This window comes from Tursiops truncatus, chromosome 14 (assembly GCF_011762595.2).
Source record: "Tursiops truncatus isolate mTurTru1 chromosome 14, mTurTru1.mat.Y, whole genome shotgun sequence".
NCBI classification, from domain to species: Eukaryota; Metazoa; Chordata; class Mammalia; order Artiodactyla; family Delphinidae; genus Tursiops; species Tursiops truncatus.
This window is the reverse complement of record NC_047047.1, coordinates 24,142,645-24,286,823: the sequence shown is the minus strand read 5'-3', so window position 1 is coordinate 24,286,823 and position 144,179 is coordinate 24,142,645. Positions and strand designations below refer to the sequence as shown.

Sequence of the window (144,179 nt, the reverse complement as noted above, 5' to 3'; positions counted from 1 at the left end):
TTAAATTCAGTGTAATGGGTTGAATTGAGTCTCCCAAAAATATGTTTTGCAGTCCTAATGCCCAGTACCTGTGTATGTGACCTTATTTGGAAATAGGGTCTTTGCACATATAATCAGGTTAAGATGAGGTTGGTAGGGGGGGTCCTAATCAAATATGACTAGTCCTTATAAGAAGAGGAAAATTCCATATGAAGATAGAGACACACAGGGAGAAGTTCATTTGATGGCAGAGGCAGAGATTAGAGCTGCAAGCCCAGGAACACTGAAGATTGAGAGCAACCACCCGGAAACTAAGAAGAGGCAAGAAAAGAAGGATCCTCCTCTACAGCCTTTGGAGGGAGCATGGCCCTGCTGACCATCTTGATTTTGGTCTTCCAGCCTCCAGAACTGTGAGAGAGTAAATTTCTGTTGATTTGAGCCATGCAGTTTTTGAACTTAAGCCCTAGGAGATGAATACTCTCAGCATGATCCAAACTGAGCTTGTTTTCTACCTTTCTCAGACTTGCTTCTCCTCTGATATTTCTTGTGATATTTCTGAAGTTGCCAAATCAGAAATTTGAGGGGTCACTTTGACTTTTGACCACTCCAGCCCATCAAACACTGAGTCATGTCAACTTGACCTCCTTAGTACTTCACCAATCCGTCCCCTTTGAAGGCTAGTCTCTGTTGTGGTTCAGCCCAGATTACTTCTCCAATAGAAGGTTGTAGTAACCTCCTTTCTGTTGCACTCCTGGCCAATCTCCCCTTATCTGATGATTATCTCCTGCCCCAAACTTCGTATCTGTCAGTATGATCTAAAACCTCTCATATCACACTCCTGCTTAAAATCTTCCTCAGTAGTTTCCCATGTAAACTTTAAACTCATGTGCATGGCCAAGCAGAGACCTTCATCAATATAGCTGCTTCCATTTATGATATTTCTTATACTCCTTTTCCCAACCTGAACTTTAAACTCAAGCAGCACCAAATCTACTGAAGTATTTCAGAATATGTTTTGCTCTTTCATGCCTCTGTGCTCTTGAAGGGGCTGGTTCTTGGGCCAGAAACATCACTCCATCCTCTTATTTTCCTGGTAAATGTCTATTTATCCTTCAAATCTCTGGTTAAATGTTTCCTCACTTATGAAATCTTCCAGACTTTCTCCAGGTAACTTTAGGTAGCTTATGTTCCCTCTGTCCTATAACAATAATCATCTCTTTCTTTTATAAATGGGCTGTTTACATGCCTGTCTCTCCATCATGCAATTTTGAGAGCACAGACTATGTTTTCTCCTTTGTATCTCTAGTGCCTGACATTCATTCATTTTGTTCTTCTTTCCTTTATTTATTCAACAAATATTTATTGTGTTTAGTACCTACAATGAGCTAGACAAGGCACTGGGGACACCATGACAAAAGCTATTCCTCCATTCTTGGTACTTACCATCTAGTGGGGATAAAACTAAGTAAACAGGCAATACAGCAATACCATCAGGGACATAGGTGCAAGGAGCTATAGGACCTGTAAGGTGGGTACTTTGCCCAGTCTCAGGGATTCCCATGGGAAGTGAGATCCAGGTATGTAGGAGGGAATAATGCTGCCAAGAATGCTCCTGGTCCTGCACAGCTGGAGAACAGAGGAGAAAGAGCAGAATAAAGGGGAAAAAGGCTGGTGCTGTAGGCAGACATCAGATTCCAGGGTCCTTGTGAGTCCATTAAAGAGAGTGGACTTTAACCTGAGGGCCCAGTGAGTCATAGAAATATTTTAAGCACTTTGTCCTTTTTTTCACTTTAAAAGTGCCTTTAGGGCTTTCCTGGTGGCACAGTGGTTGAGAGTCCGCCTGCCGATGCAGGGGACACGGGTTCGTGCCCCGGTCTGGGAAGATCCCACATGCTGTGGAGCATCTGGGCCTGTGAGCCATGGCCTCTGAGTCTGCGCATCTGGAGCCTGTGCTCCACAACGGGAGAGGCCACAACAGTGAGAGGCCCACATACCGCAAAAAATAAATAAATAAAAAAATTGCCTTTAACCAATTCCTTTTAATTAAAAAAGCAAAAACATGATTCTTGTAAAAAGCAGACCAACCAAAAGTATAGAAACAATAAGATAAAAATCACTCCCTCTCATTCATATTACCTGAGGGAATTTATGCTGTTAAGCCATACTTGTCCAAGCTGTTATAAATACATGCAAACCCAGAACAGGCATGAGTCTTGAACTTTATTTGCTTATTCAACTTTTTTACAAAAATGCAATTATGGTATACACATTTGGAAAAAACTTGATTTTGCACTTAATATATTAACATTTCTCCATGTGAATATGTTGATAGATCTAACTTATTTATTCTTTGTGATAGTTACATAATATCCCACAGCGTGGAGGCACCAAGTTTATTTGGCCATTTTATCATTAACGGATATTTTGCCACAGCAAACAGTACTTCCATAAACACCCCTGTCATATATTCTTAGGTACTGGTACTTTTATATCTACTGAAATGACAGCTTAAAATGGGGCTGCTGAAACGATGCAACCAACAAGAGATTAATCTCCAAAATATGGAAACAGCTCATACAGCTCAATATAAAAAACAAACAAACAACCTAATCAAAAAATGCTCATATCTAAATAGACTTTCTTCAAACAAGACATACAGGTGGCCAACACACACATGAAAAGATGCTCAATATCACTAATTATTAGAGAAATGCAAATCAAACTACAATAAGGTATCACCACACATAGGTCAGAATGGCTATCATCAAAAAGTCTACAAATAATAAATACTGGAGAGGGTGTGGAGAAAAAGGAACCCTCCTACACTGTTGATGGGAATGTAAGTTGGTTCAGTCACTATAGAGGTTCCTTAAAAAACTAAAAATAAACTACTATATGATCCTGCAAACCCACCCCTGGGCATATAACCACAGAAAACCATAATTTGAAAAGATACTTGCACACCAATGTTCATTTATAATAGTCAAGATATGGAAGCAATCTAAATGTCCATCAACAGATGAAAGGGTAAAGAAGATGTGGTATATATATGTACAACGAAATATTACTCAGCCATAAAAAAGCACAAAATAATGCCATTTGCAGCAACATGGATGGACCTAGAGATTATCATACTAAGTGAAGTAAGCCAGACAGAGAAAGACAAATATCATATGATGTTGCTTGTATGAGCAATCTAAAAGAAAAATGATACAAATTAACTTATATACAAAACATAAATAGACCCACAGACTTAGAAAACAAACTTATAGTTATCAAAGGGGAAGGGAGGGAGGGATAAATTAGGAGTTTGGGATTAACATATACACACTACTATACATAAAATAAATAACCAACAAAGACCTACTGTATAGCACAGAGAACTATGCTCAATATTTTGTAATAAACTATAAGGGAAAAGAATCTGAAAAAGAGAGCAGAAGCAAGAAACATTACAATCTTGCAGCCTGGGGAACAATAACCACATTCACAGAAAGATAGACAAGATGAAAAGGCAGAGGGCTATGTACCAGATGAAGGAACAAGATGAAACCCCAGAAAAACAACTAAAAGAATTGGAGATAGGCAAACTTCCAGAAAAAGAATTCAAAATAATGATCGTGAAGATGATCCATGTCCTCAGAAAAAGAATGGAGGCAAAGATCCAAAAGATGCAAGAAATGTTTAACAAAGACCTAGAAGAATTAAAGAACAAACAAAAAGAGATGAACAATACAATAACTGAAATGAAAACTACACTAGAAGGAATCAATAGCAGAATAACTGAGGCAGAAGAATGGATAAGTGACCTGGAAGACAGAATGGTAGAATTCACTGCTGCAGAACAGAATAAAGAAAAAAGAATGAAAAGAAATGAAGGCAGCCTAAGAGACCTCTGGGACACCATTAAACGCAACGACATTTGCATTATACGGGTCCCAGTAGGAGAAGAGAGAGAGAAAGGACCCGAGAAAATATTTGAAGAGATTATAGTCAAAAACTTCCCTAACATGGGAAAGGAAATAGCCACCCAAGTCCAGGAAGTGCAGAGAGTCCAATACAGGATAAACCCAAGGAGAAACACGCTGAGACACATACTAATCAAATTGGCAAAAAATAAGACAAAGAAAAATTATTAAAAGCAGCAAGGGAAAAATGACAAATAACATACAAGGGAACTCCCATAAGGTTAACAGCTGATTTCTCAGCAGAAACTCTACAAGACAGAAGGGAGTAGCATGATATACTTAAAGTGATGAAAGGGAAAAACGTACAACCAAGATTACTCTACCCGGCAAGGATCTCACTCAGATTCAATGCAGAAATCAAAAGCTTTACAGACAAGCAAAAGCTGAGAGAATTCAGCACCACCAAACCAGCTCTACAACAAATGCTAAAGGAACTTCTCTAACTGAGAAATATAAGAGAAGAAAAGGACCTACAAAAACAAACCCAAAACAATTAAGAAAATGGTCATAGGAACATACATGTAGATATTTACCCTAAATGTGAATGGATTAAATGCTCCAACCAAAAGACACAGGCTTGTTGAATGGATACAAAAACAAGGCCCACATATATGTTGGCTACAAGAGACCCACTTCAGACCTAGGGACACATTCATACTGAAAGTGAGGGGATGGAAAAAGATATTCCATGCAAATGGAAATCAAAAGAAAGCTGGAGTAGCAATACTCATATCAGATAAAATAGACTTTCAAATAAAGAATGTTACAAGAGACAAGGAAGGACACTACATAATGAACAGGGGATCAATCCAAGAAGAAGATATAACAATTATAAATATATATGCACCCAACATAGGAGCACTTCGATACATAAGGCAACTGCTAAGAGCTATAAAAGAGGAAATTGACAGTAACACAATAATAGTGGGGAACTTTAACACCTCACTTACACCAATGGACAGATCATCCAAAATGAAAATAAATAAGGAAACAGAAGCTTTAAATGACACAATAGACCAGATAGAATTAAATGATATTTATAGGACATTCCATCCAAAAACAGCAGATTACACTTTCTTCTCAAGTGTGCATGGAACATTCTCCAGGATAGATCACGTCTTGGGTCACAAATCAAGCCTCAGTAAATTTAGCAAAACTGAAATCATATCAAGCATCTTTTCTGACCACTACACTAGGAGATTAGAAATGAATTACAGGGAAAAAACCGTAAAAAACACAAACACATGTAGGCTAAACAATATGGTACTAAATAACCAAGAGATCACTGAAGGAATCAAAGAGGAAATAAAAAAATACCTAGAGACAAATGACAATGAAAACACGACCATCCAAAACCTATGGGATGCAGCAAAAGCAGTTCTAAGGGGGAAGTTTATAGCTATACAAGCCTACCTTAAGAAACAAGAAAAATCTCAAATAAACAATCTAACCTTACACCTAAAGGAACTAGAGAAAGAAGAACAAACAAAACCCAAAGTTAGTGGAAGGAAAGAAATCATTAAGATCAGAGCAGAAATAAATGAAATAGAAACAAAGAAAACAATAGCAAAGATCAATAAAACTAAAAGCTGCTTCTTTGAGAAGATAGACAAAATTGATAAACCATTAGCCAGACTCATCAAGAAAAAGAGGGAGAGGACTCAAATCAATAAAATGAGAAATGAAAAAGGAGAAGTTACAACAGACACTGCCGGAATACAAAGCATCTTAAGAGACTACTACAAGCAACTCTATGCCAATGAAATGGACAACCTAGAAGAAATGGACAAATTCTTAGAAAGGTATAACCTTCCAAGACTGAACCAGGAAGAAACAGAAAATATCAACAGACCAATCACAAGTAATGAAATTGAAACTGTGATTTAAAATCTTCCAACAAACAAAAGTCCAGGACCAGATGGCTTCACAGGTGAATTCTATCAAACATTTAGAGAAGCGCTAACACCCATCCTGCTCAAACTCTTCCAAAAAAATTGCAGGGGAAGGAATACTCCCAAACTCATTCTATGAGGCCACCATCACCTGATACCAAAACCAGACAATGATACTACAAAAAAAGAAAATTACAGACCAACATCACTGATGAATATGGATGCAAAAGTCCTCAACAAAATACTAGCAAACAGAATCCAACAACAGATTAAAAGGATCATACACCATGACCAAGTGGGAGTTATCTCAGGGATGCAAGCATTCTTCAATATAAGCAAATCAATCAATGTGATACACCATATTAACAAATTGAAGAATAAAACCATATGATCCTTTCAATAGATGCAGAAAATGCTTTTGACAAAATTCAACACCCATTTATGATAAAAACTCTCCAGAAAGTGGGCATAAAGGGAACCTACCTCAACAAAATAAAGGCCATATATGACAAGCCTACAGCAAACATCATTCTCAATGGTGAAAACCTGAAAGCATTTCCTTTAAGATCAGGAACAAGACAAGGATGTGCACTCTCACCACTGTTATTCAACATACTTTTGGAAGTCCTAGCCATGGCAATCAGAGAAGAAAAAGAAATAAAAGGAATACAAACTGGAAAAGAAGTAAAACTGTCACTGTTTGCAGATGACATGATACTATACATAGAGAATCCTAAAGATGCCATCAGAAAATTACTAGAGCTAATCAATCAATTTGGTAAAGTTGCAGGATACAAAATTAATGCACAGAAATCTCTTGCATTCCTATACACTAATGATGAAAAATCTGAAAGAGAAATTAAGGAAACACTCCCATTTACCACTGCAACAAAAATAATAAAATACCTAGGAATGAACCTACCTAGGGAGACAAAAGACCTGTATGCAGAAAAGTATAAGACACTGATGAAAGAAATTAAAGATGATACCAACAGATGGAGAGATATACCATGTTCTTGGATTGGAAGAATCACTACTGTGAATATCACTATACTACCCAAAGCAATCTACAGATTCAGTGCAATCCCTATCAAATTACCAATGGCATTTTTTACAGAACTAGGACAAAAAAATCTTAAAATTTGTATGGAGACAAAAAAGACGCCAAATAGCCAAAGCAGTCCTGAGGGGAACAAACGGAGCTGGAGGCATCAGACTCCCTGACGTCAGACTATACCATAAAGCTACAGTAATCAAGACAATACGGTACTGGCACAAAAACAGAAACATAGATAAATGGAACAAGATAGAAAGCCCACAGATAAACCCACGCACCTATGGTCAACTAATCTATGACAAAGAAGGCAAGGATATACAATGGAGAAACGACAGTCTCTTCAATAAGCTACGAAATAAGCTACGAAAACTGGACAGCTACATGTAAAAGAATAAAATTAGAACACTCCCTGACAGCATACACAAAACTAAATTCAAAATGGATTAGAGACCTAAATGTAAGACCGAACACAGTAAAACTCTAAGAGGAAAACATAGGAAGAACACTCTTTGACACAAATCACAGCAAGATCTTTTTTGATCCACCCCTAGAGTACTGGAAATAAAACCAAAAATAAACAACTGGGACTTAATGAAACTTCAAAGCTTTTGCACAGCAATGGAAACCATAAACAAGACAAAAAGACAACACTCAGAATGGGAGAAAATATTTGCAAACAAATCAATGGACAAAGGATTAATCTCCAAAATATATAAACAGCTCATGCAGATCAATACTAAAATAAAAACAACCCAATTCAAAAATGGGCAAAAGACCTAAATAGACATTTCTCCAAAGAAGACATACAGATGGCCAAGAAGCACATGAAAAGCTGCTCAACATCACTAATTATTAGAGAAATGCAAATACAATGAGGTATCACCTCAAACCAGTTAGAATGGGCATCATCGGAAAGTCTACAGACAGCAAATGCTGTTGTTGAGAGGGTCTGGTGAAAAGGGAACCCTCTTGCACTGTTGGTGGGAATGTAAATTGATACAGTCATATGGAAAACAGTGTGGAGGTTCCTTAAAAAATTAAAAGTAGAATTACCTTATGATCTAGCAATCCCAATACCAGGCATATACCCAGAGAAAACCATAATTCAAAAAGACACATGCACCCCAATGTTCATTGCCGCACTATTTACAATAGCCAGGTTATGGAAGCAACCTAAATACCCATTGACAGATGTATAGATAAAGAAGATGTGGTACGTCAAAGCTACAGTAATCAAGACAGTATGGTACTGGCACAAAAACAGAAAGATGGATCAATAGAACAGGATAGAAAGCCCAGAGATAAACCCATGCACATATGGTCACCTTATCTTTGATAAAGGAGGCAGGAATGTACAGCAGAGAAAGGACAGCCTCTTCAATAAGTGGTGCTGGGAAAACTGGATAGGTACATGTAAAAGTATGAGATTAGATCATTCCCTAACACCGAACACAAAAATAAGCTCAAAATGGATTAAAGACCTAAATGTAAGGCCAGACACTATCAAACTCTTAGAGGAAAACAGAGGCAGGACACTCTATGACATAAATCACAGCAAGATCCTTTTTGACCCACCTCCTAGAGAAATGGAAATAAAAACAAAAATAAACAAATGGGACCTAATGAAACTTCAAAGCTTTTGAACAGCAAAGGAAACCATAAACAAGACCAAAAGACAACCCTCAGAATGGGAGAAAATATTTGCAAATGAAGCAACTGACAAAGGATTAATCTCCAAAAGTTATAAGCAGCTCATGCAGCTCAATAACAAAAAAACAAACAACCCAATCCAAAAATGCGCAGAAGACCTAAATAGACATTTCTCCAAAGAAGATATACAGATTGCCAACAAACACATGAAAGAATGCTCAACATCACTAATCATTAGAGAAATGCAAATCAAAACTACAGTGAGATATCATCTCACACCAGTCAGAATGGCCATCAGCAAAAAATCTAGAAACAATAAATGCTGGAGAGGGTGTGGAGAAAAGGGAACCCTCTTGCACTGTTGGTGGGAATGTAAACTGATACAGCCACTGGGGAGAACAGTATGGAGTTTCCTTAAAAAACTACAAATAGAACTACCATATGACCCAGCAATCCCACTACTGGGCATATACCCTGAGAAAACCATAATTCAAAAAGAGTCATGTACCAAAATGTTCATTGCAGCTCTATTTACAATAGCCCAGAGATGGAAACAACCTAAGTGTCCATCATCGGATGAATGGATAAAGAAGATGTGGCACATATATACAATGGAATATTACTCAGCCATAAAAAGAAACGAAATTGAGCTATTTGTAATGAGGTGGATAGACCTAGAGTCTGTCATACAGAGTGAAGTAAGTCAGAAAGAGAGAGACAAATACCGTATGCTAACACATATATATGGAATTTAAGAAAAAAAAACATCATGAAGAACCTAGGGGTAAGACGGGAATAAAGACACAGACCTACTAGAGAATGGACTTGAGGATATGGAGAGGGGGAAGGGTAAGCTGTGACAAAATGAGAGAGAGGCATGGACATATATACACTACTAAACGTAAGGTAGATAGCTAGTGGGAAGCAGCCGCATAGCCCAGGGAGATCAGCTCTGTGCTTTTTGACCGCTGGAGGGGTGGGATAGGGAGGGTGGGAGGGAGGGAGACGCAAGAGAGAAGAGATATGGGAACATATGTATATACATATAACTGATTCATTTTGTTGTAAAGCAGAAACTAACACACCATTGTAAAGCAATTATACTCCAATAAAGATGTTTAAAAAAAAGATGTGTTACGTATATACAATGGAATATTACTCAGCCATAAAACGGAAAGAAATTGTTCATTTGTTGAGATCTGGATGGATCTAGAGACTGTCATGCAGAGTGAAGTAAGTCAGAAAGAGGAAACAAATATCGTATATTAATGCATATATGTGGAACCTAGAAAAATGGTACAGATGAACTGGTTTGCAGGGCAGAAATTAAGACACAGATGTAGAGAACAAATGTATGGACACCAAGGGGGGAAAGTGGTGTGGGGGTGGGGCGGGTGGTGTGATGAATTGGGTGATTGGGATTGACATGTATACACTGATGTGTATAAAATTGATGACTAATGAAAACCTATTGTATAAAAAATATAAAATTCAAAAAAAAAGATAGTGCTTACAAAAATAAAATTTAAAAAAATTTTTTTAAGTATGTAAACATACTGTGTCCATTCCTGACATCTAGCCTATTCCTTTGAGAAATTCAATCATGTACCAAAACATATTTTTTGATGACAATAATTTATCTTAAATTTTAATATTTGGTAAGGTAAATATCCCTTATTTTCTTTTTTAAAATTATCTGTCAGACTCTACAAGTACTCTATTACAATGTCCCACTTTAATTATGCTTTTTAATTAAATGCATCTATGTTTCAAAGAGGATGTGATTAAGAGAATCTCAGCGAATCTCGGATGGCTGCACACATGAACACCAGGTCATTCACACAGCCTCAGTCACCCCAGGTGCCCTCGTGAGCACTTTCATACTCCAATTCCTGCCCATAATACTACCCAAAAGTCTCAGAACTCTGGGCTCTGATCCCTATTCTCGCCTTTCCCTCATACCCAAGGGATTGCCTCACCCATATCCTAGGGGCAATCTGCCCCCGGCTCTCCTCTGGTAACTGTATCCCAGGCTAAAGGGCTGCATGCTTGGGGTTTTCTTCCCCTTCAGGTTCCTGCTATCTCTGAGCACAAAAGCATAGAAGACAAAAATCCCTGGCACCCGCTACCTGCTGCTCCTCATTTCTGCAGCTGTCCCTGAGACTTCCACGGGCCATGCTGCTCTCCAGCACAAATCACTCTGACCTCTTTTTCTTAGACACTGCTGATGGCAGGAAGAAGAGGATAAAGTCAGAAGCATGATGTTATGGGTAGAACTTTGTCCCCCTAATATTCATACACTAAATTCTAACTCCCAGTACCTTAGAATGTGACCTTATTTGGAAATAGGGTCATTGTAGATATAATTAGTTAAGTCATTAGAGTGGGCCTTTATCCCATATGACTGATATCCTTATTAAAAAGAAAAATTTAGACCCAGAGACACACACATAAGAATGCCATGTGAAAATGAAGGCAGAGATTGGGGCGGTGACTCTAAAAGCCAAGGACAGCCAAAGATTGTTAGCAAACCACAAGAAGCCTGATGAAAAGCCTGAAACAGATTCTCCCTCACAGCTCTCAGAAGGAACCAACACAGCTCTCAGAAGGAAGTAGTGTGGCTTCCAAGTTCCCTGTCACTTTGACCTTGGACTTCTAGCCTCCAGAACTGTGAGAGAATAAATTTCTGTTGTTTAATACACCCAGATTGTAGTGTTTTGTTACAGCAGCCTTAGCGAACAAAAATACATATGCAGCCCAACAGAGATGAAGGCAGACTGCCTTCCACCTGAGCTCCTCTCTCTGCTCTCACCTGGGATGGAAACACCTCAAACTCCCTAATGCCCGCCACCCACAGCCTAGACCCCATGCAGAAGCAGGCTGAAAACCAAGACTTCACAGGGAGAGCAAGCAGAGCTCAGGGGGAGGAGTGTTGTGCCCCAACTTCAGAGGTTTAGAAGGAGACAAGTAGTTAAAAATCATTCTGTGAACTACCCAAGCATGGCATGCTGAGGTTTCTGTGAATTATTCTCTAGTCCCTCCCCACTGTATTTTGGCCTCCACCACACAAGAGTCCTCACTCTGAAATGTGTGGAGATGACCTGTGGTTATTCATTATGGTTGTGTGCAATCATTCCTCCTGCTGTCCCAGTACCTAGCCCAGTGCCTACCTCACAGTAAGTGCTCAATCTTCAATTATTGCATGGATAAATGGATAGACAGGTAGAAGATCGATGGATGGAAGATTGATGGATGGAGGGGCAAAGGTATAAGGAGATTCTTTGGGCTAAACTTCCTGTGGTACATGATTCAACAAAGCAGCTGCGATGTCATTACCATGAGGAGCTACTAGGAACTGAGTCAGCTGTTGAGTCACTGTAGATTCCTGTTCTTGCCACACAGATCCTACACTCATTGTCTCTGGGCTGAAAATTTCCCAGGTGCCAATCACCACAGTAAGGCTTCCAAGTTCCCTTTCATTAGTGCTCTTTTCTGGCAGCTCTTTACAATAGCTTCACACAAAGGAAGTGGAAACAGCCTCTGGCAAGTCTCACTGGAATTCACAAGCAGCCCCCACCCCAAAATCTACCAAAAGCTTCAGAAAAAACCCAGAGAAGAAACTCTGTATTTAAAAACAAATCTCAAAGAAGTTTAGTTAATTTTTGATATTTGGGAAGTTTGTTAAAAATATCAAAAAGGTTTTAAAACACAACAGGATCATATGTCTCTATGAAACAATACTTATTCATTTAACCAAAGTCACAAAAATATTTTAAAAATTAAATACAGATTGCTTAAGGCACAGAAACTCACATAATCGATTATCAAAAAGGAGCACACTAACAGAGAGAAGTCAAATTCCAGTCTTGTATTAGCTTACTAAATGACAAAATCCATTTACTTAATTAACTTCAATCTAAAATTAGTTAATCCTGAAAATGCATAAATTTGTTTTTCCTCAATAAAACGTAATTACATTCCGTATACCTTCTTTACTAAAAACACACATTCTTTCCTTAACTTGGGATATCTGGTTTTCTTTAATTAACAGTAATCTTTTGATGTTCTGAATATCTGCCTTTGGTGCAAAACTTCTATATAACCTGGCTCCCCACCTCCCCTCCTCAGAGAAATTCTCTCTGGGTTACTTGAGATGCCGCCTCCCGGGCTTGAAGTCCTAAAAATTCCCACCGAATAAAACATAACTCTCAAAAAATTAATTAATTACTTTTTAAAAAAATCTCTTTCCCTGATGCTTCAACAGCTTCTTCTTTGGGAGGGAGGGAGACGCAAGAGGGAAGAGATATGGGAACATATGTATATGTATAACTGATTCACTTTGTTATAAAGCAGAAACTAACACACCATTGTAAAGCAATTATACTCCAATAAAGATGTAAAAAAAAAAAAAAAAGTAAAAGCTCATCTTGAAACAACTGTTCCAGGGAAGATATGTGAATAAAGAAAACAAAACAAAACCCCAAGGCCTATAAGTCATTGTACTCCAGAAACTTCCACAGATTGGATCTGTACTGAGGAGGGTGATTGCCCGAGGTGGGGAGAGACTGCAAGAGACGCTGGGGACTTAAGAGCTGGAAATAGCAAGAAAAGTGCCCTGAGCTTGGCCCAACTTGGCTGTTAAAGAGAACTCCACCACTCATTAACCAGCCCTAAAACCTGCTAAGTGAAAAAGAAATGAGCTCATTAAATGCAGAAATAGGGAAGACCTGGAGGTTTAATCAAGGATAGTCCCAACTCCCAGGAAAACAAAGAGGTGTTGGGCACAAGTAGATTCATGGCCAGGAGTAAGGGCTGGCTCCCAAATGAAGGGGTTGAGTTATCCTGAACTGTCATGTGGGGCTCAGGTATTTACAGTTCTGCAAACAGACACCTAGAGAGGGAAGTGCTGCTCAGAGTGTGGCTGGCCAGGATGGGTGGTGTGGTTTACCAATTCAAGTGGTCCAGGTCTTTGGTCAAACCTGTGGGGAAGTCAACCGGGAAACACAGAGGGAAGTTCCAGGAGCATGATGAGTTCTTGGGAGAATTATGATTTCATTCCTGATTGCAGCAACTGCCTGTGACAAATACAGCCTCAGATTTGGCTTAAGAAAGGCTGTTCATCGTTACTGGTTCCTCTGATTCATCACCTGCTCACTGAGGACAAACCATCTACATGCAGGCCCGTCACTAGATACTGCACCTTCCGGCTTGACTTGCTAGCACTTGTATCTGTCACCCTCTCCAGGTTCCTGGTTCCTGGTTCCAGCTTCAGCCCCTAACCATGTCTGCCTTTGGGCTATGCAGCCTCCCTTCATATCTCCCTGTTCTTGAATGGTTGGGGCTCTGAGCATTCCTGGCATCTGTTTTTGTCTTGTGTAAAAAATAACTCCCCTGCCATCATGTTTAGCCCTAGGCCTAAACAATGACTGTGCTTTGAATAATGCATGCTGTACTAGTGCCTGCACAAGAACAATGGGGACACAGATGAGAGAGTGCCTAATTCTACCTGTGTATTGGGGGATGCATCAGGAAAAGAAAACCTTCTTCTGCAGAGGAGATTGTCAGACTTTCCCCAAGCTGAGCAAGGCAGGGGTTGAAGGTGACTCCAGGCAGAGGAGCAGTGAGGGCAAAGGCACAGAGACATTAAAGAGGATGCCAGATTAATAAGAAGCCCACCCACTACCAAGGAAAAGAAGTGGTCACATTTGTTCTGTGCCCTTGGCTTCCACCACTCTTTCTGCCAGGGACTGTGGGTCAGAATAATTTTCATCGTTGACTCACAGGCAAAACTATCATTTTTCTAAACTTTAAATCTCACAAGGAACCCTTCAATATGGCAAGATCCATTCCCAGCCACCTTCTCCTTGCCATCCATCTTCCAAGTTGGACACTATTCTTGAGAGCCAACATAGGATAATGGGAAGAGAATGAGTGGTAGAGTCCTAAGAATTGGGTTTGAATCCCAACTCCACAACTAGCTGTGTGACACTGGACTGGTTATTTCTCTGAGTCACACTTTCCTCATCTGTAAAATGGGGGTAATAAATATCTACCAAATAGAGTGATCATGAAGATTATAATTAATATATGCAAAGTAACCCCCAAAATGCTTTGCATATAGCCCATGTTCAAAGATGTTAACTGTTGTTATCCCAGATTGTGGGATGTACTGCCTCACCCTCTCACATCTGCTCCCTTCAGTGCCTGACTCCTACTCACTAAAGGTGAGATGTGGCTTAGTCACTAGTGTGACATCCAGCACTCCATGACCTCCATCCCTGCAACAGAAACACTGGGTTCCCCACTCTGCATCTCCATGGAGACTAACCTTTGTTCTTAGAAACTTTAAAAGTTTCTAAACTTGCATGAACAAGCCCTTGGAATCTAAAATCACTTCCTTAAGTCAGAGGGGTCAGACTGTGGCACTAATTTCAAATGCACTCCCAGAGGTCTGCTCTGAAGGTGAGGGCCATGGACAGTTCCAAATCTTAAAACATGTGAGACATGCTTTTACTTTGAGGCAGAGTGACTTTGAGGCACCCCTTAGTTTGAGGGATGCCTAAGGAAGATTAAAAGATTATATTTGTAGCCCCTTTATTAAGTGAGAATAGTGCCAACTTCTTCTTGGCCTGTAGATTCTGACAGAAAACCAATTTGGCCTCCATGGGCTGCTAACATGAGGTGGAGGGAAGGGGAAGGGAAGACATAGGGTGTTACCAAGTCCAAGTTCGCTCTGCTTTCTGCACAACAAGCCAATAAATCAGGAGACGAGGTGTTGAGGCAAGGAATATGACTTTATTTGGAAAGTTGGCAGACCCAAAAGATGGCAGACTAATGTCTGCAAAAAACCATTTATTGAGTTCGGATGCCAGTTTCTTTTATAGAACAGAGACGGGGAGGAGATGAGGAAGTAAAGTAAAAAGGCCATAAGATTTGCAAATGTCCCCTGGAATGGCCAGCCTTGGGGAGGGGATGTGTTAATTTCTTCTTCCTTGCATCCATCCACAGGTGGACAGGGTCAGGATGTTTCCCTGAACAAAGGCACTTTGGTTTAACATTCAGGCAGAGGGGCAGTGTTCCCTGAGGCAGGCCATTTTGTATAGACAATATCCTTTTAGTGAACAAAAGCAACAGGAAGCAAAGGTTAAAATAAAAGAAACAGATCCAACATGAAGTCAGATTTGCCTCTTCCCTGTTACAAGGGCATCCTGGAATTCCCTAGCAATTTATTGAGAGTACTTTTTTTCAGAACTCTAGATGACTGGCAATTAGCCCAGTTGTTCAGGAAGAGGAGGTGATAACAGGACACTTTGTGTTTTGAGTTGAAAACAAAGGCTCACAGAGATTCCTGGGAGCCTGTGCTGCCCTGGGGATCCATGAACCAGTTGGCACCTTGAGGGGGGCTATGAAAAAAAACTGGCAGTAGATCTCAACTAAGCTGCAACCTCGTGAGCTCTAGTTGGTGTGTGGGGGCCACCCCTGGCTGAAGTTACCGCTTGAGGGAATGGGGTCATTCTCCTTCAGAGAACCTGAGCCGCTGTGCGGGGACAAGGACAAAAGCCCCTTTGTGGAAGGCTGAAGGACTTTCAATGGCGCCACCGTGTGGCAGCATTGAGCAGCGGCAGCAGAGGACACAGCAGATCCCAGTGCTCTCTCCATCATACATCCTGGACCTTCTTAGATCATCTCGGACAGGTGAGAGGGGCGACCTCAAGGAAAGGCGGATTTTCGGCTGTGTAGATGGAGCTTACTTGCTATGCAACTGGAAAAATGAGAGAGATATGCCCACATTTTCACCCCAAGTTTGTGGATCAGTTTTGACCACTTCCATATGCTGCTGAATTTAGTCCCAGTCATTAGCCTCACTAAAAACTGTTGACTTAGAGACAATCCAAATTGAATGCAATAAGGGCTGCTTGACTGTCCAGTTAAGGTTGACAGTCCCTGGACTGTTTCCAGCTTCCTGACTCAAAGAACAGGTGCTGTGTGAGTGATGAGGGAGTGAGTGAATGAGTGAGTGAATTGAGAATCTCTGAATTGACACCTCATCCTACTAGAGCTTTATGTCACAGACTTGTTAGATGGGACTTTTCCTGCCTCAGTCTCAACTGAAGCCTGAGCAAGGTTGAGGGTGGGCCAGCTCACAATGTGCAGAATTCACAAAGGAAATTTCCAAGATCTGATTCTATGATTCTCCAGCACTGTCCCCTACTTGAGAATATAGAAGAGTCTGTATCTAGAGAGGAGGGGAGCGGGGAGTTTCACAAAAATTTATTTGTAGGGTGCTGTTGCCAAGTCCCTACTCCCTTTTGAGGAGTGTCCAGAGGCAGCCTTTTCCCCTCAAACTTATTGAAGGGGGCTTCTGTGGTTGCAATAGAAGATCTTGCACTGTGTTCCCAAAGGCAGGGAGGGGAAGGTACAGGAAATGTTGATATAGCTAAGGCAGCCTGGGCAGCAGGATAAAAGATGCTGCCTCAGAACTGGAATGTTCTCCCAGAATTTGTCAGAGTAAGGATGTGTGAGTGTTTCACAGACTGTGAAAAGGCAGAAGAACCTGACTGAAGATGTTTTAAGCCCTGCCTGAGAGCAGAGTCTTGGAGGTTGAGTCTTGGAGGTTGAGTCTCTCTTCAGTGAGATTCAATGAAGAATGGGCCATGAGCAAACCAGGGACTCGGGGGAATGATACCCAAAGGGACAGAAGGCACTGCCCACGTCACAAGGCCTATGGTCAGAGGGACTGGCAGGGGGTGTCTGAAGAGACCATAATTGTACCACAAGGGAAAGACTCAGCTTCAGATATCTGCTTCTCGCGGATGCTATGTTAGGCACAGGTCCCATGGCAGGAGACCCTGTCCTTGTCTCCTTATTACTGGTGTCCAGTCCACTTGCTAACCTTCTATAGGGGGTTGGGGGAACATGAGCTGAGAGCACAAGAAGCTGACAATCTGGGGCTATAAGACAGCAGGTTTTTTTCACCTACCTTCTGCTGCAGGTAGGAAGATGGGACAAGATTGAATGCTAATTTCATTTCTGAATTTTTTAATTAATTTTTTTATTGGAGTATAGTTGATTTACAATGTTATGTTGGTTTCTGCTGTACAGCAAAGTGAATTAGTTTTATATATATATATATCTATCTATCTATCTATCTATCTATCTCCACTCTCTTCTAGACTCCATCTCCATTTCCATATAGGTCATTACAGAACACCAAATAGAATTCTCTGTGCTATACAGTAGGTTCTTATAATATCTTTTATATATAGTAGTGTGTATATGTCAATCCCAATCTCCCAATTTATCCCTCCACCTCCTTGCCTCCTTGGTAAGCATAAGTTTGTTTTCTACATCTGTGACTCAAATTTCTGTTTTGTAAATAAGCTCACTTGTATGATTTTTTTAGATTTCACATATAAGCGATATCATAAGATATTTGTCTTTCTCTGTCTGACTTACTTCACCCAGTATGACATTCTCTATGTCAATCCATGTTGCTGCAAATGACATTATTTTGTTGTTTTTTTATTGCTAAGTAATATTCCATGGTATATATGTACCACATCTTCTTTATCCATTCCTCTGTTGATGAACATTTAAGTTGCTTCCATGTCCTGGCTATTGTAACGAGTGCTGCAATGAACATTGGGAGGCAAGTATCCTTTAGAATTATGGTTTCCTTCAGATATATGCCCAGGAGGGGGATTGCTGGATCATATAGTAGCTCTATTTTTAGTTTTATAAGGAATCTCCATACTGTTCTCCATAGTGGCTGTACCAGTTTACATTCTCACCAACAGTGTAGGAAGGTTCCCTTTTCTCCACACCCTCTCCAGCGTTTATTGTTTGTAGATTTTGATGATGGCCATTCTAACTGGTGTGAGGTGATACATTACTGTAGTCTTGATTTGCATTTCTAGAATAATGAGTGATGTTGAACATCTTTTCATGTGCCTCTTGGCCAGCTGTATGTCTTTTTTGGAGAAATGTCTATTTAGATCTTCCACTCATTTTTTAATTGAGTTGTTTGTTTTTTGATATTGAGCTGCATGAGCTGTTTGTATATTTTGGAGATTAATTCCTTATCAGTTGATTCATTTGCAAATATTTTCTCCCATTCTGTGGGTTTTATTTTCATTAAGTTTATTCTTTCCTTTGCTGTGCAAAAGCTTTTAAGTTTAATTAGGTTCCATTTGTTTATTTTTGTTTTTATTTTCATTACCTAGGAGGTGAATCAAAAAAGATCTTTCTGCAATTTATGTCAGAGAGTGTTCTGCCTATGTTTTCCTCTAAGAATTTTATAGTATCTGATCTTACATTTAGGTCTTTAATCCATTTTGAGTTGATTTTTGTGTATGGGGTTAGAGAATGTTTTAATTTCATTCTTTTCCATGTAGCTGCCCAGTTTTCCCAGCATCACTTATTGAAGAGACTGTCTTTTCTCCATCATGTACGCTTGCCTCTTTTGTCATAGATCAGGTGACCATAGATGCGTGGGTCTCTCTCTGGATTTTCTAACCTGTTCCATTGATCTATATTTCTGTTTTTGTGCCAATACCATACTGTTTTGATGACTGTAGCTTTGTAGTATAGTCTGAAGTCACAGAGCCTGATTCCTCCAGCTCTGTTTTTCTTTCTCAAGATTACTTTGGTTCTTTGGGGTCTTTTGTCCATACAAATTGTGAAATTTTTTGTTCTAGTTCTGTGAAAAATGCTATTGGTAGTTTGATAGGGATTGCATTGAATCTGTAGATTGCTTTGGGTAGTATAGTCATTTTTGCAATATTGATTCTTCCAGTCCAAGAACATGGCATATCTCTCCATCTGTTTGCATCATCTTTGATTTCTTTCATCAGTATCTTATAGTTTTTTGAGTACCGGTCTTTTGCCTCCTTAGGTAGGTTTACTCCTAGGTATTTTATTATTTTGATGCAATGATAAATGGGATTATTTCCTTAATTTCTCTTTTTGATCTTTTGTTGTTAGTGTATAGGAATGCAAGAGATTTCTGTGTATTAATTTTGTATCCTGTGACTTTACTGAATTTACTGATGAGCTCTAGTAGTTTTCTGGTAGCATTATTAGGATTTTCTATGTATAGCATTGGGTTAGCCAAAAAGTTCATTTGGGTTTCTCTATAACATCTTATGGACGAACTTTTTGGTCAACCCAATATCATATCATCTGCAAACAGTGACAGTTTTATTTCTTCTTTTCCAATATGGGTTCATTTTATTTATTTTCTGATTGCTCTGGATAGGACTTCGAAAATGATGTTGAATAAAAGTGTCAAGTGTGGACATCCTTGTTTTGTTCCTGATCTTAGAGGACTAAGATCCCCGTTGTTCTTCACTGTTAAGAATGATGTTTGCTGTGGGTTTGTCATATATGGCCTTTATTATGGTGAGGTAGGTTTCCTCTATGCCCACTTCCTGGATAGTTTTTATCATAAATGGGTGTGGAAATTTGTCAAAAGCTTTTTTGTACCTGTTGAAATGATCGTATGGTATTTATTCTTCAGTTTGTTAATGTGGTGTATCACATTGATTTACAAATGTTGAAGAATCCTTGCATCCCTGGGATAAATCCCACTTGATCATGGTGTATGATCCTTTTAATGTGTTGTTGGATTCAGTTTGCTAATGTTTTGTTGAGGATTTTTGCATCTATATTCATCAGTGATGTTGGCATGTAATTTTCTTTTTTGTGTGATATCTTCGTCTGGTTTTGGTATCAGGGCGATGGTGACCTCATCGAATGAGCTTGGGTGTGTTCCTTCGTCTGCAATTTTTTGGAATAGTTTCAGAAGGATAGTTGTTACCTCTTCTCTAAATGTTTGATAGAATTTGCATGTGAAGCCATCCAGTGCTGGACTTTTGTTTGTTGGAAGTTTTTTGATAACAGCTTCAATTTCAATACTTGTGATTAGTCTGTTCTTGTTTTCTATTTTCTACTGGTTCAGTCTTGGAAGGTTGTACTTTTCTAAGAATTTGTCCATTTCTTCTAGGTTGCTCATTTTATTGGCATATAGTTGCTTGTAGTAGTCTCTTATGATCCTTCATATTTTTGTGGTGTCAGTCGAAACTTCTCCTTTTTCATTTCGAATTTTATTGATTTGAGTCCCCTCTTCTTTTCATGTTGAATCTGGATAAAGGTTTATCAATTTTGTTTATCTTCTCAAAGAACCAGCTTTTAGTTTTATTGATCTTTGCTTTTTTTTTTCGTTTCTGTTTCATTTATTTCTGCTCTGATATTTATGATTTCTTTCCTTCTACCAACTTTGGGTTTTGTTTGTTCTTCTTTCTCTAGTTCCTTTAGGTGTAAGGTTAGATTGCTTATTTGAGACTTTTCTTGTTTCCTGAGGGAGGCTTGTATTGCTATAAACGTCCCTCCTAGAACTGCTTTTGCTGCATCCCATAGGTTTTGGATGGTCGTGTTTTCATTGTCACTTGTCTCTAGGTTTTTTGTTTGTTTGTTTGTTTTTTGCAGTACGCGGGCCTCTCACTGTTGTGGCTGCTCCCGTTGTGGAGCACAGGCTCCAGATGCGCAGGCTCAGTGGCCGTGGCTCACGGGCCAAGCTGCTCTGTGGCATGTGGGATCCTCCCGGACCGGGGCACAAACCCATGTCCCCTGCATCAGCAGGCAGACTCTCAACCACTGCGCCACCAGGGAAGCCCGTCTCTAGGTATTTTTTGATTTCCTCTTTGATTTCTTCAGTGATCCAGTGGTTATTTAGTAACATATTGTTTAGCTTCTGTGTGTTTCTGTTTTTTACAGGGTTTTTTTTTTTTTTTGCCTGTAATTGATTTCTAATCTCATAGCATTGTGGTCAGAAAAGATGCTTGATATGATTTCAATTTTCTTAAATTTACCAAGGCTTGATTTTTGACCCAACATGTGATCTATCCTGGAGAATATTTCATGTGCACTTGAGAAGAAAGTGTATTCTGTTGTTTTTGGATGGAACGTCCTATAAATATCAATTAGGTCCATCTGGTCTAATGTGTCATTTAGAAATTATGTTTCCTTATTTATTCTCATTTTGGATGATCTGTCCATTGGTGAAAGTGGGGTGTTAAAGTCTCTTATTATTATTGTGTTACTCTCAATTTCCCCTTTTATGGCTGTTAGCATTTGCCTTATGTATTGAGGTGCTCCTATATTGGGTGCATAAATATTTACAATTGTTATATCTTCTTCTTGGATTGATTACTTGATCATTATGTAGTGTCCTGCTTTGTCTCTTGTAATAGTCTTTATTTTAAAGTCTATTTTATCTGATATGAGTATTGCTACTCCAGCTTTCTTTTGATTTCCATTTGTGTGGAATATATTTTTCCATACCCTCACTTTCAGTCTGTATGTGTCCCTAGGTCTGAAGTGGGTCTCTTGTAGACAGCATGTATATGGGTCTTGTTTTTGTATCCATTCAGCCAGTCTATGTCTTTTGGTTGGAGCATTTAATCAATTTACATTTAAGGTAATTATCAATATGTATGTTCCTATTGCCATATTCTTAGTTGTTTGGGGTTTGTTTTTGTAGGTTTTTTTTCTTCCCTTCTTTTGTTCTTTGTTCTCTTCTCTTTTGGTTTGATGACCGTCTTTAGTGTTGTGTTTGGGTTGCTTTTTCTTGTGTGTATCTATTGTAGTTTTTTGGTTTGCATTTCCCATGAGGTTTTGATATAGCAGTCTATATGTATACAAGGTTGATTTAAGTTGCTGGCCTCTTAATTTCAAATGCAGTTCCCATTTCCTGCATTTGTACTCTTGTCTTCTTACTTTTGCTGGTTTTCATATCATATTTGTGTATGGATGATTTCCTGCTGTTACTGTATGTTTGCTTTTACCAGTGAGCTTTCCCATTTGTGATTTTATTGTTTCTAGTTGTGGCCTCTTTTTGTTTCTCTGCCTAGAGAAGTTACTGTTTCATTCGTAGTAAAGCTGGTTTGGTGGTCCTGAAGTCTCTTAGCTTTTGCTTGTCTGTAAAACTTTTGATTTCTCTGTTGAATCTGAATGAGAGGCTTTCTGGGTAGACTATTCTTGGTTGTATTTTTTTCCCTTTCATCACTTTAAATATACCATGCCACTCCCTTCTGGTCTGTAGAGTTTCTGCTGAAAAATCAGCTGATAACCTTATGGGGATTCTCTTATATGTTATTTGTTGCTTTTGCCTTGTTGCTTTTACTGTTTTGTCTTTGTACTTAATTTTTGTTAGTTTGATTACTATGTGTCTCAGCATGTTTATCCTTGGGTTTATCCTGTATGGGACTCTCTGTGCTTCCTGGACTTGGGTGGATATTTCCTTTCCCATGTTAGGGAAGTTTTCAACTATAATCTCTTCAAACATTTTCTCAGGCCTTTCTTTTTCTCTTCTTCTTCTGGGACCCCTATAATTGGAATGTTGGTGTGTTTAATGTTGCCCCCGAGGTCTCTGAGACAGTCCTCATTTCTTTTCATTCTTTTTTCTTTATTCTGTTCCACGGCAGTGATTTCCACCATTCTGTCTTCCAGCTCACTTATCCTTTCTTCTGCCTCAGTCATTCTGCTATTGATTTCTTCCAGTATATTTTTCATTTTAGTTATTGTATTGTTCCTCTCTCTTTGTTCCTTAGTTCTTCTAGGTCTTTGTTAAACATTGCTTGTATCTTCTTGATCCATACCTTCATTATTTTTCTGAGATCTTGGATCACCTTTACTCTCATTACTCTGAATTCTTTTTCAGGTAGATTGCCTATCTTCTCTTCATTTAGTTGCTCTTGTAGGTTTTTATCTTGTTCCTTCATCTGCAACATACTTCTCTGTCATCTCATTTTGTCTAACTTATGGTGTTTGTGGTCTCCTTTGCACAGGTGGCAGGATCATAGTTACTCTTGCTTCTGGTGTCTTCCCCTTGGTGGGTGAGGTTAGTTCAGAGGCTTGTGCCATTATCCCCTTGGTAGGGGGTTTGACTTGTGTGGTGACCAGAGCCTGCCCTGGATATTGAGCAGGGCCTCCCGTTTGTTGTATGGTTCTCATTGCCCTTCAGGGGTATGTTCTGCCCCCTAGTTGTTGGAGTAGAGGCCCCCCAATCTGTTTCTTCACTGTGTTTCTGATCTGTGATGCAAGCTAGGCAGGATTAATCACTCACACTAGGAGGGAAGTGACTGAGTATTCCTCTTCTGGAGCTGTTCATCTGTAGGTATTCTCTGTTTTGTCACCTTTCACCCTTTGTGTGAGCTCTCAGATTACACTGTTGTTGACACTGATCTCGGCTATACCTTAACTCTGAGTATGTTAGCAGTTGGCCCTGGTGTCTCTCAGGTGTTTTCACCAGTCCACCAGCACAGATTCACTGAAGTTCATCCCAGGATTGCAGTAATCATGGATCTGGACCCACTGTGGGTGCTATTGGGGCAGCTCAGACTCTAGCCTGGCCCAACCCCCATGTGTATATGCCCACAAAGTCTACAGCTGCTAAAGCCAGAACCGTCTTGGCTTCAGGAGCACTTTTTATTCATTCAGATGTCTGTAGGCACTGAGTTTACAAAGCCAGTTGCAGGGGTGTCAATTCCTGGTTTGCACAGCTGCAAGGAGATATTTGAGCTTTTTTTCCTTAGTTGTATGGCCCCCTGTGGCTCAGCTGTTGTTTCAGCTCCATCTTTACATGTGGGCCACCGACAGAGTCTGCTCCCAAGCTGCTCTGGAACACACAAGAGTGCCCTGGTGAAGAGGGTGTGTGGAGGTGGCATAGTGGACAGGGTCATGGGATCCCAGGCAGCAATGGGTGCACATGAGAGCTGGGAGCCCCAGGTAAAAGAGAGTCGGCCCCAGCAGCGGCCCTTCCTTGTTCCTGGCCACAGGCATGAGAGAGGCATGTCGCCCTGGTGGCGACAAGTTGTGTAAGGGAGCCAGAGGTTGCAGGCGCACGAGAGCCAGCCCCAGTGGGGGTCCCTCCCAGTGCCCAGGGAGACAGGGCCAGTATAGGGAGAGAGGCTGCAATGGCAGCCTCTCCCCTTGTGTGTCACTTAACAATGGTGCTTTGTTTCTATGGCAGTCCAGGTTTCCTCCACAAGCATTCCCGGTTGCAGACTTCCTCACTCCCATCCCCTCAGGCCTTTTCCTTGCATCCAATAACAGCCCTCTTCCCGGGTTTGCTCTCCAAACCCCAGGTTCCAGCACCCAGCCCCCATCTTCACTGACAGACACACGTTTCAGGCTGGGAGGTGCAGGGCTGTGGCACGGACTGTCTGTGTAAGTCTCAGTCTGTCCTGCCTGCACCCACAGCCCAGTTGCTTCACTCTCCTCTGATAGCCCCCAAACCTCCCCTTCTGTCGCAATTGATTTCGCCACCAGTGAGGGGACTTCCACGGTTGGAGGGACCTCTCCTCTCCTTCAGCTACCCCCACCCCTGGGAACAGGTCCTGTCCTGCTTCCTCTTCTCTTCTTTTTCCCTTCTTCTTTCTTTCATCCCACCCAGTTATACAGGGATCTTTCATGTCATTTTAGGTGTTCGAGGTCCCCTGCTAGTGTTCAGCTGGTGCTCTGTGAGAATCATTCACTTCGTAGATGTATTCTTGATGCATTTGTGGGGAGAGATAAACTCCACCTCTTCCTACTCCTCCGCAATCTTGACCTCCTTCTATACAGCATTTTTGATAGCTGTTTTCCTTCTATGAATCATTACGAAGGTGCAGCAGTGTCTCAGGATTGAGGTCAGCCCTTTTCCTCAAGGACGCGCATTATATGAGAAAACCACTACTTTTTTTTCCACTTTCTGTGACTGCCCCTCCCTCCTGAATTTTTATTATTACACAAACTAGCCTTTCTAACTATTTGAGTGAGACTTGAATCTTTACATGGTACTCTCTCTTTGCCATGCTTTGCTGGGGCTTTGGAAGCCAGAGGAGGAGGAGAAACTAGAGTCCCTACCCTCAAGGGCCTGCCAGTTGTTTGGGAGAAAAGTCTAGTGCCTCCACTGTGACATTTAGCCAGAAGAGGAAGTAGTTCAGGACGAGAATGGGTGTTGTTGAGTTCAGAGATCGTTGAAGCCAATGATCTTCTCTCTTTCTCTTTTCCTCTCTACACTGAGGACCCTGTGGTGAGGACCTGCCTTATGAGTCCTCTGCCCAGCTCTCAAAGGATACTGCCATCCTGGGGCTACCTTAAGCCTGGTAATGCTCTCCAGGGCCCAGGTAGCGGGCTGATGTGGCAGTCCCAGGCCTGAACCACCCTGATTCTCCTAGGTCACAGATGTTCTCTGCTCTCCTTCCCCCACAACAATTCCCCAGCCATCTACAAGGCACCAACTCCTCCCCCACATCTCATGTCCCTCCTGCTTCTGTCCTTCTTCAGCATCCAGTCTTCTCTGGGCACTGACCTAGCTCCATACTCATCCTGCATGCTGCTGCGATGCTTCTGAAGACAGATCAATCAGTAGTAACCATCATCTGAAGTCCCTCTTCCTTTCCTCCTCACGTCCTGCCCCTGCTTAAGTTAGAGGTGGGACCACATGTGGTCCTCATTTTACAGGGGACAGAGGCCCAGTAAAGGTGGGCCATGATGTGGATACTAAGTAGCAGTGTCAAACTAGAAGGGATGTCTCTGGCTCTGATCTATTCACTTAGAGAGATGGGGAACATTTCGTTCTTTAAGTTTCCTTCCAGTCTAATGTTCCCCATCAACTGTTGTATTTTTCAACTGTTAGCATCTCAGTTATCAACTCTAGCCCACAGCACTCTAACAGGTCTTTGTGAAATGAGTGGGGCCCTATGGTATGCAGCACTGCCCCCATTTTAGAGATGAGGCCACAGAGTAGGAGAGAGAATTACGTGACTTCCCCAAGTCTCCCAGGCTCACAACGACTCCCTTGCTCATGTCTTCCATGTCCTAGTAAATGGCCTCAACTTCTAACCCCAAGGCCTCAAGCAAGAAACCTGGGGCTCATTGCAGATGCTGCCTCCTTCTCCTTTAGCCCCCACATCAAACTGGTCATTACGGCTATCTGTTCTCTCTCATCACTGTCTCAAGATTCTTTCTCCTACTCTTCATTTCTGCTGTATTACTGTCTAGTATTAATTTCTGCATTACTGCGTAGTATTGATAAGAAAACAAGATGAATCTGTGTTTCAGGGAGGAATCTCTGTCCTCAGACTCATATAAATGAAATATAACTTCATCTAGATTTACTTCAGTTTCTATTTGGAGCCTCACGACCACCAGGAATGCCACTTTCCATAGGAAGAGTAGAAATTTAATTCCAATATATTTTGGTTCATCCCTCCACACCCCACAGCTCTGTTCCATCTCTCTGATATCACTGCTTGTTCACTGGCCTTGGGTCCTCTAAGATCTCTCTGGAGTCTGAATGCCCTTTGCTCTCCCCACTTACCCAAGAACTCTGCCCAGTTAGCATCATGCATAGACCCTCTCTTCAGGACCCATCCAATGCTCTGGGCTTCAGAATTGGGAACCACCACTGGGAGGCTATAACCATTCCTTTCTGGAATCTTCCTACTCCCAACTTCCTCCCAGCCCCACCCCACCCAAAGGAAGTCTTAATTATGGTTTTAGGTTTAAAGGCACTCCCTCTATTGTGGTGTTTACATCTCACTTAATCTCCTTAGTGAATATGAGCTTTAGCCAGAGACTAGCAGGGTGTTTTCTGCTATTGCTCTTCTTCCCTGAGACAATTAAACTGGACCAACTTCTGGGATGGAGATGGTTGAGGGAAAGTTCAGAAAAAAAAATAAAGGACAATACACAGAGGAGAAAAGCATCAATTAATATCTCAATTAATATTACTCTAATGCTTGTATTTATTTGTACTTCCTCAGAAGAGGGCTGGTGGAGGGAGGGAACAAAAAGTGCCCACAAAACTGAGAAGGCATCTCGAGATTGAAAAACGAGGCAGGCAGCTCCATATAATCAATGGATCAGTTTACTATAGGGTAACGTACTCACCGGGTGGGATCAGGCAGATGACGATCTGAAAGCCTTAACAAATGCACTCTGCACCACCAAAGGGCCATTGGGACAATTTTATAGTTAACCTAGTGTATGGGGGTACATGCTTGGAAACAGGATATGAATTCCTAAGTCAACGTTTATGAATGGGTAACTAGTCTCATGGGTGCCAGGATTACATCAGCAAAGGTCTTCATCATTGTTTGGGGACTAACAGAGCATAGAGGCAACCTAGTCCTAATGATTATTAAATAATATGTATTAACTACAAAGCCCTTAATAACAGAGAAGTGATTTGCCACATAGTACAGTCCTGGGTAGGGTCAGTGGAAGGACAGGAGGAACTCTATGGCCCAAGATGGCATCATTTATGCTAATAGCCATACAAGGACCCTACCTCTAGCTCAGATGATTTTATTGTACCTGGGACTTATATAAACTGCCAACTCACCACTTCCACTTAGATATCTAAGAAGCACAATGATACAACATAATTATTGCTGTTTTGAGCATTAAAAATCTCCATTGACACTGAACCCCTGACACAAAGCAGGATTAAAAATAACCTCAAATCTACACTTAAGCCATATCTGGTTTATTCCAGTATAGGTAGCATCAACTTTCTAGTATCCTCATCACAGAGAGGAGCCCCGCACCAACTGGGAAGCTGGTTCTTGTGTGTTGAATAGTTACAGGGTTAGAGGCCATTATCCGTTGGATGATAATCACTTCTTATTGGGTAGTTGTATGGTACTAGCTAATTAAGAACTTTGTGAATTATGCTTTCTTTGAGAAATATTACTTAATGGATTTCAAAGTGCTTTGTTAAATTTGCGGAATGTAATTATTATAAGAAATATATTCTTCTGAACGACTGTTGGGTGGGGAGTGGGAGAAATCTGTCCATCAACAAAATAGGAATAAACTTCCTAATCTCAACAAAGGCAAATGGCAGAATCTTAAGACTACACTTTCAGGGACCATTTCTATTGTATGTTACCAGAGAAGTGTTTCTAAATAGCGTCAGGCTTCAAAAATCCTAATGAGCTGTAGTGCTTTTTTCTGAGTGTGAAGCTGGCCAGTAGTGCCACCTGGTGGGCCTACTGCTTGCTCTTGATTGTTCTTTTTTTCCTTTGGGAAGGATAAAAGGGAGAAAACTCAAGCTGAAGGATTCATTTCTGATGTAATTGCTTATGTTTTGTTCTTCATCCTCACGGTTTGTTTCCTTTACTGAAGAGGAAAGGGGAGGGGTGACATCGGGTATATTCTTTTAATTTTCTTATGGTAATATTATGGGTGTGTATTGTAAGAAAACTCTCAGAACGTTAAAGGTGGGAATTCCCTGGCAGTTCAGTGGTTAGGACTCCTTGCTTTCAAAAAAAAAAAAAGGTTAACAGTTTAACTCCTTCATGGCTACTCACCCTTTACTAAATGTTACCAAATATTTCCTTTCCGTTATAAGGCAAGCAGTTCTTTTCACTCTGCTTATTTTTTATATAACTGCATGACACTGCTTTGCTTTTTTTTCTTTTTTGGGGGAGATCTTAGTTCCCTGACCAGGGATTGAACCCCAGCGCTCAGCAGTGAAAGGGCAGAGTCCTAACCACTGGACCACCAGGGAGTTCTCAATATTGCTTTACTTTTTTTTTTTTTTACATCTTTATTGGAGTATAATTGCTTTACAATGGTGTGTTAGTTTCTGCTTTATAACAAAGGGAATCAGTTATATATATACATATGTTCCCATATCTCTTCCCTCTTGCATCTCCCTCCCTCCCATCCTTCCAGGTGGTCACAAAGCACCAAGCTGATTTCCCTGTGCTATGCGGCTGCTTCCCACTAGCTATCTACCTTATGTTTGGTAGTGTATATATGTCCATGCATCTCTCTCGCTTTGTCACAGCTTACCCTTCCCCCTCCCCATATCCTCAAGTCCATTCTCTAGTAGGTCTGTGTCTTTATTCCTGTCTTACCCCTAGGTTCTTCATGACTATTTTTTTCTTAAATTCCATATATATGTGTTAACATACAGTATTTGTCTTTCTCTTTCTAACTTACTTCACTCTGTATGACAGACTCTAGGTCTATCCACCTCATTACAAATAGCTCAATTTCGTTTCTTTTTATGGCTGAGTAATATTCCATTGTATATATGTGCCACATCTTCTTTATCCATTCATCCGATGATGGACACTTAGGTTGTTTCCATCTCCGGGCTATTGTAAATTGAGCTGCAATGAACATTTTGGTACATGACTCTTTTTGAATTATGGTTTTCTCAGGATATATGCCCAGTAGTGTAAGTGATTTTTAAATCTGTTGTGTAATGTCTTAGGATAGAACAAACCACAGTATATTTAGCTGTTGATTTGTCACACTATACTTAACCATCAGGTTTCTTTCCATTCTTTGTTATAACAAGCATTTCTGCAATGAACATTCTTGTGTGTGTTGTGCATATGTGTGAGTTTTCCTTAGGAGTAGATAAGATGTGGAATTATTGAGTCAAAGAGTATGTATACTTTAAGTTCCAAGATACTGCCAAATTTCCTGTTACCTCAGTACTGAAATCTTAAACCCTGTTAACAATGTGTGTAGGGCTTCCCTGGTGGCGCAGTGGTTGAGAGTCCACCTGCCGATGCAGGGGATGGGGGTTCGTGCCCCCGTCCGGGAGAATCCCACATGCCGCGGAGCGGCTGGGCCCGTGAGCCATGGCCGCTGAGCGTGCGCATCCGGAGCCTGTGCTCCGCAAAGGGAGAGGCCACAGCAGTGAGAGGCCCGCGTACCGCAAAACAAAAACAAAAACAATGTGTGGAGTAATACCTGTCTCCATTTATATTCTCTCTCTGAAGAAATAATCTTAACTGTTGCTCTAATTTTAATTCCCCTGATTACAAACTAGATGGAAATTGTTTTCATATTTCATGGTCATTTATATTATTTTCTTCTGTGAATGCTTATTAATATATTCTCTACAGTTCAATAATGAAGTATGTGTGTTATTTTATATGTATGATTTCTTTGTATATTCTGGATATTAGTCCTTGGTTATAACTACTAATTCTTTACTTTTGTTTATGATTACTTCTGTTATTCGTATCAGTATTGATATAAAGGCGTACCTCATAGATACTACAAATTTGGCTCCAGACCATCACAGAATAGTGAATATTGCAATAAAGTGAGTCACACGAATATTTTGGTTTCCCAGTGCATATAAAAGTTATGTTTACAGTATACTGTAGTCTACTAAGTGTGCAATAGCATTATGTCTAAGAAAACAATGTACATGCCTTAATTAAGAAATACTTTGTAGACAAAAAATGCTAACCATCATCTGATCCTTCAGCAAGTCATAATTCTTTTGCTGGTGGAAGGTTTGAAATATTGCGAGAATTACCAAAATGTGACACGGAGACACAAAGTGCGCAAATGATGTTAGAAAAATGGCATTGATAGACTTGCTCAGTGCAGGGTTGCTACAACCCTTCAATCTGTAAAAACTGCAGTATCTGTGAAGCACAGTGAAGCAAAGCACAGTAAAATGAGGTACACCTGTGATTGGGTTTATCGATCTCTCTCATAGTTTTTCATTTTTCTTTTATGTGAATTTTACATGCCTGTTTTTCTTTTCTTTTAATTTTGTGACTGAAAGTTTGTGATCTTTGACCAACGTCACCCCTTTCTCCCAACCACCCACCCAGCTATAGCAAGATAGAGGGAGACAGCGAAGATAGTGCCCACCAGTCTCCAACCCAGCATCCTGGTAGAATGTTCTAGTAGACTCTTAGTTTGGGTGGGATAGGCTGCTTCTGCCCTGGGCCCTTGGTGCAGGTGAGTTCTTGAAGACCCGTTTCTCAGATCACTACAGTCTTGTGGAAGCGAGTCCTACTGTTTTTCAAAGCTAGATGTTTTGGGGGCTCATCTCTCTGGTGCAGGTCTTAAAATTTGGGGCGCCCAATATAGGGTTCAAATCCTTCCCTCTTCAGAGAGAAGCTCCAGGTTTTGAATTCCCTCTTGATTGTGAGTTATAAACTGGGGATGAAGTTTATAATGAGATTGTATCCCAGCCTCTCCTACCCACTTCAATGTGGTTTTCTTCTGATTTACCAGTGTGTAGTTGTTGCTTAACCAGCCTTTATGTTTTTTCCAGAGGAAATTGTTCCATATGTAGCTATAGCCTCAGTGCGTATGTGGGAAGAGGTGAATTCAGGATCTTCCTATGTCACCATCAAACTGGAATCTTCAAACATACATTCCTTTAATATTTCTTCTATGACTTTATAATTTTTCTATCAATTTCTTTAACCATCAGGAACATACTTCTATAATTGGTTAAGGATCTAAACTTTTCTCTGTATGTATGGAGACAATTTTTTGAATAATTTACTTTTCTGAACTGATTTGAATAGCCACCCTTTTTATATACTAAATTTTAATATATACAAAATTTCAAGGTCAAAAGAGATACCTTGGCTAGAGATTCAAGTTTGGTAGAAATTGGCATTTACATGACATTTGGATCTTGCAAGTGAAAACAATCCTGAGGTTAATGTGTAGAGTAAGAAGAGGAAAATTTGAAAGAGAAGACAATTAAAGAAGGACGAGGTATGGAGTAGAGATTCAGTGCCTGCTGGATCTACACCCCACGGGGAACCACATTTCTACCCTAGGAGCCCCATCAGGGACACAGGTTCCTGCCTTCAGATTAGGCTCAGGTCAGCCCTGATGGTTCCTGTGACTCTACTTTGCCCCTTGATATCCCTGGGTCTCTGATCAGCATTAACTCCTTTCTAGCACCACTTGTGGGAGGAGAGGTTGGTTCTTACAACTAGGGGGCACTACTGACATTTCATGCATGCAATCATTGGATGCTGGAAACATCTTGCACAAATGCACAACTGTCTTTCTCAAAATGCCAATAGCATCTCCTTTGAGAATCCCTGGAAGAGAGATTAGTAAGGAAGATATTGCAAATCTACTGGAGAAATGATGGAGAGCTGAGCCAGAGAAGTGGCAAATAATTCAGGGGAAAGAATAGGTATAAGGAATATTTATGTAGTAAAATCAACAAGAGTTGGTCTTAGATGGATGATCCAGGATAAGCAAGATGGAGGAGTCAATCAAGATTCCCAAGGTTGTACCTTGGGCAGTGGGGTGGCTTAGTATTTCATCCATCAAGATAGAAATGCAGGAGCAGGAGCAGATCTGGATAGGTAGGAAATGATTAAGTCAATTAGGAACACATTGAATTTGAGATCCCTGTGGGAGATTGTATGGGAATACCCAGCAAGCCAGGAAACAGGTACAGATAAAAATCCAATACAAGAGACTGGGAGGGAACAGCCAGGTTTGGAAACCACTCCTGGCGTATATCCATATGGATTAGTAGCCTCTGTGGGAAACATCCCACTAATCCATACAGACCGCTGTGTTACATGCTTCTCCAGCCAAGGCTGCCTGTGGCCTTGAGGATCCAGCACACTGATAGTCTACATGCTCTGCATTCCAAGCCTCTTCTGTGACTTGCTCAGGTTTTACAGCATACCGGGGAAGAGGCTAGGGCTTAGAAGTGGACAGGCTCTGTGAGGAAACTCTCACCATGTTCAAAGATGGAGGACATTAGCACCATCTCTGGGACACCTGAAGGATTGTCTTTGAGAATTTGGGAAATGGGGGCCCCTCAGTGACCCCCCTGAGAGAGTAATCCCAATCCCAAACCGTGAGGTCGAGAATGTGTGAGAGGTTTTAGGTGTACCTAACAGGAGTATTTGTGTCCCAGTTTCAAAACTTTTATCACCTGAACTTTAAGTGTGATTCCCGTGGCCGTCCATAAACACTTCTCAAAGTTTAGGAGGTAGATTTTCCTTGTTATTTTTTTTTCACATTTCCTAGATGAAGTATTATTGGGAGAGAGTTTTCCATGGGTCTCTTGAGCTCCTACGTGTCTTAGTGGGTATGCTATCCAGACCATTTCTCAAGATTGAGTTTACAATGAGCAACCTTGAGGGGTTAATGTCCATGTCTCATCAGGACAAAGCACAGGCTTGTTTACTGCTTGCTATAAAAGCAAAGGATTTACTAAGTTCAGTGTTCCTCAGCTGTGAAGGAAACCCACTGCATCTGTGCCCATGGTGTCAACATGTGGGGTTTGAGGGCAAAGGAGATGTTTGCAAACATGCTGATGCTCATGCTGCTTACTTTTTGTGCCATCAGTAATAAAGTCCTTTGTCTCAGGAGTCTCATGTCTTCTACCAATGTTTATGAGACAAAAACAACTTATTCACTTGTAGGCAGGGGGAAATCAAATCCCAGTTCCTTCAAGTATGTGTTACTTCTGTGATAACAAACCAATCAACATTATTATACAGTTAGAAATAATTCGTCTCTAGCAAATTGTTATTTTCCTTCCATGATTCTCTAGGTAACGTTGATTAAAATGCATTGATATGTGTCTATAAACAAATACCTAAAAAGAAAGTAGAAGTCTAAGTCATTACATTTTATGAATATTTTCTTTCAGATAAAACATACTTCTCAAGCTAGTATTCCTCAAATCTTAGTGAAATTCAGTTTTCTAGTAAAAAATAATACTGGGTAGTCTAGGACTGATCCCTGCAGCCATCTCTTTCCATAGTTGGTATGCTACAGTGATTTCCCTATTTATCTTCTCATATACCTAACAGTAGGCATGGGATTCTGCTCACACATCATGTATTCCTCCAACTCCCACCCTCCCGTTCTTCTGTAGCGGCTCAATCTGCTAATCTCTCTAGGACCAGTGGCCCTAGCCCATCTCTCCATCTTTATCTTCTGAGGTAAAATGCAAGTGAATAAGACAAGCCTGATCTCTGAACATGGCTACCAGTCACAATTATCTTTGTCTCTCCTCCCTTTTTACTTCTCTTAAAAGTTTGAAGTATCCTTTTTGGGTGGGCAGAGAGAGACTAAAATTAGCTAATCTGAAACTTTGATTGTGTAATTCCTTGCTATTATAAGTTAAATTCTGTTCTAATCAAGGAAGCTGGAGTTAAAAGAAGACTTTGTCCCTCCTCGCAGTACTTTGAATTCTGTCCTCAGAACATGGCTCACTTTTTTTGAGAATTTGACTTTTTATCTGTCAACTGAAAACTGTGGATGGCTTTAAACTGGGAAAAAACAAGGACTAGGTATGCATTTCTGAGCCATCTTTTTGGTTTTTATGTGGAGAACGACTGAAGGGAACTGGAGGCAGGAAGACCAATGAGAAGACAGTTGCAGTGGTTTGCAGTGATCCTGAGGAGAAAGGATGGTAACCTGGATTAGCAATATGGATGGGAGGATGAGAAAGTTTAAGATATTTGAGATAGTTGATGGTGCCAGGTGTAGTTTTAGGAACTTTTCCTAGGGAGAGACATAAAGGAATCAGAAATGACAATGAGATTTTTGGCTTTAAGCAACAGATTGGATTTTGAAGCCATTCCTTGAGATAGCTAACACTGGGGAGGAAGTTTGGAGGTGAACATAGTGTATTCAATATGGACACATTGAGTTTGAGGTACTTTGGGACATTAATTCAACTGGAATGACCAATAAGTAACTAAGTAATCATCTCACTCTTGTGATGCTCCAAGGACAAAGAACAAGATAAAGTCAAAGGGCCAATATTGCTGGAACAAAGAGTTACAGGACTCTTATCACTATGTCACATTGCGACCATTACAATGTCCCAAAGCCCTCCCAAGCAGCATGCCCTGTCCCTTTCCCATCCCAAATAAGGAAAGGTATTTGTCCCATTCTTCTCACGCTCTGCACATTGTAAGTATACATACCTGCCCAATCAGCAGATGATTCCCAGGTTCTCTTTTTCCCTGGCTATAAAAACAGACCAGAAACCCTTGCTCAGGGTCAACTCCCCCTGGCTATCAGGAAGTTGGCCTGCTGTTCTGGCAGTGACCCTTCCCTCTAATAAATTCTATCTTCTTTCCATTCTTCCTTGTGTCTAGAAATTCTTTTCCAACCTGCATTTGGACCATGACAACTCTGAGTGTGAAATCCTTCCAGTGGCACACCATTGCTGAGAGTACAAATTTCAAATTTCTTAACAAGACTTACAATTTACCTTTTTAGTTTTGCCACCTATTGGAAGCAGATAGGGTAGGGGGTCCCCAGAGAAAAAGAACCAGTTACAGCTTTTTGACATAAGAGAAGACATTTTGGGCTTAAGCCATTTTGTGATCTTGAAACTGAGCAGGACCCTGTGGGTCCCCCTTGGATACAAAAACCTTTCTGTGTCCCTTGTTTCTTGTTTTTAGGAAATAGGCTTCATTCAGCTTCCTTGACCTTCCGTGCGTTCCAAAGGGCAGATTCAAACCATTACTACAGGGAAGGGAGGGAATGCAGAAAGGAGGAGCAGTCAAGAAACAAAAATGCAGCCTTGGGGCAGGGTCCTGGTTCCTCCTCAAGTAGTATACATAACAATATCTTTGAGTTCTTCTGCAGAACTGGGGCCCCCAACCGAGTGGAGGATGGTAACTTCAGGCTGAGTGCAAGATTCCTGGAGCATCACCCTGTTACCTCACCACCAACCAATCAGAAGAAAGTCACACACCCTGCAGCCCTCACCCCAAATTTTGCCTTCCTTTTCTGGGCCCAGTGATGACAATCCTGTTTGGCCCCTGTGTGTTTCAACTGCTTACAAGGTTTATCTCCTACAGGGTCCAACAGTTTCAGGATAAATTGTTGTTACTACAAGGGTGGAAGCTGGTTTCAGACATGGGATAACTTGATTTAGATCAGATAGAGAGAGACTTCTACTCTACTAGGCAGGACTACGCCCACTCTCAGCAGGAAGTAGTTACAGAAGAAAGAAACCACTGCCCCAATTCCCAAGAAGTATCTTGAGTATGAAGTCTCTCAGTGGGGAGTTGTTAGGGGAACCACTGACCAAAACTACCCACCCTGGCCAGGCACAATAGTAACCACTTGCATACGTTATCTTACAACAGGAGGTCCTGGTAAGGAATGCGGAACTAACAAGCTACCACCAACTGAAAGGATTTGGGAAAGGTCAAAAGGAGAGAGGAGACGCCAGTCCATATGTCCTGCCAACCTCCCAGAATCCTCACTGAATCCATCTTGGCTGAATGATGCATGTGCCACCAAGAAGGACCCTGAGTTACACTGATTGGCCAGAGACAACCCAGAAATTAACCCCATTACCACAAAACCTGAGACTGCAAGACGTGGCAAAGCACTCTCCTGGGTTCCCTTACTCTGCTGCTCTCTGCCCAGGTGCCCCTTCTCAATAAAGTTTCTTGCTTTGTCAGCACCTGTCTCCTCCACAATTCATTTCTGAGTGTTAGACAAGAGCCCTGGAAGGGGTCCCCCTTCCACAACACAAGAATGCTCACAATGGAAGGGAGTGTTCGGGAGTGTTTCAAAGGAGGAAAAATACCAGGTGCACAATATAACACTAACTAATAAGTAATCATTTGTAAAAGCAATTAACTAGGAAAAGAAATCACTTGTGGGAGGCAAGTGAAAGAAAGTGAGTAGAACATAAAATAATGGAGACTAAAACTGCTTTAGCTAGCTTTCAGCTGCAACATTCTATGCTGGATTCTCCTTTTCAAGCCCCTTCATGAATATGCATATATGGCCCAACCCCTTCATGAATATGCATGTTCCCTTAGCTTAAGATTTCTTCAAATTTGCTGTGCAGGGAGACACTGCTTTGGGAAAGATCCCAGGTGTTCCCCTTACTTGCTGTAAGTAATACATCCTTCCTTCTGATATTGGCTTGGTTGTGTCTCGTCTCAACACCGAACAAAAGGTGAACCCAGTTTTCAGGGTAATATAATCCCTACCTACAGTTGCTCAGCCCAAACTCAAGTTTAGCTCCTCAAGGGAGTAATGCTCTCTGTAGTCTCAGGGACTTTGCCACCCCTTCTGTCAGGAACCATTTTCTTTTCCTTTTTTTGCATTCAACAAAGAGTGAGGACCAGCTAGATGCTGAGAGAAAATGGTGAGCAAAAGACAAACTCCATGCCCTCAGGAGCTTACAGTATAATGGCGGAGTTAGACGCTAATCCAATAATTACACAAGTAATTAAAAATTAAGTTAAACTAAAAATTAAAATTGCAAATGACATCAGAGCTGCTAATGGCAGAATGAGAGCCTATAATGAGAATTTTGACATACTGAAGTCTTGCCTGAGAAATTGAAGGTAGAGTTGACTCAAAGAGGGAGGAAATCTTTCTAGGCTGAGAGAACACTCCCGTAGAGTGATATAACTTGGCACATGAAGAGAACTAGAGAAATACAGTGCACTTTCCCTAAGACATCCGGGCCCTTGTGGGGAGTGGGGGTGGGGTGGGTGGAGAAAGACTTGGCTATTTTGTCCCTTAGCAGGCGCCATCTGGCTCAGGTGACCGCGACCTTGTCGCACTGATTACTGGGAGTTGTAGTCTCGACTGAGGGAGCAAGCATGGCGGCCTCCATTGCCAGGGGCTGCCGGGCTGCAATGGCCCTGGGCTGGACCTTTCGATGCGCCTGGGCTCTGCGCCCTGCGCCAGTCTCTGTCGCCTGCCGTAAGTGCAGCGGGGCTTGCTAGCCGGCGACAGAAGGAGCTTAGGGTCAGGCTAGGGGGAGGCGATTCTGGAAGTCAGGGGCGACATGGGAGGAGGCCTTTCGTGGGACCGCGCATTGGGGGCGATTTAAAGGTTTCGCGGGAGCTCTGGGCTGGCGCGAGCAGTCTTGACCTCTGTGGTGCGCTTCCGCAGAGGCCCTCGTGGGGCCGAGCCGGCGGCAGATCACTGGACCTTCTGAGCCCGGCGCGTTCCAGCCACCGCCGAAACCGATTATCGTGGACAAGCGCCGTCCCCAGCGCCGGGAAAGCAGGTGAGAGCCCCGACCTGGACGCGATTCCTGCCTTTTGGGTCTGTGCGCTCTAGAACCTGTAGTTGCTTCCGAGGTCTGAAACGGGTCTTATTCTGGGGTCTCCCAGATAAGAACTTGTGTGCAGGATTCATGTATGCGTGAAGCGCACCCAACTCAGGTTTGACTTCCTCGCTTCTCCCAAGTCGGCATTGAACTTTCTCTGCAGTCATATTAGAATTTCAAGTAGAGATTCCCCAGATTTGAGGCTCTTTGGCCCGTATCGAGAATTTTTCTGTGAAATACATTGTATTTTACCTGTTGACGTTAAGGAACGGATCTTTTCTCCCTAGGTGAAATGGATTGGCCAGAACTCACCCTGTTTTAGTTTCCTAACTAACTGTGTTTTAGTGTCCCTGTAAAAGCGATACGGTGGTAAAAATTTCTACCAATTTGTTTCTGAAATTTGCTCTTCAAAACAGTGTGCTTAAAAGCCTGGTTCACTTAAGCAGGCAGTGGTAACTTCGTAGGTATGTGTAAATTTAGATGATCTAGAATTTGCAGAAACTGTTTCTGTAGAATTGTATAACCTTATTAAAAAGCGAATTTTAGGGGGGAAAATTGGTGTGACTTAGGCTTTATGAAAGGGCTCTATATTGTCGATTCGATTTTCTCTGCATATGTATTTGTGTTTAATGTTTAAAATATCCTGTGGTTCTAAGTTGAAATAAACTTGAATTTATGGAACCTAGAGATTCAGAAAAGATTTCTCAGTACAACTTTTTTTTTTAAGGTGGAAAAGGAATATTTCTCTTAAATGGCAACACAATATAATTCAGTTAAATGGGAGTAACTACTTTGGGAAACAATTTGACAAAATTTTGTAAGTTTGAGGTTGTCTGTACCTTCCCACCCAGACAGTATACAACTTAAGGAAAGTAATATGTACAAGGAGAGATGTACAAAAATGAACACAAAAGTAATGTTTGTAATAAAAGTTTAGAAGCAGCCTAGATATCCTTCAGTAGGTGAATGAGCAAATACATTCTCATAATGGACTATTATACAGCAGTGAAACATGAATGAACTAGAGTTAACATGGATGAACTTCAACTATGATGTGTGAAAAAAGCAACCTGCAGAAGAATTGACAAGTATGGTAGCATTTTTGTATTGCCCAGACATACATACATATGTAAAGTATAAAAAAATATACAGGGGAAATTCTCTACTTTCACGAGCAGTCAAACCTAGTTTTCCCAGTAGCCATTCAAGCTGACATTATGTGTCTCCTGATGTGTTGGAATAAGAAGATCACATCATCACCTCTGTAATATTTTTACCAAAAATGTATATCCTTGGTCTAGGTATGTGGAAACAGTAAACAAATTCAGATCCAGGGATGGTTTATAAGATGATCAGCTTTGACTCTTCAAAAAAGTCAATGTTACAAAAATGCAAATATGGGGAAGAGTACTAGTTTAAGAGACTAACAACCAGACATAATATGTGAAGCTTGATTGTAGCTTGGATTGAACAACAAACAGCTATAAAAGACCTTTTCCAGGACGAATTAGGTACATTTAAATATGAACTGTATTAGATTATACTACTGAATTAATGCTGAAGTTCTTAGGTATCATAAAAGTATTGTGATAAATGTAAGAGAAAGTCCTTATTCTTAGCAGAAGCCTTCTAAAGTTTGAGGGATGAAATGGCTTGCTGTTTGACATTTTCAAATGGTTCTGGAAAAAAATTATATGTACATGTAAAGCAAATACGGCAAAATGTTGGCAGTAGGTGAAATTAGGTGAAGTATATATGGGTGTTCATTGTATTACTATTTCATCTTTTTGGTAGGTTTGAAACGTTTTAAAGTAGGAAATTGAGGAAAAGGAAGAAATTCATAGGAATAATCATCACACAAAATTTAGTTAATTACCCCACAGTAATTAACTATGGGGGTAGGGAGGGGTGCACAGGGGCTTCAACTGCATTGTTAATTTATTCCTTGAGGTGGGTGACAGGGACATATATTTTCATTGTAATATCATTTATACTTTTCTACAGATTAGATATTTCATAATGACTTTAAAATCAGTTGGCTAATAGGGAGATTATTTTTAAAGCTAGTTTACAATTGATGATTTATATGTTTATATCTTTTCCAACATAATTTACTATAACATGTACAACTCAGCGTGAGGCCTGTGGGTCACAGGCTTTGGAATCTGACAGACATGATAAGTTTATAGCTAATGTAGTAATAAGTCTGTTAATCTTGGCTTGATAAGTTTATAGCTAATGTAGTAGTAGGTCCGTTGTTTACTGTCTCCAAGCTTCATTTTCTTCATCTGTAATAAGGAGATGATGACACCAAACTCACCTTGTTGTTGTAGGGATTAAGTTATGCTATAGATGTTTAATAAAGCTTTTAACACAATGCCGGGTGAGTACTCAGAAATTGTTAGCTATTTTCATGAGAATTGACAACAGTTTTAGAAATAAGATGGTCTTTTCTTATTTAGAGAAGGAAGAATAAAACATGTCAGCATCCTAATCTTTCACTTTTTTTGGTAAAGCAATGGTTTCTTTTTTAGTGGTCTTTTAAGTTTGCTTTTAATTTATTTTACTCTATATTTTTCACAGGTTCTTGAGTCCTGAATTCATTCCTCCAAGGGGAAGAACAAATCCTCTGAAATTTCAAATAGAAAGAAAAGATATGTTAGAAAGGAGAAAAATACTCCACATTCCAGAGTTCTATGTTGGTCAGTAAGAGCTGGATGCTTTTATTATTAGTGGTTGGAGGGTTAGTTTTCTCGATAAAGAGAAAATTGTTTTTCACCTATCTGTGTTTTGCCCATATGAGGTACTTATTCCTAATATTATATTAAAATATTTAGGAACTTTGAAGTTATCTGGAAATGCTGTTGTTTGATTCTGCGTCTCATGTAAAAGTTCACTTTTCTTTTGAATTTGGAGGAAGCATTCTTCGTGTTACTACTGCTGACCCATATGCCAATGGAAAAACCAGCCAGTTTCTGGGAATTTGCATCCAGAGATCAGGAACAGGACTTGGAGCTACTTTTATCCTTAGGAATACTATTGAAGGACAAGGTAGGCTTCATTTCATTATTTTGATTTTCTGGAAAATGTTATCTCAGGAGTCTTTTTTATTTTCTGCATCCTGGGTGAAGACATCTGGAACTTGAAAGTGAAAGGGAGCCTGGAGGGATGACAGGGAGCCTGTGGCCTAAGAATGGTATGAGAATTGAGGTTGCTGAGTACATACAGTTGGTGCTTTGCTTTCTCCTGAAGGCTTCTTTTGTTACAGGGACAACAACCATTAGAAGTAGACTTTCCAAATCATGGCAACATCAAAGGAGGAGACAAGTGACTATAAAGCAGTATGGGGGCATTCATTTTAGGAGCAAATAACCCTTGAAAACATTAAGATAAGCATAATGATGTCCTTGCAAGTTAACTTTCTCCTAAAATGAATGGCCCCCATTTTGCTTTATATTACAACAGTCACCACAATTGTTAGTTTTATAAGAATTGGAGGAATTTTTTAAAATGCAAAATTACATTTGCTATGTCAATAAGATAGGGGTGGTAAAAGTCTAGAAAAATTATGAATCAAAATGGCAGGAACATGGATGGACTTGGAGGGTATTATGCTAAGTGAAATAAGTCAGATGGAGAAAGACCAGTACTGTATGTTATCACTTCTATGTGGAACCTAAGAATACAACAAACTAGTGAATATAACAAAAAAGAAGCAGACTCACAGGTATAGAGAACAAACCAGTGGTTGCCAGTGGGGAGTGGGAAGAGGAGAGTGATGATATAGGGATAGGGGATTAAGAGGTACAAACTGTTATGTATAAAATAAGCTACAAGGATATATTATACAGCATGGGGAATATAGCCAATATTTTATAGTAACTATAAATGGAGTATAACTTTTAAAAATTGTGAATCACTATATTATATACTTGTAACATATAATATTGTATAGCAACTATACTTCAATAAAATAAACATGAATAAAACTAAAAAAAACTTTTTTTAAGAAATAAAGACAAAAAAATTGGCAGGAACAGTACATTTTTCATACTTAAAGTTGTGTGCTTCATGGTCCCCAACAGTGAAGTAGTATATTGAAAGAAATTGAACATGTGAGAATCGTTGCTGTCTTCCTTATCCTATAATGACCTGTGGTGCTGTGCATGTAGGAACTCAGCAGAACTTGATTACAGAAACTTGGGCCAACAATCAGGTTGTGTACTTGGAGAAATCTTGTAATAGAAAGGCAGGAGCAAAGGTGTGGTAGACCTGAGATGATTTTTTTTCTTTAAAATTGAGATAATAGTTTCTACCTCCCAGGGTTGTGGTCAGTTTATTGTGATGTTCTATATGAAGTACTGGACACAGAATACTCAAAAGTATTAGTTCTCTCTTGCTATTTTCTACCATTAACATTTTGACTGTTTGTGGCCTGCCTGTACCTTCCCCATTGATACTTCCTACTTTGATGATTCTTTCTAGTCCATTGGCTTTAAATACCATCCATGTGGTATTAACTTCCCAGATTTATGTGTCAGGGACTGACCCTTTCCTTGTTCCAAATTTGCACATACAACTACCTATTTGACATCTGCATTTGGGCACCTTATAAGCATAAAACAAGTTCAAAACAGAACTCTTTATTTCCTTCACAATGTGTTCTTTTAACAGTTTTTTCTATTTCCATAAGTTGTACCACTCCACACCCATTTATTTAAACCCAAAACTTAGGAGCTATTTTTAGTTATTCTCTTTCACACATCCAGTCAATCAGCAAGTTTTCATGGCTTAATTTCCAAAACTTTTATCCCAATTTTGCCCGTTTCTCCATCTCCATTGCTACCACTCTTGTCCATGCCACCATCATCTCCTGCCTGCAGCTGTGCAGTATCTCTGGCTTACTTTCCTGGCCCACCAAGTTACTTTGCTCCAGCCAAATGGACCTTTTTCTAGTTTTTCCAACATGGCAGGTTTGTTAAGACCCCAGAGCCTCTGCATTTGCTGTTCTTTCTGACTGGAGCATTCTTGGCTCTTTACAGTATCAACTTAAATGTTATCTTTTCTGAGAGGCTTTCCCTGACTATACTATTTAAAGTTGCCCCTGGGAATTCCCTGGTGGTCCACTGGTTAGGACCCAGTGCTCTCACTGCCAGGGGCCCAAGTTCGATTCCTAGTCAAGGAACTAAGATCCCTCAAGCCATGCGGTGTGGCATGCATGCATACATACATACATACATAAATTTGCCCCCTCCCCAGTCACAGTGTCATCACCCTGTATTGTCTTCACTATATGAAAGTACCTTGTTGGTTTATTTATCATTTGTCATCCACTAGAATGTAGGCTTTATGAGAAGAGAAGGATTTTACCTATTTTGATTTTGCTATAGGCACAGCTCCTAAATCAGTGCCTATAACAGAATAGATGTACAGTGGATACTGGATTAAATCCTGATATTAAACACTTGATGTTAACGTTGATCATATGTTTTACTATTTCTATTTCTCTTGGGATTATTCCAGGAAACCTCAGAATACACTCTTCCTTTTAAATGTTTGATGATACAGATGATATATATTAACCTTTTATGTCAGCATCTTGGAAACACTCAAAGCTGTTTCTCCTGTGGAGGGCTCCAGAGTGTTAACAAACCTAGGCCATCTTAAGAGGACTTCTAAATCAAAGTTAGAATTTAAAAATGTACTTAGTCTTTTTGCATCATTAATTCTGTTGCTCAAAATGTAGAAGATAAGAGTCAAAATGTCGAAGATAGAGTTTTATTTAAGTAATTGGGAAATAAACAAGAACATAGCAAAGTGAAGAATTGTTCAAACTTCCAACTAATTTAATACTATCAAAATCGAGGAGATAAATGGCTCAATATATTTATAGAAGACAGTTTTCTTTAGACTTTATCATTCTAATTCAGGTTTTCTCATTTTTTAATCTACATGGATTTGTTCATTTCTATTTCTTTCAATAATCTTCATTTAAAAGATTACAAATTTATGTCACATTTCCTACATGCAAAACCCTGAGCTAATTCCTTCATGAAATAGCTTTTTTATAGTATGAGGTGTATGCAGGAATCTGAATTTAGATTATAAGAATATGTTTTCTTCTCTTTTAGGTGTTGAGATTTGCTTTGAACTTTATAATCCTCGAATCCAGGAGATCCAAGTAGTCAAATTACAGAAACGTCTGGATGATAGCTTGCTATACTTGCGAGACGCCCTTCCTGAATACAGCACTTTTGATATGAATATGCAGCCAATAGCACAAGAACCTAGCCAAGAAGTTCCTGTTAATCAGGTATAAGTTGTACATTTGGAACTGGAAGTTCAAGTATAAACTAAGAATCATCTTAAAGAAAACTTTTAGAAGAATTTTTGCTTGCAACTGTCAGCCTAATTTGTTCCTTTCCTTATATCTTCCTTAGCTGAAAGTAAAAATGAAGCCCAAGCCGTGGTCCAAACGCTGGGAACGTCCAAAATTTAATATTAAGGGGATCAGATTTGACCTTTGTTTAACTGAAGAGCAAATGAAGGAAGCCCAGAAGTGGAGTCAGCCATGGCTTGAGTTTGATATGATGAGGGAATATGACACTTCAAAAATTGAAGCTGCAATATGGGATGAAATTGAAGCATCGAAAAATTCCTGATCTGAGAATGAGTTTGGTTACTTGCAGAGGATATACTGACTCTCAGAGGATTTATTTAGAAACGAATTTAATCTCATATATAAGGACATAGTCATTAAATCAACCAAACATTCATTATTTTATGAATATTATTTTAAAAATTAGCACACCAGTTTATTACTTTAAAAAGAAAAATGTACATGCCAGGTGGTCTGATGTCCATTCTCTTAATGGAGGCAAAGCTACAATAGAGTCAAACTGTTACCAGAATGGTCTTCATTGAGCTTGGAATCTGAGCAAGGAAGTGGATAGGATGATTTTTTAAATTTGTGAAGTAAATTATAAATTCAAAAAGCATATGATTTAAAGAGTAATAATAAAATGAGCATTCATATACCCACCATCAGGTTAAGAAGTGAAACATTTGTAATATCTAAGAAGGTCAAGAAATAGAGCATTTACTAGAATCTAAGAAGACTCGTGTGTTGTAATTGCATCCCTCCCCTCTTACAGATGTAGGCACTATCCTGACTTTGTGTTAATCATTCCTTTGCATTTCTTTTATTTTATTACATATACATACACTCTTAAACAATATATTTACTTCTGAAAAATCTGTTGGCAGGTATTAAAGGGCAACATTGTCATTATTACATGAAAGCTTCAGGGAGAGCATAATGAAGTCTTGGGGTCATAGTCTGGCTTCAGCTTCCATGAGAGTTTACAAAAGTCACTTTTGAGGAAGTTCGTGGCTAAGGTCATGAGTGAGTCCTGCTAAATAGAAGGCTCACCAGAGGGTATCTGGAAGGGCCTATAGTGTGCACTGCCTAATTGATGGTCTGACAAAAATGTGGTCAGAGGGAGTAGACTTCTTTGTATTTACTGGTTCTCAGTCCATGAGGAATTAAATTCTAGCTCAAAGGAGTAGGTCAAGACAGTACTTCCGTAGGGTGATGTGAGTGTCTTTGCTGATCCTTGTAGCTGAGATGGAATGGAAAGCTGGCATGTAATCATACATGGTAAAGACCAACCTACAGATAATTAGGACCAGTTTCACCTGGGCATGCTGTTCCTCAAGTTTAAGAGTACAGTACTAGCACTGATCTTGATGAGTGTAACCATTAACCTGTCTCTTGAATCATTCTGCTTAAATCTATGTTCTTGTGCCTAAGCTTTTGGGATTTGCATTTACTCTTCTCCTGTGCTGATCTGTTTTCTGGATTTTTTTGTTTTCCATTTTATTGGCTTTATTGTTTTCCATTTTGGTGAAGCACACCCTTTGTTAGCTTCTAGAGAAAGTATCAATATATAGGTAAATTTTTTGACCTTGCATATCTATCATATTTGATTAATATTTTATAAAATTCTGGGTGGGAGATAATTTTCCTTCAGAATTTTGAAGGTATTGCTTCATTGTCTTATTTCCAGTTGTGTTGAGAAATCCAAAACCATTTTGATTTCTGCTCTTTGAATATGACTTGAAAGCTTTGTAGAATACCTTGGTTCTCAGGGTAGTGCAATTTCGCAGCGATGTGCCTTGGTGTGGGCCTATTTTTATTCATTATCTTAGGTGTTTGATGAACTCTTTCCATGCGATAGCTCATATCTTTCAGTTCTGGGAAACTTTCAGTGTTCATTGATTTCCTCTCCTCTGCTTCTCTCTTTCTGGAACTGATATTTTGATGTTGGATTGGATCTCTGTTTTCCTACCCTCTCTCCATCTCTTCTTTAGCTCTTTGATTCAGTCTTCCAACTCTTTGCTATATTTTTAGATCTCAAGATCCCTTTATGATTTCTGAAAGTTCCTTTTCTTATATAGTACTCAGTTCTTATTTTATATTCTTGTCTATGGATTTGTTCTGTTACCATTGAGGATGTTCGTGATAGTGTTTGTGTTTGTTTTTAGTATTTATTTATCTTTATTTTTTTTGGCTGTGTTGGGTCTTAGTTGTAGCACACAGGATCTTCATTGAGACATGCGGATCTTTCGTTGGCAGTGTGCGGGCTTCTCTCTAGTTGTGGCACAGGGTCCAGGGCCTGTGGACTCCGTAGTTGTGGTGCATGGGCTCTGTAGTTTGTGGCACGTGGACTCTCTCATTAAGGCACACGAGCTCAGTAGTTGTGGAGCACGGGCTTAGTTGCCCCATGGCATTTGGGATCTTAGTTCCCTGAGCAGGGATTGAACCCACGTCCCCTGCATTGGAAGGTGGATTCTTTACCACTGGACCACCAGGGAAGTCCCTATGTTCTTTCTTTTGAAATTGTTTTTCTGTAGAATCTGTTAACTCCAAATTTCTTCTCATGTATTTATTTCTTTTTCTATGTTTTAGGCTTTTCTAGGATATCTGGCAATCCTTGGCTGTCTACTTATGGTAGACATACAGTGGACTATAAAGCTGATTAGAAGCCTTGGACTTGTGGAAGGGGTTTGCTTTAGGGTTATCTGGGTGGGCTTTTTTTGGGTGGGCTCCTCCACATGAATATCTTGCTTTGGTCAGATTCTCCAGAGTAGAGGTTTCCAGTTTCCTTCCTGGAGGCTAAGGGTCTGTCTGCTAGTGTTCCAGTTGCCATATTGGAGAAGAACAGGCTTTCTGGCACTCTACATTTTTATGGCCATCCTGTCCATCCCCTCCCACACATACACTTTTGGCTTAGTACCCAGTGCCTGCAGTCCAGAAAACTGCTTTAACTGCTCTAGAGAATAAACCTCTGGACTTTAGCTGGTGTGGGGGAGGGCCAGACAAGCAGTGGTGGGGAGTTGGGAAAGGGATATCAGGAATATAACCTCCAAATAGTTTTCATCAGGTTCTCATTATTTTAGCCACTGTCCAGTACCCCCTGAGGTACTGCATCTGCCGACTGGCAATTGTGAGAGGTGAATTGGGTTGATTCTCATCTTTCTCCACTGCTGGCTTGATTTGCCTTTCTTGAGTCTGCCAGTCCATGCATATGCTTTTTCAGCTTTCAAAATTTTGTTCTGCTTGTTTCTTGTTCTGTTCTCTGTTGTGGTTTTATGTCTCATCCATATGTTTCTCAACATTTTGTACTACTTTCATCTTGTCCTGTTTTCTCCTTCCTTGAGGGTTTGTCTTTTTCCCTGTGGTATATTCTAGTGGTTATTTGAATAATTCATCTGACAAATTAACCTATTTAGCCACTTTCCCCAGTAATAGATTTCTTTTGAGAGAAATATTCAGATATTAACGCTTGGGATTCTTAACATTCAGTGCTACCTTGCTCTTTCACTAAAAATTACACAGCCATCTAACTATTTTCAAAAAGCAATGAATACACCATCATACACTTATTTAGATTACTTGCTGAGATAGCCTCTCAAAGTAAAATTTTAACAGCCTATATCCTATATTTTTCTTCTGTTTAACTTGTCAGAAGAGAATCATTAAAGCTTGTTCATTTTTTTACCTTGATAAACACGCTGCAGTCTTCTTGGTAGAAGGGCAGATGAATGGTACATTTCGAGATCTAAAGCTGTGCAAATGTATGATTGGCTCATAAGTACATGTGCTCATAACAACAAAGCAAGTCATGTTTTTACTCTGTAAGATTCTCTTTAAAATTCTTGTGAATTTTCCCTCAGAAAAAACAAATCTTAATACATTAAATTTTTTATTGTGGTAATATATATGTATATTTTACCATAATAAAATTATTAAAAATGTTTAAATAATATATATAACATAAAATTTATCATTTTAACCATTTTTAAATGTACAGCTTCAGTGTCATTAATTACATTCATGTTGCGCAGCCATCACCATTATCTTCAAAACTTTTTCATCACTCCAGAGAGGAACTCTAACCAGTAAGTAATAACTCCCTATTCCTCTCTCCCCATCAGCTCCTGGTAAGCTCTTATCTACTCAATTTCGATATGAATTTACCTATTCTGCTTCTTATAAGTGGAATCATACAATATTTGTTCTTTTGTGCCTGGCTTATTTTGTTTAATATGTTTTCAGGATTCATCCATGTTATAGCATGTATCAGAATTTCATTCCTTTTTATGTCTAAATAATATTCTATTGTATATGTATGCCATATTTTTGTTATCCATTCATCTGTTGATGAACACTTGAGCTATTTCCACCTTTTGGTTATTATGAATATGCTGCAATAAACACTGATATACAAGTTTCTCTTTGAGTTGCTTTTTTAATATTTTGAAAATATATACTCCAGATATATACATACCTTGGAGTAGAATTGCTGGATCATATATTTTGAAATTTTCCTTATACTTTCTTCTTTGACCTATTGGTTTTTAAAGAGTGTGTTGTTTAATTGCCACATTTAATATGCCACAAGTGAATTTTCCACTTTTCCGTTTGTTATTGATTTCTAGCTTCATTCCATTGTGGTCAGAGAAGATACTTAGTATGATTTCAGTCTTTTAAAATGTACTGAAAATTGTTTTGTGGCCTAACATATGGTCTATTCTGGAGAATGTGCCTTGCGCCCTTGAGAAACGTATATTTTATTGTTGTTGGGTGGAGTGTTTTATATATGTCCATTAGGTCTAGTTTGTTTATAGTGTTATTCAAGTCTTCTGTTTCCTCATTGATCTTCTGTCTAAAGGTTTTATCCATTTTTTGACAGTGAAATATTGAAGTTTCTAACAATTCTTATAGATCTATCCAGTTTTTAATTCTATCAATGTTTGCTTCATATATTTTGTGGGGGGCTCTGTTGGTGCATAAATTATATCTTCTTGATGAAGTGACTTTTTTTATCAATATGTAATATACATTTTTGTTTCTTAAAACAATTTTTGGCTTACAATCTATTTTATCTAATACTAATCTAATACCCACTCCAATTCTCTTTTGGTTACTATTTGCACAGAATGTCTTTTTCTATCCTTTCACTTTCAACATATCTGTGTCTTTAGAGCTAAAGTGAGTCTTTTATAGACAGCATATAGCTGGATCATTTATTTTTATTTCTCTTTTATCCATTTTGCCAATCTTTGCCTTCTGTTTGGAGAGTTTAATCCATTTACGTTTAAAGTAATTAGTATGGGACTTCCCTGGAAGTCCAGTGGTTAATAATTCTTCCAATGCAGAGGGTGCAGGTTCAATTCCTGGCTGGGGAGCTAGGATCCAACATGCCTTGTGGCCAAAAAACCAAAACATAAAACAGAAGCAATATTGTAACCAATTCAATAAAGACTTAAAAAAAAAAATTGTCCACGTCAAAAAAAATCTTAAAAAAAAAAATAATTAGTATAAGGAAGAACTTCTGCCATTTTATTTGTTGTCTTTATGTCTTATGCCTTTTTTGTTTCTCATTTTCTCCATTACTGTTTCCTTCTGTGTTGATTTTTTGTGGTGAATGATTATGATTCCCTTCCCATTTCCTTTTATGCATAATTGTTAAATGTTCTTTTTGTGGTTACTGTGGGGATTATAGTCAACATTATACAGTCTAATTTGAATTGATACCAATTTGAATTCAATAGCATACAAAATTGCTACTCCTATAAAATTTTGTTCTCCCTTTATTGATGTCACAAATTATATCTTCATATATTGTGTGCCTGACAATATAAGTTTATAATTATTTTGTATGCATTATAGATTTATAATTGTTTTGTATGCATTTGTCTTTTAAGTCTTGTAGGAGATAAAAAGTAGAGTTACAAGACAAAATTACAACAATAATAGCTATATTTTCCCATGTATTTATCTTTACTGGAGGTCTTTATTTCATCACAAAATAGATGTAGATTCAAGTTACTTCCTAGAGTCCTTTCACTTCTGCCTGAATGACTCCCTTTAGCATTTCTTGTAGGACAGTCTAATAGCAATGAACTGCCTCAGGTTTTGTTTATCTGGGAATGTCTTTATTTCTCCCTAATTTTTGAAGGCCAGTTTTGCTAATAGGGAATTCTTGGTTGACACTACTTTTCTTTCAGCAAGTTAAATATCTCATCCCACTGCTTTCTGGCCTCCATGGTTTCTGATGAGAATTGTCTGTTAAATTTTTTGAGAATCTTTTGATCATGAGGGGTTTCTCCTCCTTTGCTGCTTTCAGGATTCTCTCTGACCTTGTCTTTTGCCAGTTTGATTATAATATGTTTTGGTGTGCACCTCTGAATTTATCCTGCTTGGACATTGAGATTCTTGGATTTTCAGATTCGTGTCTTTCATCAAATTTTGGATGTGTTTGGCCATTCTTTCTTCAAATATTCTTTCTGCTCCTTTCTTTCTTCTGGGACATTCATAATGCACATGTTGGTCTTTTGGATGGTGTCCCATCAGTTTTGTAGACAGTGTTCACTTTTCTTCATTCTTTTTTTCTTTTTGCTCCACAGGCATGATCATTATAATTGTCTTGGTTTTAAGTTTGCTGATTCTTTTTTTTGCCTGCTTATACAGGTTGTTGAACTCCTCTAGTGCTTTCTTTTAATGTCAGTTATTATACTTTTCATCCTCAGAATTTGTTTCCCTTTTATAATTTCTATGTCTTTATTGATATTCTCATTTTGTTCATATATCCCTTTTCAAATTTCCTTTTGTTCTTTGTCCATGTTTTCCTTTAGCTCTTTGAGCATGTTCAAGACAGTTATTTAAAGTCTTTGTTAATTCTGATGTCTCTACTTCTGCAGCAATTGTTTCTATTTAATTCGTTCCTTTGGATGGCCATGCATTTCTGTGTCTTTGAATGTATTGTGATTATTTTTGTTGAAAATTGGACATTTAAATATTCTAATGTGATTCTGGAAATCAGATGTGCCCTCTTTCCCTAGGGTTTTCTTCATTTTGATTATTGGACTGTAGTCGTCCATTTGGTTAATGATGTTTTCAAATTATTTTTGCAAAGAACATATTCCTTGTGTGTGATCACTGAAATCTGTTTCTTACCTTGTCTTTAGATAGTGTTTTGATAGGTTTCCTTAAAATTCAGGAGCTAAAACAAACACCCCACTCCCAGTTTTTGCAGGTTGTCACTTTTCTAGGGTACTCCCTCAACACTAAACCAGGCTTGCACTAAGCCTAACAGTTAGCCTGAATTGAAGGCTTAGGATCTTTTGGGTCTTTTTAAAGCTTGCTTCTTGCCCTGTACATTTGTGGCTTTCTAAATTTCCCTATATATGTTTTTGAATATCCTAATTGCCCAAAGTAACTCCCCACCCCTAGCTTTTTCTCCCAGTCCTTAGGTGGTCTATCATGTATCTCAACTGTAATCTTTTGACCCAGGCATTTGTGGATTGTTGGTTTGCCTTACATTCTGGCCTGAGTTTCGAGTTAGGCAAAACAGAAATGAGTGCTTTGCTTCAGTCCTTAAGGAACCCCCAGAGAGGCTAGAATATAGACATATACAATAATTTGTGAATGAGATCTGCTCTGCACCATCCAGAGACAGGGACTGAGGTTCAACACCGAGAATGAAGCTGTCATTTTCAAGACAGCTGCCACATCAAGGAGGGGTGGGGAAAGGGCAAGTAAAAATGTCACAAAGTTTTCCTAACATTTGTTTTTGTTAATTTTTTTTTCTAGTTTTATTGAGATACCATTGAGCACTGTGTAAGTTTAAGGTATATAGCTTAATGGTTTTACTTTCATATATTATGAAATGATTATCACAATAAATTTAGTTAATATCATCTCATATTTATACAAAAAGAGAAAGAATTATTTCCTTGTGATGAGAACTTAGAATCTACTCTCTTAACAACTTTATAGTGTGCTATACAGCAGTGTTAACTATAGTCATCGAGTTGTATATTTCATCCCCAGTACTTATTTATCTCATAACTGGAAGGTTGTACTTTTTGGTCACCTTCATCCAGTTCCTCCACCTCCTGCCCCCTGCCTATAGCAACCATGAATCTGATCTATTTTTGAGTGTTTGTTTCAGTTTTACATATAAGTGAGATCATACACTTTCTCTGACTTATCTCACTTAGCATAATGCTCTTCAAATCCATTCTTGTTGTTGCGAATGGCAGGATTTCCTTCTTTTTTATGGCAGAATAATATACCATAACTTATCTATTTATCTGGCAATGGACACTTAGGTTGTTCCCATGCCTTGGCTATTGTAAATAATGCTAGTATGAACTTGAGGGTGTAGATAATTCTTTGACATAGTGTTCTCGTTTCTTTGGCTATATACCCAGGAGTAGAAGTTCTGGATCATATGGCAGTTATATTTTTAATTTTTTGAGAAATCTGCATACTATTTTCCATAGTGGCTGCACCAATATATATTTCCACAAACACTGCACAAGTGTTCACTTTTCTCCACATCCTCCTCAGCATTTGTTACCATGTGCCTTTTTGATGGTAGTCATTCTAGTAAGTGTGAGGTGATATCTCATTGTGGTTTTGATTTGCATTTCCCTAATGATTAGTGATATTGAGCACATTTTCATGCACCTGTTGGCATATATCTTCTTTGGAAAAATGTCAGTTCAGGTGCTTTGCCCATTTTAAATTGGATTATTTGTTTTGCTGTTGCGTTGTATGAGTTCTTTATATATTTTGGATATTAACCCCTTATCAGACTAGTGGTTTGCAAATATTCTTTCCCGTTGCGTAGACTGTTTTTTCATATGTTGATCATTTCTTATGCTCTGTAGAAGTTTTTTAGTTTGATGTCTCAGTTGTTTATTTTTTATTTTGTTGCTTGAACTTTAGGTGTCATATCCAAAAATTCATCACCACAACTCATGTAAAGGAGGATTTTTTCTGTTTTAAGGTTTCCAGTCTTACATTTAAGTCTTTAATCCATTTCATGTTAATTTTTGTGAGTGTGAAATACAGGGATCTAATTTCATTCTTTTACATGTGAATATCCAATTTTCCCAGCACTATTTACTGAAGAGACTGTCTTTTCTCTGTTGAGTGTTCTTGGCTGCCTTGTCAAATATTAGTTGACATATATGCATGGATATATTTCTGGGTTCTCAGTTCTGTTGCATTAGTCTTGGTGTTTGTTTTTATGCCAGGACCATACCATTTTGGTTACTAAGCTTTTTAATATAGCTTGAAATCAGGAAGTGTGATGCTTCCTGCTTCTCCTTTCTCCGGATTGCTTTGCCTCCTGTAAAAAATGCCATTGGAAGCTTAATAGGTATTACACTGAATTGATAGATGGCTTTGGGTAGTATGGGCATTTTAACAGTATTCATTCTTCCAATCCATGAACATGGGATACCTTTCCATTTACTTACGTCTTCTCCAGTTTCTTTCATCAGCATCTTAAGTGAGAGATCTTTTACCTCCTTAAGTTTATTCTAAAGATTTTCTAATTGTTTTTGATGCTATTGTAAAGGGGATTGTTTTCTTTATTTCTTTTTCAGATAATAGTTGTTAGTGTACAAAAACACCACAGATTTTTGTTTGTTAATTTTGTATCCTGCAACTTCACTAAATTTATTGATTAGTTCTAATACATTTTTTTTGGGGGGGGTGGCATCTTTAGGATTATAAAATCACATCATCTGCAAATATAGTCAATTTCACTTCTTTCTTTCCAATTCTGATGCCTTTTATTTCTTTTTCTTGCCTGATTCCTCTGGCTAGGACTTCCAGTACTTTATTGAAGAGGAATGATGAGAGTGGGCAACATTGCCTTGTTCCTGGTCTTAGAGGAAAAGCTTTCAATCTTTCACCACTGAGTATGATGTTAGCTGTGGTCTTGTCCTATATGGCCTTTATTATGTTGCTATTTGGTTCTTCTGTACTTAATTTCCTAAAAGTTTTTATCATCAACAAATGTTGAATTTTCTCAAATCCTTCTTCTGTGTCTCTTTAGGTGATTTTTTTTCTTTAATTCTATTAATGTGATATATCACATTTATCCCTTTGTGGATGTTGAGCCATCCTTACAAGGATAAATCCCACTTGATCATGGTGAATGATCCTTATAATGTGCTATTGAATTCAGTTTGCTAGTATTTTATTGAGAATTTTTGCATCCATATTCATCAGGGATATTGGCCTGTAGTTTACTTGCAGTGTCCTTTCCTGGCTTTGGTATCAGGGTAATCTTGGCCTCATAAAATAATCTTGAGAGTATTGCCTCCTCTTCAATTTTGGGAAGAACTGGAGAAGGATTAGTATTAATTCCTGTTTAAATGCTTGGTAAAATTCATGAGGGAAGCCATCTGGTCCTGGGCTTTTCTTCTTTGGGAGATTTTTGATTATTTATTCAATCTCCTTACTAATAATTGGTCTGTTCAGATTTTCTATTTCTTCCTGATTCAGTCTTGTTAGGCTGCATATTTCTAAGAATGTTTCCATTTCAAGGTTTTTCAGTTTGTTGGCATATAATTGTTCATAGTAGCTTCTTATGATCCTTTGTATTTCTGTTATATCAGTTTTAAATGTCTCCTTTTTCATTTATAATTTTGTTGTTTGAGTCCTCTCTCTTTTTTCCTTGGTTGGCTAGCTAAAGTTTTGTCAATTTTGTTTATCTTTTCAAAGAATCAACTCTTTTGTTAATATTTTCTGTTGTTTTTCTGTTCTCTATTTCATTTATTTCTGCTCTGATCTTTATTATTTCATTCCTTCTGCTAATTTTGGGCTCAGTTTGTTCTTCCTTGTCTAGTTCCTTGAGGTGTAGAGTTAGGTTGTTTATTTGAGATCTTACTTGTTTCTCAATGTAGGTGTTTTTTCTGTGAACTTCCCTCTTATAACTTCTTTTGTTGCCTGTAACTTTTGGCATATTGTGTTTCCATTTTCTTTTGTCTGAAGATAATTTTTTTATTTCTCCTTTAATTTCTTTGATCCATTGGTTGTTCAGGAGAGTGTTGTTTAACTTCCCTGTATTTGTGAGTTTTCCAGTTTCCTCCTGTTATTTATTTCTAGTTTCATACCACTGTGGTCAGAGAAAGTACTTGGTATGACTTCCATCTTCTTGAATTTGCTTAGACTTGTTTTGTGGCCTAATATATGGCCTATCCTAGAGAATGTTCCTGTGTGCTTGAGAAGAATATGCTGTTTTGGATAGAATGTTCTATATATGTCTGTTAGGTTCATTTGGTCTCTGTTGTTCAAATTCACTCTTTTCTCTTTGATTCTTTGTTTGGATGATCTATCTATTATTGAGTCAGGTGTTAAAATTCCCAACTATTATTGTATTGCTGTTTACTTCTCCTTTTAGCTCTGTTAGTTTTTATTTTATATATTTAGTTGCTCTGATGTTGGGTGCATAAATATTTAGAATTGTTATATATCTTGATGGATTGACCTCTTTATAATTATATAAATGACCTTCTTTGTCTCTTTTACCATTTTTAGTTTAAAATCTATTTGGTCTGAAATAAGTATAGCAGCTACTGCCTTTTTTTATTATTATTATTTACTTGAAATATCCTTTTACATCCCATCATGCTCAATCTATGTGTATCTTATAGGCAGCATATCAATGGGTCTTTTTGTTTATCCTTCCAGCCATTCATTGTCTTTTGACAGAAGAAGTAATCTATTTTTGTTTAAAGTAATTATTGATAGGTGGGAATTACAATGGACTTTTCATTGTTTGTGTTCTGGCTGGCTGTCTGTTTTGTAGATACATTGTTCCTTGATTCTTTTCCTGTTTTTTTTTTGTTTTGTGGTGTTTGTTTGTTTGTTTTTCTTGTTTAATGTCTTTTGGTATCAGTTTTTGACTTCTTTATCTTGTTCTTTTGTGTAATCACTACAGGTTTTCCCCCTTGTAGTTATCATGAGGCCTACATAAAAATCTTAGAATTATAACACCCTATTTTATTTTATTTTATTTTTTTATAACACCCTATTTTAAACTGATAACTTTGATAGCATCCCTACAATTTACATTTTGACTTTTCCCCCTCATATTTTAGGTTATTGATGTTATAGTTTCTATATATTTTTTTATATTGAACAGCCAACAACAGGTTATTGTAGTTATGGTTATTTTCACTGTTTATTTTTTTAACATTTAAACTAGAGCTGTAAGTGAATTACATACCGCCATACCATATTACAGAATCTAACTATATATCATCACCAGTGAGTTTTACACTACCTTGTTTTGTGTTCTTTTAGTTCTATTCAAAGTACTCCCTTTAGCTTCTCTTGTAAGGCAGGGTAATGCTGATGAAGTCCTTAAGCTTTTGTTTGTTTGAGAAAGTTATCTCTCCTTCATTTCTGAAGGACAGCTTTTCCAGGTATAGAATTCCTGGTTGACAGTTTTTTTGTTTGATACTTTAAAAATATTATCTCATTCTCTCCTGGCTTGATAACGTTTCTGTGAGAAATCCACCGAGACTATTACGGCGTTCCCTTGTATGTTACCGTTTTTTTTTTTCTACTTTCAAAATTCTTTGTCTTTGATTTGACAATTTAATTATAATTTATCTCAGTGTTGTTGTCCTTTGGGGCTGATGGCTCTGAATAGATATGAATCTCATTTCTCTCCCAAGGTTATGAAAGTTTTCAGCCATTGTTGCTTTAAATATACTTTTCCCCTTTCTCTTTTCCTTCTGGAGTTCCTATAATGCAGATATTGTTTCTTTTGATTGTGTACATAAGTCCCATAGGTTCTTTTCTCACTCTTTTTTTCTTTCTGTTCCTCTGATTAGATAATTTCAAGTGTCTTATAAGTCATTGATTCTTCTGCATGGTTGAGTTTGCTTTTGAAGTTCTCTGTTGACTTCTTCAGTCATTGTATTTTTCAGCTCTAGGATTTCTGGGGATTTTCTTTGGCTTTGTTTTTTGATGGTTTCTATTTCTTTCTTGTACTTCTTTTTCATGTATTTCCCCCCCTAATTTCCTTTAGTTCTTGTAGTTCACTAAATTTCTTTAAGAGCATTATTCTGAAATTTTTTTTTTCTGACAGTTTATAGATCTCCATTTCTTTAGGGTCAGTTATTAGAACTTTATTAGTTCCTTTGGTGCTGTCCTGTTTACCTGATTGTGATCCTGGACTCCTTACATTGGTATCTGTGCATCTGAGTTAGCAATCTCCTGTTCCAGACTTTTTAGGTTTGCCTTGGCAGTCAGCTCCGTTTGGGTTTTTGGACCTGTCAACTGGTAACATCTTAGGGCAGGTGGGTCTTGCTATCAGGGTCTATTTTGTGGTGAGGTCACAGCCTGAGATCTGAGGTTGGGGGAGTGCTGGTGGCTGAGAACAGTTGGAAAGGACTGCTGGCTTAGTCCCCTGCCCAAGCAAGGCTGTATAGGTTCTCTGGTTAGGGTTACTAAATGATCAGGACTGGGTGCTATACTCAGCAGTTAGCTTGCCTGATCTGGCAGGGCCATAGAACAGGTCCCAGGTCCTGCATGGTTTATTGTTTGGGGACCTGAATCAGGCAAGACTGTAAACTGAATTCCCTGGCCAGATGGGGCCACTCCTTTTGTTCTGCAGACAGGGAAACCACAGGCTGGCTCTGTGTTCAAGTGCCACTGTAAGCAGAGCTGTTGGATAAGCTATGCAGCTTCCCAAGTTCCCTGGTTGGGTAGGCGAGGCTACAAATTAATTTTCCTGTCAGGCAGAGTGGAATAATCAGATCCAAGGTTGGCAAGGATATTTGTGGTCTTGACTCAGGCCTACCCCTGTGCCAAGTTCCCTGGCCAAATGGGGCCACTGGATTTGCAGATGATCATCTGTGCCTGTCAGAGTCTATTGCTGGGCTACAGTTTTCCAGGTGTTCCAGCCAGGATTTGTGGTTCAGAGGGGCTGGGAGCTATACTCAGCAGTGGGTGAGGCTATGAATTAGCTCCTCTGCCTGGGCAGAGAGGGAACCAGCTCCAACTCTGGAAACGCTCTGTTTGTGGTCTTGAATCAAGCTAACCCTCACTTGCAATTCCCTGGCTGGGTGGTGTCCCTGGCTTTGCTCTGTGGATGATCAGCTCTGCCTACTGTAATCTCTGCTCGAGCATTGTTGGGTTACACAGCTTTCCAGGTGTTCCAACCATGCTTTCCCTGTGAGGTGAGGCCAGAGTGGAACTCCCAAAAAGCAGCCAACAATGCTGGCGGAGCTGGATGTCCACCCTGCGCTCTTTGTTCCCATTGGAGGAATTGTAGGCTCAGTGGAACCCTCTTGGTGTGGTGTTGCCCTTGCCTGGGGGAGGGGCAACGTGCTCCGAATGCAGTTGCTTCTCTTACCCTTCATACGCAGTCTGTCTCAGCCTCTGTGGTGCTTCAGAGATAGAAGCTTCAGTGCTTCAGCCTCACCTCCATGTTCTAAGATTTTCTCAGTGGTGTCTGGTCTATGAATAGCTGTTAGTTTAACTTGTGAAGAGGAGTGAAGTCAGGAGCAAAGCCTGGCATGTCCTATGTTGCTATCTTGATGACTTCCTACCATTTAAAAGTTGTCTTTTTTTTTTTTGGATTCAGTGTTTTCTTGGCTGCTATAAAGTTTTGACTGTTTTCCAGAGTTCTGGAAAAGCTGGTTGTGAATGTTCCTCATTTTTTCAATGTTTCTCTGGGACATCAAGATCTTGGATGTGCCCAGTCCATCATTTTTCTCAATTGTGTGCTATTTTTAAACCTCCCTTTAGCACTGTGGTAGGACAATTATTATCTTAAAAGAAATAATCCCCTGAGTCTTTTGTATAACTCGGAGTTCAAAAAGTTAGGTTTTCCTATTATACATAGAAAAATGATTTATAAATTCAGTGTTCAAGGACAGGCTAGTCTGTGTCCCAGTAGAAGGGTTTCTATGTTTCAGACACTGTGCAAGGCATTTCCTGTCTCTAACATTCACAAAAACCTGGTGAGATAGGTGTCTATTTTTACAAATGAGGTAGCTTGGGAGAGGAAAGTAGCTTGTCTAAAGTGGTTCAGGAGATAGGTGATGAGGCTAATGTTAAAACACAGAAATGTCTGAGTTTTCAAAACTGTTTTAAACTCAGTTAAAAAAAAAATCTCCAGACTATATTAGATTATGATGGGGAAGGTGAGGGATGGATATTCATTTTTTAAAAATCTCTCATTGTGACTCTAATGTACAGCTAGTTTTGAGAACCACTGCCCTTAATGTCTTGCTCCTAAGGAACAGCAGAATGCAGGTGAAATTCAAGGCAGGTCATTTTGTTCTAAATTAGGCAGCTAACCAAAATGTCCACATACTATTTTCAGTGAAGGGAGTAGAGTGGCTAACTTGTCCTCGTTTGCTGGGGACTCCCCAATTTTAGTATTGAAGGTCCTGCATCTTGGGAAATGTCTTAGTCCCAGCAAACCAAGATGGCTGGTCATCCTACCAGCCACATATTTATGGAATTTAATTATCTGTAATAGCCTTTTTTTTTTTTTTTTTTTTTTGGCTGCTCCATGCAGCATGCAGGATCTCAGTTTCCCGACCAGGTTTCAAACCTTTGCCCCCTGCACTGGAAGCATGGAGTCTTAACCACTGGACTGCCAGGGAAGTCCCTGTAATAGCCTTTTATAATTTAAAAATCCTACATGTGTTCCTGAAAATTAAAGCACAGTAGGGAGGTGGTATTCCTATGTATTCCTTTATGATTTTGCATAAGAAACCCAAATATGTCCAGGAACATTATTTGCTTTCCAATGAACAAGGTATCAGTGTTCTCACATTCTCACTTCACAGAGCCCTTAGTTTTGCAGAAATTTTAAAAGGGTGCCCCATCCCTTATCTCTCCCCACACCCCCTGCCAAAAGATACTTAGTGCCCCTTTTTAACCATTTAGATCCAAATATTTTCTTTTTTTAAAACATGTAAATTAATTTTATTGCATCCTTAAATCATAATTACTAATTGGGGTTGTGTTCATCTGCTGGCCACTATGTAACTTGCCAAATCTTGGAATCATATTGAACACTACCAACTCATTTCCACATAGAATTTCAGGTGGTATTTGCTTTTTATCACAGCAACTTCTGAAAACCCAGCTTCATAAATACATATCATCTTCTAAAGTAATGTCACATGATCTAATGTTGAAACTGAACAACCTTGGGCTATAATCTCCAGTGGTTCTGACAGGTACTGCTGTTTTCCTTGAAAATTTAAAATGTCCCACAGGGGCTTCCCTGGTGGTGCAGTGGTTAGGAAACCACCTGACAATGCAGGGGACATGGGTTTGATCCCTGGTCTGGGAAGATCCCACATGCTGTGGAGCAACTAAGCCTGTGCACCACAACTACTGAGCCCACGTGTTGCAACTACTGAAGTTCACATGCCTAGAGCCCATGCTCCACAAGAGAAGCCACTGCAATGAGAAGCCCACACACAGCAACGGAGACCCAACACAGCCAAAATAAATAAATAAATAAAAATTAAAAATAAATGTCCCACAATGCCTCTTGAGTTCACAGTGGTGTCACAGGGCATCTCAGATGACAGTTTGGGAACTGTGGATCCACAGATATTTAATTCTGTCATGCAACAACTACATGAAAATATTCAAATGAATAGTCAACCTTAATGCTCTTTTGACATTTTGTAAGAAGCCTGTAAAACCTGTGTTAACAAACATTAATTCACATTTCTCTGGACTAACTCCATGAAACTTATTCAAGTTTAAGAGAATATCATCAAAAATGTTGCATTTATGACTATCTTACAGAATCTTCCTGGGGCACTTCTGGTTAGCAGATCATACTGAAATATCCAGGGCAGTGATTCTAAAGCACTATTTTTGATGGAAACTTGTTAGGTTTAGGTTTGGGCAGAAAAGAGGTTAAGAACCACTGGTCAAATGGACTGTGTCACGTTAAAAGCAAAAATGTCTCTGAATATCACTATCAGTTTTCCTCCATTAACTTCCACTGATGACCTTTGAAAACAGTCTCATGAAGTAAGGTCTTCAATGGTGCTCAGCCCATCTGTAACCAGAGATAGTTCACTATTCCAGACACTTGTCTAACTTAACAAGGTATTTAAAAAATTGATGCATAATTAATGTACAATGAAATACACAGATCTTGGGTTTTCTCTTTGAATTTTTAACAACTGAGTATACCCATGTATCCATCATGCAAATCAAGACATAGAGCACTTCCATCACTACTGAAAGCTACCTTGTCTTTTTTCATTCTTCCATCATTTTAATTATGGCTGTTCTTATATTTAACATACATTGAGTCATAATGTATTCTTACCTAGCTGCTTTCATTTAATGATGCTTTTGAGGTTTACTTATTGTATACATTAGTTTATTTCTAATGTTGAGTAGTTTTCCATTGTATGAATCCACCACTTTATCAATTTTGGTTACAGTTTTGGGCTATTTTTAATAAGGCTCCTATCAACACTCTTGTACAAGCTTTTCTTGTGAACATATTTTTATTTTCTTAGGTAAATATGTAGGAGTGGTATTGCTGAGTTGTATGGTTAGTAAATGTTTAACGTTAATAAGAAACTGATGAACAGTTTTCCAAAGTGGTTGTTCCATTTTACACTTCCATCAGCAAACTAGGAGTGTTCCAATGGTTTCATATTCTTAGCAGCATTTGTTGATATTAGTCTTTTTCAGTCATTCTAGTGGATGTGAACTGGTGTATCATTCTGCTTTTAATTTGTACTTCCCAGCTGACCTAAGATATAGAATACTTTTGAATAAATTTAAAATTTTGATAAAGTCCAACTTATCCTTTTTTTCTTTCTTTGTTGGTACCTTCTGTGTCCTACCCCCAAAAAATCTTTACCTACTCCAGGGTCAAACACAGTTTATGTTTCTCCCTGCCAGCTTTTGTTTCTGGGCTTTACATTTGGATCTATGATTCACCTGCATGTGTGTGTGTGGGAAGTTAAGGGTTGAGGCTCATCTTATTTAATAGTTATTCAGTTGTTCCACCAATAACTGTTATACTCTCCTTTTCCCACTGTATTAACTTGACACTGTGGTCAAAAATTGATTATATATGTTTAGGTCTATTTCTGGACTCTTGATTCTGTTCCATTGATGTATTAATTTATTCTTATCCTAACATCATAGTCTTGATTACTGTAGCTTTATAGTAAGTCGTGAAACCAGAACGAGCAAGTCTTCCAACTTGTTCTTCCATTTCAAGATCGGTTTGGCTATTTTAAGGTCACTGTACATCTACATAAACTTTATTATTTTTTTAATTTTTTGGTTGCTGTGCACAGGCTTCCTCTAGTTGCGGCAAGTGGGGACTACTCTTCGTTGCGATGCGTGGGCTTCTAATTGTGGTCGCTTCTGTTGTTGCAGAGCATGGGCTATAGGCACGTGGGCTCAGTAGTTGTGGCTTGCAGGCTCTAGAGTGAAGGCTCAGTAGTTGTGGTGCATGGGCTTAGTTGCTCCGTGGCATGTGGGATCTTCCTGGACAGGGTTCGAACCCGTGTCCCCTGCATTGTCAGGCGGATTCTTAACCACTGTGCCACCAGGGAAGTCCCAGCATGTGGGCTCAGTAGTTGCAGCATGCAGGCCCTAGAGCGCGTGGGCTTCAGTAGTTGCGGCTCGCCGGCTCTAGAGGGTAGGCTCAGTAGTTGTGGTGCACGGGCTTAGTTGCTCTGTGGCATGTGGGATCTTCCCGGACCAGGGATCGATCCCATGTCCCCTGCATTGGCAGGCAGATTCTTAACCACTGAGCCACGAGGCAAGTCCCATAAACTTTAATATATTTTAATCAATCAGTCTTTGTTCTTTTTTTTTTAAAGCCTGATAGAATTTTGGCAGGGACTGCATAACTATTAATCAATATGGGGAGAAGATACCTTAAACAATAACTGAGTTTTCCAATTCATGAATATACGTCTTTTTATTTAGGTTTATTTTTGGCTGCGTTGGGTCTTCATTGCTGTGCGTGGGCTTTCTCTAGTTGTGGTGAGTGGGGGCTACTCTTCATTGCAGTGTGCAGGCTTCTCACTGCGGTGGCTTCTTGCTGCAGAGCACGGGCTCTAGGTGTGCGGGCTTCAGTAGTTGTGGCACATGGGCTCAGTAGTCATGGCTTGTGGGCTCTAGAGCTCAGGCTTAGTAGTTGTGGTGCACGGGCTTAAGTGTTGCACGGCATGTGGGATCTTCCCAGACCAGGGTTTGAATCCGTGTCCCCTGCATTGGCAGGTGGATTCTTAACCACTGTGCAACCAGGAAAGCCTTTATTTAGGTTAAACATTTTTTTTTTTCCTCAGCAATTTTCGTACTCCTCAGTGCCAAGTCTTTCTATAGATTTGTTCCTAGAATTTGATGTTTTTCACTGCTACTGAAGTGTTGTTTTAAAAATTTGTTTCCAGTTAAATCACTAGCATGCCCCTGGACTTTGATATTTGTAAGATCTTGGTAAATTCACTTATTTGTTCTGATTGAATTTTTTTTTTTTTTTTTTTTGTAGCGTGCATAAGACTTTCTACGTAAACAATCTTGTCATTTGTGAATGTCGACTCTTTTGTTTTAATCTTTATGCCTTTTTCTTGACTGACTGCATGGTTAGGACCTACAGAACAAGGATGAACAGAAATGGTGAGAGCAGACATCCTTGCTTTAATATTTTACCATTAAGTATGATGTTAAGTGTGGATGGTCTTTTGCAGATGCTCTTTATTAAAGAATTTATATTCCTGTTTTTGTACTGTGGGAGGGTGTTGAATTTTGTCCAGTGCTTTTTCTGTAATCATTAAGATGATTGTATGGTTTTCCTCTTTTATTCTGTTCATAGGTGAATTATAGATTAAATTTTTAATGTTGACCCAAACTTGCCTTCCTGGAATAAACCCTATTTGGTCATGATGTATTAGTATTTTCCTTTTTATACATTGCCGGGTTCAATTTGCTAATATTTTAAGGATTTTTATTTCTATATTCATGAGGAATATTGGTCTATTTTCTTTTCTTGTAATACCTTTTTCAGGTTTTGTACCACATACGGTATTTCTTAGGAGTCATCTATATAAATATTTCGTCACAAGCCTAACAAATCCAAAACTCAATTGTTCTGAGGTATGTTTTCATGGCCATTGAAAGGTTCCTAAAAGCCATATGAAAGAAGTAAAAACAAAAAGTCATCTGTCTGATTCTGTAAAAAATTTACATCCTTTAAGTGAAAAGCTGAAAAAATCCAGGGAGAGAATTGAGATGTGAGAGAAACTGCTAACTCAAAGATTTGTTTTTGCTAGTTGTTTTCTCTCCTTTATTCCATCCATTTCACAGTAACAGGAAAAAAGTGGGGGGGGGGGTGTTGGAAAAGGGAACTCTGCACTGAGGATTAGGCAAGCTTCACAAATGTTTTTGAATATCCTCAGATATAGTATATGATGGATAAAAATACTGAGATTCAAACTCCAAGCGTAATGAAATTTAGTTGAAAACTATTGGGAATTTAAATCAATTTAGTTTTAAAAGCAGTTCTAATATTTTCCACTCTACAAAAAGCAAAAGAAATCTCTCTGCCCAAGTTAAAAATGTAAGGGATCATCTAACACACCTTTAATTACAAATGCAAAAATTATAGGGAAATTTCAAATGTACACTTTAACAATTAAAAAGTTACAAATTTCATATACAATAAAGTATCTGCCATTTATATAAAAAACAAAGGTCTTTGTGTGTGTATACACACATACCTACTTTTTAAGTAGAGAAAAGGTCTGAAAGGATAACAAAATGAAAACAGCAGTTACCTCTGGGAACATAATTGTGTAAGAATGCTAAATCCTTTTTAGCAATGGCTTGAATTTTCTAGATGAGATTCTACTCTTCATAATTTGTGTAACCAAAATAAACTTTAAAACACTGTTCATACCAGTGAATCATGAGTCTTCACTGTAGTAGAAATCACACACCAATCTGCTAAAATAAATTACATGCAGCTTCAAAACTAGGGGTGATAATGTCAGAGGCCACATGCTCAAATCCTACACGTAATCAATTTTTTCCTGATTGTCTTTTGGGCAACAATTTGCATAATACATTTAGGATGGCCCTCAAGTTATTTAAACAAATAGATTTAACAAAAATTATTTTAGTAAACTCTTTGAAAAATGTTTTTTTTTAACATTAATTCTCATACACATAGCATGTTTCAAAGTTTTTATTTTATAGTTATTGAGAGTGCCACAAAGAATTTTTTTTTTTTTGGCTGCGCTGGGTCTTCATTGCAGTGCGCGGGGCTCTTTGTTTAGGGGCTCTCACTAGTTGCCGCATGCAGGCCTAGTTGCCCCACAGCATGTGGGATCTTAGTTCCCCAGCCAGGATCGAACCTGAGTCCCCCGCATTGGAAGGTGGATTCTTAACCACTGGACCACCAGGGAAGTCCCTCAATTTCTTTTTGATTCAATGACCTTGCCTCACTTTCTTAATCGCACAAATTTTTTATTAGAAAATGAATCACATGTGCTGAATATTTATTTATTTATAATAAATTAATTTTATTTTTATTTTTGGCTGCATTGGGTCTTCGTTGCTGCACGCAGGCTTTCTCTAGTTGCGGTGAGCAGGGACTACTCTTCATTGTGGTGCGTGGGGGCTTCTCATTGCGGTGGCTTCTCTTGTTGTGGAGCACAGGCTCTAGGTGTGCAGGCTTAAGTAGTTGCGGCACACGGGCTTAGTTGCTCTGTGGTGTGTGGGATCTTCCCAGACCAGTGATTGAACCCGTGTCCCCTGCATTGGCAGGTGGATTCTTAACCACTGCGCCACCAGGCAAGTCCCTGTGCTGAATTTAAAATATTTGTTTCCTAAAGCGAGAGAGAGGCATGGACATATATACACTACCAAACGTAAGGTAGATAGCTAGTGGGAAGCAGCCGCATAGCACAGGGAGATCAGCTCGGTGCTTTGTGACCACCTAGAGGGGTGGGATAGGGAGGGTGGGAGGGAGGGAGACGCAAGAGGGAAGAGATATGGGAACATATGTATATGTATAACTGATTCACTTTGTTATAAGGCAGAAACTAACACACCATTGTAAAGCAATTATACCCCAATAAAGATGTCAAAAAAAAAAATTTGTTTCCTGTCTAGGCCTACCACCAATGACAAAAAAAACCACAACAAAAAATAGTAACTACCTAACAAGCGATAACTTAGTACACCAAAAACATACACAAATTTAAAGAAAATGGCAAATGAGGGAAACTATAACATAGCACATTCAAAACATGGGTATCTTTGTTTTGTTTTTGTTTTTATTTTTGGCCGTGCTGTGTGGCTTGCGGGATCTCAGTTCCCCGACCAGGGATCGAACCTGTGACCTCGGCAGTGAAAGTGCAGAGTCCCAACCACTGGATGCCAGGGAATTCCCAGAACATCAGTATCTTTAAAATATAAAGCTCTTACAAATCCATAAGAAAAAGATGAATAGATATTTCAAAAAGAATTACAAATGGCCAAAAGACAAGTAGTCACTCTCTAATAGCCAAAACAAATCATTAAAATAAGATTTTTTTCACCTATTAAGTGCAAGTGAGTTAAAAAAAAGAAAATACCTATTGCTGGTAGAGATTCATTGACCTTTCTTAGACTTCTGTTGGTACAATACATTGGTACACATTTCTGAAGAACAATTTGACAAGCATTAGTTATCAAAAGCCCTAAAATGCCTTAATCAGAATACTTAACAAGTAATTCATCCCGATTAAGATTTTCATTTAAACTCATCTGTAAACAGAGATAGTTAAAATGAAGAGAACTAAAAGAGGTTTTTATGGTTCAGGACAGAAGACCATCCAAGGCCAAAACAGCTATAACAAGCTTCCTTCAACTCCTTTCTTAAGCTGGAAAAGTCGATGGAAAAATCAAATGGAAATGGAAATATGTTAAACTCTTACTGTTCCTGTGTGTCTAATTCCTGCAAACACTGCAAAAAAAAGGGGCAGCCTTTCATGATACCAGAAGGTAGAAGGTGGAAGGAATGGAAAGACAGAGTCCTGCTTTTTGGGTGTTGCAAATCCTCCCCTCCATTACTGGGAATAAAGAAGTGGCAACATTTTTTCTTTTTTTCCTTCTTTCTCCAAGCAAAAGAGCCAAGTGTGACTATATTAAAACCTCATTTTAGTACTTTCCTATAAAGTTCACTCAAACTTCTTCAATTACTGATTTAAGATGGTCTAGGTGATATTCTTCTATGAAGGATTCTGCTTGATTCAAAGCTTTTATTTTCACCAGAATAAGAATTATTTCTTTGACTTCATCCCTGAAAAAAAAAACAAAAAAGCATTTTCCCTTTTAGAAATGCAATGTGTAAGGGCACAGTGAATCATAAGTAGTTAATCTGAAACAAAAACTTTACCTTATGCCAATATCTAAGATAGCATAAAATATTTAGATGCTACCTTCTCCACATAATCATGAAGTTCCAATACAGACTATTAGTGGATGTATTCTGGCAAATTTTAATGTGAATGACTATAAAAAAGGAGAAAAGCATAGATCAAATCTATCAGAAATCTGACTTGTGGTTTGCTGCTACCAGCAGCTTATATGGGCTATCCTGGCAGCAGTATTTATCCACAGATATCATCAAATGCTACAATTTGAGGTTTTAACTTTTTTTCTTTTTGGAGAGGTGGTTTACCAGAATACCACTGTATGTAAATCCTTAAACATCTAGTGCTGTGAATGAGATATCCAAAACAGAGATCTAGCTACTGCTGGGTAAATGCCAGGTTGCAGACCTGTACATAACAAATGTTGAGATTTTGAAATGGCTAGGAAAATTAAGAAGACATTTAAAACATGCTTGATAAGAGGCTTTTGATTTATAGTTTTAATTTTAAATTCCCCTGTGATACAGTTTTCTGGAAGTGCTTATTTTGGAAGAGATTTACATTTAAAAATATGAACTAATATGCATGAGGTGTGAATATAAAATATTGAGTGATTCTAAAGATCATACATGAAAATATCTCCTAACTCTTCAGTGACAGTCTTAGATTTTTAAAAGTAAAGTACAAATCTTTCTAAAAATTGCTAAGAATGGAACCCTAAACTATGCTTATGGAGGTACAAATAAAATATGCATTACCTGATTTCACTTGTAGATAATTTACGTGCAGACTGCAGTAAAAACTGGATGAAGTTTTCTAGCTGGGGAATAGATGTTCTCATGGCAGAATTTTGGAACCATTTTTCTGGTAAACATGCTGCTATCTGATAATCGAAACACATTATTTTTAATAATGACAGTTATTATCTAAGGACTTTAGCTAACATAATTTCATTTAATCCTCATAGTACTCATGTTGGTTGAGTATTATTCTTCCATTTTATAGTTCATGGTTAAATAACTTTTGAGAATTTCCCCTTTTTCTGTCAAGGTTTTATACTTAAAAAAAAATCATATTTTGATACCGAGAGCTTAAAATAGACTACTCTTTATAAATACTTCCTAGTACTTGTAATACTTTCAATACTCTGTATTCCTGAGCGATTAAATTGTACAAAACATTTATAACTAAACACCAGAAATGTGTAGACACAAAATACTTTGTTAACATACCTACATTTGACCCTTAAACAATGCAGGGGGTTACGGGCAGTGACCCATTCGCAGTCGAAAACCAGTGTATTAACTTTACAGTCGGCCCTCCATATCTGTGGTTCGGCATCCAAGGATTCAACCAACTGTGGATTGTGTAGTACTCTAGTATGTATTTATTGAAACAATCCATGTAGAAGTGGACCCATGCAGTTCAAACCTGTGTTGTTCAAGGGTCAACTGTATAAAATAGGTACTTTTTTTTTTTTTTTTTTTCTGCGGTATGGGGGCCTCTCACTTCTGTGGCCTCTCCCGTTGCGGAGCACAGGCTCCGGACGCGCAGGCTCAGCGGCCATGGCTCACGGGCCCAGCCGCTCCGCGGCATGTGGGATCTTCACGGACCGGGGCACAAACACGCGTCCCCTGCATCGGCAGGCGGACTCTCAACCACTGCGCCACCAGGGAAGCTCAAAATAGGTACATTTAATATGATTTCACAGTAAGAAATTGGGTGAGTTTGTGTATAATCTACATGAAGAAATAAATCAAGGTCATTCTAAGATACACTGAGTGAAAAAAATTAATTATGGTTTTGATTTTCTTGTAATTTAATACATTTCTTTAAATGTCCATGGCAGCATAAAGAGTCAATGTATGTGCATTCATTTTTTTTCTTTTGGGGGGGAAAATAACCCCAAACAACACTTACCATCATCATGTTAAAGGTAATGCATGATTTGGGGAAAAGTTTTGGAAAAAAAGAAAAATGTTAACAAAATAAAAAAGAAAAGAAAAACGTCCTCATAGCAGAAGGAAGAATTTTTTTTAAAAAAGGAGAGAGAATGGGAGCAAGGAAAAATCTGAGATCATACTATTTAAAGAAATTCTTGGTTTTGCTATAGTTGGTAAGATCAAGATCAGTACGTACTTCTAGAAAGTAGAAAGTTGCACCATATATATATTATAAAATATGTTAAATGAAAGTTCTGGAATGCACTCTTTCTAAAATAAATCTGACTGGTCAACACTGAAAACACAGTTGAGGAAAATGATTTACCCTATTTTTTAATCACCTTTATCAATTATCCAGAAAAAATACAGACACACTGATTGCCTAAGGCAGAAAGTCCTATAAGTCTTATCATGCAAACTGTATCTTTTTAAAGTTTAAAAACCAGCCCTTACTGGCTTGGAATTTAATGTCATTTGCCCTTGCTTTCCCCTTGTTTTGTACCACAAGTCTCAATAAAATTCTGAAGGAACTATCTAGCTTTTCCATAAATGATCCTGGGACTTATAAACACATTGTCTTGGTCTGGTTTTCTGGCCACAAGCTGTGGAGAGAATGTCATATATCCTCTTCCTTACTTCTGCATAGTAGAGCCTACGGTCAAAGAGAACTAAACTGAAACCTGAAACACACATAGGATGGATGATGATTGAAATTTCTGGTAGATAATGTAGTTTAAAACTACATGAAATAAAAACCACAGCTAGAAAAATGGAGGTTGTCTAGGAACTGCTATCTAATATTACATATATATTTATATTTTTAAAAATTTTATTTAAGAATGTAAATATTTTCCCACATTCTTAAAATGTTTTCCTCATGACTTTTATCTTATGGATAGACACTAATGTTTTTAGACATTTAGGTTCTTTCCAACTGTCAGCTATTATAAATAACGCTACAATACTATTCTTTGTACGTAGAAACCTTTATGCACATCTGATTTTTTAACATAGGATAATTTCCTAGAAGTAAAACTGCTGAGTAAAAGGGTATAAACTTTAAAGGTTTTATATCAATCATGCCAAAATAGTTTCCAGAATTGTATTCCTCTTTCCATAGTGCAAAAACTATTTCCCAGAATTGCCACTCCATACGTTCTAGATGAATGGTATTCCTGGAATGATGTGGGGCTGTTGTTTCCCTGTGCTTACGACAATACTGGAAATTATAATGGAAATAACAGCAAAAAATTTGCCAGCATAACAGGTAAAAACAATATCCTTACTGTATTATTTGCAATTCTCTGATTATTAGTATTGTTAATATTTTCCACATGTTTAGAAGTTATCTTTGCATATTCTTGTTTTGGTGAATTAGGCAATTCACCATGTTGCATGTCTTTGGGTCATTTTCAATAAGAATATTTGAATTGTTTACTGCTTTTTAAAAATGTGGGTATTTATCCTCGTTATGCATTGTAACTTATTTTTCTGTTTTTCAACTTTCTTTTTAACTTTTCGTTATAGAAAATTTCAAACATAAACAACAGGAGAAAGAGTAAGTATAGTGAGCCCAATGAACCCATCTTCCAGTTTTAACAATAATCAAATAATCCTGATACATTTTTGGTTTACTGAAGTTTTATATTTTTGTCAAATCTATTATTTTTTCTCACCATTTTTGCTTTTAAGTTCAGAAAGGACTCCCTTAACATCAGGTATAGTCATTTATCTTCTTCGTACAATATTTTATAGTTTCATTTTTTTACACTTAATTCTTTACTTCACCTGTAATTTACATTGGTATGTAGTGAGAGGTGAGGATCTAACATTCATTTTGTAAACAGTTAACCAGTATACTTTTTTAAAATACTGGGTTCTTCTGGGTTTCTAGTCTGTTAAATTAATTTGTTGTTAATGTGAGTACCATAATTTTAATTATTTTGCTACAAAATTGATTTTAATAACTAAATTTTAAAAATGATAAAATTAGAATCAGTTTCTACACAACTTACCTGGTTGCACTTTTTAACAACATCTGGCCCAGGTATGGCATTGAGAAGAGCTATAATAAGATAACGATTCAGCAGCTTCCCTAGTCCTAGCTCTTGCAAAGTGTCTTCTGGGAGGAGTTCATTCCAAAGAAGAATATTGCGGAAGAGCTAAAACACAATAAAATGTCAAGTGACTATGTACCTTTTCTCCAAAGGAAAACTGTAATAGTATCCAACAAACATAAAAAGTTGGTCAAACTCTTCTAAACTCTCACTACAATTGGCACTGTTGGAACTGTAAATTTTAGAATCAACAGAAAACATTTCTGAATAAACACTTGATTCTTTCCAACCTCCATATATTTGTTCATCCTATTTTCATTTTTTTAGGACAACCGCTCAAAATCTATTTCAAATTACCTTGCTGGAGCCTTTCCTGATCAATAATCTTCCTTCTCAATCCATACTCTCCTGGAGGCTCGGGCCATCAGATACAAGACCACAGGACCTCAGGATTCATAAAAGCACTGCTGTTAAAGCCTGTGTTACTGTTACCAATGTGTGACCTTCAGAAATCAATCAAACCTGAGAACCTCACTGCTCTAATATAGAAAATAAGATTAATAATAACCTGTGACTTTGGAGATACCTTGGGTAAAATACTTTTTAGAAAATCTAGTAAAAGTAACATGGGTTGCATTTCCCTCCTCTAAATGCAGATCTTTCTGTGAATTTTATGGTCTCTTCCACTTTCTTTCCAGTAATATATGTATCACGCTAGGTGCTAAACTACATCCAATTGTACTAATATGCAATGCCTTTTCACAATGTCATTTTTGATGTTGCTCCCTCTTCTTGAAAAGCCTTTTCCCTGACTCAACCACATGACAAGTATTGATTCACCCTATCAAAATTGTTCTTGCTGAGGTCACCCACTACCTTATCATCATCAAATCCAGTAAAAAAATTTGTCTTCTTTCTAATTCTCTTCAGTGGCATTAACGCTCTGTCTTCGTTCTTGAAGGCACTTCACTTAGTTTCCCTGATGCCACTCTCTTATGATCATTCTTAGTTTCACAACTCATTCTTAAGGCCTCTCTGAAGACTCCACTTTCTCTGCCCACCTCTTATCTCAGTATCTCCTAAGGGTCTATCCTTAGCCTTCTTCTCATGCTTCACGCAATCTCCTCAGAGGTTGTCATTCATGACCATGCCTCCAAATATTGCCTATATGTGGTTGACTCCCAAATCTCCAGCTCAGATCTGTCCCCTGCAATTCAGAATCATATATCCAATTGCCTCCATTTGTCCCATAGATATTAAATTCACTATGTCCAAAACAGATCTTATCTCTCCTCCCAAACCTTTTCTTCTTCCTGTAACCCCTCCAAGTCCTCAAAGAATGTCATCATAAGTTACCAGGTTGCCAAAGTCAAAAACTTGACTAACACCCTACATTCTTCATACGTAATTAATATCTTTTGAATCCATCTTTTCCTTACCTTCCTTTGCCACTGACTTAGCACCAACTTCATCCTGTATCATTTAGACTAGGGGTGAGACAACTATGGCTTGTGATATAAATACAGCTTACTGCCTGTTTTCGTAGAGTTGGTGAACTAAGAATGTTTATTTATTTATTTATGTATGTATTAAAGTATTTATTTATTTGGCTGCGTCAGGTCTTAGTTGCGGCATGAGGGATCTTCATTGCAGCATGCGGGACTGTGGCACGTGGGCTCTTTAGGTTGTGGCATGCGGACTCTTAGTTGCAGCATGGGAGATCTAGTTCCCTGACCAGGGATCAAACCCCCAGGCCCCTGCATTGGGAGCGTGGAGTCTTAACCACTGGACTGCCAGGGAAGTCCCAAGAATGGTTTTTATAATTTTAAATGACAGTAAAGCTTACTGAACCAAAGACATGTGCTCATTTGTTTACATATTGTCTATGACTGTTTGTACTACAGTGGCGGAGCTGAACAGTTCAACAGAGACCATATGACCTACAAAGCCTAAAATATTTACTGTCTGGTCCTTTACAGAATTTTGCTGATCTTCACTCTATAGTAAACTTTTTAAAAAATAAAAACAATTATTTTTATTTCTGCCGTTTTCTGCTTACCTTTAGACCTGACCAGAACTGTCTTTCTTGGAACTTTGAATGTGGTGACATTCTGTTTTCTACAGCACTAATTTGAAGCAAAAGAAAGAGAAAGAAGAAAATGCAAATGACTGTTCTTCTTTCAGAAACAGAGTTTAAAAACCTGAATGGTTTTGTTTTTTTAAAATCAACCAAACTAAGCCTTAACAGAATATAAAAGGAGGTGCTCTGGTGATATCTACTAAAATTACAAATGCATGCACACTTTGACTCAATAAATCCATGTCTGAGAATGCCTCCTGTAGATACATTTCCACATGTACAGAATAATATGTCCGTAAAATTATTCCCAACATTGTTAGTAATGGTTTACTGCTTACATTCTCGTCAATTACAGTACATCTATATAATGGCATATTGTGCAGCTTAAAAAAGACTGAGGAAACAACTTATGTGATGTCATAAAAAGATCTCAAAGATGTACTAAGTCAAAAAAGTAAGGTACAAAACAATGGTTATGACTACAATATACTTACTTTATAAGTAAATATATAAAAAAGGAGAGGAAAATAAGATTAATTCTAATTGCATTATAAGTATTAAGATTCTATAAGTATTTAATTCTAATTGCATAAAGAAATTCTGAAAAGGTAAAAAAAATTACCAACATTGGGCATTCTTGCATGCATGTATGTGTACAGAGAAGGAAGGTCAAAAACTGGGTGGATGGAGGTCAGGAATGGGAGGAAGTAAGACTTTTCCTTTTAAACATAAAGTTTAAAAATACACATTCATACTTTTTAACCATGGGACTATATTACTTATCTAAAATATTACAAACCTTACTGGGGGGGAATTTTTACATGCAGGCATCTCTTCAGGATTCACATTAACTAGCAAGCTTAGAAGTTCCTTTCTTTTCTTTCCATACAGCTCTTCCATCCTGTAAGTACTCTACAGCTTCAGTTCATGATCCATTACTATAACTGATGCCTTCTTAACAAATGTAAGAATATGCATCAAATACTACTTGTTTGATCATTTAAAGGTAAATACAGAATTCAAAGATGCAGTTTCTGGCCCCTCAGTGATGTTCCAGGCCTTATGCTGGGCTTTCCGTGTCAGGCATTGTTCTGAGCACTCTCTTCATCTTCACAATGTCCTGTGAGGTAGGCATTAATGTAATGCCCAATTTTATATACAAGGACACTGATGCACAGAAAGGCCCAAGGTCAAATATCTAGTAATGGTGAATCTGGGCTCCAGAATCTGTGGTTCTAAGCACTCTGCCATGCCAACTGTCATGTTCTTAGGAATATCATTAACCACCACCCCCAACCAAAAAACCCCCCTAAAACCTATGTCCAAGTGCCAGACATCATACACGGCAATATAAAAGGTGACTGAAAAATATTTGTTGAAATCTCAATTTGCATCCTAATAGGTTATGTGTGTTTTGTAAACACTTAATACATTTAGTGTCTTCTACATTACATTCTTAAATGAATCTGTATTACAGGAGTAACTATTTCATAAAATCTAGAAATTAGCAACTCTTACCTCTCTGGATATAGAGGAATAAAAACATCATCATCTATTGCCTTCTTCATTCTTGAAACAATGGGTTTAAGTAAATCCTATTTTTAAAAAATTTAAAAGCATCACTGATAGTTATAGGTAGAAATGTGTTTACCAAAAGAAGCAATTTTAACAGAATAGTGCAAATTTGTACACACTCACAGACTTAGGTGTTAAAATAACTATCAACTAGGTACAAGAGAACTTCGTTCATCCATGGTGTTGCATGTTGCAGTAGTTGGTGCCTTTTCACTGCAGCACAATATTCTGTTGCATGATGGAACATTTATTTAGATGGTCTTCAGTTTAGGGGTTACTATGAATCATGTTGCTATAAAAGTTCTTGTAGAACATGTCTTTTAGTATGCATGGGCATACAATTCTAATGGGCATATGTAGAGATAGAACTGCTGGAATACAGTTCATGTTTATATGTTCAACTTTGTACAGAATGCCAAATTGTTTTCTGAAATAGTGGTATGCCATTTATATTCCCACTAGCCATGTATGAGAAATCCTGTTTCTCTACACCCTTACTAAATCCTGGTATTTTTAGGGTTTTTAAATACTTGCAATTCTGGTGAGTATGTAGTCATATTTTATTATGTTTTAATTTTTATTTTCCTATTGAGTAATCTGGTGTTAAGCATCTTCTCATATTCTTATTTACCATTTGGATATGTCCCTTTGCAAAGTATCCAATTAAGATGCTTGTCTACATATGTTTTTTTTTTTAATTTAAATTAGGTTCTATCTCTTATTGATTTGTAGATGCTTTATAAATATGGTTTCTTCACTGGTTTGTCAATATCCTTTGACATAGTATATTCACTTTGGCAAATTCATTTTATTGTTTGTATATCAAAAATTGAACATAACCAAAACATTGAATCATGGGAACTTTTAAGGACATCATGTTATGTCCATCCAGTGCATGAAATATTTAGCTAAAGTTTACGAAGACTGTAGTAACATGCAAATTTAAATGTTTAATATTTAAGTGGAAGAAGTAGGATACAAGTGTACAAGTCCATTAGTATTAAAATTCTGAAATAAAAGGTAGGCTGAAAATATCCTACAGCGGTATCAGTCTTTATACTAGGATAAAAATTTCTATAATAAGATACTGGTCTTACACTTAAAAAAGGAATCCATATTTGAAAAATGGAAACGGCATACTACATATTAGAGGGAAAGTTATTTTTTTAAGTCAGTGACAATGTGTGTAGCACAAATTAAGCTGTCATATACCCTGTACTAAGCAAGTTACTCATAAATGTAGAATTCAACCAAATATATTTTTTCATAAAAGGTGTATCTAACTGAAGTCCTGTTTCTCTTTTCACTTAAATATCTGTAACATATTCCTCAAATGGCTGCATATCATTAAAAACAAAAACTCAATTTTCTTTTACTCTCTCAAACATTTTGAATTCTTTTTTTTTTTTTTTTTTTGCGGTACGTGGGCCTCTCACTGTTGTGGCCTCTCCCGTTGCGGAGCACAGGCTCTGGACGTGCAGGCTCAGTGGCCATGGCTCACGGGCCCAGCCGCTCCGCGGTATGTGGGATCTTCCCGGACTGGGGCACGAACCTGTGTCCCCTGCATCGGCAGGCGGACTCTCAACCACTGCGCCACCAGGGAAGCCCTCTTGAATTCTTTTAAAATACAATTATGCTTTGATTTTTTTCCACTTAATGTAAATGATTTTGAATCTCAGCCTTGATAAATATTTCCATATTAATTTTTGTTTCTTAAAAATAGTTCTCTAAAAAATGCTATAAAGGACTTTATTGAGTCAAATGACAGAAGTAGAATATGGATGGTAGATTAAGTACTGTTAAATTTACTGAAATTGCTAACTGTACTATGGTTATGTAACAGACTATCCTTAGCAAATATGCAACTTACTCTCAAAGTGTTCAGGAGAAAAAAAATTGTGTGTGTGTGTGTGTATATCTAATGGGAGAGCAAACACTAATGCAAATGGGGCAAAATATTAACGACAAGTCAATCTGGGTAAAAGGCCTATGAATATGCTATTTTTAATCATGAGAGTTTTCTGTAAGTTTGCCATTATTTCTAAATAATTGTTTAAAACAAAAGAAAACTTAAATTCACATATTTTATAACTTGGAGCTCATTAACTTTTCCAAGTAGTAAAATATCTTTGGTGGAAAAACAAAGTTCTCTAAAGCGTAAAGTTTTAACAACTACAGACACTTCTGTACACAGACTTTATTTTTATTTTATTATTTTTATTTTCTTATTGAAAGGTTCTTTAAATTCTACAATGCTTTACAATTTTCAAAAGTTTCACACACATGATAAAAATATGGGATGCTTCATGAATCTGTGTGTCACCCTTGCACAGGGGCCATCCTAATCTGTGTATCATTCCAATTTTAGTATGTGTGTTGCCGAAGTGAGCACTGTATAGAGACTCTAAAACAGCTCTGAAAAGGCACTTAAAAGCTCTGGCTAGTAGTTTTTATGATGCTCTGCATATCCATAGTGATAATCCTGGGTGGCATGGGCAGATGTTGAGGCCCTCAGGGGAGAATGAGAGTAGGTGCTCACCACAGCAAGAGCAGCATTACTTTTGTGTGTGTCTGTGTACAGGGATGTGTAAGACTTTATTTGAAAAGTTTCTGTGGATAGAAAAAGAAATTTGAAAACTACCAATCTATCTAAGCATTCATCTGATGTCACTTTCACATTTCCACTAACCGGTCAACCGGTCAACCAACCTATGCACTATCCCCTGAGGCTGTGCATAACTTCGGGCATCTTTTGACTATTAGATTTCAGTTAATGAGAAACAAACTTCTCTCCCCTACTACACCTTCCATACGTTGGTCCCGGTTACTTCTCAGGATCATGCAGAGCAAATCTAATCATCCTTCCCTATGAAAACTCTTCAGGTTTAAGATTGATATCTCACTTTTCTACATTTTCTCTTTCCCATACCATCTTAGACACTCTCCATTTAATATACTTTAACCTAAAATTAAATGCAAAATACCCAGGCAAGTCTTACTTGTGAGGAAAGCACATACAACATTTTTACTCAAAAGAGCAGACACCTAGTAGGATGAACTCCCATTAGTCTTTCTGCTACTCAAGTGACACTGTTGACTCATATTGGGTTTACGGTTGATTATAATCCCTCTCTGTTACCTATGGTTGCTTCAAAGCTTGCCTCTCCCATCTTGTATTTATGCAGTTGAATTTTTGAACACAATGGTAGGACATATGTATATTCCTTTTACATTTTATGTTTTGAGAGTCAGTCCATTTTCTCAGTATTTTGAAATTCTTTTGGATTCTAATTCTTTTATCCATAGATCTATGACAGAATTCCTAGCTTTCTGCCATTGAGAAATTTTATTAGCATGTATTTTACATCTTCATCCAGTTCAATAAAAATACTGAACAGGACAAAGCTGAGAAGATTCTGGCCCTATGGGTCAGTATTCTTTAGGTATACTCTACCAGTTTTCTATATATCTGACTATACCATATCTTTTCCCATTTGACCCATAAGAAAATCTTAACATATTTAAATACATTATCTACTGTACCTGTACAGTACCTTATTTATCAGTGAAAGTAACTGAGATAATATGGAAGAATATGCTTTGATAAACAGTTGTTTGTATTTAGGAACCCCATCAATGAAAGATTACAGTAAACACTGCTTTCTTATTTTAAGTGCTCGTAATCCATCTCTGTAATAATCTATTTTAGAACATTAACCAGAATCAAAACTATTCTCACCAGACATTAGTTTACAGAATCATTTGTTTTTCACTTCAAAATCAGGAACTATGCTGTCTGACTTGTTCTTCTGGAACCTTTCTCATTCTCTTCAATTCTTAAATATCACTGAAACAAATCACTGGCAAACTGTGTTACTAACCTGGAATATTACGTAGTACACTGACTCTCAAGTAGGGATAATTTTGCCATGCCTCAGAATATTTAAAGTCTAGAGATATTTTTGGTTGTCAAGACGGGGAAGTGCTACTGGCATCTAGTGAGTAGAGACCAGGGGATCTTAATGCATAGGACAGCCTCCCACAAAGAACTATCTGTTCCAAATGCCAAGAGTGCCGAAGTTGAAAGTCCTGATGTAGTTCTAGTCTCCTACGAATGCAAAGACCCCAATTTCAACATTCAGAGTGGGATGGCTTCCAGAATTAAAATTACCAGTATAAAGACTTCATGAGTGAATCCATAATACCACTGAAAGACTTTAGTGGTTACAAAGTGCTGGGCCTGCCACTTTAATCTTTTAAAAGTGACTTGGAACTCTGGGCCCCAGCTCCTTCACCTGTAAAATGCAATTAAAGTCAACACATTTTACAAGGTTGCGAGGATCAAATGAGAAAATGTGAAAGTGTTTAAAAAATGGCAAAGCACTATTTACATTTGGGCTATAGTTAAATAATCCCACATAGAGAGCAAATACAGGACTATATAGCTGCTTCCTTGTAGCTCTAACCTACTAATCTTGGTTCTATGCTTTATAACAACACAGAATAAATCTATTCCTTCTTCAAATATAAACACCATCTCTATGCACATCTTCTTTTTAGTTGAATCTCTCTAATTCCTGCATGATTTTCACATGTTTTTATCCTGTTGGGGGTAAGTGGAAAATGCCCTTTCTCCATCAGTTGCTACTGTTCAAATCCTATTCCTTCCTTCAGGTCCCTGCTCAAATGCCACATCTAACAAAAATTCTTTCACTGCAGAAAGTAAATTCTCTCTCCTGCCTCTCTTTTGAGGTTCATAGCCCTTTATCTGGGCCACTCATGGGGAGGCAATGTGGTCAGTGAGATGAGCCTGGGCTTTAAAGACTAATAACCAAGGTACAAATCCTAGTTCTGACTCAAGGCTTTACTGTGAACAACTTTTCAAGATTCAGATTCTTCAACTGTAAGATTAAGCTATCACCGTTGTTAATAGGATTGCTGGGACTAAGTGGGATGATACAAGAATAAGACCTAACAGAGTGCCTAGTACATAGCAGGAGTTAGATAAACAAGTGCTCCTGGTCATTCCCACTTACTTCCTATTTGAAGTAACAGTTTATGTACATCTTGTTTCCTCTAAGATAACATGCTTCTTAAAGGCAGAATCATGCTGGTATCCCTATTCTCCCTCTTATTTCTTACAACTTCCCTCCTTCATGACAGCAATTTCAAGTGCTAAAACTTACTGGTGTTCAGAATATGAATATGACACGTCTCCTTGCTTTTTCAACCATCTTGGTTATTCCACTCTGGGTACCCTCCAGTCTGTCAATCTCTCTCTTAATTCTCTTAAAACTCAACGTAAAATTGGTTTACTTATTTAACTGCATGAGTATACAATATTATCAACAAACAGAATTATAAAAAAGAGTACTACAATAAGAGTAAGATTCAACACTCTCAAAAGAGCCTCTAAAAAGTTCCTTCCTCTTTATGTCTTATGTTCAGTGAAAATTCTAAATTATGCTAAGATGAGAATCTATCCTATTGAAGCTTGAATCCTCAAAGAGATTACTGTTCTCAACTTTGGCAGATTATAGAAAACTAGTTAGTATAATGAATGTTAGCCTAGTTTTAAAATCATTGTTAAAGTAAGGTCATAATACTACTACACTTTTGCCAAAAAACAAAGGTAATTAGTATTTTTTTCTTTTAGAAGGAATGAATTTGCACTAATATATTTATGCCTTTTCGTCTCTGCAGGGCCAATGTATATTCACAAACCTGAAAGACAGCTGGCTGGGCCATGAGAACACAAATCACACCACTCAACAGAGAGAAATAAGCTAATAAGAATGAAAGTAATAATCTGGATCTTATTGAATGTATGTGTATCCTTTTATAAGCATTACCATTCCTGTAAGAGTGTTCAGAAATATCAAGGTGTATTCTTTCATCTTATTAATTATAAAGAGCAAAGAATGGTCAATCCTAAATATTTTTCCCTAAATAGTTTTCTGATAATTACGTCTGCATCTTCCGTAAACAAAGATTTATAATAAATTTTATTGATTTACAAATATATCAAGAAATTCATAATTCTAGAAATTATTACCTGTTTGCCTTTACTAATAACTTCATTTTCACAAGTGGAATGTTCTTCAAAAATCATTCTGCTCTGTGTTATTAAATTTGTTGTCTGTGAGGTTGACAAGGGATCCCAAATGAATTCTACAAAGTCTGAAACAAAAATTTTTGGTGGTGCACAATTTAGTTACTAGACTGAGCTTTGCTTGTCACATATAAACAATTGAGGCCTTCAGCAAACACTACTTCCCTCCTTATATGGTTTAAAATCCATGACAATCAGTACCATTATGTATTTGCATACACTCTCTGTTGTTGCAGTCTGGCTCAACTGCAACCCTAGTTAAATCACCTTGTCACAGCATCTGTGCCTGCAACCATGCAGCTAAAACATGGCTGGAAAAAAATACACTTTAAATTGATCACCATGAAACTCCAGTGAGACCTTACTGCTGCCCAGCAATCACATTCTGTTTCCCTGGCCCATTCTCCTTCCCTCTGGCCTAGACAATTATTTCCTGCCTTATCCTTTCTCCTTGCTCTCAGTTAATGGACTCTTCCAGATGACTACTTCTTATGTTTTCTTTTCTCCACACTTGCTCTCACTCTCTTCCCCATTTGATGAGAAAAATAGAATCAATCCGAAGAGAAGCTCCACAAGGTCCTCCTACAGCATGTACACAACTACAAGCACCTGTGCTCATAAACTCTAACTTGTCTCCTGTTCCTATGGATGAAGCACTACACTCCTTGCCAAGGCCAACACTTTATTTGTACAAGAGACCCCAACCCCTTTGGCTTTCTTGAAGATCCTATTCCCGGAATTCTGCCCTCTCATTTCCACTGGATCTTTTCTATCAGTCTACAATTATTTCTCTTGTATTAAAAATAATCCCTCTCTTGACCCTACTTTCCCCTCCAGTGCTGTTTTACTTCTTTGCTTCATTTTATAACAAAATTACTTAAAAAACTTCCTATCTCCATTTTCTCTCCTCAAACTCCTGAATTCACTTCAGTTAGGCCTTACCTCCAACTATTCTCCTAAACTACTCTTACTAAGTCACAGATAACCTTCACATTTGTAAAATCTAATGGTTGATTCTACTCCCCATCTGATTTATCAGCAACAATTGCAACACTTTTCTTTACTTGGCTTCCAGGATACTACTCCCGTTTCCCACCTACCTCTCTGGTCTCCTTTACTGTCTGTTTGACATCTTGTTGACTTTCTAAATGCTGGAGTACCTCAGGACTCTGGTCACTTACCTTCTCTTTCCTATTTATATTTATACTTTATACAGAATTCAACCACTTTCCAGCCACCTCCACTTTTAACACTCAAGCCTAAGCTACTATCATCTGTTGCTTGGATTACTGCAAAAGTTTCCTAACTGGGCTGCCTACAGTTCATTCTCAACACAATAACCAGAGTAATTCCGTTAAAATGTTAAGGCAGATCTCGTCACTTCTCTGCTCTAAACTCTCCAACTGCTTCTCACTCTTTCACTTAAGTAAAAGTCCTTACAAATAAGGTCCCATATGACACAGCCAGTCATCCTGCTCACCTCTTCTTAGTCTCCCCCTTGCTCACTCTACTAAAGTTACCCTGGCTTATGTGCTGTTTTTCAAGCAAATCAGGCTAGCTCCTGCCTCAGGGCCTTTGTACTTGCTGTTTCTGCTGCCTTGGATGCTGTTACCTCAGATATTCACATGGCCCACTTCTTTACTTCCTTTTGGAATCTGCTCATTTGTGACCTTCCCAGGAAAGCTTTCCCTGGCCAGCCTATTTTAAATTGCACTACTCTTTCATAATTTGTATCTCTTTCCCTTACTTTATTTTTCTCCTTGGCCCTTTTAACCCACATACTCTAGATTTTATTTATTTATCTTATTATCCTTTGTCTTCTTCATGGAATGTAAGCTCCATGAGAGCAGGGATTATTATTTTGTTCATTGTTGTATACACTGAAGTAACAACTGTGCTTGACCCTTGTAAAATACATGTTAAATAACTTTTTAAATTTTTCTTTGCGGTACGCGGGCCTCTCACTGTTGTGGCCTCTCCTGTTGCAGAGCACAGGTTCCAGACGCGCAGGCTCAACGGCCATGGCTCACGGGCCCAGCTGCTCCGCGGCATGTGGGATCTTTCCCAGACCGGGGCACGAACCCGTGTCCCCTGCATTGGCAGGCGGACTCTCAACCACTGCGCCACCAGGGAAGCCCTAAATAACTTTTAAAAATGTAAATAGGTTAAAAAGAAACATCCCAGGTCAAATATAAAACAGTGATTTCTCAGGCATCTAGAAGGTTAGGCTTGTAATAATCTTAGAAATATTTGGTCAACTAATACTGAGAGCCTACTATGCGCCTAACATTAACGACAGGAAACAAAGCAATAAGTAAGACTAGGTAACTGCCTCTGAACAATTCTGGCTAATGGCAAATACAAACATTTAGGTAAGCAATTATAATTTAATGCATAGATGCCACCCTAAGTATGAGTTCAGAGTGCCACAGGAACCCTGAAAGGTATGCCTAATCCAGTTCCTAGAAGTAATGTCCATACTGAGTTCTGAAAGATGAGGAGAAATTAGCTAGATGAAAGAGGTAGAGTTAGGGGATTTGTCAAGTGGATGGATGGCAGAAGGTATAAAGGCCAAGAAGAATATAGCTTAAGTCCAGTAGAGGTGGAAATGAGGGGAAGAAGGAACCGAGCATGGCAGGAGATGGGGCTAAAGCACTACTAAACAGAGACAAAATCCTGAAAGGCCTAGAAAGCATGTTAAAGAGTTTAGACTTCATCCTAAAGACAGTTAAGAATAATTAAAGTGTTTTACGTGAGGTATGACAGAATCAGACATACTTTAGATAGATCACCATGGTTTTTGTATAGAAAATGGGTTAGAAAAAGGAAAAAAAAACCAGACTTGGCAATTGCTTATATAAGGAGGTAAGAAAAAGGGAGGAGTGGATGACTTGAAAGTTCTGGTTTGAATATGTGGGTAGATGGAGGTACCATTTTCCAGACAAGGAATATAAGAGGAGCAGGTCTGCAGCAAAGATGGCAAGTATGATTTTGCATGTGGAGTTTAAGTTGTCAAGTAGATGTACTCAGAAGATACTTTGATAAGAGAGATCTGGTGCTCTAAGAAGACATCTGGACTTGTTCTTCCAGTTCTTTTTGATTTAAAATGAAGCAGAATAGTACCATCCAAAAGAACTTTCTGTGATGATGGAAAAAAACATCTTACATCTGCACTATTTAATATGATAGCCATGAGTGATATATGGCTACTGAAGATTTAAAATGTGTCTAGTGTGACTGAGAACTGAATTTTAATTTTACTAATTTGAAATTTATATTTTAATAGCTACATATTGCTAGTGGTTACCATACTGAGCAACACAGATATAGATGGCACTAGAGAAGAGTATGCCAGGGATTACCCAGGGAGCTCATGAAGAAGGTCCAGGATAGGACTTGAGAATAAATATACAGTATTAATTTCTCATAATGCTACTTATTTGAGGAACTGTTTAATTGTAAGTGAAATATTTGGAGTTTCCAGATGAGTACTTAAATGAGGCACATATATTCTATGCTATCATTAATAGTGCTTAATAGCTAAAAGCAAATAGTTAAAAGTACTATCTTTCTAAGATACCCATGATTGCACTACAAGTTATATGAAAAAAAATCTTTAAAGTATAGTCAAGTTGGCTGAGAAGCACTATAAAGTAAGTTGCTTCATCTTTTAAGAGTTCTGCAGACTTTGCTGTCAGAATTCATTCTCAGTGACATGGTGGAACAGAGCCTTATCAAGTACAATTTCAGATAAAACAAGTCTTCAGACTGAAGCACAAGCATCAATGCCCAAGGGCTTCTGAGTGCTGGTGGCAGATGTGAGGGAAATGTAGTAATGTTTTTTAAAGAAAGAAGAAACACACTACACAAAAATAAACTCAAAATGGGTTAAAGACCTAAATGTAAGGCCAGCCACTATAAAACTCTTAGAGGAAAACATAGGCAGAACAGTCTCTAACATAAATTTCAGCAAGATCTTTTTTGATCCACCTCCCAGTGAAAATAAAAACAAAAATAAACAAATGGGATCTAATTAAACTTAAAATCTTTTTTTGGGCCACGTCACATGGCTTGTGGGATTTCAGTTCCCCAACCAGGGATCAAACCCAGGACATCAGAAGTGAGAACATGGAGTCCTAACCACTGGACTGCCAGGGAATTCCCTAAACTTGAAATCTTTTGTACAGCAAAGGAAACCATAAACAAAACAAAGAGACAAGGCTCAGAATGGGAGAAGATATTTGCAAATGAAGGAACCAACAAGGGATTAATCTCCAAAACATACAAACAGCTGATGCAGCTCAATATCAAAAAAACAAATAACCCAATCAAAAAATGGGCAGAAGATCTGCATAGGCATTTCTCCGAAGAAGAAGACATACAGATGGCCAAAAAGCACATGAAAAGCTGCTCAACATCACTAATTATTAGAGAAATGCAAATCAAAACTACAATGGGGTATAACCTCACACCGGTCAGAATGGCAATCAACAAAAAGTCCACAAACAGTAAGTGCTGGAGGGGGTGTGGAGAAAAGGGAACCCTCCTACACCGTTGATGGGGATGTGAATTGGTACAGCCACTATGGAGAACAGTATGGGAGGTCCCTTAAAAAACTAAAAATAGAACTACCATAAGACCCAGCAATCTCACTCCTGGGCAAATACCTGGAGAAAACCATAATTCAAAATGATACATGCACCCCAATGTTCACTGCAGCACTGTTTTCAATAGCCAGGACATGGAAGCAACCTGAATGTCCATAACAGAGGAATGTATAAAGAAGATGTGGTACATATATACAATAGAATATTACTCAGCCATAAAGAAGAACAAATAATGCCATCTGCAGCAACATGGACGGACCCAGAGACTGCCATACTGGGTGAAGTAAGTCAGACAAAGACAAATATCACATGTTATCGCTTATATGTGGAATCTAAAAATAAGGGTACAAATGAATTTATTTATAAAATAGAAGTAGAGTCATGGATATGGAAAACACACTTATGGTTACCAGGGGATGGGGGGAGGGGTAAATCAAGAAATTGGGATTGACATGTACATACTACTATATATAAAATTGATAACTAATAAGGACCTACTATATAGCACAGGGAACGCTACTCAATACTCTGTGATGGCCTATATGGGAAAAGAATCCAAAAAGAGAGTGGATATGTATAACTGATTCACTTTGCTGTACATCTGAAACTAACACAACATTGTACATCAACCATACTCCAATAAAAATTAAAAAAAAAAAAAGAAACATAGGGGAGAAGTTACGAGAAAGAAAGAAATACATGTAGTAGTGATGAAAGTGTGCCCCTAATAAATGACTTATAAAAAAGTAACTAATGAAAGTAATGCTAGGGCTTCCCTGGTGGTGCAGTGGTTAAGAATCCACCTGCCAATGCAGGGGACATGGGTTTGAGCCCTGGTCCGGGAAGATCCCACACGCCGCAGAGCAACTAAGCCCGTGTGCCACAACTACTGAGTCTGCACTCTACAGCCCGCTCGCCACCAACTAGAGAAAAGCCTGCGTGCAGCAATGAAGACCCAACGCAGCCTAAAATAAAATTAATTAAAAAAAATAAAAATAAAAGTAACGCTAATGTCACAAATACTAAAGATCCAAAAGTATCAGGAGTTTGATAGTCAATCACTTGCACAAACAAGCATTTTTTAATCAGCTTAAATTATAACATCTATTGCTTTTTACTGCATATTACAGTTGCTGTGTTCAAAAACGTCCAAAAAAATTTGTGACTGTTAACAGAAATTAATGATCTCACACTTTGCCAAAGAACAATTTAATTTTATCAAGATTACAAAACAGTACCTGTAAGTCGAGGAATAATTGTTTTGCTGATGACAGTAGACAAGATTTTCTTATCAGAACTATCTTCCTTCTTTGAATCTTCCATACTGCTATCTATAAATTCTTCTATAGATGTGAACCATGGCATCTGTTTTAAACCTATGGAATCAAACTTATAAATAAAATTATCTAAGTTATAAATAAATTCTTAAACATTAGTTTATTTTTAAATAGTTAACTTTTTCAGTAATTACCAGAGCTTCTCTAAGGATCAAAGGAGAATAATTCCATATTTTAACCCAATGTATACAGTACTAGACCACCAAGGCTAGGCAGGATGACATGACTAAGACATGATGTCTAGGCAGTAGGACAGAACACTGCGTTTCATGCATTCATTCATATCCAGAAATGTCCACTATGTGTTCAGAGCCTACTACATGGCAGGTACTGTTAGGAGCAAAGTATACATTTATAACAACAGCAGTTAAAATAGCCACGTAATTTATTTATAAAAATACACTTAGCTCACGCAAAATTCACTTCTGGCTCTCTCGAGTCTCACTGGCACAAATATATACTTTGCATGTGGTTTAGCTTATTATTAAACAAACAGCAGATGGCCAATTATTATTTGTTGAATAACTGAATGAACAGATCTTTGCTAGATGTAACAGAGTACTCAGTTCAGCTGGAGTGGTTAACAACTAGGCTGCCTTCCGACCAACTATCTACCACTTTCTTAGGGATAAGCTTGGCTCCTAAACTATGAACACTGCATGGCCCTAACACAGAGCCTAAAGGCATGCATGACTAGAGCGAGGAAGATAAAACGACAAGGATCCATCCTTTACTTTGTTAAATCTTTATTTTCAGCTCTCCTTTCTTCCTAGAGTTTCATTTTCTCATTTCTGTTTGCGTAACAGGCATATCCACATGGATGTCCCATCATCATTTCATTGTCTATAAAGTAAAACTTCCATCAAAACCGTTTTCCTGTCTGAAAAGTCACCATTTTTATGAATGGAACTACCATTGTACTAATAACTCAGACTCCAAATCTTGAGGTCATCTTTCTGATATGTTGTGTTAGGTTTATTCTCAGTATTTTACTGATTCTTACTTCATAACGCCACTTGTAATCAACACTTTCTTTCTCTTCCCTTTGTCACTATCACCCCACGTGAGGAATTCTTCACCCTGCACTTGGGCTACAGCAATAGCCTTTCAGTATAGACCTTCAACTTTTTCTCCCTAGCCTCCAAGTTAGCCTGTTGCTCAGGGCTTCCTAAAACATTACCTTCATCATGTCACGCCTCCCATTATCTATCAAAACAAGTTCATATCTCTTAATTTAGGATCTATGCAGTCTCTACTAAACTAATATTTCTCCCTATGTACCTTCATAAAATACCTTTTCCTTCCTCTGTCTTCCTGTTTAAATTCTATATATCCTTCAAATCCTCATTTAAATTCCTCATCTTCATTGTAGCTTTCCTAGCCAAGTATTCCCATTATGTCATCTCCAACTTCAGAACTCTTGGTACCTATTTTGAATTTCACTCAAACAGACTCTAAAATTCTTAAGGTCTAATACTACCTTTACTTTTTTAAGTGATCTTAAACTTATCATAGAAGAAGATTTAAAAGAAAAAGTGTTTCCTTTACTGATGTTAAGTGTCACTCAGCCTTAAAAACAGAGTGAGAACCAAGAAAAGATGAGTGCAGACTATTACTCCAAAGCACAAATTATCAATTCCAACTCTAAAGGAATGGTACTTTATAGTTAACCTGATAACTAGAGGATTTAAGTAACTAAATGTGATCAGGATGATTTTTTTCACATGTTAAGCTTATGTACCTTAAGAGGATTCCAATCAATCAACTGAAATCGTATTAGGGGATTTAAAAGCTTCGGAATGCATAAACTAATGAAAGCTTCATAATAAGAATCAGGAAACTTTTCTCGCCATTGTTGAAATTTCAATAAAATATTCTGGATATTACAAAAATCATCGTGTACGTCTTCAAAAATCTTCTTATGATCCCGTAAAATGTCACCTGTGAAGAAAATGAGTCTCTGTATATTATGCATTTTAAGTTTGTGATCTTGAAGTTTGTTTCCTATAAACATAGTTATGTATAACTTATGTAATCAACTGAGCTGAAAACTATCCTTTGACGTTAACATATAAATTAGGTTTTATTAAAAAAACACTTTAGTAACAATTGACACTAATAAAGTCTGCCATTTATTGAGCCCCTGCTATATGCCAAAACACTATAAATACATTACCTCATTTCATCATCATAACTATGTTTCCTATAAGGTAGGTGTTTCTAGCCTACCTATTTACAGACAAAGAACAAGCAAACAAACAACAATATCAGATATAGTGAAGTCAAGGAATCTGTCAATGATCACACAGACTAGATCCCCTCTTTGAACTCATCTGGTTGACTGTAAAGCCCACACTCAACTATACATATTTTACCTTCTTATAATGCTAAAACTGGGCTTTACTAAATTCAATTATTTTAAATTAAAAATTATAATATAGAAAGTATGCAGTAGAGAAATGAAGCCAAAAATGTTCATGGTTCCTTTATAACAGGAGATGAAAAGGAATACTCATCATGCTCCTCCATTTTATCCATTTTTTCAGAGGAAAGGACAAGTCTTATATGGAAAAAAAAATGTATTCCTTTTTTCCTGAATTTTACCAACTATTTTACATAGCTTAAATAATTAAGGGCAATCACAGCAAAGCATTTTCCATCATTTCAATACTTCAAGACACATTAGAAACTTGATAACTGACCTTGGCTTTTTTGGAAGTCCATCATGTCTGCTGAAGGTAGTTCATCATCACTAGATGTTCCTTCCTGATGAGTACAATTCCCAGAAAGAACCCTTGCTTGTCTTCTTTGTGCCCTATATTTTGCAATAAACCAAAAATAAATAAAAAACAAATAGCTCCTGTTGAAAAGAAATGCTTTAAAACAAAAAGTCATCATTTACTTAAAATACCCAGAAATAAACCATCACATTTGCATGCAATTTTATGTTAATATTTTTGACATTTTAGCTTCATTAATCTGAATTGGTTCTCCCTCTTTTTTCCTGTAAGACATTCCCATAGCCTACCCAGATTTGGAAGAGCAGGTAACAATGTAATTAGGACCGGCTTCTTAGGTATGAGCCATTCCCAGCCTGATAAATGCCATTTTACCCATTCCTTCTGACTGATCCAAATATACCAGTGCATCTTTAAACCATAAATTTTGGTTTTATATCATCCTCACAAATTAATATGCTAGGTTATGGTTATTTATACTATATGGTTAATTGTATTTAAGCAGTAAAAAATACTTGCTCAATGATGCTTTAAGTCTTTATATAGTTACCTTCGAGATTCAATCTCTTCTAAAATCCATTGAGTTTTTTCATCTATAGCCAAGCTTCTATTTGTTGACGTCTCAGCTTTGCCTGTTAATGAATAAAATTAATTTCATACTGCAAATTCTTAAAAGAAATACAGTGAAACACTTTGAAAACAAGTTATATCTTAGGTATATATACATATCTGTATATATAAACACACACAAATAGAATATGCTTAAATTGCATATTTCATCATGCAATGAAATTGCAATGTTACCCTATCACAATATTAACAGTCATTGAGTTTGCTAGTCTAAGAAAATATACCTTGTCTGGTGAATATAGTTCAGCACTTGAGAACAGTAACAAAATTTAATATAAAGTTTCTTTCCCTAGTATTCTTTTTCAGCAGTTTTCACCAGTTTTTTTTCTGTCCCTATAGTCAAATGCTAGAAACATTTGCATTACCAATACGTCATTCATATTATTTCCTATTTTAGCATGTACCGTAATTTATGACCAACTGAATGTCATGTATTTGAGTCATTCTGATTTTGCTTTTATCATCTACTTGATGCTATGGTCCCATTTCTTTCACTATACCCTGACAGCACCTTAACCAATGGAAGACATCTCTGAAAATACAAAACCAGTGTGAGAACTAAAGGGAAGCATCCAAATCTTTTATTAATATAATGAGATCTTACAGATGATTCTATGCTGAACCCACCAGAACTTCTTTAACCTCCACAAACAATCTGTGGACGGGCTATGGAAAATTTATAAAGTTATATTTCTGACACAGTCTATATATTTATTTCAAGTCATCTCCAAACAGTCATTAAATGGTCCTATAAATATTTTGTTTCAAATACTAAGTGATTAGAAGTTATAATTTTCATTTTTTAGTTTTAGACTGCATTTAAGACATTTTGAAGCCCTAGCATAAATGGTTTGGGAGTTTTGGAAGGGGGTAGGTGAAAGGTTAGTGGGAAAATACTCAAAAAACATTTTTTATACAGGAATAAAAATATTTTTATCTTTTAGCTGATAATTTAGCTTAATGAATAAAAAATCACATTGAACATGAAAAACACTAACGTGATAACTGTTGTAAATACGCTGATTCATGTTTTAATTCATCTTGCCTGCGTTTCATAAAGATCATGGCTTGTTTTACAAGGAGTGCATGCATGGCTGATTCTATTTCTTGGATGTTGATAATCTGAAATACATATATAAGTAACATTTTGTGGGTCATCCTTAATGAATTATAAAAAATAATATTTATATATAAGCATATTACATGCTCAATTCTCATATACAGAAACATTTTTTATACCATCTCATCTCAATTAAAAGAACACTGTGAGGAACAGACCTAGCTTCCAATACTTTTAATACTAATAAAACTAGAAAATCAACTTACTGTTATTAAAACAGCTATAAATATCATAAATAATAAAACCTAATGGGCTGGAGTCAGGAACATGGTAAGAGTGGATAGATAAGAAGGATTCTTTTTTGAACAAAAGAGGAGGAGGAAATAATGACTGCAGCTATTTTTCACAGACTGATGGGAGGCAGACTGTAGGGAACACTTGAGGAAACTGGTAAAATTTAAAAAAATAGAGAACGGAAGAGACCTAACCAGACAAGTAAGAAAGCTGTCAAGCAGAATTGAGTGATTAGTTGAAACCGGCATTTTTATATTTCTTGGGCAACAATCCCCCCACTCCAATGATGTTCCATAGCTAATGCTATGGATTCAAGCCTTTGACAGTGTAATTCTTCAAGGATGAATGAAGAAAGTTACATTGTAATAGATACTTCAGAAAAGTAACTACCAAGTGATATTAAAGGTAGTCAACTTAAAACAATAGGGGAGAAAATACAATTACTTGGTAATATTTTAAAAGTAAATTAAAAGTAATGCAGAAAGTAGAGTATATTTTTAAAATGATTAGTCTACTTTAAAAAAAGGACAACTTAAGACCCCAGTGTAAGGACTTAGTATGTATAAACAAAATCAGAAATTATAATGGAAAAGAATGATTCATAAATCTGATTAACACAAAAATTTCAAAACATCTGATATCATTGCTAATTACTAGAGAAATGCAAATCAAAACTACGATGAGGTATCACCTCACACTGGTCACAATGGCCAACATCAAAAAGTCTACATGTAACAAATGCTGGAGAGGGTGTGGAGAAAAGGGAACCCTGCTACACTGCTGGTGGGAATGTAAACTGGTGCAGCCATTATGGAAAACAGTATGGGGGTTCCTTAAAAAACTAAAAATAGAGCTGCCGTATGATCTTGCAATCCCACTCCTGGGCATGCATCTGGAGAAAACTCTAATTCGAAAAGATACATGCACACCAATGTTCACAGCAGCATTATTTACAATAGCCAAGACATGGAAACAACCTAAATGTCCACTGACAGATGAATGGATAATAAGGAAGATGTGGTGTACACACGCACACGCGCGCACACACACACACACACACACACACACACAATGGGATACTACTCAGCCATAAAAAAGAATGAAATAATGCCATCTGCAGCAACATGGATGGACCTAGAGATTATCACACTAAATAAGTCAGAAAGAGAAAGACAAATACTAAATGATATCACTTATATGCAGAATCTAAAATATGACACAAATGAACTTATTTACAAAACAGAAACAGACACAGAAAACATATTTCTGTGTCATAGACACAGAAAACAAATTTATGGTTATGAAAGGAGAAAGGGGGTGGGGGAGGGATAAATTAGGAGTTTGGAATTAGTGGATACAAACTACTATATATAAAATAAACAACCAGGTCCGACTGTACATCACGGGGAACTATATTCAATATCCTGTAATAAACCATAATGGAGAAGAATATGAAAAAGAACATACATATACATAACCGAATCACTTTGCCGTATACCAGAAACTAACACGTTGTAAATCAACTATACTTCAATAAAAAAAATTAAAAACAAAAAAACACATCTAATGTGAAAAAACCATTGCAAACAAAATCAAAAGACAAGGCAAATTGGAATGTTTACCTACATCAAATAGGATAAAGCACTAAAATTTTTAAGCAATAAAGAACTGTTCACCATATACTGGAAAAAGAAAAAAGGAAAAAAACCCTACAAAAAACCTCCATATAAACCAAGAAGATAGCAGTGCAAAGGACACAAATAATTCAAAAGAAGAAAAACTACATTAACAAAACAAAGGGTTTGTTTGAGATCAAAATAAATATGTAAAAACAAAAACCATTTTTTAATGTAGTAAACTAGAAACTGATACAACCTTTCTGGGGGATAATTTAGCAATGTTTCGTAAGCCTTAAAAATATTTAGACCCTTTCACTTAATAATTTACTTTCTAGGAACTTTTCTTAAACAAATGGAATTTTAAAAATTTATACTGCTATTTATAAGTTGCAAAATGATTACAAACTACACCTAACTGTCCAACATTGAGGGAATACTTAATACTCCAGTATGTCAAAAATGTGTAGGAAGAGTCCTAGATGAAATATTTACTTATGGGATTTAGACTTAAAAAAAATCACATTGTAAGGGAATTTCTCCATAAAAAGGAAATGATTACATATTTATAGACATGTACCTTTTTATCAAGACAGTCAATTAAATTCTCCACATAAACTTTCATGCTTTTATAGAATTTAAAATTTAGAACTTGATTTGATGAATTCTCTAGGTTCTGGATGGTACTCTTTGAGCTCTTGACATCTTGTATGTATTTTTCATATTCCCTCAGGTGAGAGCGGTGAGTATCCTGTAGTAATGTTAATCTAAATAAATATAAAATAAAAATAAATAAAAATCGTTTTATATTACAAACTTTTATTTCTAATATAGTAAATAGCGGTCTAATGAAAAAATTTTTCAAATCTACCTTACAAAGACCACCAAGGAAACTGACAATCATATAAACCTGGGTTTATAAGACTTGTAGAGCAAAGGAAAACACCAGGATAAAAGAGGTTTCAAAGGGAAAGGTAGGAAAGGACACTTAAAGGTTTTTAGGTGCTGGAGCTAATCATAAGTTAGTCTTAGAGGAGAAGTTAGTAAGTGTGGATTGATCAGATTTTATAAACAAGGTGAGTTCCTGCAATAATCAGTGGTTTTATATTTGAAACACAGGAGTCCATGTGGAGTTACTGTTAAATCAGTCTGTGGTCTTCCTTGCAATATGGGTATCTGAGCTGGTATTAAAACCATTTGCGGGCTTCCCTGGTGGCTCAGTGGTTGAGAATCTGCCTGCTAATGCAGGGGACACGGGTTCGGGCCCTGGTCTGGGAAGATCCCACATGCCGCGGAGCAACTAGGCCCATGAGCCACAACTACTGAGTCTGCGCTTCTGGAGCCTGTGCTCCGCAACAAGAGAGGCTGCAATAGTGAGAGGCCCGCTCACTGCGATGAAGAGTGGCCCCTGCTTGCCACAACTAGAGAAAGCCCTCACACAGAAACAAAGACCCAACACAGCTAAAAATAAATAAATAAATAAATAAGCCAAGCATTAAAAAAAAAACCATTTGAGCATGTTATGATTTGGTAATTTATAATATTATAAGTATTATAATTATTAAAATATTTAATATTAAAATTGAAATATTTAATATCAACACCAAAATATTTAATATTAAATCTAATATTAAAAATTAAAATTTCAATAACATCTAAATATTAATTAATATTAAATTAATAAATATTAATAAATTAATTAACATTAAATATTACTTTAATATTAAAATTTATAAATTATTTTGGTAATAATTTATCTGTTTTGTGACTCACAATGGTTTCTGTTTTGTCATTAGAATTTGATGTTCCGTGAGGTGGGTGCATTTCATTCCCTCTGTTGTTGCTGTAAACCCTATACTGCTCTGTTGATGTTCAGGAAGCCCAGTTTCCTTCAGCTCTTGTGAACATCACATGTATCAACTGATATAACATAAAAAAACTCTCAAATACAATTCAACATCTGCTTATCTTTTAAAATTCACTTACCCCTTACATATACATGCCAATGGAGGAATAAGAAACACACAAAAAATCTAGAATGTGTTTTACACTAATATTTGACACTGTGAGCACATTAGAATTTAGAGAATTAACTAAATGAAATAACAAATTCATAGTATTTGGACTTGAATCAAACAATTAAAAAAAACTAAACTTCTGCTAACCTCCTCTAAAATGAAAACTATTAGTAAGCACTTGCTTAGGCCAAATGTCCTCTTTTCAAGTTTCCCTTGAACAATGACTACTGCATTTGTCTCTGAAAGTCTTTCCTTGCTTTATATAAAAAATAGAGGCAGTTAAGAAATAAATCAAGATAATAATGTACAGCAAGCATTATTAACAAAATGCTTTAAGTGTAGTATTACCAGTTACAGCAGTAAATGTGTAAGTACATATATGGAAAAACAAGGTATGGAACAGGGTATATAAGTGTGCTTCAATTTTGTATTAAAAATGGGGCAATATATAAGTACGTATGTGCTTATACAGACATACATATATATTACTTCTGCAAGGAAACATAAACTGGTAGAAATGGTTTCCTCTGGGGAAGATGACTTCCTTTTCTCTGTATAAGCTTTTGTACTGTTTTTGACTTTTGTCTTTAAACCATAAAATATGTTTTCTTTTAAAATAAAGAACCCCGTTAATAAAAAAAATAAAGTACACTAAAGTTAAAAATAACATTTATCTGGATAAAGTGAAATGCTAATCTATATCAGTGGTCTGCTATTTTTTTCTGTTCTATTACTCATGCAAGACAACTCTCTCAAACACAATCTCAAAAAAAAAGGTTCTGAGTTATATGTGATTCTAGATGCAATCTATCTATAATTCTAGCTCTGTATCAGAAGGAGAGTAAATGATAGTGAAAACATTACAAAAATCATCTTTAATCAAGATAATCTCATCATTTAACATCACTACTGAAAAACAATGACCTAGAACAGAGGCTGGCAAACTTTTTTGGTAAAGGGCCAGATAGTAAACATTTTAGGCTTTGGAAGCTCGATGGTTGCTGTTGTAACTCCTCAATTTTATGTTGTAGCACAAAATCAGCTACAGATAATACACTGCACAAGCATGGCTATGTTTCAATAAAACCTTATATAGAAAAATGGGCAGTAGGCTGGTAGTTTGCCAACCTCCTAGAAAACAGAGATAACCTGAAATCTAAAAAATGGTACATCTAAAATTTTCATATATTTCACAATAAAATGTTACAAAAGGTCCTTTTCTGCATTAAACTATTTAAATAAACCATGACCAACATATTTTAGTTGCAATGTGATCAAGGAATGAAGCTACTGCAAACCTGATTTATACAAAAGATACAGGGGGAGAAAATTCTGAACCTATTTGAAGGTATTAGAAAAAAATTCCCAGGTATAAAAAAAAAAAGCAATGAAAATGTTCTTTAAGAATACTTGCTTTGGTGGCAGGAGAACCAAGCTCTCTCCTTGTATTAAATGTTGTAAGGACTAATTAGACTTTTACTGTCATATTTATTCTTTCATATATCTAAAGATGCACACTAGATCCTAAGTAGTAAAACAGAAAATATATATTTAAAACAAAACAACCTATTACGGGGTTTGCCTTATTTTTAACAAAAAATACCATTTATAAATGTGAGATTAATACTATTTAAGAGATAACTATTAATAGCAATAGATAATGAATGGTTAGCTGTGCTTTAGAAATGTATTTGTATCAAGAACCATAAAAATATGTCTAACTTTTGCTGCAGTTAACTTTCCCCGGAAACTTATCTTAAGAAATAATATAACCATTTTGGGACTTCCCTGGTGGCACAGTGGTTAAGAATCGCCTGCCAATGCAGGGGACATGGGTTTGAGCCCTGGTCCAGGAAGATCCCACATACTGCGGAGCAACTGAGCCTGTGCACCACAACTATTGAGCCTGCACTCTAGGGCCCGTGAGCCACAACTACTGAGCCTATGCGCCTAGAGTCTGTGCTCCGCAACAAGAGAAGTCACCACAATGAGAAGCCCGTGCACCACAATGAAAACCCAACACAGACAAAAATAAATAAATAAATTTATAAAAAAAAAAATAACAGTTTAAGTGACTTATAGGAACAAAACGTTCATAATGAACATCTGTAGCATTATTTATAATAAGACACATTTAGAAATCAAAATGTCAATGTCCAACACAAATACTTAAATAAATCATGATATACTAACTGTATCGATGAACAAAATATTACTAATATACTTATTTTTTATTGTAGTCAAAAACATATAACAAAATTTACACTTAACCATTAAAGTATATTACAGTAGTATTAACGATATGCACATCGTTGTATAACAGATCTTTAGAACTTTTTCATCTTGCAGAACTGAAATTCTATACCCACTGATCAACAACTCCCCATCTCCCCCCACCCTTGGCAACCATGATTCTACTTTCAGTTCCTAAGAGTATGACTACTTTAGATACCTCATATAAGTAGAATCATGCAGTATTTATCTTTTTGTAACTGGTTTATTTCACTTAGTCCTCAAGGTTCATCCATGTTGTGGCATGACAGGATTTCTTTTTTTTTTTACCACTGATAATAAATACTCCACTGTGTGTAAATACCACATTTTCTTTACCCATTCATCTGCTGATGGACATTTAAGTTGCTTCTACCTCCAAGCTATTGTAAATAAGGCTGTAATGTGCAAATATCTCTTGAACTGTTTTCTTTTGAATTCTTTTGGCTATATATCCAAAAGTTGGATTGCTGGATCATATGGTAATTCTATTTTTAACTTTTTCAGAAATTGTTCTCCATAGCAACTGATCATTTTACATTCCCACCAACAGTGTATAAGAGTTCCCTTTTCTCTATATCTTTGACAATACCAGTCAATTTCTGTATTTTTCATAGTGGCCACCTTAATGGGTATGAGGTGATAGCTCAGTGTGGTTATGATTTGTTAATTCCCTGATTAGTGATGTTGAGCATCTTTTCAGGTTTGTTCACCACTTGTATGTCTTCTTTGAGAAATGTCTATTCCAGTCCTTTACCCATTTTTCAGTTGGATAGTCTGTTGTTGAGTTACATGGGCTACTTATATATTTTGGGTATTAACCACTTATCATACATATGGTTTACAAATATTTTCTCCTATTCTGTTGGTTGCCTTTTCACTCTGTTGATTATTTCCTTTGTTAGGCAGAAAACATTTTAGTTTGATGTAGTCCCACTTGTCTATTTTTGCTTTTGTTGCCTGTGCTTTTTCTTTCTTGGGTCCTTTGAGATTCCATATGAATTTCAGGATTTCTTCCTATCTCTGCAAAAAATGCCACTGGGATTTTGATAGAGAATGCACTGCATCTATAGATTGCTTTGGGTAATATGGACATTTTAATAGTATTGTTTTCTAATCCATGAACATGGGATGTCTTTCCATTTACTTATGTCTTCAATTTCTTTCAGCAATGTTTTGTAATTTTTGATGTACAAATCTTTTGTCTCCTTGACTAAGTTAATTCCTAAATTTTATTCTTTTTAATTCTATTGTAAATGAGTGTTTTCTAAATATATAGTTTTGGACTTTTCATTGTTAGTGCATAAAAACAACTGATTTTTATGTGTTGATATTTCATTCTGCAATTTGCCAGATTTATTAGCTCTTACAGGGTGTGTGTGTATATGTAAGTGTAGTCTTCAGGCTTTCCTACATAAGAGATCGTATCATCTGTGAACAGAGATAATTTTACTTCTTCCTTTCCTATTTGGATGTCTTTTATTTATTTATTTATCAATTTATTTTTCTTGTGTGAATTCTCTGGCTAGGACTCCCAAAACTGAATAGAAGGCACAAGAATAGGCATCCTTACCTTGTTCCTGATCTTACAGGGAAAGCTTTTGGTTTTCCACCACTGAATATGATGTTAGCTGTGGGCTACTCATATATGGTCTTTATTATGTTCAAGTAATTTCTTCCTATTCCTAGTTGGGTGAGGGTTTTTATCATGAAAGTGTGCTTAATTTTGTCAAAGGTGTCTTCTGTATCAATTGAGATGATCATGTGGTTTTTGCCCTTCATTCTGTTAATGTAGTATACCACACTGATTTTCTTATGACTCATTCTTGTATTCCAGGAATAAATCCCACTTGATCATGTGTATAATCCTCTTAATGTATTGTTAATTACATTTGCTAGTATTTTACTGAGGGTTTTTACATCAATATTCATCAGGGATATTGGCTTATTAACTTTCTTTTCTTGTACTATCTTTGTCTCAGATTTTGGGATCAGGGTAATGCTGACCTCATAGAATGAGTTTGGGAATGTTATCACCTCTTCAGTTTTTTGGAAGGATTTGAGAAGGAATGGTGTTAATTCATCTTTAAATGTTTGGTAGAATTATCCAGTGAGGTTATCTGTCCTGGGCTTTTCTTTGTTGGTAGGTTTTTGACTACTAATTCAATCTCCTTACTAGTAACAGATTTGTTCAAATTTTTCATCTCTTTATAAATCAGTCTTGGTAGGTTGTATGTTTCTTGAAATTGATCCATTTCTTCTTGGTTATCTAGTTTGTTGGTGTATAATTGTTTATAGTATCTTATGATCCTTTTTGTTTCTGTGGCATTAGCTGTAACGTTTCTCTTTCTTATTTTTGTTATTTGAAACTATTCTCTTTTTCACTTAGCCTGGCTAAGGGTTTGTCAAATTTTTTTGATCTTAAAAAAAAAATTCAGTTTTGATTTTTCTTCAGTTGTTCTTCTATGCTCTATTATGTTTATTTCTGCTCTAATCTTTACTATTTCCTTCCGATAACTGGGCTCAGTTTGTTCTTTTTGAAGTTTTTTGAGGTACAGTTAGGTTGTTGATTTGATACCTTTCTTCTTTTTTAATGTGTTCATTGCTATAAACTTTCCTCTTAGTACTGCTTTTGCTGCATCCCATAACTTTTGGTGTTTTTGTTTTCATTTGCCTCAAGATACTTTATAGTTTCCATTTTGGTTTCTTCTTTGGTACATTGGCTGTTCAAGAGCCTGTTTAGTTTCCACACATTTGTGAATTTTCCCTTTCCCTTTCTGTTACCGATTTCTAGTCTCACTGCACTGTGCTTGGAAAAGGTATGATTTCAACCTTAAATTTGTTAAGACTTGTTTGTGACTTAATGTGGGATCTATCCTGCAGAGTATGGTCCGTGTGGTTGAAAAGAAAGTATATTCTGCTGCTGTTGGGTGGAACATTCCATATATTTGTTAGGTTCATTTAGCTTTGTTCAAGATCACTGTTTCCTTAAGATTCTCTGTCTATTTCATCAACTATTTGAAAGTGTGATATTGAGGTCTCATACTATTATTATATTGCTATTTCTCCCTTCAGCTCTGTCAATATTTGCTTTATACAGTTAGGTGCTCCACTGTTGGGTACATATACATATAAATAGTTGCTATATTGTCCCAATAAACTGACCCTTTTATATTACATAATATCCTTGTCTCTTGTAGTTTTAAACTTAAAATTCTTTTCTCTAAGTAATGCCACTCCTGCTCTCTTTTGTTTACTGTTTTCATGGAATCTTTTTGCAATCCTATCACTTTCATCCTATATGCATCCTTAAATCTAAGTGAGCCTCTTGCAGATAGTATATAGTTGGCTCTTGCTTTTTAAAATTTTTTGGCTGTGCAGCTTGTGGGACCTTAGTTCCCTGACCAGGGATCAAACCCAGGTGCTAGGCAGTGAAAGCACAGAATCCTAACCACTGGACCACCAGGGAATTCCCAGATCTTGCTTCTTTTATTTTTCCCAACCTATTCAGCCACTATATTATATGTCTTTTGATTATAGAATATAATCCATTCACATTTGAAGTAATTACTGATATGGAAGGACTTACGACTGTTATTTTTAAATTGTTTTTTGTCTGTCTTGTAGTTATTTTGTCCCTCTCCCTTTTTTTTTTTAACATCTTTATTGGAGTATAATTGCTTTACAATGGTGTGTTAGTTTCTGCTTTATAACAAAGTGAATCAGTTATACATATACATATGTTCCCATATCTCTTCCCTCTTGCGTCTCCCTCCCCTCCACCCTCCCTATCCCACCCCTCTAGGTGGTCACAAACCACCGAGCTGATCTCCCTGTGCTATGCAGCTGCTTCCCACTAGCTAACTATTTTACGTTTGGTAGTGTATATATGTTCACGTCACTCTCTCACTTTGTTGCTGCCTTGCGTTTTGTTGATTTTTTTGTAGTGATGTGCTCTAGATCGTTTTCATTTTCCTCTGCATATCTTCTATAGGTACTTTCTTTATGTTTACCATGGGGATTACCAAAAAACATCTTATAATTCTAGTAATCTATTTTAAACTGACAACATCTTAACTTCAATCACATACGAAAACTCTACTCCTTTATATCTCCCCCTCCACCTCTTGTTATTGATATCACAAATTACACTTAAAAATTTTGTATCCACTAACATGTTATTTTTGTGCTTTTACCTTTAAAATTCTGTATTAAAAGTGATTTTTACACCACTCTTACAGTATTACAGGATTCTATATTTATATATATATTTACCTTTACCAGAGAACTTTGTATTTTTGTATGGTTCATGCTACTGTCTAGTGTCCTTTCATTTCAACTTGAAGGATATCTTTCAGCAATTTTTGTTAAGGCAGGTCTAGTGTGACGAACTCCCTCAGCTTTGTTTACCTGAGTTTTTTATTTCTCCTTCATCCTACTCCCTTCTGGCCCCTGTAATGTTTCATCCTACTCCCTTCTGGCCCCTGTAATGTTTCTGTTGAGAAGTCTCCTGTTAATCTTATGGGGCCCTCTTGTACATGATGAGGTGCTTTTGTCTTGTGGCTTTTTAAATTCTTTGTATCTAGAAAGTTTGATTATAATCGTCTCATTGTAAGCCTCCTTGTGTTCATCCTTGTTGGAGTCCTTTTAACTTTTTGAAGTTGAATGCCCATTTCCTTCCTCAGACTGGTAAGTCTTTGGCCATTATATCTTCAGATAAGCTCTCTGTCCCATTCTGCTACTCTTTTCCTTCTTGGATTCCCATAATGTATATGTTGTTCTGCTTGATAGCATCATATAAATCCCTTAGGCTTTCTTCACTTTTCTTTTTTCTTTTTGCTACTCTGACTTGGTAATTTCAAATGATCACTCTTTGAGGTCTCACTTGTTTCTTCTGCTTGATATAGTCTGCTACCTTCAGTAAATTTCCTTTTTTTTTTTTTTTTTTTTTTGGTACGTGGGCCTCTCACTGTTGTGGTCTCTCCCGTTGCGGAGCACAGGCTCCGGATGTGCAGGCTCAGCGGCCATGGCTCACAGGCCCAGACGCTCCGTGGCATGTGGGATCTTCCCGGACCGGGGCACGATCTCGTGTCCCCTGCATCGGCAGGTGGACTCTCACCACTGTGCCACAAGGGAAGCCCCCTTCATTAAATTTTTTAGTTCAGTTATTACACTTTCAGCTCTAGAACCTCTGGTTCTTTCTTAGTTTCCATCTCCGTTGGTATTCCAACCTTGTTCATGTATCATTTCCCTGATTTCTTTAGTTGTCTGTGATCTCTTATGGCACATTAAGCTTCTTTAAGAAGACATTAAGCTTCTTTAAGAAGATTATTCTGAATTCTCTGTCAGGTAATTCATAGACCTCTGTTTCTTTCAGTTCTGGAATTAATTTGGGCCCTTTGATTGGGCCATGTTTCCTTGTTTATTCATGTATCTGGTTATCTTTTTGTTGTGTTTTGTGTATTTGAAAATGCACTTAAGGGGAGTTTCTCCCCCATATGAAGCTGTTTCCCTTAAGTGCATTGCAATCAGCCTGACTGGAGATTCCCAGTGGTGTTGTGTGGGGAAGAGTGTCTTCTCAAACCTTTCCTGGGGGAGGCACCTTCTCTGGGCTTCTATACGAAATTTCCTAATTATAGAGATTAGTGGGTTTCTTTTTCAGGATTCTGTAGTCTCTTGTTCCCTCTGGTGTTTGTAGTACTACAGACTTTCCGGCTCTGCAACAGGCTGCTTAGCTCTTCCTTGCCCTCTGTGGCCCTCAGGCATCTAACGTATGATGGTTCCCCATCAGTGCTCTGAGACAGACAAGACAGAAACAAGTCTCTTGGGCAGTACCTCCAAAAGACAGTGTTCCACTCTTCTTTCTCCTTCCCAATGGAAAAACTATGACTTGGGTTTTTTCTCTCCATCAAAAGCAGTGCTGGCTTGTGAGAGGGGCTAGATGCAGTTGGAATGAAATGGTTTTTCTTACCCATTACAATGTGGCTATTTTGGGCTTTGAGCTTGCCTGGGGTACTACAATTTCCTGATTTCTGGAGTACTCATAAAGGCTTTTTGGACAGTATGCTGTTGTTAAGTTGGTATCTCTGTGAGGCAACGAGGTCTAGGGCTTCTTATTCTGGCATCTTGCTGCCATCACTCCCGACATATTATTTTTAAATATTAAAGGCTATTTAACAATGCAGATAAATGCTAACAAAAATAGTAAGTGAAAAAAGCAGAACTTGATTTTATTGATTGTAACTATATGATATATACTTATCATAAACACTAAAAGACATATAAAAAAGGAAATCAGTTATATTAATGTGCTAATACAGGTGATGCTAATTTTTGCCTATAAATCTGTTTAATACTAATATTTAATAGTTAAAAAGATTATAGTGCTAATTTTTTTCACTATTAAATGTCTATCACAAATGTAAATTTTAAAATTAATATTACTTACCTAGTATTTAGTTGCTTCTTTATAATTTCTAAATTTACTGGTGGAAATGAAATGGAAGCATCAAACTTCTTCACTGTTTGAGATTCACTGCTATGAGAAAGATCTATGTCTCGTCCCTAAAAGTAATATGAAAGTTTATATTGTTTTCAACATTCATTAGTCTTGCAAATATTAATAGCATGAAAGCAGACTGGATACACCAAGGTCTCACCAGCTCAAAATTCCATGCCTCTGACATTTTTTATGGTTGTAATAAAATGTTTTTAAAATTTGCACAGTTTTAAAATTTAGAACTTTAAATTCACGTGCAAGAGGCAAACTACAAAATCTTATTTTTCACAAAAGCTTTGTTCTCAGTGTTTATATAGCTAGTTCTGTTTATGATCTAATATACTCTCAAAAAACCACATACTGGAGGCTCCAATCAAGGTGGCAGAATAGAAGGACATGGAGGTCACCTCCACCCACAAATACATGAAAAATACATCTCTGTGGAACAATTCTCACAGAATACCTACTGAACCTGGCAGATCTCAGAACCTAAAAGTGCAAGAAAGATCTCCATGTAATCGGGTAGGATGAAAGAAAAAAAAGGGAAGCGGGATGGGACCTGTGTCCCTGGGAGGGAGTCATGAAAGAGGAAAAGGTTCCCATATCTTGGAAGGCCCCTCAGGTGGGACAGAAAGGGAGCTTCAGAGGCTCAGAGGAGACAGCAGCAGCCAGTTTGCACAGAGAGGCCAGAACAGATGGTCTGGGCCACTGCCCTGCACTCCCCAGCCTGAGATGCACATCGGCTGGTGCACACGAGGGCTGGGTGCTGATACTCCAGCTTTAGAGGACAGACCCAAGGGGAGGACTGGGGTTGGCTGTGTGGAGACAGCAGGAAGGGGCTGGAGTGTGGTACAGCGACAACTGGTAGGTATACATGGAAGAAGCCTGGGCCCGCCATAGAAGCAAAGTGTCATTGTTAAGGGGGTGTGAGAAGGGAGGGGCGGTGCCTGCCATTAGCAGCCTCACACTTGGCATGCTCACAGAGGGAGTGGAGCTGCCGCTGAAACCCCACTGTTAATGTGCATGTGAGTGAAGGGAGGGGCGGGGCCGCCATAGCAGCCTCTTTCAGCTGGCTTGGGACCACCTCTACAAGCTCTGGGAGCACGCAAGTGCCATGGAGTTGCCCACAAGTGGAGGCGGGGCTGAAATCCAAGTTGATTACCAGGGGTCACATAACTTAGGAAGCAGGGCTGAAATCTAAGCCATCTCCCCACGACTGTGTGATCTGCAGATTTATGCCACGGCCACTGGCTTTGTAAAAACTCAGCGACTTCATGATATCTGAATGGACAACGGGTGCTCCTGCAGCTCTGATGCGTCTGGCCTTAGCATCTGTGGGCTCTGTGGGCGCATGCACATGCAGGCTGGGACAGGGTCTGGGTTGCTCCCATAGCTCCCATGGAGGGTCCAGGTGTGCAACTACTGCAGTCGTGGTACCTGACTTCAGTGGATCTGCACTGGTTGATTTGCGCTGGTGGCTTTGTTAACACAGGGCCTGAGGGACACCAGGGACTACTGCCTGCATTCCCAAAGTTGAGGTGGGGCCAAGGGCATGCCACCAACAGTACACTTTGTGAGCTTGCACAGTGGGTTTCAGGTGACACCATGGAGCGCACTTCACAGTGGATAGCTCTGGTAGAGGAACACTCAGTGGCTCCTCTCCCAGTGGGAGTGCTCCAATTCCACCTATCTCACACTGCACATCAGAAACAGATCTGAGGGTTTCTACTCCAACAACTAGGGGGTAGACGCTGCTGCCAACAGGGCTGTGACAACCACAGAGCAAAGAGGAGGCTCTGCTCAACATTCAGTTCAGGCTCGGGTCACCACGACACCAGTCACAGTCACACCCCCTTTTAAAGGTGATAACGGCCAGCACGCACTGAGGAAAGAGGCAGCCATACTAAAACAGCCCTCCCACCAAATATATTAAACCCGTGCAGGCTACACATGGATACTCCCACATAAAAATAGCCCTCCAAGACCACAGTAGTTAACTGTTTCTCCTAAACTCATAGAGTAAGAGAAATATAAGTAAAATGAAGAAGCAGAACAACCACTCCCAATTAAAAGATCAAGAGAATTGCCCTGAAAGAACAGTGAAATAGACATCTTCATCTAATAGATACTGATTTATTTCAAAAAGAAGATAGTGAAAATACTGAAGGAATTAAGAAAGGCTATAATTGAAATACATATTACTGTAAAAAGGGACTAGAAACTATATAGAGGAGCCAAGAAAAATTAGAAAACTCAGTTGCCCAGATGAAAGCTGAGCTAAAGGCAATAAATAGCAGACTGAATAATGCAGAATGAATGTGTTCTGAAAGAAAAAATAATGTAAATCCCCCAATCAGAACAGCAGACAGAAAGCCAATATAAAAGAAATGAAAAAAATGGAAGCAATATAAAAGATCTATGGGATAATATAAAGCTTGCCAGTGGTTAGAGGTCCCGCTCTGCCAACAATCAGCCTGGCAGTGGTCCTCGCTGCAGAGAGTGCAGTGAGAAGAGGATCGTAGCCTTCTCCCTGGGGCCCTCCAGGCCCTCTGGCCTCAGGCTGGAGGGTGAGCTGGGGGCTCAGGGGCAGGCTGAGGGCTGTGTCCTGCAGAGCTCCAGAGCCCTCGCCAGGGCCACCCACTGGTGGGGCCCAGGCCTTGAAGCAGCCCCGAACCGCTCCCCCATCCCCACCTCTGGGACTTAACGGCAGTAGCAGTCTCCATGGGTCACAGTCCATGGAGGCCCCAGCAACTGGAGTACATGGACACTGCCGTTAAGGTAGGATACTTCCGCACTCCCATGAAGCCGGGCACAGCCACATGCCTCCTTGCAGCTAAGGAAGTCTGAGCAGAAGTGACATGTATAGCACTGAGCTGCGGTACTTGACTCAAAGGCTTCTCTTCCCTGCCATAAGGACCTTGGATGTTCTGACTCCAGTCATGCTTGTGGAAAGTTCTATGCTCTCCTTCCTGCTCCTGCTGCCTCAACAATGTTGCTTCAATTAAAGTTACTGTCCCTTGAAGAGTGGGTTCTGTCTCCTCCAGGCCCACAAGGGCCAGGGCAGGATACAGGCTCCTCCCCAGCCCACAGCCCCACCCACACTTTGGGCAAAGATGACTTGTGCTACAGTTGCTTTTATGTACCAGGAGTGGTGACTTTTAGTATGGTCTGCTGTTTTCTCAACTTTACAATTTTCAATTAGTTCCAAGGGCTTTTTTTTTATCACTTCACTGGTTCCTGGACTAAAGATTTAGAAGGCAGTTTAGATTTAGTCCAGACATTTATGGTCTTAGGGATAATTGACTCTATAAATTGTGGAATAAACAGCTTATGCTCATAGAACTGTACAACACAAAGAGTGAACTGTAATAAAATTATAGACTTTGGTTAATAATAATGTCTCAGTATCGGTTCATCAATTGCAACAAATGTACCACACTATTGCAAGATGTTAATAATGGGAGAAACTGGGTGAAGAGGGAGAGGTGGGAATGCTGCATATTATCTGCTTAATTTTTTGTGAACCTAAAACTTCTCTAAAAAAAAAAAGTCTATTAACTAAAAAATAATAATACGGGCAGGGTGAGTATATGAGGGCATTGATGAAACAAAATTAGCCAATAGTTGGCAATTTTTGAAGCTGAATCATGGTCCACAGAGGGGGATTCATTATATTATTATATGTCCACAATAAAAGTTTTAAAACTCTTAAATATAAAGCGTGCCAATCTATGCATAATAGGAATTTCAGAAGGGGAAGAAAGAGACAAGGGGATTGAAAATGTATTTGAAGAAAGTATGGCCGAAAACTGCCCAAACCTAAAGAAGGAAACAGATATCTAGGCACAGGAAGCACAGAGGGTCCCAAACAAGATGAACCCAAGCAGACCTACACCAAGACATATTATGATTAAAGTGGCAAAAGTTAAAGATAAAGAGAGGATTCTAAAGGCACCAAGAGAAAAAGGGTTAATTACAAGGGAACCACCATAAGGCTATTACCTGATTTCCCTATAGAAAACATTGCAGGCCAGAAGAGAGTAAAAAGAGTTAATTACAAGGGAACCACCATAAGGCTATTACCTGATTTTCCTATAGAAAACATTGCAGGACAGAAGGGAGTGGCAAGATATAGTCAAAGTTCTGAAAGAAAAAAATATGCAACCTAGGATACTCTACTCAGCAAGATTATCATTTGGAATAGAAGAAGAGAGACAGAATTTCTCAGAAGAGCAAAAACTAAAAGAATAACAGCAATACTAAACCTATACTAAAAGAAATAATTAAAGGCCTTCTCTAAATAGAAAAGAAGAAGTAATCTGTATAAAAGAGAAAATCAAAAATGGAAAGTAAATCACTTAAGCCAGTATACAGATTAAAGTAAAAAACAAACATTTTTGTGAAAGGGATGATAAGCAAAATGAACAGAAAAAGGATGAACATGAAGATGTAAAAGAGGGTATCAAAATCATAAAATGCCAGGTAGGAGAGTAAAAAAATGTAGATTTTTAAATTTTAGAATGTGTTCGAGCCTATATGACTATCAGTCTAAAGCAAGTAGATATAGTAATGGTTTAACATATTTGAAAACCATATGGGTTACCACAAATCAAAAAACATACAACAGATTCACAAAAACCAAAAAGAAGAGAACAAGCATAATACAAAAGAAAATCACCAAACCACAAAAGGAAAAAGAAAGGAACAAAGAAAAAATACAAAATCAACTGGAAAACAAGGTTAAAAATGGCAATAAATACATATCTATCAATAATTACCTTAAATGTCAATGGACTAAATGCTGCAATCAAAAAATACAGAGTGGCAGATTGGATTAAAAAACAAGAGCCTACCATATGCTGTCTACAAGAGACCCACTTAAGAGTGAAGGACACAGACTGAAAGTGAGGGGATGGAAAAAGATAACCATGCAAACAGAAATGACAAGAAAGCAGGGGTAGCACTACTCATATCAGGCAAAATGGACTTTAAAACAAAGGCCATAAAGAAAAAGAACACTATATAATGATGAAAGGATCAATACAAGAGAAGGATATTACATTCGTCAACATATATGCACCCAATATAGGAGCACCCAAAAACATAAAACAAATACTAACAGACATAAAGGGAAAAAGGGATGGGAGTACAATAATAGTAGGAGACTTAAACACCCTACTCATATCAATGGACAAATCTTCTAGACAGAAAATCAATAACGCAGCAGAGATCCTAAATGATACACTAGAGCATTTAGACTTAATTGATATTTTCAGGACATTATATCCAAAAAACCCAATACACAGTCTTTTCAAGTACACATGGAACATTCTCTAGGGTTGACCACATACTGAGGCACAAAACAAGCCTCAACAAATTTAAGAGCATAGAAATTTTTTCAAGAAGGTTTTCTAACCACAGCAGCATGAAACTGAAATCAACCACAAAAAAAGAAACGAGAAAAAAAAAGATTACCTGGAGACTAAACAACATGCTACCAAAAAACCCAATGGGTCAATGATGAAATCAAAGAGGAAATTAAAAAATACCTTGAGACAAATGACAATGAAAATACAATCATACAAAAATCCATGGGCTACAGCAGAGCAGTTCTTAGAGGGCAGTTCATTGTGATACAGGCCTCCCTCAAAGAACAAGAAAAATCTCAAATAAAAACCTACCCTAACACCTAAAAGAATTAGAAAAAGAACAAACAAAACCCAAAGTAAGCAGAAGGAAGGAAATAATAAGGACCAGAGAGGAAATAAATGAAATAGGGATTAAAAAAACAATAGAAAGAAATCAATAAAACCAAGAGCTGGTTCTTTGAAAGGATAAACAAGACAAACCTCTAGACAGGCTCACCAAGAAGAAAAGAGGGGAATCAAATAAACAAAATGAGAAATGAAAGAGGAGAAATCACAACTGATACTGCAGAAATACAAAAACCCATAAGCGAATACTATGAACAATCATATGCCAACAAATTGAACAACCTAGAAGAAATGGACAAGTTTCTAGAAACATCCCATCAAAATTGAATCAAGAAGAAATAGATACTTTGGACAGACCAATCATTGGAAGTGAAACAGAATCTGTAATAAAAAAACTCTGTACAAACAAAAGTCCAGGGCCTGACGGCTTCACAGGCGAATCCTACCAAGCACACAAAAAAGGACTCATATTTATTGATCCTTCTCAAATTCTTCCCAAAGAGTGAAGAGGAGGGAAAACTCCCAAAGACATTCTATGAAGCCGTCATCACCCTGATACCAAAACCAGACAAAGACACTACAAAAGAAGAAAATTACAGGCCAGTATCTTTGATGATTACAGATGCAAAAATTCTCAATAAAATACTAGCAAACTGAATCCAACAACACATAAGAAAGATCATACACTATGACCAAGTTGGATTCATCCCAGGGTCACAAGGATGGTTCAAAATGTGCAAATCAATGTGATACACCACACTGACACAGAAAAGACAAAAACTACATGATCATCTCAACAGATACAGACAAAATTCAACATTCATTTATGATAAAAACTCATACCAAACTGGGTATAGAGAGAACATATTTCAACATAATAAAAACTATGACAAACCTACAGCCAATATAATACTCAGTGGTGAAAAACTGAAAGCCTTCACGCTAAAATCTAGATCAACACAAGGATGCTCACTCTCACCTCTTCTATTCAACCTAGTACTGGAAGTCCTAGCCACAGCAATCAGACAAGAAAAAGAAATAAAAGGGATCCAAATTGGAAGGGAAGAGGTAAAATTGTCATTATATGACATATGTAGAAAACCCTAATGACCTACAGAAAAACTATCAGAACTGATAAACGAATTCACAAGGTAGCCAGGATACAAGATTAACACACGGAAATTGGTTGCATTTCTGTACACTAATAATGAAATACCAGAAAGGGAAAGAAAAAAAAAAATCCCTTTTAAAATTGTATCAAAAAAGAAAATACTTAGGAATAAACCTCACCAAGGAGGTGAAAGATATATGCTGAGAAATATAAAACATGAATAAAGGAAACTGAAAATGATTTAAAGAAATGGGAGATATCCCATGCTCTTGGATTGGAATAATTAATATTGTTAAAAAGGCCATGCTACCCAAAGCAATCTACAGATTTAATCTGATCCCTATCAAATTACCCATACCATTTTTCACCGAACTACAACAAATAATCATAAAATTTATATAGAACCATAAAATACCCAGAATTGCCAAAGCAATCCTGAAGAAAATGAACAAAGCTGGAGGTATAACCCTCCCAAACTTCAGACAATCCTAGAAAGCCACAGTAATAAAAACAGCATGGTACCGGCACAAAAACAGACATATGGATCAATGGAAAAGAAAAGAGAGACCAGAAATAAATTCACACACCTATGGTCAATTAATCTTCAACAAAGGAGGCAAGAATATACAATGGAGAAAAGACAGTCTCTTCAGGAAGTGGTGTTGGGAAAGTTGGACAGCCACATGTAAATCAATGAAGTTAGAACATACCCTTACTCCATACACAAAAAAATAAACTCAAAATGGCTTACAGACTTAAATATAAGACATGACACCATAAAACTCTTAGAAGAGAACATAGACAAAACATTCTCTGAAATAAATCATACCAATGTTTTCTTAGGTCAGTCTCCCAAGGCAACAGAAATAGAAGCAAAAATAAACAAGTTGGACCTAATCAAACGTATAAGCTTTTGCACAGCAAAGGAAACCATAAACAAAATGAAAAGACAACCTACAGACTGGAAGAAAATATCTGCAAATGATGTAACCGACAGGGGCTTAATTTCCAAAATCTACAAACAGCTCACACAACTCAGTAACAAAAAAAAACCAACCCAATAGAAAAATGGGCAGAAGACCTAAATAGAAATTTCTCTAAAAAGACATACAGATGTCCAACAGGCACATGAAAAGATGCTGAATACTGATAATTATTAGAAAAATGCAAAACAAAATTACAATGAGGTATCACCTCACACCAGTCAGAATGGCCATCATTAAAAAGTATACAAATAACAAATGCTGGAGAGGGTATGGAGAAAAGGGAACCCTCCTACACTGTTGTTGGTGCAGCCACTGTGGAAAACAGTATGGAGGTTCCTCAAAAAACTAAAAATGGAGTTGCCATATGATCTTGCAATCCCACTCCTGGGCATATATCCAGAGAAAACTGTAATTCAAAAAGATACATGCACCCCAATGTTCATTGCAACACTATTTACAATAGCCAAGACATGGAAACAACCTAAATGTCCACTGAAGATGAATGGATAAAGATGATGTGGTACATATATACAATGGAATACTGCTCAGCCATAAAAAGGAATGAAATAATGCCATTTGCAGCAACATGGATGGCCCTAGATATTATCATACTAAGTGAAGTAAGTCAGAAAGAGAAAGACAAATACCATATGATATCACTTATATGTGGAGTCTAAAATATGACAGAAATGAACGTATCTACAAAACAGAAACACACTCACAGACATAGAGAACAGACTTGTGGTTGCCAAGGGGGAGTGGGGGAGAGGTACATTGGGAGTTTGGGATTAGCAGATGGAAACTATTATATACAGAATGGATAATCAACAAGGTCCTACTCTATAGCCCAGGGAACTCTATTCAATATCCTGTGATAAATCATAATGGAAAAGAATATGAAAAAGAATGTATATATATGTATAACTGAATCACTTCCCTGTACAGTAGAAATTAACACAATATTGTAAATAAATTATACTTCAGTAAAATAAATTAAAACGACAAACCACATACTGGTTTTTCATGATAGATGTTGCCACCTAACTCCAGTCTAATGAAAGGAAAGCAAATGGAAGTCTGCTGGTGGGTTTCTAGGTAAAGCTTTTAATTTTCTTTAAGCCACCATTATTTGGGTTTTCTGTTAATTGTAGAGGAATGTATTCCTAGCTAATACATGTTGTAATTCAGTACATTTCATATTACTGTCCTCTGGCTCATCGTAACTCACTCATCACCATCATGCTTAGAATGTTGAAAAGGTTCTGAAGAACCTGTTTTAGAAAAGGATATGTGAAGAAGTGGACCAGATAATTAGTCAACTCAATGGCTAAACTATACTTTTTATATTTTCCATGAGACTCCATCATTTCTCATATCAATTCTTACCAAGTCTCCTATCCAGTTCGAATCATACCTACAAATTCCCAAATTAACCAGACTTTTTCAAACTTCATGTCTTCACCCCTGATATCCTCTTTTGCTTCAAATCCCTTACATCATAAACATCTTTCAAAGACTCATTCAAATTTGACCATTTACTTACAGGCTTTTCCAAACCTTCCCATCCACCCTCTCGCCTACAAAACTGACCACTCACTTGTTCCTTTGTGCTATTTCAGGACCCTGTACAGAATTCTGTCACAGACCCTTGTAAGATTTTACTATAATTATTTTGTTTAGCTGTCTCTCCCCTGCAAAGATTGTACATGCTTTTGTCTACCACTGTTAAGTAGTTATAGAGGCTACACGGTGATCCCCAAAAGATATGCCCAGGTTCTAAAATCCCAAACCTGTGAATGAATATTACCTTATATGGCAAAAGATGTGATTAAGTTCAGGTTCTGGAGAATAGGAGCTTATCCTGGATTATCTAAATGAGTCCTAACTGTAATTACATGTAGCCTCATAGAAAAGAAGGAGAGAGAGTTTGGGATGCAAAAAGAGGAGGTGATGTGAAGATGGAGTAGAGAGATACAGCTATATGCCAAGGAACGCCAACAGCCAACAGAAGCTAAAATAGTCAAGGAACAGATTATCCTCTAGAGCTTTTTGAAAGGAGTGTAGCCATATCAACACCTTGATTTTGGACTTCTGGCCTCCAAAAGTGTGAGAAAATAGAATTTGGTTGTTTCAAGTCATTCAGTTTGTAGTAATTTGTTAGAGCAGTCACAGGAAACGAGTACAGTGCCATGCAGTAAGTCTTTAATAAAGAAATCAGTAAATGCACCCACATCAGTAATAAAAATGCAAATCAAATCAAACTTGAGATTCCATTTTCACCAAGTGAACTTATACCTAAAGCTGGCAAGATTATGGTAAAACATTCCCATAATAACAGTGGCATTACAGAGTGATCTAAATTTTCTCTAGAAGACAACAGAGAAAAATGTAGTAAGTGCCATAAAAATGTTCATCTTCTTTATTAGTAATACCATGCTTGGCCATTACCCTAAGAGAAAAGTTCAAAAAACACACATCGGAACAAAAGAAAGGAAAAAAAAAAGGAAGGAAAAAAACCAAGCAAATATTTACCAGTTCTTACTAATAGCAAAAAAATTCAGATTGCAAATAACTAAAAAAAAAAAATGGCTCAGAGACTTCTAAATTGTAACTGAAGGCTTACTTTTACTTAGCTTTTTAGTTTTAATAACATGAAGATCGTACAATACTTTCTTGCTTAAAAGAACAAAAAATCTTTCAAAGCACTCCTATTAAAAAGATTAAAAATAAAACTTGCATTTGTTATACAATTTATAAGCACTTTGACTTAGATTAGACCATTATAACTTTGAGCCTTACAGCCACCTACTCAGGTAGGTAACATTATCATTCCCACTTTATTATTCCCAATTTATTGATGAGAAAACTGAGATTTAGAAAAATGAAATTATTTTCTCAAAGTCATACAAATAATTATTGAGCTCTCACAATATTAGGCACTATGGGATATAACACTGAAAAACGTAGTTAATAATTCTTGACTTCAGGGAGAGTGTATTTTAGTGGTAGAGCCACAACCCAAATCTAGGACTTTCTACCCCAAGTATAATACTTTTTTTTGTTTGTTAGTTTTGTTTTAACCCTCACTATTTATTTGTTTGAACTTCACATTTAGGCATCTACCATATAACTGTAAAATTAAAAGTAAAAAAGATGGTTCCCTCAAGGGACTTGCAATATGTAGAAAGTATTTATAATCTAGTGGGAAAAGAACATAATGTACATGGTATAGTGGGTTGAATGATGGCCTCCCTCGATAGGTCTATATCCTAACCCCTGGAACCTCTGAATATGACCTCATTTGGAAAAAGGGTCTTTGTGGTTATAACTAAGTGAAGAATCTCAAGATAAGATCATCCTGGATTATCCAAGTAGACCCTAAATCCAATGACAAGTATCCTCATAAGAGACACACAAATTAGAGGCATAGAGAAGGCCATGTGGAGAAGGAGGTAGAGACAGAAGTTATGTAGTCACAAAGCAAGAAATACCTGGAGCTACCAGAACTTACAAAAAGCAAGAAAGAATTCTCTGCTGGGAGATTCAATGCAATCCCTACCAAAATACCAATGAAATATTTCATGGAACTAGAACAAGTAATTTTGACATTTATATGCAACTATAAAAGACCCTGAAACAGCCAAAGCAATCTTAAGAAAGAACAAAGCTAGAGATTTCAAGCTCCCTGGTTTCACATTATATATTTCAAACTATATTGTAATCAAAACAGTATGTTACTGTCACAAAAACAGACACATAGATCAATGGAACAGAATAGAGAGCCCAGATATAAACCCATACTTATATGGTCCATTAATCTACAACAAAGGTGACAAGGATATACGATGCGGGACAAGATAGTCCCTTCAATAAATGGTGCTGGGAAAACTGGACAGCTACATGCAAAAGAATGAAACTGGACCACTTTCTTATACCATATACAAAACTCATTTTTGAAACCATAAAACTAGAAGAAAACATAGGTAGTATGCTCTTCAACATGAGTCTCAGCAATATTTTTTGGATATGTCTTCTCAGACAAGGGCAATAAAAGCAAAGATAATCACATCAGACTACAAATTGAAAACCTTCTGCACAAGCAAAGGAAACCATCAATAAAACAAAAAGGCACTCTGCTGAATGGGAGGAGGTATCTGCAAATGATATATCTGATAAATTGTTAATATTCAAATTATATAAAGAACTCATACACCTCAATATCAAAAAAACAATCTGATCAAAAAATACACAGAGGATCTGAAAAGACATTTCTTCAAAGAAGATTTACAAATGGCCAACAGAAACATGGAAAGATGCTCAACGTCACTAAACATCAGGGAAATGCAAATCAACACCAAAATAAGATACCTCATACCTATTAGAATGGTTATTATCAAAAAGACAACAAACAACAAGGGTTGGCAAGGATGTGGAGAAAAGGGAACCCTCGTGCATTGTTGGTGGGAATGTAAATTGGTGCAGCCACCACAGAAAACAGCATGGAGATTCCTCAAAATATTAAAAATAGAACTACCATATGATCCTGCAATTCCACTCTGGGTAATTACCTGAAGAAAACAAAAATGTTAATTTGAAAAGTTATATGCAACCCTATGCTCATTGCAGCATTATTCACAACTGCCAAGATATGGAAGCAACTTAAGTGTCCATTGATATACAAATAGATAAAGAATATGTGGTATATATACACAACTGAATATTATTCAGCCATAAAAATGAATGAAATCATGCCATTTGCAACAACATGGATGGACATAGAGGGTGTTATGCTAAGTCTAACAAGACAGAGAAGGACAATCTCTTTGATCTCACTTATATGTGGAATCTAAAAAATGAAACAAACAAAACAGAAACAGACAATATCGACACAAAGAGGAAACTGGTGGTTGCCTGAGGGGAGGCGGATGGGGGTAGGGTGAAGTAAGTGAAGGGGATTAAGAGGTACAAACTTCCAGTTATAAAATAAGTCACAGGGATATGATATACAGCATAAAGAACATAGTCAATTACACTGTAATAATTTTGCATGGTGAAAGACTGTTACTAGACTTATCATGGTGATTTATTTCATAATGTATTTAAAAGTCAATCACTATCTTGTATACCTGAAACTAATATAATACTGTTATGTCAACTCTACTTCAATTAAAAAAAGAAAAAGGGGGGAAAAAAGGAAAAAAAAAAAAAAGAATTCTTTCCTAGGGCCTTCAAAAGGAGCACAGCCCTGTCAACACCTTGAATTGAGACTTCTAGCCTCAACAACTGTGAGAGAATAAATGTCTGTTGTTTTAGCCATCAAGTTTGTGGTAATTTGTTACAGTAGCCACAGGAAACTAATACATATGGCATAAAAGATTATTACCTTTGTGATTTTAACTGCTCTTCTCATCTGCTGCTGTTCCCAAATATCTTGATATTTTTTATCTTCTTCACTATCTTCACTTGTTTCTTCATTTCTGGTTGCTTGAAAAAAAAAGTTCATGTACAAATATTCCATATTTTTCCATTCTAATAGCAGCAGCAATTAGCAATTGGGGAGCTTATAAATGGCTTAGCAGCTGTTTATATGTGTTAACCTTTTCTTCACAATTCATAATTCACTCTCTCTTTATAAATAAAGAAACTAAGATAACAGGATGTTACATAACACAGTCCTCTATCTAAGGACTGTGTTGAACCTAGGACCTGAATCTAGCAATCTGACTTCAGAATCTGCATTTATCACCAAACTGTCTCACTCAAAACATGATGGTGTCACATATGAAAAAGCTTGGAATGCAACATTTGGTTTTATCAGAGATTCTCAATTCTACCTGAGAATCTAAACATGCAAAAATAATTTCTGGGTTAGTAGGAACCAAAAGTCTCATTCTGAAATAGTATTATTTGAAATGACAAAAACTTGGTAAAACATTATTGTTTATAAATGAGAAATGTGAAAATAGTTCTTTGATACCTAAGGATTATTGGTTGAGGAAAACTTTTTACTAGAGCAGGGAAGATTTTAACACATGACACCAAAATCCTACCGATGTTTCCATGTTAAAAAAAAATCTTATAAAGGTGACAATAAAAGTTTTCAATATCAAAAATAGGAGGGCTTCCCTGGTGGCGCAGTGGTTGAGAGTCCGCCTGCCGATGCAGGGGACATGGGTTTGTGCCCTGGTCCAGGAAGATCCCACATGCCGCGTAGCGGCTGGGCCCGTGAGCCACGGCCGCTGAGCCTGCGCGTCCGGAGCCTGTGCTCCGCAATGGGAGAGGCCACAACAGTGAGAGGCCCACATAACGCAAAAAAAAAAAAAAAAAAAAAAAAAAAATAGGAAACTCTACAAATTTTTTAACCTGTCAAGAAAGATCAAGTGGAGATCAGATAACAGTAAACATTATTATTGCATGTACCCTTTGATAACATTTTGATACAGACATGTATTTTAGAAGACATGATGTCAGTAAATTGGTATTTAAAAAATAAACAACCTTTAGAAAAGGAGATACTACATTATGTTTTTATGGATATTTTTATCATAAATTATATTCTAATGAAAAATGCCTTAATGTTCATTTATTATAAATAAATTAAATATGTACCTGTTGTTTCAGCCATCTTTTGTCTAAGTGTTTGAGGCTTTGGGGTAAATGGTATTATATTTTCATGATCATCAGGCTCACTCTCAGGATATTCAGTGTTTTTCTTCACACCAGAGATGGTGAAGGCATGTTTTACATCCAAAGAAATATAGTCCTCTTGGGCCCTGGCCAATTCACGTTTTCGGTAGGCTGCCTGAATAAAAGCTGCATCAGGGATATTTACTGAAAGAAACAAAGAGGAGGACATTGAAAACAAAATACTAACAGAGAGAAATATTCCTCAAATTTAAAGGAAAAGAGCACCGTTTTTCCAATTTTTTCACTATTTTGATATAATGACTCAAAATCTGTTTCAATAGAAGATAATTATTTTGATAGAGATTAAATATAAATTAAAGAAATGAAACAAATCTAGAAGTATCAGAAAATATTGAAACGACTCCAATTTATCTTTTTTCTACCTTCTTCATCAGGTGTTTTTGCTGACTTTTTGTTGAGGGCTACTTCTCATTTCCAGAAGCTCTGAAATTATCAGGGTAGGGATGTGGAGAGGGCTGAGCATGGAGTTACTCTTGGAGCATGGAGGGTAGAATGATAAGTGGTAGAGCAGTCTGCCTTATAAAGTAACAGGGACATTCTACTATGACCTGCCCCTCGCCTTTGGGCATCCAGGCACACAGGGAGTGAGAAACAGACTAAAACCCAGCACACATTCAAATCAGCCTCCAAGGTCCTGTGGCGATTCTCACATGAATAAACATAAGTTAAAAAGTATAAAAGAAATAATCAGGTAATTTACCAGGTTTAAAATACTTAAGGGACAACATCTTTTAATAGAGGATTGTTTTATTTTTTCTTCATTTTATTCAGTACAAACTTCATTAATATACGCTCTTCTAACTCAAAACAAGTTTCTTCATGCATGATCTAAGCTGAAATTTATCTTTACACTCTGGAAACAAATGGTTTCTTAAGCAAAATACTAAGGTAAACAAAATAGCAAGAGAAATCATTGTTTCAAGCACTTCAGATATTAATTAGGAATACCAAGCCACTGGGTAAAATTTTCTATCCTTTCCCACAAATTGGTCCAAATCCTTTGAGAAATAAATAGAAAAGATGCCATATGCCAGGAGATACACAAATACTCTGATTTTTGAAAGAGATAGAGATTTCAGAAATTATAGATCAATATACTTGACACCAGAACTAAGGAAAACAATTAGTACTTGAATTAATTATGAAGCAGTAAGTGATGAACACTAGAAAGCAACATAAGCTCATTAAAAACAAGGAATATTAAATAAGTGATTTACTTTTTATAGACTAGAATTTCTTGTAGAATAGTACCAGGAAAATGATGCAGGTAAGGTGTCTCTTCATCCTCCCAAAACACTCAGGATAATGGCAGCATTTCTTGACCCTGGCTATATGCATTAGAATCACCTGGGAAGGTTGATAATCTGATAACTAGTCTCCCATCCAAAACACAGGATCTAAATGCAGTTGATCTGAGGTGGAGTTGAGCAGCAGTATGTTTTTATAGCCCCCTAGGGGATTTTTTTTTTTTTTTTTTTTTGCAGTACGCGGGACTCTCACTGCTGTGGCCTCTCCCGTTGCGGAGCACAGGCTCCGGACGCGCAGGCTCAGCGGCCATGGCTCACGGGCCCAGCCGCTCCGCGACATGTGGGATCCTCCCGGACCGGGGCACGAACCCGTGTCCCCTGCATCGGCAGGCGGACTCTCAACCACTGCGCCACCAGGGAAGCCCCCTAGGGGATTTTAATGGGTCACCAGTTAAGATGATACACTTAGGTTCAAATATTCAAGTGTATAAATACAGAAACAGAAATACTTGAAGCAATTCACCAGCAAGTGATTTGGTGGGGTTTAATTAATAAATCACAAGCAATGGGCTCACTAGTGAGATACTAGTGTTACATAAAGCTAATCCTCTCTCAAACTACAATAAAGAAATATAAGTTCAAGGAAGAGAAGAGTATTCTATCCTGTCCTGTCTATATCTAACACCTAGCTCAAGGGTTCCCACATAGCAGATGTTGGTCAGACATGAGATGAATTAATGTTAGCATATTGCTTTATAATAATAAAAACATCATGTTTTTGTAGATTTATAACTCAAAAATAATTTTCATATAGATCATCCTATCTGAGGAGTAGAGGTTATGAGGGGGATCAAGATGGCAGAGTAGGAGCTCACCTCTCCCCACGAACACATAAAAAATACATCTACATGTGGAACAATTCTCATAGAAAACCAACTGGAAACAGGCAGATCTCCCACATAACCAAAGCCGCAAGAAAGATCTCCATGTAACTGGGTAGGACAGGAAAAAAAAAAAAAAAAAGCGACAGGACCTGTGCCCCTGGGAGAGATCTGTAAAGGAGAGAAGGTCCACACGGGCAGACCCTTGCCTGGGGAGCCCCCTGCCAGCTGGGAAATCTGCTGGGACAGACAGAGGGGCTGCGGAAGCCTAGACTATACTTGTGAGGAGTGCAGGCATGCTGGCTTCCTAACAATCAGGATGGAAAGGGACCAGTGCTGGTGGCTGATGCCTTGCTGCACTTCCCAAGCCTCACCTCACTTACCAATCTGAACCATGTGCCAAGTGGGACCACAAACACGTTAAGTGCTGAATTTTGGGCAGACAGGATGTGGGAGAGGACTCCATTTACCTGTGTGGAGACAGTGGAGACAGCCCTGATGGCCTGGGGTGTGGTCCAGGCTGAAACATGGAGCCCACTGTCAATGTACACAGGGAAGGGTGAGTCCAGCTGTGGCACACTTTGTCAGTGAGCACACCAGGTGGTATCACAGAAATGCACAGTGGCTGGGCATTGAGGTTCGGTGAAAAGGCCCTGGGCAGCAGCATGCAGTGGTTCATTTCCCGGTGAGAATGCTCCAGCCCTACCCACTCCACACCTCAGCCTGGAGCTGGAATTGGGGTGGACAGGTCCTGGGAGAGGTGTGCCACAGAGGCAGCCCAGGTCCCAGGCAGCAGCACAACAACCTTGATCCTGCAGCCACAGCGCCCCAGCCTCCAGCCACAGCCCACTCCACAAAAGAGCCTACCACTAGGTCTGGAGTGAAACACAACAGAGAAAGGGACACAACATTGCACTGAGTCTGAGAGGAACTGCAGATGCCTGCCTAGACGGTGCATGGGCTCAATGTGACCATACAGGCCCCACTTGCACCAACAGTCGCCTCCTTTGGGGCAGGGCATGCACTCAACGGCAATGAAATCTCATCAAACACAAACTTCAGGGCTTCTACTCCAACAGTTGTGGAGCAGACCCCACTCCCAACAGAGCTGTGATAGCCACAGAGCAAAGAGGAGGTCCTGCCCACCACAGAGCCCAGGTTCTAGACGCTTCAACACCAATCACACCCCCTATCAAGGGGTTAATGGCCAGCAAATGCTAAGGAAAGACATGGCTGGCACCCACACCAAAACCAGCCCACACACCAAAAATATTTGACTCACGGAGTCTACACAGGGATGCTCCCACATAAAAACACCCCTTCAAGACCACAGTAGATAAATGTTTCTCCTAAATTCACAGAGAGAGAAAGTTAAGTAAAATGAAAAAGCAGAGGAACTACTCTTAATTAAAAGAACAAGAGAAATCCCCTGAAAGAACAAATAATTTCTGAAACAAACCTCACCAGTCTACTAGACCTTGAGTCCAAAAAGAAGGTAATAAAAATGCTAAAGGAATTAAGAAAGATTATCAATAGAAATGCAGAGCACTGTAACAAGGAACTAGAAACTATGAAGATGAACCAAATCAAAATTAGACAACTCAACTGCTGAAATAAAAACCAATCTAGAAGCAATGAATAGCAGACTAAATAACACAGAACGTGGAAGTGATCTGGAAGACAGAATAATGGAAATCACTCAATCAGAACAGCAGACAGAAAGACAAATGAACAGAATATGAAGATAACATGTAAGAACTATGCGATAATATAAAGCATGCCAAACTATGCATAATAGAGGTTCCATAAGGAGAAGAGAGAGAAAAGGGGATTTAAAATATATTTGAAGAAATTATGGCTGAAAACATCCCAAACCTTGAAGAAGGAAACAGATATCCAGGCACAGGAAGCAGAGAGGGTCCCAAACAAGATGAACCCAAAGTGACCCACACCAAGATACATCATAATTAAAATGGCAAAAGTTAAAGAGAGGATTCTAAAGGTAGCAAGAGAAAAACAAAGAGTTAATTACAAGGGAACCACCATAAGGCTATCAATTGATTTCTCTGCAGAAACTCTGCAGGCCAGAAGGGAGTGGCATGATATATTCAAAGTCCTGAAAGGGAAAACCCTGCAACCTAGGATATTCTACCCAGCAAGATTATCATTTAGAATAGAAGGAGAGAGAAAGAATTTCTCAGACAAGCAAAAACTAAAAAAATTTAGTATTACTAAACCTACCCTAGAAGAAATATTGAAAGGTCTCCTCTAAATACAAGAGAAACAAGAATCTATACGTAAGGGAAAATCACAATGGGAAAGCCAATATATAAAAGGATTGAAGACCACTTAAATAAGCTAGTACATAGATTAAAAAATAATTACAAATATTTTTGTAAAAGCAATTATAACTACAATGAACAGCAAAAGAATAAGCATGAAGATGTAAAATATGACATCAAAATTAAAAAATGTGAGAGAGGGGGACTCTAAAGATGTAGATTTTTTTTACAATGTGTTTGAACTTGTATGACTATCACTTTAAAGCAAGTATAGTTATGGGTCAACATACTTGAACCCCATGGTAATCACAAATTTAAAACATACAGTCGATTCACAAAAACCAAAAAGAAAGGAACTCAACCATAATATAAAAGAAAACCATCAAACTACAAAAGGAAAAACAAAAAGAAGAACCAGAAAAGAACTACAAAAATAACCGGGAAACAAGGTTTAAGATGGCAACAAATACATACCTATCAATAATTACTTTCAATGTCAATGGACTAAATGCTCTGATTAAAAGACACAGAGGGGCAGGTTGCATAAGAAAACAAGAACCCATAATATGATGCCTACCAGAGACTCACATCAGGGTGGAAGACACACAGATAGAAAATGAGGGGATGGAAAAAGATATTCCATGCAAATGGAAACAACGAGAAAGTGCCAGTAGCAATACTCATATCAGACAAAACAGACTTTAAAACAAAGGCCATAAAGACAAAGAAGGACATTATATAATGATAAAGGGATCAATACAAGAAGAGGGTATTACACCCATTAACATATATGTACCCAATATAGGAGCACCTAAGTATATAAAGCAAATACTAACAGGCACAAAGGGAGAAATTGACAGGAATACAATAATAGTGGGAGACTTTAATACCCCACTGACATCAATGGACAGACGTTCCAGACAGCAAATCAATAAGGCAACAGAGGACCTAAATGACACAACAGACCAGTTGGACTTAATTGATTTCTACAGGATACTATAGCCAAACAAAGCAGAATACACATTCTTTTCAAGTGAACATGGAATATTCAGTAGGGTTAACCACATACTGGGGCACAAAACAAGCCTCAAAAAATATAGTATAGAAAGTATTTTAAGCATTTCTGACCATACTGCTATGAAAGTAGAAATCAACCACAGACAGAAAAATGGGAAAAGAACAAACACGTGGAGACTAAACAACACACTAATAAAAAACCAATGCATCTACAATGAAATAAAAGAAGTCAGAAAATACCTCAAGACAAATGACAATGAAAACACAACCATATAAAATCTATGGGATACAGCAAAGCAGTTCTAGGAGGGAAGTTGATAGTGATACAGTCCTTCCTCAAGAAACAAGAAATTTCTCAAATAAACAACCTAACCTACCACTTAAAAGAATCTGAAAAAGAACAAACAAAACCCAAAGTCAGCAGAAGGAAGGAAATAATAAAGATCGGAGAGGACATAAATAAAATAGAGATCAAAAAAACAATAGAAAAGATCAATAAAACCAAGAGCCGGTTTTTTGAAAAGATAAACAAAATCGACAAACCTCTAGCCAGGCTCACCAAGAAGAAAAGAAAGAGGAACCAAATAAATAAAATAAGAAATGGAAGAGGAGAAATAACACTGATACCACAGAAATACAAAAAATCATAAGAGAATATTATGAACAATTAATTATATGCCAACAAATTGGACAACCAAGAAGGAATGAACAAGTTTCTAGAAACATACAGTCTGCCGAAACTGAATCAAGAAGATACAGATACTTTGAACAGACTGATCACTAGAAGTGAAATAGAACTGGTAATAAAAAAACTCCCTACAAACAAAAGCCCAGAACCTGACGGCTTCACAGAGGAATTCTACCAAACATGCAATGAGGAACTTATTCTTATTCTTCTCAAACTCTTCCAAAAGACTGAAGACGAGGGAACACTCCCAAATTCATTCTATGAAGCCACCATCACCCTGCTACCAAAATCAGAGAAAGACACTACAAAAAAAAAAAGAAAATTATAGGCCAATATCTTTGATAAACATCGATGCAAAAATCCTCAACAAAATATTAGCAAATCAAATCCAACAATACATAAAAAAGATTATATACCATGATCAGGCTGGATTCATCCCAGGGTCACAAGGACGGTTCAACATACACAAATCAATCAATGTGATACACCACATTGACAAAAGGAAAGCCCAAAATCACATGACTATCTCAATAGATGCATAAAAAAGCATCTGACAAACCTCAACATCCATTCATTATAAAAACTCTCACCAAAGTGGGTATAGAGGGAACATATCTCAACATAATAAAAGCTATTTATGACAAACCCACAGCCTATATAATACTCAATGGTGAAAAGCTGAATGCCTTCCCACTAAATTCTGAACAAGGATGTCACTCTTACCATTTTTTTTTTCTTAGTCAGTATACATTCCAGAATTTATTCCAATACATTACCAAGTACATGGGTCAAAGGAGAAAAATATATTACCATCTCATAAAATAATCATGAAAGATTTAATTCTGCTTACATTTTAAAGAAATGTAATCATTCTAGGCAGCAGTGCTACGTGTACTTGATTTTTCTACAAGGAATGCAAATAAGAATTGTGTCTCTATTTATTTATTATTTTATACTGGAGTAGAGTTGATTAACAATGTTGTGTTAATTTCAGGTATACAACAAAATAATTCAGTTATACATATACATGTATCTATTCTTTTTCAAATTTTTTTCCCATTTAGGTTATTACAGAGCATTGAGCAGAGTTCCCTGTGCTATTCAGTAGGTCTTTGTTGGTTATCTATTTTAAATATAGCAGTGTGTACATGTCAATCCCAAACTCCCAATCTATCCCTCCCTCTCACCTTTCCCCCCTGGTAACCATAAGTTCATTCTCTAAGTCTGTGACTCTGTTTTGTAAATAAGTTCATTTGTATCATTTTTTTCGATTCTGCATATAAGTGATATCATATGATATTTGTGACATTTATTGAAAAGAATGAAATAATGCCATTTGCAGCAACATGGATGGACCTGGAGATTGTCATACTAAGTGAAGTCAGTCACACAGAGAAAGACAAATATCTTACCACTTCTATTCAACATAGTTTTGGCTGTCCTAGCCACAGCAATTGGACAAGAAATAAAATGTATCCAAACTCGAACATAAGAGATAAAACTATCATTATACATAGATGACATGATACTCTATACAGAAAACCATAAAGCTTCCACATAAAAACTATTAGAATAAATAAATTCAGCAAGATAGCTAGGATACAAGATTAATATACAGAAATCTTCTTTAACAATGAAATATAAGAATGAGAAAGTAAAAAAACAAACCCATTTAAAATCACATCAAAAAAAAAATTCCAAAAAAAAAAATATCCTAGGAAGAAACCTAAGGAGGTGAAAGACCTATATGGTAAGAACTGTATATAAAACAGTGATACAGGAAATTGATGATGATTCAAAGAAATGGAAAGATATCACCTGCTCTTGGATTGCAATAATTAATATTGTTAAAATGGCCATACAAGGCAATCTACAGATTTAATGCAAGCCCTATCAAATTGCCCATGACATTTTTCACAGAACTAGAACAAATAATCCTAAAATTTATAAGGAACCACAAAATACCCAGAATTACCAAAGCAATCCTGAGGAGAAAGAAGAAAGCTGGAAGCATAACTCTCCCAGACTTCAGACAGTCCTATAGAGCTACAGTAATCAAAACAGCATGGTACTGGCACAAAAGAAGATATATAGATCAATGGAAAACAACAGAGGGCCTAGAAATAAATACACACAACTACTGTCAATTAATCTATGACAAAGGAGGCAAGAACAGAACAAAAAAAGACTCACAGACATAGGAAAAAACTTATGTTTACCAGAGGGGAAAGGGTGTGGGGGAGGGATAAATTAGGAGTATGGGATTGATAGATACAAACTACTATACATAAAATAGATAAACAACAAGGACCTACTGTAGAGCACAGGGAACTATATTCAATATCTTATAATAACCTATAATGGAAAATAATCTGAAAAGTATATATATAACTGAATCAGTTTGCTATACACCTGAAACTAATACAATATTGTAAATCAACTATACTTCAATTAAAAAAAAAGAATAAAGGTTAATATCATGCCCAATTGGTAAGCAGTCTCTGCAACAGTGCACATCTCAAGGCCGATATTCCAGTACTGGATCATTCTAATAGTTCTATCATCTGAACAAAAAAATAAATGCACTCCATCTTCTACATACCAGTCCTTACACTTATCTCATTCCTTCTTCCTCTTTTCCTCTCCAGAAAAAAAGAAAAAAAAAACAAAAACAAAACACGAAGTGTTCCTTACAGGAAAAGTTTTCATCTTTCAATCAGTGTTTCTCAAAGGGGCATCAGAGGAGGGACAATTCTTCACCTTGGTAAACTGTCCCACATTCTTTATCTTTATCATCTCTTGCCTTCAGGGCACTACATGCCAGCAACACCTCAGGCACTATGATAATTTAAAACTATCCTACATATTTCCAAACACTGCATTTTCTCCTTAGGTTCCCAATGCTACCAACACTGTCTAATCTGCCATCTTCTACAGCATCACTGTTCAGTACTGTAACCACCAGCCATATGTGACTATTTAAATTTAAGTAAATTAAAAGTCCAGTTCCTTAGTCACACTAGCCACATTTCAAGAACTCTATAGACACATGTGGCTAGTGGCTAATGTACTGGACTGTGAAGATACAGAACCTTCACAGAAAGTTTTATTGGACAGCACTGTACCTAGAGTCTAGACAAAGCTTCACTTGTCTACTAGGCTTCAATTCTTAATACTGGCTTCATCACTAATTACTTCTGTAGCTTATGAACTTGTTTTAGAAAAAAACTTAGAAGAGCTTCTGGTTCCTGTTATTTCACATGTTAATAAAGCACTTACTACTATACTACAAATCTTTAAAAAAATATTTTAACAATTATATTTCAAATTAATGTTTCATTTATAAAGCTATACATTTTACTTTGTTTTCTTCAGAAGGGGTCTTAGGCTTCATGAGACTGAAAAGAGTCCACAGCACAAGACAAGTTAAGAACCCTTGAGCTAGGTAGACGGCCAATAAATATTTCTGGCTTTCTGGGCCATAAAGTCTCTGTTACAACTTCTCAGCTCTGCCATTGTAGTGCAAAAGCAGCCAAAGACAATACATAATTGAATGAGCATGGCTTTAATAAAATTTCATTCACAAAAGCAGATACTGGGCCACATTTGGCCCACAGGTGGTAATCTGCCAACCCCTGAACTGGATTTATCTTTCTAAAACAAAAAAATGGTCATGTCATCTATTTGCATAAAATTTTCAGTGGTTCCCTTAAAACCCTGTATTATTTGACTCCAGTCAGTCCCTCTGCTTTTTGTTCTTCTTTATTAAACTTAAACCAAGTATTTTCAGTCCAACAACTACTTTTTAGTTCTCTGCACATGTTATCTTTCCTAGAGTTTTTTTTTTTTTGCGGTACGCGGGCCTCTCACTGCTGTGGCCTCTCTTGTTCAGAGCACAGGCTCCGGATGCACAGGCTCCGGACGCGCAGGCTCAGCGGCCATGGCCCACGGGCCCAGCTGCTCCGTGGCACGTGGGGTCCTCCCGGACCGGGGCACGAACCCGTGTCCCCTGCATCGGCAGGCGGACCCTCAACCACTGCGCCACCAGGGAAGCCCTTCCCTAGAGTTTTATATATGCTACATCCTATACCTGAAACATCCTCACAGACAAATTCTTACCATGTTTAGATACTGTCATGAATCACCCATTATAGCACAGTGGTTAAGAACCTAGGCTCTGGAGCAGATTCCCTGGGTTGGAATCCTAGCTCTGCCTCTTATAAGCCATCTGACCGTGGGCATGTTATGTAATGGAACTGAGCAGCCAATTTTGGTCCCCTGACAATCATTAGTAATGACTTATTTGCCCCACACTTCGCTAGAGTTTATTAATAATAAGTATCACTGGTATAGGAGATTGGTTCAAGATGGTGGAGTACAAGGACGTGCGCTCACTCCCTCTTATGAGAGCACTGGAATCACAACTAACTGCTGAACAATCATTGGCAGGAAGACACTGGAACTCACCAAAAATGATAAACTACATCAAAAGACAAAGGAAAAGCCACAATGAGACGGGAGGTGGGGCGCAATCACAATAAAATCAAATCCCATAACCACTGGGTGGGTGATTCACAAACTGGAGAACAATTATACCACAGAAGTCTACCCACTGGAGTGAAGGTTCTGAGCCCCATGTCAGGCTTCCCAACCTGGGGGCCCGGCAACGGGAGGAGGAATTCCCAGGGAATCAGACTTTGAAGGCTAGCGGGATTTGACTGTAGGACTTCAACAGGACTGGGTGAGGGCACACACAAAGTAGTAGGCACATCAGGACCCAGGGGGAAGGAGCAGTGACCCCATAGGAGACTGAACCAGACCTACCTGCTAGTGTTGGAGGGTCTCCTGCAGAGGTGGAGGGTGGCTGTGGCTCACCATGGGGACAAGGACACTGGCAGCAGAAGTTCTAGGAAGTACTCCTTGGCATGAGCCCTTCCGGAGTCTGCCATTAGCCCCACCAAAGAGACTGTAGCCTCCAGTGCTGGGTCACCTCAGGTGAAACAACTAACAGGGAGGGAACTCAGCCCCACCCATCAGCAGACAAGCGGATTAAAGTTTTACTGAACTCTGCCCACCAGAGCAACACCCAGCTCTACCCACCACCAGTCCCTCCCATCAGGAAGCTTGCACAAGCCTCTTAGATAGCCTCATCCACCAGAGGACAGACAGCAGAAGCAAGAAGAACTACAATCCTGCCTGTGGAACGAAAACCACATTCACAGAGAGACAAAATGAAAAGGAAGAGGACTATGTACCAGATGAAGGATCAAGATAAAACCCCAGAAAAACAGCTAAATGAAGTGGAGATAGGCAACCTTCCAGAAAAAGAATTCAGAATAATGATAGTGAAGATGATCCAGGGCCTCGGAAAAAGAATGAAGACAAAGATGAAGAAAATGCAAAAAATGTTTAACAAAGACCTAGAAGAACTGAAAGAACAAACACCTAGAAGAATTAAAGAAAAAACAGACATGAACAATACACTAACTGAAATGAAAAATACACTAGAAGGAATCAATAGCAGAATAACTGAGGCAGAAGAATGGGTAAGTTACCTGGAAGACAGAATGGTGGAATTCACTGCCATGGAACAGACTAAAGAAAAATGAATGAAAAGAAATGAAGACAACCTAAGAGATCTCTGGGACAACATTAAACGCACCAACATTTGCCTTATAGAGGTCCCAGAAGGAGAAGAGAGAGAGAAAGGACCTGAGAAAATATTTGAAGAGATAATAGTAGAAAACTTCCCTAACATGGGAAAGGAAACAGCCACCCAAGTCCAGGAAGTGCAGAGTCCCAGGCAGGATAAACCCAAGGAGAAACATGCCAAGACACATAGTAATCAAATTGAAAAAAATTAAAGACAAAGAAAAATTATTAAAAGCAACAAGGCAAAAATGACAAATAACATACAAGGGAGCTCCCGTAAGGTTAACAGCTGATTTCTCAGCAGAAACTGTAGATAGCCTCATCCAGGGGGAAGGAGCAATGACAATGGACAACCTGAAATACAAAGTATGCCAATAAAATGGACAACCCTCCCAGAAGGGAGGGGCACGATATATTTAAAAGTGATGAAAGGGAAGAACCTACAACCAAGACTACTCTACCTGCAAAGATCTCATTCAGATTCAACGGAGAAATCAAAAGCTTTACAGACAAGCAAAAGCTAAAAGAATTCAGCACCACCAAACCAGCTCTACAACAAATGCTAAAGGAACTTCTCTAAGTGGGAAACACAAGAGAAGAAAAAGACCTATGAAAACAAACCCAAAACAAAAGAAAATGGTAATAGTAACATACATATCGATAATTACCTTAAATGTGAATGGATTAAATGCTCCTACCAAAAGACACAGGCTTGCTGCATGGATACAAAAACAAGATCCAAATATATGCTGTCCACAAGAGACCTCCTTCAGTCCTTGGGACACATACAGACTGAAAGTGAAGGGATGGAAAAAGATATTCCATGTGAATGGAAATCAAAAGAAGCTGGAGTAGCAATACTCATTTCAAATAAAATAGACTTTAAAATAAAGAATGTTACGAGACACAAGGAAGGACACTACATAATGATCAAGGGATCAATCCAAGAAGAAGACATAAGAATTATAAACATATATGCACCCACATGGGAGCACCTCAATACATAATGCAAAAGCTAACAGCTATAAAAGAGGAAATCGACAGCAACACAATAATAGTGGGGGACTTTTAACACCTCATGTACACCAATGGACAGATCATCCAGACAGAAAATTAATGAGGAAACACAAACTTTAAATGACACAATAGACCAGATAGATTTAATTGATATTTATAGGACATTCCATTCAAAAACAGCAGATTACACTTTCTTCTCAAGTGCACACTGAACATTATCCAGTATAGATCACATCTTTCGTCATAAATCAAGCCTTGGTAAATTTAAGAAAACAAATCATATCAAGCATCTTTTCTGACCTCAACGCTATGAGATAAGAAATAAATTACAGGAAAAAAAACATAAAAAACACAAACACATGGAGGCTAAACAATACGTTATTAAATAACCAAGGGATCACTGAAGGAATCAAAGGGAAATCAAAAATACCTAGAGATGAATGACAATGAAAACATGATGATCCAAAACCTCTGGAATGCAGCAAAAGCAGTTCTAGGAGGGAAGTTTATAGCAATATAATCCTACCTCAAGAAAAAAAAAAATCCCAAGCAATCTAACTTTACACTTAAAAGAACTAGAAAAGAAGAACAAACAAAACCCAAAGTTAGCAGAAGGAAAGAAATCATAAAGATCAGAGCAAAATTAATTAAATAGAAACAAAAAAACAATAGCAAAGATCAATAAAAGTAAAAGGTGGTTCTTTGAGAAGATAAAATTGATAAACCTTTAGCTAGACTCATCAAGAAAAAGAGGGAGAGGACTCAAATCAAAAATAGAAATGAAAAAGGAGAAGTTACAATGGACACCACAGAAATACACAGTATGCCAATAAAATGGACAACCTGAAAGAAATGGACAAATTCTTAGAAAGGTATAACGTTCCAAGACTGAACCAGGAAGAAATAGAAAATATGAACACACCAATCACAAGTAGTGAAATGGAAACTGTGACTAAAAAATCTTCCAACAAACAAAAGTCCAGGACCAGAAGGCTTTACAGGTGAATTCTATCAAACATTTAGACAAGAGCTGACACCCATCCTCCTCAAACTCTTTCAAAAAATTGTAGAGGAATGAATACTCCCAAGCTCATTCTACGAGGCCACAATCACCCTGATACGAAAACCAGACAAAGTTACTACAAAAAAAGAAAATTACAGACCAGTATCACTGATGAATACAGATGCAAATCTCCTCAACGAAATACTAGCAAACAGAATCCAAAAACACATTAAGGATCATACACCATGACCAAGTGGGATTTATCCCAGGGATGCAAGGATTCTTCAATACATGCAAATCAACCAATGTGATACACCACATTAACAAACTGAAGAACGAAAACCATATGATCATCTTAATAGCTGCAGAAAAAGCTTCTGACAAAATTCAACACCCATTTATGATAAAAACTCTCCAGAAAGTGGGCATAGAGGGAACCTACCTCAACATAATAAAGGCCATATACGAAAAACCCACAGCAATCATCATTCTCAATGGTGAAAAACTGAAAGCATTTCCTCTAAGATCAGGAACAAGACAAGGATGTCCACTCTCACCACTATTATTCAACATAGTTTTGTAAATCCTAGCCACGGCAATCAGAAAAGAAAAAGAAATAAAAGGAATCCAAATTGGAAAAGAAGTAGTAAAACTGTCACTGTTTGCAGATGACATGATACTATACATAAAGGATCCTAAAGATGCCACCAGAAAACTATTAGAGCTAATCAATGAATTTGGTAAAGTTGCAGGATACAAAATGAATGCAGAGAAATCGCTTGCATTCTATAAACTAACAACAAAAGATAAGAAAGAGAAATTAAGGAAATAATCCCATTCACCATTGCAACAAAAAGAATAGAATACCTAGGAATAAACCTACCTAAGGAGGTAAAACGTCTGTACTCAGAAGACCATAAGACACTGATGAAAGAAATCAAAGATGACACAAACAGATGGAGAGATATACCATGTTCTTGAATTGGAAGAACCAATATTGTGAAAATGACTATACTACCCAAAGCAATCTACAGATTCAATGCAATCCCTATCAAATTACCAAGAGCATTTTTTATAGAACTAGGACAAAAAATCTGAAAATTTGTATGGAGACACAAAAGACCCCAAATAGCCAAAGCAATCTTGAGGGAAAAAAACGGAGCTGGAGGACTCAGACTCCCTGACTTCATATTATACTACAAAGCTACACTAATTAAGACAATATGGTTCTGGCACAAAAACAGAAATACAGAATAATGGAACAGGATAGAAAGTCCAGACATAAACCCACGCACCTATGGTCAACTAATCTATGACAAAGGAGGCAAGGATATGCAATGGAGAAAAGACAGTCTCTTTAATGAGTGGTGCTGGGAAAACTGGACAGCTACATGTAGAAGAATGAAATTAGAACACTCCCTAACATCACACACACAAAAAAACTCAAAACGGATTAAAGCCCTAATGTAAGACGGGAAACTCTTAGAGGAAAACATAGGAAGAACACTCTTTGACATAAATCACGGCAAGTTCTTTTTTGATCCACCTCCTAGAGTAATGGAAATAAAAACAAAAATAAACAAAGGGGACCCAATGAAACTTAAAAGCTTTTGCATAGCAAAGGAAACTGTAAACAAGATGAAAAGACAGCCCTCAGAATGGGAGAAAATATTTGCAGACGAATCAATGGACAAAGGATTAATCTTCAAAATATATAAACAGCTCATGCAGCTCAATATTAAAAAAAAACAAAGAACCCAATCAAAAAATGGTAGAAGACGTAAACAGACATTTCTCCAAAGAAGACATACAGATGGCCAAGAGGCACATGAAAAGCTGCTCAACATCACTAATTATTAGAGAAATGCAAATCAAAACTACAATGAGGTACCACCTCATGCCAGTTACAATGGGCATCATCAGAAAATCTACAAACAACACATGCTGGAGAGGGTGTGGAGAAAAGGGAACGCTCTTGTACTGTTGGTGGGAATGTAAACTGATGCAGCCACTATGGAGAACAATATGGAGGTTCCTTCAAAAACTAAATATAGAATTACCATATGACCCAGCAATCCCACTACTGGGCATATACCCAGAGAAAACCATAATTCAAAAAGACACATGCACCCCAGTGTTCACTGCAGCACTATTTACAATAGTCAGGTCATGGAAGCAACCTAAATGCCCATCGACAGATGAATGGATAAAGAAGATGTGGTACATATATACAATGGAACATTAGCTATAAAAAGGAACGAAACTGTGTCATTTGTAGAGACGTGGATGGACCTAGAGACTGTCATACAGAACGACGTAAGTCAGAAAGAGAAAAACAAATATCGTATATTAACGCATATATGTGGAATCTAGAAAAATGGTACAGATGAACCGGTTTGCAAGGAAAACAGTGACACAGATGTAGAGAACAAACGCAAGGGGGAAAAGTGGGGTGGGTGGGATGAATTGGGAGATTGGGATTGACATATATACACTAATATGTATAAAACAGATAACTAATAAGAACCTGCAGTATAAAAAAAATAAATATTAAAAAAAATCACTGCTATAGAAAAATACTAATATTAGAAATAAAGTTCTTAAACAAAATTCAAAAGTTACCAACCTAGTGATGTAAACTCTTCTTCCAGAGAGCTAGAGCTATTGGAAGATGAACTCTGATCATCTTTACTTTCTGAAGAACGATGTGTTCCATCCTCTTCATCTGTTGAAAGATCAACCGCTCTGGATTCTAACAGGACGTTTTTTGAATATAACAAGAAAGAGTCAAGATGTTGGAATCAATAATTGAAATTATGAACAACACATGGCATATGTAAAATATGGTGTTTTAATTTTACTCCACATATTTAAAGTAGATATGCAGATCTTTCCTAATTTCCATTCTTTCTGAAATCAATGGATGGTCTAATAAATGTACAAGGACGTATCCTATTTGTGTTATCTACTTAACTAGTAAAATACTCTCTTCATTAAAGAATGAAACGAAAAGAGGAAAGGGAACATAAGAGAAAAAAGAAAATGACAAAAAGTGAAAGGATATTTAAATGAAAAAAGAAAAACAGTGATAGTGAATAAGTAGAAAAAGAAAAGAATACTTAACGTACATTTCCTATATGCTAGACATACTGAAGTCTGGTTTACGAGATTTATTTCATTTAACATTCACAACGCTATAAAGTAAATGCTATTACTGATGAGAATATTAAGGACTGGAAAGGCTAAATAACATGTCCAATGTCACAAAGTTACTAAATGAAGAAGCTGGGCTTTAAGTCAAATTTCATCCAATTCTGGAATTTAGGCTCTTGTAATATAAATACTAAGTTACATTTCAATGGCTGGTGGTAAGAAGTACTATAATGAGTACTGTAGCCTCAAACCAAATCATGGATCTATTTCCATTGTGTGATTCTGGAAAGGACATAGTCAATTAATCTATTAAACAAAGACAGCATTAAGAGAGAACACCCACAGAGGTATTGTGAGAATCGAATGAGCAAAGTGTAAAGGAATTTATGGTATTATTGACAAAAAAGGACTTGTTAGTTCACAAATATTTTGTAATAGTTGTGAATAACCTTAAGATTTAAGATTACATAAATAAGTACTCTTATATTAAGAACGTTCCTTAATTAGAAAACCTATATAAATTTCAAAAAAGCTGGAGTAAAATCAAGAATTAAAAGACAAAGTAATATATCGCTTCTTGGCCATTTGGCTAAGATCAAGTGTAAAAGACAAGGAATATAGCTGTAGCTTACATCTTTCTTAGCTACTGCTATTTATAACAACTCCTACATCTTCTTAAAGTGAAGTAAAGTTACACCAGAGCAGTGGTTCTCAGAGTATGATCCATCAACGCTTGGAGGTCCCTCAGACCCTTTCAGCAGGTCTGAGGGAAAAGCCAAACTACTTTCATCACAACATTAACTTGTTACTTGCCCTTTCTACTCCGTTGGTGGGTAAAACTGCAAATCTTTTAGTATGAATCATAACAGTGATACCAATCTGCAGAAGCATCCACTGTATTCTTTTCCACCTTGTACTAGCAAGAAAAATAGTCAGTTTCACTTATTGTTCTTAATGAAACAAAAAAATAATTTGATTAAATTTTGGCCCTGAGTACACATCTTTTTAATATTCTGTGGATCAAAATAGAAGCATGCATAAAGCACTTCTGGCTCATAATGAAATGCAATGGTTGCCTCAAGGAAAAGCACTTGTGTGATGAGCTGCAAGTTGAACTTAACCACTGTCTTTGAGGAGGAAAACCTTTCTACTTGAAAGAATGACAGACAAACTCTAGTTATTCAGACATGGGTATCTGACAAACATTTTCTTAAAAACGAGCAAAGTTGTGCCTATCACTTCAAGAATTAGAAGTTTCAAGTGAAGTCTATAATTTTGGGAATTATACTACTGTGAACTTGATAGCTTTCCTCTACTGTGAACTTGATAGCTTTCCAATACTTAAAGACTGATGATGTCAGTAGTAGCATTAAGAGAGTTTTTCTTTTGACATTGTAATAAATTGTACCAACACTTGCAAGAACTGCAACTCGGTGAACTACTACTTTCCAAAGAGTCAATGCATGATGTTACCAGTCATGCATGGGTAAAAGAGCCATTCAAAGTGCAAAACACACCGACAGATTTTAATCTAGTGGAGTACAAAAAAATTGACTGATATGGTTTCAGCTTCCTCGTGCCAACTAAAAATTGGCACTTGCCTTCTGCATCTACAAGGATTAAGTCACAAACTACTGTAGCTGCTGATTTTCAATACACCCTGAAAGGAGTTCAGGGCAGAGATGAGGAATGAGGTACTCTGTGCTTTGGGAAAAACTGGCAGAACAGGCCTTCAGACAGATATTTTCAGAAGATTTTATGAGCTCAATCCTTACATCTCCTCATATCTGGAAAAGCACTAAAATCATTAATGGTGATGTCTGCTCCTCATGACTAGCAGCAAGCCTGCCAAAATGTGTGTTTGACCGCACAAACCCCTCTTCACTAATATCATATGTAATACTGACCTCTCCCCTACCTCTGTGGAGCAGTTTCTCAAAGCTACCTGAAACGCTGTCTCCTGGGCTATAGTTCTCATTTTGCCCCAAATAAAACTTAACTCACAAACTTTCACATTGTGCATTTTCTTCAGTCGACACACATTGCAAACTAACCTTTAAGAACCTATTACTTTTTGAGCTTCATTGTAATATTAAAGCAGAACACCTTCAATGAACTAAAAAGGCTCTTAAGTACTCCTAATCATCTATCTGTGGTCTTCTTCATACATTCAAACAAAACAACATATTTCAATAGACTGAATGCAGAAATATCTGTGAGGATTCAGCTGTCTTCCATTAAGCCAGACATTAAAGAGATTTGCAAATTGAAAACGTCACTCTATTTTTCAGAAAACAGTTATTTTTCATTAAAAAGGTTTATCTGTACATATAATGAGTTAATTTTAAAAAAGAATTAATAAAAGTTTATCTTAATTCCTAAGATGGTAAATATTATAAATATAATCCACAGAATTATTATAGATATAATCCACAGAAACAAAAGCTCTTTGGGATCCTTAATTATACTTAAGAGTATAATGGGTATGTATACCTTTAAGACCAAAAGGGTACTCTTAAGACCAAAAAGTTTGAGAACCACTGTTTCACTGTTTTAGAAGGCAAGAGAAGAGGCAACTCCTGGGACCCCCCCCCCCCCATTAAAGTTTAACCAGATGACTCTTACATAAAGCAAAAAATATTTTAAAAGTCATCAGAACTTCAGATAAACAGGTGATTATAACAATGACTAAGAAATCACCAAAATCACTTGGACTAAAAGTGGGAGAAAATTTTTTTACCTCAAGACTAACCAAAAACTATATATTTTTTTACAGATACTTTTTTATTTATTGAAATTATACCATGTATACTGTCTTGAAAATAACAATAAATTACGTAACATATCATTAGCAACATAGGTTTGTTTTCTACATGGTTATTTCATCCTGTGACAAGCCAGAAATGCTGAATCATCACTCTATTGGTGGCATCATCCACAGGTGACAAACTGGAGATTCTACTCATGTCAACAGGCCAGGGATTACCTCAGTTCATTAAACCTGAGTGTTAGGTATCCTGGAGAAACATGGTTTGCAGACAAAAGTAGGTAAAAAGTGCCATTTATCTGGAGAAGCTAGTTGCTTTTAGGGCCTTTACTACGAGCTTCACTACTGAATTTTTTTAGAAGTTCCTTTTAGAATGAAACATAATCTCAAATATTTTTATGTGTGTCTGAGTCAGAAGTTAATGTATTTAAACTTCAAGACCCTATTTATACAAGTTCCTTCCAAGTCCTTGTTCCTGTGTTTTTATTTCTAACTTTTCCTAACTATATAGTTTTATTTTTAACTATATTATTATTAAACTCCAATTCAAACTAGAACACATCTTATGTAAACAAGTTTATGCTGCTTGAATTCTATTTTTAAGAACGCAAAGGTACTTCAAAATTACTACACTGTATTTAACACCATTATTGGTACTCTACAGGGTCACCAATCTGTTGTTAGTGGCATATATTGCTATTTTTATCTTTTCTTTAAATAACCGCTTAAAAAACAAAACGCAAAAGAAAATGTCCCAAAGCCTGTCACCTAAATTTTTCTAGTGTATCGTTTTGCTTGTTTTCGAGGAAAAGAATTGGGGACAGAAAGTACCTTCACCTACCTAGGAGTATTAGGAATTTTTAAACTCTTCTGTGACGATTTAGGTTCTTCATAAGCATAAAGTGCAGCACTAAAGCTATATATAATTAGTGAGGGTTTATCTGACAGTGCAAACACGGACAAGCCCAAACCTTGCAGTATTCTTTCTACTCCCCCAAGGGGCCCAATACGGAGATACAGGCAGCAGGCCAGTGATCGCAGGCAGGTATCATCGTTGTTCGTGGTTGGCAAAGGGTTGTAGAAACCTCTAGAGAATCCCGCGGCCTCTTTCCCCATCCTCCCCACACCCCGCCCCGGGCATCCACCCTGCTGCCCCAGGCACCCATCCTGCTGCCCCGCGTCACCTGGGACGTCCGAGCCTCCGTCCAAACGCGAAGCCGCTCTCGCGGCGTGCCGGGAACTGGCCCAGACCCGGCCGCTGCCCCGGCCCCGGCCCCGACCCCGGGCCCGGCGGGGTAGTTCCGCCGCTTCCGCGCGGCCTCCTCCAGACTGCAGCCCTTCCTCCGCAGGGCCCAGGTCTGCCTGCTCCCCCGGCGCGCCGGGTTCAGCAAACGGCTCCTGGGTGCTGTCGCTGTCACTAGAGTCCGCTCGGCGCTGCCGGAAAGTCCTTTTCGGCCTGTGAGCCATAGCAGGTTCACTTCCTGCTCTGGCTAACCCAGGCCTACAACAGTCACCCAGGCGCGCGCTCCCGCCTCCCGCCTTTCCGCCGCATGCGTGCGCCCTACCGGCGCGTCTTCGACTCCAGCTTCGCCATGCGCATGCGTGCTTTGTTCCCTTCGATCTGTTCGACCGAGTTCGGTTCCCAGGGCTGAGGCATGTAGAGCGTTTTTACTTTGCAAGGCCAGATTGTGCAGATGGTCGCAGAGAATCTCGCTGACTTCCGGAGGTGAGTTCCACGGAAAGCTGCACTCACAGGCTCTTGTGCAAACCCTATCTGGGAATCAGGCGTTATGCCCACATCCTGGACTGGGACTGGATCTGCTCTTCTACTTTCTGGAGAGAGTGAAGTTCTCTCCAACCAAGAATTAAAACAGAAAAAAAAAAAAAAAAAAAACCAAGCAAAAAAACCGCAGGTGTGTGTGTGTTTGAGATTGTCTCTGAAAGCTAAACAGTAAAATCTACACAGTAAAATCTGCACATAAATGATAGGTGCACAAATAAGCAAAAATCAAATGATTGCTTCCAAGTATCAAGGCTTCAGTAGAACCTGGTTAAATACGTTGGTCCATAAGAAAAAAAAAATGTATTTGAAAAATGGGGATGTTATTTAAAAAGATGCACAGAGATAACAAGGACAGCCCCACAGAATTACCTTTAGAAACAGGTAAAGAGCAACAAGAGAGCAAGAAGCCTTTTTAGGTACCCATAATCATCACTACTTTATATTATTTGCTCTTTCTCATGAATACGAGGAATTTCTTCCCCCAAGATGACATGAATAATGCCATATATCTTATTTGCCCCCACTATACTAATTTACAATACTAGCTTATTAAATTAATCAACTGGTTATTAGGAAACTTTGCATTATTCATATTTTATATAATTTAAAATTGCAGAGGTTAATAATTGAAAGAAAATTGGCATATGAAATATTTCCAGCTTTTGGAAATCGTTTATCCCCTAGTGAAGTGACATTTTATTCTGCTTCTCTAGCCATTGATCAGTGGGTTCTGAGCTCCCTCTAGTGAGAAATGTGCTACTTACAGAAGGATTGTGTCAATCTTGGAAATTACCTCCTTTCTCATAATAGAGCTACTTTTCATTCTCTGTTGTTATAAGTAATAGATATATTTTCATTTTTAAGCCAAACCTACATCAGATTTTCTCAGAGAACAAATATTGAGAAATCTTATTAATAAGTTATCACTCTCTCCTTCGGGAATTAAAAACACTTATTGTGGAAATAGATCCACAAAAGTATGGACCTAATTTTGTTTTCATTTTTTCAGTATCTATTTTTGAGCACTTACTATGACGGTCTCTGGTCCTGGGCCCAAAGGGTCATGATATACATGGGGGTCATGCTCCCGGTGGTCAGGTGCTATTAGCCAAATTATCCCTACAGTTTGGCTTGTTGGAAATTACTTAAAAAAAATGATGCTCAAAATACTTAATGTAAGATCTACACTCTCAACAAATTTTTAAGTGTACAGTACAGTATTGTTAATTATAAACACAATGTTGTACAGCAGATCTCTAGAACTTTTTCCTTTTAACCAAAGCTTTTTACCTGTTGTACTTTAACTCCCCATTCCTCCTCCTCCCTGCCCCTGGCAATCACCATTCTCCTTTTTGCTTCTATGAGTTTGGCTATTTTAGGTACCTCATGTAAGTGGAATCATGCAGTATTTACCCTTCTGTGACTTAGCATAATGTCCTCAAAGCTCATCCATTTTGTCACATATAGTGGGATTTCCTTCCTTTTTAATGATGAATGATATTCCATTGTCTCTATATACCACATTTTCTTTATCCATTCATTGGACAATAGACATTTAGGTGGTTTCCATACCTTGGCTATTGTGAAGAATGTTGCAATAAACGTGGGAGTGCAAATATGTCTTCAAGATCCTGATTTCAATTCTTGTGGATAAATACCCAGAAGTGGGATGGCTGGATCATATGGTAGTTTTATTTTTAATTTTTTGAGGAACTTCCCTACTGTTTTCCATAACAACTGCACATTTCACATTCCCACCAACTGTGTGCAAACATTCCAGTTTCTCCACAACCTTGCCAACACTTGTTGACTATTGATTGATTGACTGATTGATACCGGCCATCCTAGCAGATGTGAAGTGATATCTCATTGTGGTTTTGATAGGCATTTCCCTGATTAGTGATGTTCAGCATCTTTCACATAGCTGTTGGCTTCTTTGGAGAAAGTCTGTTCAAATCCTTTGCCCATTTTAAAATTGGGTTATTTGGTTTTGTTGTTGTTGTTGGTTTTGTTTTGTCATTGAGTTGTAGTACTACCTTATATATTTTGGATATTAATCTCTTATCATATATATGGTTTGTCAATATTTTTCTCCCTTTCCATAGTTTGCCTTTTCAGTCTGTTGATCATTTCCTTTGCTGGGCAGAAGCTTTTTAGTTTGATGTAATCCTACTTGTCTATTTTTGATTCTGTTGCCAGTGCTTTTGGCATCATATCCAATAAATCATTGCCAAGACCAATGTCATGAAGATTTTCCCTTAAATTTTCTTTTAAGAATTTTACAGTTTAAGATTTTATGTTTAAGTGTTTAATATATTTTGAAATGATTTTTGTATATGGTGTAAGATAAGCATACAATTTTGTTCTTTTGCATGTGGATATCCAGTTTCCCCAACACCATCTGTTGAAGAGACTATTCTTTCCCATTGTGTGTTCTTGGTATTTCTGTCAAAGATTAGTTGACCATATATTGTGTGTTTATTTCTGGGTTCTCTATTCTGTATCATTGTTCTACATGTCTGTCTTTATGGCAGTACCATACTCTTTTTTTTTTTTTTATCTTACTTGAAACTTCTGTGTGTTCTTTTATTTTTTTTAACATCTTTATTGGGGTATAATTGCTTTACATGGTGTGTTAGTTTCTGCTTTATAACAAAGTGAATCAGTTATACATATACATATGTTCCCATATCTCTTCCCTCTTGCGTCTCCCTCCCTCCCACCCTCCCTATCCCACCCCTCCAGGTGGTCACAAAGCACTGAGCTGATCTCCCTGTGCTATGCGGCTGCTTCCCACTAGCTATCTACCTTACGTTTGGTAGTGTATATATGTCCATGCCTCTCTCTCGCTTTGTCACAGCTCACCCTTCCCCCTCCCCATATCCTCAAGTCCGTTCGATAGTAGGTCTGTGTCTTTATTCCTGTCTTACCCCTAGGTTCCTCATGACATTTTTTTTCTTAAATTCCATATATATGTGTTAGCAAACGGTAATTGTCTTTCTCTTTCTGACGTACTTCACTCTGTATGACAGACTCTAGGTCTATCCACCTCATTACAAAGAGCTCAATTTCGTTTCTTTTTATGGCTGAGTAATATTCCATTGTATATATGTGCCACATCATCTTTATGCATTCATCCGATGATGGACACTTAGGTTGTT

The 144,179-nt window shown here is 37.7% G+C and overlaps 2 protein-coding genes and 2 non-coding genes across 7 annotated transcripts; 2 read left to right on the top strand and 2 right to left on the bottom strand.

The window, feature by feature from the left end:
* The first annotated feature begins 28,446 nt into the window (after positions 1 to 28,446).
* Positions 28,447 to 28,657, top strand: LOC117307996 (small nucleolar RNA U3). The gene has a single exon (XR_004521937.1). It is a non-coding gene; the product is annotated as a small nucleolar RNA U3 (small nucleolar RNA).
* Positions 28,658 to 37,938: 9,281 nt separating this feature from the next.
* On the top strand, positions 37,939 to 49,207 carry MRPL19 (mitochondrial ribosomal protein L19). Its single transcript, XM_004321586.2, has 6 exons — positions 37,939 to 38,057; positions 38,250 to 38,367; positions 40,993 to 41,111; positions 41,326 to 41,460; positions 44,541 to 44,722; positions 44,850 to 49,207. Exons 1-6 carry the CDS (start codon positions 37,955 to 37,957, stop codon positions 45,069 to 45,071), a joined length of 879 nt encoding a protein of 292 aa, XP_004321634.1. The 5' UTR covers positions 37,939 to 37,954; the 3' UTR covers positions 45,072 to 49,207.
* Positions 49,208 to 67,070: 17,863 nt separating this feature from the next.
* Positions 67,071 to 140,851, bottom strand: GCFC2 (GC-rich sequence DNA-binding factor 2). 4 transcript variants are annotated; one of them, XM_019942159.3, is made up of 17 exons: positions 140,420 to 140,825; positions 135,942 to 136,067; positions 119,430 to 119,651; positions 118,204 to 118,304; positions 104,959 to 105,074; positions 94,802 to 94,988; positions 92,250 to 92,373; positions 91,172 to 91,253; positions 90,586 to 90,698; positions 89,625 to 89,824; positions 87,785 to 87,935; positions 81,883 to 82,007; positions 75,771 to 75,847; positions 74,232 to 74,298; positions 72,131 to 72,277; positions 68,931 to 69,055; positions 67,071 to 68,099 (listed from the first exon to the last, which is right to left on the bottom strand). In XM_019942159.3, the coding sequence occupies exons 1-17, from the start codon at positions 140,700 to 140,702 to the stop codon at positions 67,982 to 67,984; spliced, it is 2,364 nt and encodes a 787-aa protein (XP_019797718.1). In that variant the 5' UTR covers positions 140,703 to 140,825; the 3' UTR covers positions 67,071 to 67,981. The 4 variants fall into 4 exon arrangements, with proteins under 4 accessions (XP_019797718.1, XP_019797719.1, XP_073647295.1 ...); XM_019942160.3 differs by lacking the exons at positions 67,071 to 68,099; positions 68,931 to 69,055; positions 72,131 to 72,277; ... (1 more) ...; positions 75,771 to 75,847; positions 81,883 to 82,007 and having other exon boundaries at positions 87,786 to 87,922; positions 140,420 to 140,851; XM_073791194.1 differs by lacking the exons at positions 67,071 to 68,099; positions 68,931 to 69,055; positions 72,131 to 72,277; ... (4 more) ...; positions 89,625 to 89,824; positions 92,250 to 92,373 and having other exon boundaries at positions 140,420 to 140,851.
* LOC117307998 (U6 spliceosomal RNA) lies at positions 78,116 to 78,219 on the bottom strand. The gene has a single exon (XR_004521939.1). It is a non-coding gene; the product is annotated as a U6 spliceosomal RNA (small nuclear RNA).
* Positions 140,852 to 144,179: the final 3,328 nt, after the last annotated feature.

Bases quoted from the DNA above. Each gene is read 5' to 3' on its own strand.
- MRPL19 (XM_004321586.2), top strand. From the start codon at position 37,955: ATGGCGGCCTCCATTGCCAGGGGCTGCCGGGCTGCAATGGCCCTGGGC. The intron at 38,058-38,249 runs GTAAGTGCAGCG...GCGCTTCCGCAG, and splicing joins GCCAGTCTCTGTCGCCTGCC to AGGCCCTCGTGGGGCCGAGC. The intron at 41,112-41,325 runs GTCAGTAAGAGC...TTGAATTTGGAG, and splicing joins CATTCCAGAGTTCTATGTTG to GAAGCATTCTTCGTGTTACT.
- GCFC2 (XM_019942159.3), bottom strand. From the start codon at position 140,702: ATGGCTCACAGGCCGAAAAGGACTTTCCGGCAGCGCCGAGCGGACTCT. The intron at 105,075-118,203 runs GTAATAATCTTT...TATTACTTTTAG, and splicing joins GAGCAGTTAAAATCACAAAG to GGACGAGACATAGATCTTTC. The intron at 68,100-68,930 runs GTAATGCATATT...TTTTTTTTTCAG, and splicing joins TTATCTACAAGTGAAATCAG to GGATGAAGTCAAAGAAATAA.